The sequence below is a fragment of the Vicugna pacos genome, chromosome X (genome assembly GCF_048564905.1).
Source record: "Vicugna pacos chromosome X, VicPac4, whole genome shotgun sequence".
Lineage (NCBI taxonomy): Eukaryota > Metazoa > Chordata > Mammalia > Artiodactyla > Camelidae > Vicugna > Vicugna pacos.
Window position 1 is genome coordinate 57,767,834 of NC_133023.1, and position 144,179 is coordinate 57,912,012.

Sequence of the window (144,179 nt, forward strand, 5' to 3'; positions counted from 1 at the left end):
TGTAGTTTGGTGCAGCCATTGTGGTAAACAGTATGGAGATTTCTCAAAAGATTAAAAATAGACTTACCATATGATCTAACAGTCCCACTCCTGGGCATATATCCAGAGGAAACCTTAATTCAAAAAGTTATCTGCACCCCAATGTTGATAGCAGCACTATTTACAATAGCCAAGATATGGAAACAACCTAAATGTCCATTGACAGATGATTGGATAAAGAAGCTTTGGTATGTTTATACAATGGAATACTACTCATTCACAAAAATAGTAAAATAATGCCATTTGCAGCAACATGGATAACCCTGAAGAATGTCATTCTAAGTGAAGAAAGCCAGAAAGAGAAAGAAAAATACCACATGATATCACTCATATGTGGAATTAAAAAAAAAAAGACAAACAAACTTCTTTACAAAACAGAAACAGACTCATGGACATAGAAAACAAACTTATGGTTACCAGGTGGGAAGTGGGTTCGAAAGGATAAATTGGGAGTTAGAGATTTGCAGATACTGACTGGTATAAATGAAATAGGTAAATAAGTTTACTCTGTATAACATAGGTAACTATATTCGGTATTTTGTAGTAGCTTATGATGGAAAAGAATATGAAAACGAATATATGTATATTTATGTGTGACTGAAGCATTATGCTGTACACCAGAAATTGACACAACATTTTAAACTGAATATACTTCAATTTAAGAATTTTTTTTAATCTTAAAAAAAGACAAATACAAATCTGATGTTGTCTCTGGATCATTCAGCTAATAGGATAGACATAGAAGAGGTAAGTTAGTTTTTCCCTCAATAACATTATAATTTTAATATATTGAAAATATGTAGGTATAAGATAGAAGGCTTCAAAGTTTATGGGAAATGTTAATTAAGAGGAGAAATGGGTGAGATTTTTAATTTTTCCCATCTTGGTTTATTTCCCCCTATATTCCCCCTTGGTTTTTTTTAACATGTCACAGACCCCTCAACCCTCAGCACCCAGTAGCGCTGCCACACATACACTTGTGATCTGAAGCCACTTCAGATTTGCATTTGTATTGGTTCCCTCTGAAACACATTACTCTAAGTCTCTTCTCATTGTCCAGGGTAGTTTATGATATGACAGTCGATTGGCAAACATAACTTAAGGACAATATTTGACTAATTGATAACCTACATTTTTTAATGTTCCGAAAGTAAAACTTTTCCTTTCCTTGAACAATGAAATGCATTTTATTTTTATTTAAATTCTTATATGCTACAGCCAGATTTATTTTAGAACTTGCCTGTGCCAACTAAAGAATATTGCTTGTCATCTGGCTCTACAAGGATTAACTCACAGGACACTGCAGTTACTGACCTTTAATGTACCCTGAAAGGAGTTCAGGTTGGAAATCAGGAATAAGGCCCTCTGTGCTCTGGGAAAAACAGGCAGAACAGGCCTTCTGATAGATATTTTCAGGAGGAAGTTTTATGAACCCAAATTCTTGCATCTTCTCATACCTAGAAAAGTACTAAAACCATTAATGGAGGCATCTGCTCTTGGTGACTAGAAGCAACCTTCTACTGAAATGTGTGTTTGACTGCATGTACCCCCTTCACCAAAATCATATACTTACACTGACCCCTCCCCTTCCCACTACCTCTTTAGAGAAGTTCCTCAGAGCTATCTGAGAGGCTGCCTCCTGAGTTATAGTCCTCAGTGAGCCCCAAATAAAACTAAACTCACAACTATCATGTTGTGCATTTTTTAAAGTCAACACCAACATTGTCAGGGTCTGGGCCTGCTACTGTGTTACTTTGTAAAATTGGTACAAATATTTCAGTTAAGATTTATGAGTGAAATTTCTGTTAAAACCAGAAACATATTCAAGTACTTTTAATAAAAATTTACTTAAAATGTACTTTTTACTAGCATAAATTTTCTACCCTTGTAGACTTGGAAGTCTAAACATTGAAACATTATACTACTGTGAATATTTTAATATTTAAAGAGAAGCTAAATTTTCAATGTCTCTGCATATGATGAGAAAATTAATTTGTAAATTTTGTTGTTCATAACATGAAGAAAATACTTTTCTATGTTTATATATTCCTGCATAAATCATCATATGTATATATTTATATCTATAATAAAACTTCCTTTTAAATGCCTATACCTTGACTTTCCTTAGTAACCTCTACCTAAATAAGATTCTTGTATAAAAGTCTACTCTTTTATGCCTTTTTCTCAATCTAGATAGAAATTAGTTGTCCTTTGTTTCTAGTATTTGAATTTTTTATATTGTGCTTGTGGTGCAGACTAAAGCTTATGCATTGGAATAAATGAAATGGGATTTTCAGCTGAGATGTTTTGAGTAAGTAATTTTTAATTAAGCTTAGCTGGAATAAAATACTTCTTTCTGGTTTTAGTCTGACCTCTATGGGTTGGGCCTCCCCGAAGTGATTTAAGTTTTCCATTATCATTTAGTCATGGTCAGCAATTATTGTTCCAAACTTCAGCTTTCAGTGCCCTACACATTCAGTGACTTCTGCTTTCTTGTTGACTAATTCTGTCTGAAAAGGATTTTTTGTGCAAATGGAGCATCTGTTAAAGGGAACCTTATTTGAGGCTTACTTAATAAGGGTCACTCCAAGTATTTCTCTGAAGGTTATGTATAACTTAGGAGCAAGTGGACCACTTTAATCTTTTCTCAGGATCATTTATTCTTTCTTCAGGTGACATGTATCTGGAGAATAATAAACATAGTTTTCAGTGCAAGAAAAAGCAAACCAGAGTTCATATCACCTTTAGGCACACAAATTCTTTCTTTTTCTTTTTACTTACCACAATAACAGAGGGAAAGATAAATGTGTGTAAGGCTGAGCAGTGACTGAACATGATTAAGTGACATTAGACTAGTCACTGTTCTAAAAGCCATTGCTGCTAATTTCCCAACTCACATCCACATAGGATCATAAGAGAGAAATACTGAGCATGGGGATGGTACGGGTGTCTGGAAGATGTTACAGAAGAGTATACATACCATACATACCAATCAACCTGGGAGTGAATTAACTCCACTATAAACCCATGAATAAGACGTATAGAAAGTTCCATCAAAGTTGTCTGAAATTTTAGGCTTTGCCAACGTTAGCATTACCATAATATATAAAAGAAACGACAATTTTATGCATATGCTTTTAATAAAAGACATAGGAAGATAAAGCTGGTCAGTATTTATGAGTATTTTTGTAGCAAGACACATGGTTTTAAGAATACTATATACACTATGAGCAGATTGGTGGAAAAAAAGGATTTGTAGCAAGTTGGCAACTTGAGCTTAACAACTAAGGTCCCCAGTGCTTTTCTTTTTCTGGCTCTCCAATGCATTTTGTATATTACCAAGACCCAGTACCAGCTTTCCTGCTGCATTCCTTTACTGATTTAGCCAGCAAGATGACAGCCATTATTCCTTAAATGCATCTTATCTTATTTTTTCACTTTAACACCATTCCCTATTAAGAATCTATTTCCTGATATATTGCATTCATTGTCTAACTCAATCTGCTGATGGCCAAATACCAGGCTGCTACAAAGAATACATTTAATAATTTTGAACACTGTGGGGGACACAGCCCTAGCCCTTTTGGGGAAGTAAACAGTCATGGATTGCATGCTATTAGGAGCCATCTGTTCATTATTATATTACATAATACTTACATGCAAAAGACTATAATTTAATATGGTGCATTACAGCTACGGTTAAAGCAATGCAGATGTATCATACCTCATAAACCATTTCCCACTGATTGGATGGAATTCATGAATTTTCTAAGAACATGAGACTTGTGGAGACGTCTAACAATCTTCTCACATAATTTCTGTGACCCTGACAGAAGCACAGAACATGTCTTTTGCACCAACTGAGTACTTTAGTTACTCTGAGAACAGAAGTTCTAGAATGTAAGAATTGAAAGTTTTTCACTTGCAGTGACTGTAGGACATTTTTCTACAAGGAGAGGACAGAAACTCATTCCTTTAAATTTTTTGCTCCTGATAACCAGGTAGCCTGCTTTGGGGGGTAGTGTGTGTATAAAATGAGAGGTGAAAGGGGTAGGCTTTGCATGACTGTTACATTCCTATGATTTGGGCCATGTTCAATTTCAGATGCATGTTACAATAATGTATATTCAATATTCTTAAAACATACCTGCTAGGATTGTGCTTATATCTCCATTAGCCTCAGTGTCTACACTTCATATAATTTGGCATAAACATGGGGAAGCACATTCTTTTCTCTGGCAAAGATAGCCCTGAGAGTGGGCTCTATGGGAGCCAGAAGACATAATGGCACTGGCTGATGCTACATAGTTTGAAATATATGTGTTACATGGGGCCAGAGAGGGAAAGAGGTACATATTACATTTCTATCACATACAAAATAAGAAATGTATAAATTCATATTTTCAGATTCTGGACAGTGTAGGACTCTTCTGCAATGTGGTTTCACCCTAATTGCTGTCAGTGTTCTAAGCCTCTTTGTGGTTATTCCAGTACTAGGAAGACAAGTCACTCTAGCAGCGCACTGGACACAGCAACTGAGTTCTGTCCCAGACAGCTATGTGCATTTGGAGAGCATTTCATTTCTTTCACTGCCCTCAATTTTTTGGGTTCTACATGGGGAAAATAATTCTATTCTGCCTCTTTCCAAGGACATTGTTGGAGTGAAAGAAGGAACATTAATAAAGTACTCTAAGCTCTGCAAGAACAAATCAGCAATGAGAGCATGAAAGAAAGAAAGGAGGACACTGATTTGTTTAGAAATACTGTCTGGTTATACTTTTCATTCCAGTCCTGCAATGAAGGATATATAAGAGCACTGGGGAGTTACATAGCACCTTTCACCCGTAGGATCCTAACAATGAGTGTCTTTGTTTTGCAAATGGAAAAGATAGGTACCAAAGATTGGGAAATGAGATCCCACAAAGGTTACTGAACACAACACCAATGAAAAGCAAGCAAAGGAGCCAGATCAGGGTATGCTAATTATCAAACAAACCTCTCTGTCTTCTTTATAAGTAGTCAACCAATTGGGGAGGTGTTTAGGTGCAGAAGTCAATACTCAATGATTTATAATGAGGTTGTATCAGAGTCTGTAAACTAGTGGAATCAGGGTTCAGAGATAGGAATAGGGTTTCTTTATTTCCCTAAGCCCCCAGGTAAAACCCTGATTTATTTGGCCTTTTGAAGACAGTTTAAGTCTGTAAGACATTAAATAATCATCTTTGCATTATAGCTTTCCTGAGCTTTACCCTTCTAGTGCTTCTTTGTAGTTTCCTGACACTGTCTTTTATCACCTGATTTCTATGAGTCCTGAGTGCTAATACACTCTATTCATCAAACAAGTTCTTGATTCCTTCCTGACTTTGAATCATAGTTAGCAGCTACTCTGCCTAAATCCTAGGCAGAAGATGATGGATGGGAAAGGGAAGGATTGCTTTGAGGCCTACTGGCTGTGGTGTAGGCAACGGCCCTACCTTTAGGAGAGGTGCATTTCTATATGAATATAAGGCAAGGCTTGGCAAACATAAGACAGTATGGATGATCAAATAAGCTTTCAAGATAAACCCAAGCAAGAGAGTATTTTGAAGGGAACGAGGAAGGGGAAAAATCTTCCTATCTGAACATACATGATTTCATCATGAAACTCAGTGTGCATAGTCTACTAGGCTGCTTCTCAGCATCTGAGTTTGAGAAACAGTCCCTGGCCCTAATAGATTTAGTCATGTCTAATATTCCCTCAAATGGAATGCTGACTACAATCCATTTAATTTATGCTGAAAGTCTTACCTTGACCAAAATTACCTACAAGATCCAAATGAACAGGTCTTTCATTGCTTTAAGTAGCTAGATTGCTCACATTCACAGCTCCACTGGGGCCTGAACACTGAATTGTTTGTGGCAGACCACTCTTTTTTACTCAAAAAGTTTCAGGGGGAATAGTTTCACAAACATAGCATCCCTCTAGGAGCTCAATAACTTGCTATCAATAAGATGCCTCTAACTTTCACTAATTTATGTAAGAGTTGGGACTTCTATTGTTAGCAGTTGGGTTCTAGAGCACTGACAGAAATGAAAACCGTCAATACCCTTAGGTATTATTATTATTATAGAGAAGCAGCATTAGTGTCCATACTCATTGATTCAGGCACTAGGACTAAAAGAAAGGCTTATTATAAATAAATTTGGAAATGGATGTAAACTATCTTAATGGCTACACTACTACTGAAACTAAAAAAGAAAGAGAGAGAGAAAGAGAAAGAATTGACATATTACTATTCAGTTTCCACTATCTGTACACTAATCCCTGTTGTGAAAACACACATCTTTAGTGTTAATCCTTAGGCTAATTTCAACTGTGAAACTTTACCTTATTAACAGTATTGTAATTAAACATGAAAGTCACCCTTAAACCCCTTAACAAAACCAATGGTCCATAACTTAGGCTTATAGTTCTTGTTTCATAAAGGTTAAAATAAAGCTAGGTAGCAGAGAAAAAAGTAAAAGTTATTGGAGAATTTTACCACAGCTTGGCATTAAAAGTCTTTAAAATACCAATCATTATGTTAAATAAAGTGGAAATCTTATCTAATCTGATCGTCTGTATTAGCTGTGTGCTTTCAGGAACACCATACCTCTATGACAGAGAACAGGTTTCACATTGTTGTTCAATTCCCAATTCGAGGACCTTGATCACAGTGTTTTGAATCTCCCTCTTGAATTTTAGGCACCTCTTATAGGGAAGGTGTTCACAGCTTAGCAAATATTTAAATTAGCTATTTAGGAAGAAAATATGATTGAATAAAAATTTCAGATTTTTCAAACCTTGATTTTCACACCACCACAGCAGAATTTTATGTAAATATGCTGCACATATGCGTGCTTATAAATGCACATGTATACAAGCAGCAAGAGCAATCTGATTCCCCTCAATACAGCAAAGACCCTATAGATATGATTAACAGTCTTTCTAGGGAAGGTAAAGACTCCAAGGAAGTCTTCTGAATACCCCTTTACCTGACAAGTAGAATGAAGAAAAGCCTCTGGAAAGATATGTATGTTACATTTAGGCTTTCACAGATTTGGTGAGGGAACAACTGGCTTGAATTAACTGCTACCAGATTGTTGAGTTCAGTTATTAAATTAAATAACTTGAAAAGTCCTGAAACATCGATCTGCACAGCAAGTATTTGATGAATGCTTTCAAATTGTGAAGCTTGCAATCCACCGTGGTGACTTATTTTGAAGATTAGAATGGTTCCCAACATTGAACTCTGTAAGCCTCATGGGAGATGGAAGTGTCCTGGGAATGAAAAAAATAAATTCACAAGTGAGCTGAACTACTTTAAATATCCATTGACAATAATATGCAACTGTTAAAATTATGTTTTTGAAAAGTATGGGTCAGCATTGAAAAATGTTAAGTGAAAAAAGCAGGATGCAAAATTATATATACAATATTATAATTATTTTTAACCCAGAACTTTTATCTGGAATTATAAAAGACAGATGAAATACACTAAGTTGTTGAAAGTGGTGGATTCACGGGTAATTTATTTTCATTTCCTCTACTTTCTACTTGTATTTTTCACACTTTCTATAGCATATATATATATATATATATATATATATATATATATATATATATATAAATTTACAAGAAATAACATAAGGTTTGAAATTGGGCAATTCTGAATTTGAATTCTAGTTTTGCTATTTGCTATCACTGTGACTCTGGGCAAATAACATCAATGGATCTTAGTTTCTTCATCTGTAAAATAAGTATAACAATATCTACCTAAAATAATATCTGGCATATAGTAGGCACTCAACCAGCTATTATTAGTATAAGCTTTCTGGAAAACAATTTGGCCATATATATTAACAGTCTTTAAAAATTCTTACCAGTAATTTTGCTTCTAGGAGCCTACTGTAAGAAAATGACTACAAGGAAAAAGATTTATGTTCAATGATATTACTGACAGCCGTACTCATAACAGTGAAAAATTGGATAAAATTTTAATGTTGGACAGCAGAAAACTGGTTAAATAAACAACAGTACTTTGATATAATGGGAAATTACTTTCTGTATTAGTGAAAAAAAGAAGATTCAAAACTGAACACAATACTATTTCAATGTTTAAAAACATATTCATAGAAAATATTGGAAGGGATACAGCAAAATGTTAATGTAAGTTATCTTTAGGTGATGAGATTATGGGTGATTTTAATTTTCATCATAGTTTTTTCTCTTCTATATTATGTTTAATATACTTTAAAAGTTATCTCTAATATGTTATTTTTGTTATAAAAGCAATTCATACTCATCATAGAAGATTTGGAAAATATAGAAAAGGATAAATAAAAATAATCTATAATCTCAGAGACTGTTTTCCATCCCTTCTCCTTCTCATTTAGTAATTCAATAAATATTTACTGAATACTTACCTTGTGCCAGCTGCTGTATTAGAGGCTGGCACTAAAATGTGAACAAGACACAAGGACTGCCCTCAAGGAGCTTACAATCTAGTTTCAGAGATAGAAAAGTAAGTTAGCTATTATAGCACAGAATAAAGAGATCTCATAACATTATTATGGTAGCACCCAGAAGGGACATCAGTCAGTGATATACCCTGAGTAAATGATGTGGACACTGACTCCTAGAGAATAAATACTACTGAAGGAACTGAAGGAGACTGGAATGGAGGAGGTGGGAGGTTGCTGAGGAAGTATCCCAATCATGGGAAACAGCAGGGGCATGTTTGAGGGACTGAAAGAAGTCGAGGTGTACAAGTATGGGGATAGAACTAGTGGAGAGAAACCTTGGGAGGTGAGAATTAAGAGAGATGAACCTGGGAAGATGAACAGGGGCTGGATCATAAAACAGCTTATTGTAAACCATGTTAAGGAGCTCATACTGTGCTGAAACCAAAGAAAGAGCCATTACACAGATTTTTGTTTTTTATCATTCTAGTTGCAATATGAAGAATGGACTGGAAGAAGGGCATGATTGGAGGCAGGAAAAACAGTTAAAAGGCTATTGCAGTAATATAGATGACAGATGGTCTGGGGTCATGGTAATCAGAATAAGGAAGAGTATACAGCTTCCAGAGATATTTTGGAAGTACAATCAACTCACCTTGGTGAATAATTAGACGTAGGTGGAGGGGGATGAAGGAAAAGGAACAAAAACAGGAAATGGATTTTTGGGTGAATGAAGTTGAAAGGCACTGAGTTATTCAGGTCTGGAGCTCAGGAAAGAGTGGTGGGCTGGAAATACATACTTAATAGTTATCAGCATATATATGCCCTTTAGCCAAGGAATGGATAGATTCCCTAAGGAATGAGTAGATTTATGTGATGGTCAGGAGAAAACCTAGGAAAATTTGGGAAGACACTGGGAAGATGCTGGAAAGAAGCATGTAGGAAGTTCCAGAGAAGCATGAGAAAAGATTTAAAATTTTTTTTGCTTTATTTTTTTAACTTTAAATTAAAATACAGTAAAATTAACTTTTGTTTGGTTTATAGTTCTGTGAGCTTTTACACATGATAGAATCTGGTAACCATCATCTCAGATAGAATGTAGAACATTCTCTGATCCCTAAACCTGGCAATCACTTATCTGTTTTCTCTCTATATATTTTTTCCTTTTCCAAAATTTCATAAAAATGGAATTATACAGCACATAGCCTTTTAAAGATATTTTTTGTTTCTAAAATTGAAGTATAGTTGACTTACAATATTATATTAGTTTCAGGTGTACAACATAGTGATTTGATATTTTTATAGATTATGCATCACACGAAGTTTATTATAATATTATTGACTATATTCCTTATGCTATGAACTGGGCTTTTTCACTTAGCATAATGCATTTTAGGTTCATCTATGTTTCTATGAGTATCAATTGTTCATTACTTTTGATTGCTGAGTAGTATACTTTGTTTAACCTTTCACCCACTGAAGGAATTTGTTTTTGTTTCTCAGGTTTGGGCTGGTATAAATAAAGCTGCTATAACCATTCATATACAAATTTTTGTATGAAAATAGGTTTTCATTTTCTAGGGGAAGTAATCAGGAGTAGGATTACTGGGTCATATAGTAAAGTGTATGATTAACTTTATAAGAAACTTTATGAAGAAGTGTTTTCCAGAGTACCTGTGCTATTTTGCATTCCCACCAGAAATGTATGATAATTCTCACTGTCCTGCATCCTTCTCAGAACTTGCACTTATCACCGTGTGAAAAAAATTACCTATTCCAATATGGGTGTAAAGGAAACTCCTTGTCGTTTTAATTTGCATTTTCCTAATGGCTAGTGATATTGAGCATCTTTTCTTTTTTATCTCCCCAATGGATATCTATATTTTGAAACTAACTCCATTGTCATACTACCAATTTTCAAATATGAATGACCCTTCATTTATATTTTAACAAAGACTTTTGGCACTAATTTCAGAGAATATTCACAATCAATTTTTATTTTATTTATTTTAATTTATTTTTAATTGAAATAAAGTTGATGTACAACATTATGTTGATTTCAAGAGTACTACATAGTGATTCAACATTTGCATACCTTATGAAATTATCACCATGATAAGTCTAGTAACCATTTGTCTCCATGCAAAGTTATTACAATATTATTGACCATATTCATATTTAAGGCCAGTGTTTCTTTATTGATTTTCTGTCTGGATGATCTGTCCATTGATGTAAATGGGGTGTTAAAATCCTCTACTGTTATTGAATTATTTTCAGTTTCTCCTTTACGTTTCTTAATGTTTGCTTTATGTATGTAGGTTTGCTTATCTTGGGTACATATAAATTTACAACTGGTATATCTCTGTTGAATTGATCCCTTTATCATTATGTGATGTCTTTGTCTCTTGTTACAGTCTTTGTTTTAAAGTCTATTTTCTCTGATGTAAGTGTTGCTACCCCAGGTTTCTTTTCGTTTCCATTTACATGGGATACCTTTTCCAGCTCCTCCCTTTCAGTCTGTCTTTAGATCTGAAGTGAGCCTCTTGTAGGCAACATATATATGGGTCTTTTTTTTTTTAAAATCCATTCAGCCACTCTATGTTTTTAGATTGGAGCATTTAATCCATCTACATTTAAAGTAATTATTGATAGGTATGTACTTACTGCCATTTTGTTCATTGTTTTCAGGTTGTTTTGTAGGCCTTTTTTTTGTTGTTCTTTTCTTCCTTTGCTGTCTCCCCTTATAATTTAATGACTATCCTTAGTGTTATGTTTGGATTCCTTTCTCTTTTTTGTGTACATATCTATTAAAGGTTTTTGGTTTGTGGTCACCATGAGGTTCACATATAACAACCTCTTTCTCTATATATGATTATTTTAAGTTGATGATCTCTTAAGTCCAAACATTCTAACCGCCCTACATTTTTACTCTTACCCACCCCCAGCGTTTAATGTTTTTGGCATCATATTCTATTCCTTTTTTGTTTTGTGTATCCCATAACTACTTATTGTGGATATAGATGATTTTACTACTTGGGTCTTTTAACTCCCTATTAGCTTTATAAGTGATTATTCTACTCCCTATACTGTGTGCATGTTTGCCTTAATCAGTGAGACTTTTCCTTTCATAGTTTTCACATTTCTAGTTATGGCCTTTTTTTGCTTAGAGAAGTCCCTTTAACATTTCTTGTAAAACCGGTTTAGTGGTGCTGAACTCTTTTAACTTTTGCTTGTCTGTAAAACTTTTTATCACTCCTTCCAATTTGAATGAGAACTTCTCAGAGTATTGTCGGTTGTAGCTTTTTCCCCTTCATCACTTTGAATATATTATGCCAATCCCTTTTGGCCTGTGGTTTCTGCTGAAAAGTCAGCTGATAGTGTTATGAGAGTTCCCTTGTATGTTGCTTTCTCTTTCTGCTTTTAAGATTCTCTATTTTAATCTTGCTATTTAATTATAATGTGTCTTGATGTGGACCACGTTGCATTCATCTTGTTTTGGACTCTCTGTACTTCCTGAATCTGGATGTCTGTTTCCTTTCCCATGTTATGCAAGTTTTCAGCTATTATTCCTTCAGATAAGTTCTCTGACCCCTTTTCTATATCTCTTCTCTTTCTGGGATCCCTATAATGTGATGGTAGTATGCTTGATGTTGTCTCAGAGGTCTCAAACTATTCTTATTTTTTTTATTTTCCTATTCAGCTTGTATGATTTCCACTACTCTGTCATCTAGATCACTGATCCATTCCTCTGTGTTACCTAATCTATTGACTCCTAGTATTTTTTTATTTCAGTTATTGTATTCTTTAGCTGTGTTTGATTCTTCTTTATATTTTCTCTTTGTTGAAATTTTCACTGTGATCGTACATTCTTCTCCCAAGTTTTTGAGCATGTTTTTGATAATAACCTTGAAGTTTTTAATCAGGCAGATTGCTTTTCTCCATTTCATTAAGTTCTTCTGGGGTTTTATCTTGTTCCTTTGTTTGGAATGTATTTTTTCTGTCACTTCATTTTGCCTAATTTGCTGTTTTTATTTCTGTGTATTTAGTAGGTTGGTTATGATTGCTGATCTTGGAAAAGTGACCTTATGTAGGAGATGTCCTATTGGGTCCAGTGGTATGCTTCCTCTGGTCACCAGTGCTATATGCTCTAGGGGTGCCCCCTATGTGGGTTGCATGTGACTTTCTGTTGTGGCAGGGCCAACTACTGTGGGTGTGCTGGTGGGTAGGTCTTGATCCCAGTCTGGTTGGCTGTGAGGCCGTGCCCTGTGCAGTGGCTGTGGGCCCACTGAAGGGTGAGATAGGCTTCCCACATGGTTGGCTGTGTGGCCCAGGAGGGTGTGAAGCTGCTGCCAGCTTGCTAGTGGGTGAGGCTGGATCTCCCTGTGTTTGTCTGTGCGGCTTGGGGATGCTCAGTGCTAGTGCCAGCCTGATGGTGGGAGGGGCTGAGTCCCCATTGCTAACAAGCTGATGGGAGGATTCTAAAATGGCGTTTGACAGTGCTGCTGCTATCATGGCAGAATGAGGTCCTCAGAATGGCTGCTGCCACTGTCTCTGTTCCCAAAAGTGAGTAGCAGTTGCCCCCTGTCTCTTCAGGACTTTCTACATGATCATCAAGTGGTTCTGACCCACGCTCCTTTCAAACTACTGCCTCTGCCGTGGGACTTGGAGTGTGTAAGATTTTGCATGTGCCCTTTAAAAGCAGAGTCTGTTTTTTATAGCCTTCCTAAGTCCTTTAACTTAAGTCCTGCTAGTTTTCAATGTAATTCAGATGTTCTGGGAGCTTGTCTTCCCAGTGCCAGATCCCAGGCTGGGGAGCTTGATATGGAGTTCAGACCCCTTGCTCCTTGAGGAGGATTTCTGTGATTGTGAAATTCTTCCCATTTGTGGGTGGCTGACCAGGGGGTGTGGGTCCTGATTATACTGGGTCTCTGCCCCTCCTACCCATTTAGTTGTGGTTCCTTCTTTATGTCTTTAGTTGTGGGAAATCTTTTCTGCTGGTCTTCAAGTCATTCTCGTACATAGCTGATATGTAAGTAATTGTAATTTTGGTGTGTCCATGGGAGAAGATGAGTTCAGGGTCTTCCTACTCTGCCATCTGGGCCACCCCATCAAGCATCTTTTCTTATGCTTATTTCCACTTCTTAGGTGAAATGTCCATTCAAATTTTTGCTCATTTTTTTGTGTGTTTTCTTATTTTTGAGCTTTTAGAGCACTTTACATATTCTGGATACAAGTCATTTATCAGATGTCTGTTTTACAAATATTTTCTCCCAGTCAGTGGTTTGGCTTTTTATTCTCTTAACAATGTTATTCTCAGAGGATACATTTTTAATTTTGTTGAAATCCAATTTGTAAATTTTTTCTTTTATTTATCTTACTTTTGATGTCATATCTAAGAATGATTTGCCAATTCAAACTGATAAAGATTTTCTCCTACATTTTCTTCTAAGATTTTTATAGTTGTACATTTACATATAGATCTATGATCCATTTTGAGTTAAATTTTGTATATGTTATGAGGTGTAGTGGTGTAGTATGTCCAGTTATTTTGGCACTATTCATTGAAGATTTTATTTTCTCCATTGAATTACCATTGTATCTTTGTATAAAAATCAGTTGAGTATCTTTATATGGGTCTACTTCTGTGTTTTATTTTTTATTCTGTTCCATTGGTTTATGGGTCTATCCTTTTGCTAATACCACACTGTCTTGACTATGTAGCTTTACAGTATGTCTTAAAATGGGACAGTTTGACACCTTCACTTTTTTTTCAGAATTGTTTTGGCTATCTAGTTCCTTTAGTTCCATTACTTTTCCACATAACTTTTAGTGTCAGCTTGTCTATCTCTAATTAGGATTACATTAAACCTGCCTATCAATTTGGGGAGTATTGACATCTTAACTATATCGAGTCTTCTGATCCATAAGCATAGCATGTATCTCTGTTTATTTGGATCTTCCATGGTCTTTCTCATCAGTGTTTTGTAAGTTTCAGCATACAGATATTGTATATGATTTATATCTAGTTTTTTAATTTCTTGGCATTATTGTAAATTGTGTTTTTGATTTTGGTTTCCCAGTTGTGCATTGCTAGTGTATAGAAACACAACTGATGTTTGTGCATTGAGCCTATGTGCTGTGAACTTGCTAAACTCACTCATTAGTTCTAGGAGTTTTTGTAGATTCTTTACATTATCTATGTAGACAATCACGTCATCTACAAATAGATAGTTTTACTTCTTTTCCAATTTGAGTGACTTTTTATTTCCTTTGTAGCTCTATTTCATGTTTAAGACTTTCATTATGAAATGGGATAGGAGCCATATGAGAGATTATATGAAGTTGTGGTTAATAGATGAAATAACTACTGGTAAATAGTGAAGACTTATCAGGCCAGTTTAGGTTGGAGGTCACAAATGTGTGTTATTTGTAGTCATTTTCAATCAGTATTTATAATCAGTTGTGTTATTTTTGTAGTAGTTCTCAGCAGCCTGGGTGTAGAAATGGAGAAGACAGACAGCTGGATTGAATCTGGAATTTAGATTTTTGCTGGCTAAGGCAATGGAGTTAGGGAGAAAAGAATATTGACAAGAGAGAGGTTGAAGTGTTAAGGCTTGATAGAGAAGGAAGTAACCTATGTAAAATATTTGTTGTTACTAATATTTTTGGTATAATTCCTTTCAGTGTTTTCCTTCCTATGTAGATACATTTTAATACTTGAAAGTGTTAAAATTAAAATTAAACATGTAATTTTATAATGTTTTCAAGGTTCATTGCATGTTGTAGCATGTATTCTTTTGGTTGCCAAATAGCATTCCATTGTATGGATATACCACATTTTATTTATCTATTCATCAGTAGATGGATATTAGAGTTATTTCCACTTCTTAGCTATTATGAATAATGTTGCTGTGAACATTTATGTAGTAGATTTTTTTGGATATATGTTTTCATTTCTCTTGGTTATATACTGAGGAGTGGAATTACTAGGGCATATGGTAATGCTATATATAACATATTGAAGGACAGCCAAACTGTTTTCCAAAGTAATTGCACCATTTTACACTCCCACCAGAAGTGTATGAGGGTTCCAACTTCTCCACGTCCTCACCAACACTTCTTATTATCTGTCTTTTGTATTATAGCCATCATAGTAGATATTACACGGTATCTCACAGTTTTGATTTGCATTCCCTAATGGCTAATGATGTTACGCATCTTTTCATGTGCTTATTGATCATTTTGATATGGAGAAATGTCTATCCAGACACTTTACCTATTAAAAATATTGGATTTTCTTTTGAATATAGAATTGTAAGAGTTCTTTATATATTCTGCATTCAAGTCTCCTATCAAATATTTGATTTATAAATGTTTTCTCCCAGAAGACCACATATCATATGATTCTCGGAATCATGGATTATATGTAATGTCCAGAATAGGCAAATCTATAGAAACAGAAAGTAGATTAGTAGTTTCCTAGGGGTGGGAGTGGAGGAATGGGGAGTGACTGCTAATGAATATGGGGTTTCTTTTTGGGGCAATAACAGTATTGCAAAACTGATTGTGGTGATGGTTGCATAAATGTGAATATCCTAAAAACTACTGAATTGTACACTGTAAAAAGTCAAATTATATGGTATATGAATTGTATCTCAATAAAACTGATTAAAGTGTACTTTTAGAATTAAACTGCACTGATACAGCTTTTTCACATAACCTTATTAATTATTCTTCAAAATAATTAGTTGTACATAGTTCATCATAATGATTTAGTAATTTATTTCACCACTCCTCTATTGTTAGATATTTAGTTTTGTTTCCAATATTCTGCTATTATAATAAGTTGATGATGAATAGTTACACAGATCTTTGATTATTTCATTAAAATATATTCCCAAAATGGAGTTATCAGATAAAATTGCATGAACAATTTAAGGTTTTTATATGTTATATATTTTGCCCTCAAAAATTATCTGTGAATTTAACCTAACATCAGCAATATATAAAAGCACCTGTTTCAACATATTCTTGCCAACATTAGGTACTCCAACTTACAGGAATTGGCTGCTTTAGTAGGCAAAAATTGAAATTTTGAGTTATTTTAATTTGCATTTCTTTCTAGTGAAGCTGAATAATTTTCATGTTTATTCTTCATTTTAACTTTTATTTTGTTGATTGTTTTCAACCTTTGCATATTTTCTGACTGCTGTGTTCTTTTTCTTACTGATTTACAAGATCTTTGCAAATACAGAATGTTAAATTCTGTGTGTTATATATTTTGCAAATGTTTCTCCAAGTTTTCTTTGCATTTTGAAGAAAATATCACCTAGAATCAGTGCTTTTTTGTGTAAAATTTATGGCAATAAATTTATTTTTCATATATAAAAAGTAGAGACAAAGTGAAAAAATGTTAGCATTTATTAATTCTAATTTGTATATAGATGGGTATTCACTTTATCTTTTATACTTTTCTTTAATTTTAAAACTTTTCAGAAGAAAACAAAGGAAAATATGTATAAAATATGTACTAAATTTAGACATACATAACTTATTCAACCATTCTCCTATTGGTAGACATTCAAGTTGTTTTCCATTTAGAGCTTTTACAAACACCACTGCAGTAATTATATACATTAAAACTCTTCCCTCCTGTATTCCCAAACATTTTTCTATTATTATTAAAATATGACTGTTGTTCCCACAAAATTAATCACTTAATTTATTTGAACAGAATGCCCTGGGAAGCATTGCTTAAAGGCAATTTTGCTTATTGAGGGAATCATATCAAAATATATTTTATGTCTTAATATTTACCCAAGATATTCTGAATAAAAGGGTTACTTTGTCATATAGGTTTGGAAAAAACTTATTCCACTTTTGGGGATTCACAGAGTTCCTTAGTGTATTATAAATCTTGACAAGTACTGCACTAAATATAAGGTTCCATGATCTGCACACAAGAAAATAAGGTCAAGTAAGTTCAGAGGTCTACTACATCCTCATCTTGGAAGTCACAAAACTCATTAGCATCATTCTTATTCTAAAGACAACTCTCTAATTTTGATACAAGGTTTCTTAATTTCACCAGAGAACTTTTCTTCCCTTTAACATTTGTTAACATGTAAAATGTCAAATAAGAAAATGAGAGATAAGCACCATGGATAACTGAAATCTAGATACTACTACCATACACTGTCTTATTTAAACATCACACATTTTATTGGGGCTTTGGATAAGAAGACAAATTTAATTCTTCCTTCTTTTTAACCTTTAATTATAAGTGAAGGTGCACAGTAAATATCCCAAGTCAGGTTTTTAAATGTAGTGCTATAGTGGAAAGGGCATGATCTTTCCCTTTCCCCAGACAGTCTTGGGTTGCAATCTTAGGTTATCCACTTACTAGCTAGATATGTGGTTTAACTTCTCTGGATTTCAATTTTCTCATAAGTAAAATGGGAATACTAACAGTCACCTCACAGAGTTGATGTGAGGATTAAATGAGATAATATATATCAAGTACACAGCAAAGTGGCTGGCATATACAAGGTCTTAGTATCTATACTGATACACAGAAGGGGTCTGGAAGGGAAAGAAATGAAGACTTGAGAACCTACAGATTAATATGTTCCTGAATTATTGCCAGCTTTTTCATGGAAATAGAATTGAAAGGGTTATCAGATCAGAGCTTCGAGCTCCACAGTATTTCTATTACTAAAAATTTCCTTTTAATACTGAATTGCCTTGGGTTTATTTACCTGTGAATGTTGCAAAAAGAAGGCTGTTTAGCTTTTCACTAGACCAAAGAGAATCCAATGTATAAGGCTGCCTACCACTGATAAACAAATTAGTAGCATTTTGGGAGAGTTGGAGTATAAGGACAGTGCTTTTTGCCCGTGAGTGGGTAAGAGTAGGTTATTAACTGACATAATGGAGTCAGGCAAAAAGAACCTATTTGTAATCTATATCATTTCAGAGACCCAAAATGCACCAGGACATGGATTATAATTCATAATCTGAAGGTAAATAACCCAAACAAGATGTTTGGCTGTTCCTGGATATGTAGGTCTTTTAGCCAAAGTGAATAGTGTGAGTTTGTAGGGAGTAAGGGCATTTTTTCCAGTACATTAAACAGGGAAATTATGTATAGAACTTCTGTTTATATGAATAATACAAGAATGAAAAAGTTAACATCTTGTTTGCCAAGGTGAGAACTTACTCTTTTCTAGCTCTCAGAACTGACTCTTAGCAGTCCAGGCAGCGCTCTATGTGCATCTGTCAGAATACTGACCTTTTCGAGAGATGCAGGAAGTGTGAAAAGTGCTATGTTTCTGTTTCCACAGCAAGAGATGATGTTCCTTCCGCATAATCTGTAAGGTTGAAATATGATGGTGATCAAATGTCCATTTCTCTTGTATGGGTGGGTATTCATTCATTGGCATATTTTCTTCATGTACAATTCCCAAAGGCGGCGGACATCTGCAAATATCTAAAGACTGATGTGCTATAGTGAAGCATTTGTAATCATTCCAGGTATTCCCATTCCATAGTCAACCTGCTGTACTATGAACTAAAATCATTTTATTTATCCACATTATCTGATCTATAATAGTGGCTAACATTTGATTTAAATAGCTGTGATGACAGCTCAACATCACTTGGCTTTAATGGAATGTTTAGGGTCTTGCTACTCACAAAGTTACTTTGTCTTGTTATTACATTGGACATAACTGAGATAGTTGTTGTAGTAGTTTAGGTGTTGGTGTGTTTCTAAAAAGGAATGCTGTATCTAGACAATAAGAGACTTTGGAATTAACAAGAAACATCATTTATGGTACAATTGTTCTTGTTTCCAATCAACAGGCTTTTAGGGAGCAAGGTACACTCTGAATCAGCTTGCTTAATGTACAGATAATCACTTTCTTTATATTCCTTGCAGAATAATGTTCTTGACATTTTGAGATTAAGAAAAGCTGACAGTGGTTGTCCTTTACAGTTTCTGCTTAGTACATTCTCCTTTATGAAATCAATGTGCTATTCAGAGTGTTCCTATAAGTGTGAGGTCTGGATCCCAGTGGATAGAGGCCAGCCAGGGCAGGGTGGGTTACCCTTGCCATAGCAGGCTGGTAAACTCTCAAGCCACTGGGTTAACCAGGCAGATTACAGAGACAAAGCTGCTTTCTTCCAGGAAGAGTGGAAAAGTAAAAGGTGGCTCTAAGAATATCTGTCTTTGGAATCATGGCTCTGTGGTAGGCATAACATTCTGTTTTGCTTGGAATCCTGGACTTAGGGCATTTTTGCCCTTAAGTCTGAACAGAGAGCAGTTGTATTGGCCCAGCTCTTCAGCCATCAAACAACTCAAAGAGAAAAAGAGGCAGCAAGTGCTTGAGCATACATCTCATCTTACTGATACACTTCTACCAAGAAAGTGATCGATAAGTGTAAAAGGCAATTCTGGAATTTCAAAGCACTATTTGCCTTGCTGTTTCTTCCTGATGGTTGGCTGTCTCAGAACTTTGTAGGTATGGTTTGGCAATGCTCCTTTTCAGAAACTGGCATTTAGTATTCTGCTAAATGGGTTTCTTTTACTCTTTACCACTGTAATCCACACTCATATTTGGCCCAGAACACTTCCTCCCAGGAATTATTTGAATTAAAATGAAGCTTGCAGACATTGAGCTGAAAAACTCAATGATCAACTTCTTTCGTGGTTTCACTTCTGGAGGACACTATGCTAAGGCTTCAAAGGTAGAGTCATCACCTGGCGAGGACTAAACTGAAAGAATGCAGATACTTCAAAAAATCAGGGTCTGCATAATCGGAGACAAATGCAGAATTTAGAAAAACAATTTATTTCTCCTTCTACCATTTGCACCTATACTGCTTTCACCACCCCCACCTGCTGTTTTTGCCTGTGCTGCAGTGTTTACTTGAACCAAGAATGATGTCATTTTAGTCTTAGTGTATACTGGCTCAGCTCTGGTTCTCCTCTTGTCTTGTCCTAGATCTCTTCTCTTCCTTTAAAATCCTATGTTTCCACATAAACCTTTGATACCATGGGAAGTGACCATAACAGTATATGAACACTTCTTTGTAGCCATTGGTTCTCAGAGATTGGGAAGAGTAGGCAAATGGACACAATGTGGAATCTCAAAGAATTTAGGTTGAGTTGTGACTGCTTTATTGCCTCATATAAGTGACATTACCCCCTTAGCCCCAGCTTTTTCATTTGTAAAACAGGGCAATACTTTCATTCACAGTATTTTTGTGATGCTCTTCCCTGAATTATGTGTCCTCTTAAGTTTTATTCTTGCCCTCTGACTTTCTTTTTTCCATTCATTTCCTTGTCCACATGGATGCATGTCAGCATTGCTTAGGTGATTCCAAATTTTACATTTTATTTCCTTTCCCTGGCTTTATTCTCTCCTTTAATTCTCTCTTGTACCTCTCATGGGCTTAACTGCCATCTCTATATGAATGACTCCCAGATCTCTCTAGTCTCTGGGACTATTTCCAGTTATTTAAAATGTCTTCTGGCTTTAATCCTTCCTCTCCATTTCTAATGTTACCATCACTCCTGAAACCACTGTGACATATGGTCAACTATCTACTGCTCTTTCCCACATCTCCAAATTTCAATCCATCCTATACACTAGTACCTGAGTAATCTTTCCAAAATTTCTCTTTCATTACATCAATATGACTCAAGACCATAAAATTAATAGCTATTTCCTACTGTAGCAAATCTACAAAGTCCTCTACTATCTGGCCATATCTTCTCTAAGATTACTGCTCACAACCCACAACACCTACCCAGTACGTAAGAATGGACGGCTTCCTCAGTGTTCTTACCACTGTCAAGTCATACTTCTTACATGGAATGCAATGTCCGTCTTCTTAGCATCTATCCAGATGTTACTCATCCTAATAACATCTAGCTAAAGTCCTGCTGCTTCTTCAAAACTTTCACCACTATAGCCCGTACAATTTCCCCCTTTACTGACATATGGAGTGTTTAAGCATCATTAACAATCACACACTTACCATGTGTACCATATAGTACTTAGCACAGGGCTAAAGATTACATTAGGTATGTAATTGATAACATCACTTCTATGGCAATAGCACATTAAATCTTGTCTTAGACTTGTGTGGTTTTTGTCTCCTTCCCTACAATTGCAAATTCTTTGAGAGTAAAGGCCGCCTTTTATTTATCTTTATATCCCACCAGAGTACCTTGTCTGAGGTGTACTTCAGGAAATACTGTCTGAATTGAACTAGTTGTTTGGAGACCTGGAATATTTGGTACACGTGTCAATTCAGGGCTCAGGGTTGGCAATGCAGGTAGAGCAGTAAAATGAACATCTATTACAAGATTAACATACAGAAGTCAGTTGCATTTTTTCACATCAGCAAAGAAATATCAGAAAATGAAACTAAAAAAAAATCCCTTTTAAAATCACATAAAAAATACTTAGGAAAAAACCTGACCAAGGAGGTAAAAGACTTATACTTGGGGAACTACAAAACACTGACTAAGGAAATTAAAGATAATTTAAAGAAATAGAAAGATATCCCATACTCTTGGACTGGAAGAATTAATATTGTTAAAATGGCCACATTGCCCAAAGCAATCTACAGATTTAATATAATCCCTATCAAATTACCCCAGACATTTTTCACAAAACTAGAAAAAGTAATCCTAAAATTTATATGGAATCACAGAAGATCCAAAATTGCCAAAGCAATACTGAAGAAAAAGAATGAGGTTAGAAGAATAACCCTCCAAGACTTCAGGAAATAATACAGAACTACAGTAATCAAAACAGTGTGGTATTGGCACAAAAACAGACATAAAGGATCAATGGAAAAGAATAGAGAGCCCAGAAAAAAACCCACACACTTACAGTCAATTAATCTTTGACAAAGACGGCAAGAAAAACCATGGAGAAAAGATAGTCTCTTTACAAGGGGTGTTGGGAAACTGGACAGCCACATGTACATCAATGAAATTAGATCACTCCCTCACACCATACACAAAAATAAACTCAAAATATCATAAAGACTTAAATATAAGACAAGACACTATAAAACTCCTAGAAAAAAACATAGTCATAAGCAAAACAAAATGACAACCTAAGGAATGGGAGAAAATATTTTCAAATAATGCAACTGACAAAGGCTTAATTTCCAGAATATATAAATAGATCATACAACTTAATAACAAAATACAACCCAATCGAAAAATGGGCAGAAGGACCTAAACAAGCAGTTCTCCAATGAAGACATACGAATGGTCAATAGGTATGTGAAAAAATGCTCAATATCACTAATTATCAGAGAAATGCAAATCAAAACTACAATGAAGTATCACCTCACACCATTCAGAATGGCCATCATTCAAAAGTCCACTAACGATAAATACTGGAGAGGCTGTGGAGAAAAAGGAATCTTCCTACACTGCTGGTGGGAATGCAGTTTGATGCAGACATTATGGAAAGCAGTATGGAGATTCCTCAAAAGACTAGGATTAGATTTACCATTCAATCCAACAATCCCACTCCTGGGTATATATCCAGAGGGAACTCTAATGTGAAAAGATACATGCACCCCAATGTTTATAGCAGCGATATATACAATAGCCAAGACATAGAAGCAACCTAAATGTCCATCAACAGATGACTGGACAAAGAAGTTGTGGAATATTTACACAAGGTAATACTACTCTGTCATAAAAAAGAATAAAACAATGCCATTTGCAGCAACATGGATGGTCTTGGAGAATGTCATTCTAAGTGAAGTAAGCAAGAAAAAGAAAGAAAAATGCCACATGATATCACTCATATTTGGAATCTGAAAAAAAAGGGACACTATGAATTCATCTACAAAACAGAAACAGATTTGTAGACTTAGTAAACAATCTTATGGTTACTGGGGAAAGGGTGTGGGAAGGGATAAATTTGGGAGTTTGAGATTTACAAGTGTTAGCCACTATACATAAAAATAGATTTTAAAAAAGGTTCCTCTATATAGCACCAGGAACTATGTTCAATATCTTGTAATAACTTCTAGTGGAAAATATGTGAATGTATGCATGTATATGCATAACTGGGATATTGTGCTGTACACTATAGATTGATACATTGTAGCTGACTGTACTTCAATTAAACATAAATAAATAAATAAGACCCCCTCAAAAAAAAAGAAATTATAGGCAAAATATTTTCTCACATAAATCTTAGCAATGTTCTCCTAGGGTAGTCTCCAGGCAACAGAAATAAAAGCAAAAATAAACAAATGGGACCTAATTAAACTTACAAGCTTTTGTACAACAAAGGAAACCATAAGCAGAACAAAAAGACAACCTATGGAATTGGAGAGAATATTTGCAAAAGATGAGACTGACAAGGGCTTGATTTCCAGAATATATGAACAGCACATAAAACTTAATAGGAAAAAAACAAACAACCCAATCCAGAAATGGGCAGAAGACCTAAACAAGCAATTCTCGATTGAAGACATAAAAATGGCCAATAGGCACATGAAAAAATGCTCAATATTGCTAATTATCAGAGACATGTAAATCAACACTACAATGATGTATCACTTCATGCCAGTTAGAATGACCATCATTCAAAAGTCCACAAATGATAAATGCTGGAGAGGGTGTGGAGAAAAAAGAACCCTCCTACACTGCTGGTGGGAATAGGGTCTGGTGCAGCCATTGTGGAAAACAGTATGGAGATTCCTCAAAAGACTAGGAATAGACTTACCATTCAATCCAACAATCCCACTCCTGGGCATATATCCAGAGGAAACTAATTCAAAAAGATGCATGCACCCCAGTGTTCACAGTAGCACTATTTACAATAGCTGAGACATAGAAGCAACCTAAATGCCCATCAACAGATGACTGGATAAAGAGGTTGTGGTATATATATATAATGGAATACCACTCAGCCATAAAAATAAAATATTGTTATTTACTGCAAAATGGATGGACCTGGAGACTGTCATTCTAAGTGAAGTAAGCCAGAAAGAGAAAGAAAAATACCATATGATAGCACTTATATGTGTAATCTAAAAAAAAAGATAAATAAACTTATTCACAAAACAGAAACAGACTCAGACATAGAAAGCAAACTTATTGTTATTGGGGAAAAGGGAGTGGGAAGGGATAAATTGGGAGTTCGAGATTTGCAGATACTAACTACTATTGATAAAGTAGATGAACATGTTTCTCCTGTATAGCACAGGGAACTATATTCAATATCTTGTAATAGCCTATAATGAATAAGAATATGAAAAGGAATATATGTATATTAATGTATGACTGAAACATTATGCTATACACCAGAAATTGACACAACATTGTAAAATGACTATAATTTAAAAAAATTTAAAAAGAACATCCAAGATATTACTGCATAAGGTACATTTTCCAAGAGCTAAGGGCATAGCCACTGCCTTCTTATCTAGGAATAGGAGGAAATAGTCCCTTGGAAAATACCTAGCTACCCAAAAGAGTAGCCCCTCCCTAACCCAGTGTACTATGATGTTTTCAGTGATGAGACCTAAAATTTTTACCCTTGAGTAAAGGCAAATGACAAATGTGAGAACAGGTTGTTTAAAGCCTGGTGGTCAACATGCTAAGTGGGAGTTATAAGAGGGAACAACTGGTGTACCTAAAGAGGATACTTGAAGAAAGAAATCTGGTTCTAGAATATGAAAATATATTAATAATGTAAGTTTATAGTGGCGTCTAATATATAATATTTCTTCTTCAAAAGGAAAAGAGCCACTTGGTGAAAGATTATTCAGCTTGACTTTTGACTCCTCAGGATCAGATAAGATCATAGAACATCACACCTTAGAGCTGAAGATAGCTTAGAGATCATGGAATTGAAACTGAGGTCCAGAGAAGTGAAGAGACTTTCCAAAAGTAACACAGTGAACCTAGTGGAAGAACTGGGAAATGATTCCCATGCGAGAGCTTTATCTATTTTTTTTCCATCATTCTATTTCTGATGAAAGATGCACAGGAACTAAGAAGTTTTCTTTCAAATGGACCTTAAAAAGATCTACAAACTGAAAAGTAAATAAGAACAAAGGAGACACACTGGGTGGTATAGTGGTTAAGGGTTTGGCCTTTGGAGCCAGATTCTGTCACTGACCAGGTGACTTTGGGCTTCTCTGTGCTTGAGTTTCCTCATCTATAAAATGAGGTAATTTAATATTTACAACTTACAAAGTGATTATGACTCTTAAATGTGATAATGCCTGTAAATCACCTGGCATATAATAGTCATTCAATAAATGTTCATTGTATCCTTTGATTCAAACAATCGTCTATATGTCACCTTATTTTGCTGGGGTTGCAGGAAATAATGAAATGAAGGTAATGAGGTCTCTAACTTCAAGAGTCCCTATCCAGTTCCTTACCATCCAAACTCTTTGTGAGAGCCAGGTTACTTTCTTCATCACTTGGCTTGGAGTCTCATGCATTATTTGTGGCTACCCTTGTATCTTCTGCCTCTTCATTCTTTGCCACCAACCCAAATCCTATCTAATATTTTTTGTAGAGGGAGGGGGAGGTAATTAGGTTTATTTATTATTATTATTATTTATTATTTTTAATGGAGGTACTGAAGATTGAACCCAGGACCTTGTGCATGCTAAGCACGTACTCTACCACTGAGCTATACCCTCCCCCTTATCTAATCTTTAATGCCCAAATTCTACCCTCTCTTTAAATCCTTTCCTTACCAGATCAGCCTACAGTAATCACTTTCCTTAAGTTCCTGTAGCGCAAACTTTATGGTTCTACTCATTTCGTCAACATAATATCCTGTATTGTATTTTGCCAGTCAACATTTTGTGTCTGTCTTATCTCCTCAAATAAATTTAACAAATTGTTAATTTCTCCCTTTCCCTTCTCTTTTTTCCTGTAGATTCTTGGTCAACCAGCCAGACATTCTCCCCCAGAATAGTACTGTCTCCTATATGTAAGAATGAGAGAAAACAGACTTTTGGAAAAAAGCCACACTTCTAATCATCCCAAATGTGTAATCATAAGTATATGACTCATGGGAACACCATGTTTGTAATATGTTAGTATAGGCCTATGTATCTTGAATTCCTATACAGAAAGCTGGTAAAGAATTGACTAAGAGCAGGGACTCTTCTATAGTTAGCTCCACCTATTGCCACTATGCATGGGAATAATTAAGGGCACTTTGGTGTCACTGAAGGAGTATATTTTTTAATGTAAAAAGCATGAATTTAACTTAGGATCTCACCTAAATCCCGTGGTAATATCTTAAAGTTTCTCAGGCATAATCATAGAGGTCCTGCTAGACCCAAAGAACTAAGTGATAAGGTAATTTCTCTTCAAACAAGACTCAATGGCTGTCTCTGACTGGGAGGTGATTGCACAGAATATCACCCAGAGATGCTTCTAAACAACAAAGCCCTTGATGTGTAAAGCCTCTGGTCTCAGAACCAGAGGTCTTCTATACAGGATATACTTAGAGAGTCTGAGTTCCAATGATGCAAGGGGCTCTTACCCTTTTAGAAGGTAAACCATTTTAGAAGGTCCAGTGATTAGAGCAATGTCTGGTATAAAATAGAACTGTGCTTTGATAGCAGTATCATTTCATCATTTCCTAGAACAACATTATCCTCATACCATGCCTCTGTTCAAAAATCATCAGTAGTTCCCCATTATCAATAGAATAGAGTTCTTAAGTCTTATATCAAAGGCCTTATCCAATCTAACACCAAGTTACTTGCTGAATTAATCTAACAGTCATCTTCTATATGCATCCCTATTTTGCAAGAGTTGCAGAAAACACTGAAATGAAAATGATAAGGTCCCTGACTTCAAGCAGTTCCCATCCAATCCCTTACCATTCAAACTCTTTGCTGGAGCTAGGCTACTTTCTTCATATCCCTCATATCAAGCTTGGGGTCTCATGCACTATACCATGTGACTTTCCTTTGACTGCTGTTTCATTTCTTGCCACAAATCCAAATCCTATCTCATCTTTAAAGCCCAAATTCCATCTCTTCTGTAAAGTCTTTCCTGACTAGCCCAGCCCACAGGAATCACTCTCTTCTTTGAATTCCTATAACACAAACTTTATGGTTCTATTTATTTGGTCAATAATGCATCCTATATTGTGTGTTGTTAGATAGCTTTCCATGTATGTGTTTTATCACCCCAAACAATTGTAAGGCCCTTGAGTTCAGAGACAAAAATGCATTGTGCTCCTTATGGGTCCAATGTCATACCTTTAATATGCTCTCAACAAATACTAGTCTATTTCTTTTGTTCTTTTTTCTAATGGATTATTTACCACAGCAGTAGAAACTAACAGATAGAAAATAAATCAGAAATCTCTTCTAACTTGAGCAGTTACTAATGATCTCATACAAATAAATTTTACCTAAAAAAAGAAGTAGAAAATTAGGCTATATATAAAGCATATAATATGCTAGAGTCTGAAGTCAATATTTTCCTGGGTAAGTGTCCAGCATTTGACAAAGAGTTTAATTCTTCTAATCCCTGGTTATCACTTACACCGAAAGTTGTAGTAGCAAATTCAAGCAAATTTTTGTTTTTCATATAGAGATTCTTTTTACTTGATAAAAATATTCCCCCTGGAATATACTCAATTAAAATTATCAAAATAAACTAAAGAGTTGGGTTTTAGTCTCATTAGCTAGGAATAGAAAGCAATTTCGGTGAGCTAAGGAAATCTTTGTTCTTCTTCTGCTGGATTCTTTTAAAATGACTTTCTTGTCTTAATACATTGATATGGAGTAATTGGAATAGGCTGTGCATAATTATTATGTACCCTAGGACTTGATCCTGACATGGAACTCCCTACTGGATTCTCAAACCAGTCTGGTTGAAGAGCTGGGTGAGAAGGAGGCAAGGACCTGGTTCTACCTTCTTTACTAGGAAATAAAGGAAATAAGGCTAATGGATAGAGATCATGATGTTATAACTGAAAGATGCTAACCTTGGTACTTATATCAAAACCAAAACTGAGTTCAGCTCCTGACAGATAACCACAAAATAGACGTTCTTAGCAGTATTTTTGAAGACTCCAATCTGTGGATTTGGACTTGGGAACATTGAAAAGCAGGTTACTATGAGTTGAGGTTCATCCTAGAGAAGAGGGGGATCTGGGAAGTTCCCTGTAAACTGTAGGACAACTATTCTATGGAAAGCTCTGACCCTTTGTATCAGGGTTAAGTCTAGACTCTTAAATATTTCATGGCTACCAACCAGGGCTCAGGTGACTTGCTTCCTATACAGCCTCGGCAAATTCACAGCTCATGGGAGTGTGTGTAGGAAGATGTCTGGTCAATCATACTATACATTATTACATAGTTGAATTTGGCCTTTGCTGTGGGAGGACCCCAATATGAAGACTGCAGGTCACTTCAAGTTGCTTATTTGAGTCAATATGAAAGCAAACCTCTCATTCCTCTTGGTAAGATCTTGCAAAGTAAATTTTCCTAACAAGTGGGTTGTATTTTTATTTATCCTAAAATATTTCTGGATGAAACCTCTCCAGAGCTAGGAAATATCATTATTCAATCAGTGGTGGTGTTAAAAGAGTTCTTCTCTCTTACAAATGGAGAAAAAAAAAGCAACGACTCTGTTATTGGAGTCTTTGCCAATGTCTCTGTTATGTTCACTGCCTAAAGAATACTGACTGTGGCTACCTGCTCTGAATTATAGGGATGCTGTATCTTAAATGTCCATGATCAAATAGTTGAGCAACTAATCTGAAAGGGTGATGGCTGGAAAATGGCATAGGATTTGTTACCTGCTGAAACAATAAAAGGACATAAAGCATTCAGAAAGTCACAAGAGCTATAAAGATTAAAAGAATACTGAGAAATAACCTCTGTAAGAACATATTAAGGAGCTAGGATTACTCCTCTTGAGAAGGCCAAAGAGGGTTCTTCAAGGGAGTCATATACAGGCAAACTCTGACTTATAGCAGTTTGCATTTAAGACTCATCCTGACAATCACATCCATTTTATTCTCATGACATTTATGGCAGGTAGGGCCAGAGAGGCCACTCATCCAGTTAGGAAGAAATGGATCCCAATTTTTGAATAGAGCAGAAAGACTTATTTTGTAATCTCTGATTTTTTAATGCAAGGTACAGGGAAATTCATAATGAGTAATCGAACAGATATTGCTGCATCATTTCCTCAAAAAGCTTAAATGTAGCCCTGTCTCTTAGAAGTCTTTAAAAGATGCCTGTTAAAATCTCCTCAGAATAACATATAGATTTGTCACTTTTTTAATTTTATTTTTTATTGAAGTATAGTTGATTTACAATGTTTCAGGTGTACAGCAAAGTGATTCAGTTATGCATATATATACATATATATATTCTTTATCAGATTCTTTTCTATTAAAGGTTATTACAAGATATTGAATATAGTGCCCTGTGCTGTGCAGTAGGTCCTTGTTGTTTACCTACTTTATATATAGTAGTGTGTATCTGTTAATCCCAAATTCCAAATTTATCCCTCCAATCTGTCCCTTTTGATTTGCACATTTTTCTATGCATTTGTGCATTAATCTCATCAGAGAAGCCTATCTAAATTTCTTGACTTCATAAAGGTATTTCTTTGCCTTGTACATTGCTGTACTAAAATAAGGCAGGGATTTTAAAGAAAATAAAGACTTTTATAGTTCCTGACTGTGATATTATGTATTTGCTTAATAGGTCATTATTTTTACATATTTTATCAATATATATTTTTAGAATATTTTGCATTGTCTTTTGTACAAGTACATCATTTATAGTAAACTAAATATTATATTTTGGGCTAGGAATAAAACCTGATATTATTCCTTAAAGAAATTAAGTTCAATACACATAATTATAACTTACAGCACCTTCCTCAGGAATCTAAGATGTTAAAAGTACAAGGACTATTTGTAGATGACCAATTTTGCACAGAAAATGGGGGCAACTGAGGATAACACAGAATCAATTGGACAAATAGTGCAGTACAAGAACCTGTGTTATAGAAAAAGTACAGTTTTCTAATAGTTAAATTTGTTAGATACTGGAATGGGTGATAAAGGAGGGGTGTAGAATCCCTTTCAATGGACTTAAAAAAATCCTCACATATCTGGGATGGTATAGTGGTCTTGCTAAAGCTAAAGGCAGTTTATAGCCAGTGATTTTTACAATTTATGTAAGAAGCAGTTGGATGCATCATATAACAAGATGGTATACAATCACAGCACTGTGCCTTAAATGTACTTGTCCAAAGGACAGACATATTATATTGGAAAAAATCCAGGATTTGGAATTAGGATACCTTACTTTGAGTCCAGGTTCTGCCTTTTTCTTGCTATGTGATTTTGGACAAGTTATTTAATGTCTCCAAATCTCAGTTTCCTCAGTTATAAAATGGGAATGGTATTAATAATTATGCCTACTTAAGCTGACAGTTGTGAGGCAAAGGATATGAAAAAAGTACATGAAAGTACTCTGTAAACTATAAAATGGTATACTCTTTTTTATGATGGAATATGTTTGAAAAAGTCTGGAATTGGGAACTGCTTCAAGAAAATAATCTCTTATAATGTAGTGATGCATCTATACTTAAAGTATTCCACTTGTCAAAATAAGGTTCAAATATGAACAGTTTTTTTCCCACTGTGGATATATTTCAAACTAGGTTAAGACTCTATAAGTCTCTGATACTAGTGTTTGAATTTCTTAACACCAAAATAACAGTTCTTATTACTTATAACTGCTGTAAGTTAAAAGTCTGTTCAGAAACTCTGACAGCTGAAGGATGGTAGGTAAAAATACAGTCCATTGTTCAATAAAGAGTCAGCAGGAGGTGGTAAAGAAGTTGCTTGTGTTATAACTTTATTCGGCTGGGTAAGAATACTTTCTTTTGTGACTGGATTTGGGACTGTTTTGTCTTCCTTAGTCTTAGTAACAATGCCTTATTCAAAAGGACTCCAGGTAGAAAATCTAACTAGGTAGACATTTAGAAAGGCCGTTTCCCATCTCTACTCCCCACCTCAATGCGTTTCCAGGCCCTTATTCAGCTGCATTCATCCCAGGTATAATTTGTGATAACACAAGTTCCTACTCAAAATTTCTGTCAGCTACTGCATTATCAGAACCAGCTGGTTTTAACAACATAAACAAATGTTGGAGACACAGTAGTAAGCACAGCATCACATGGTGTCATGGAGAATAAGTGGCAATAGGGATACATGGCATGAAAACTTAGCTTTTAGTTCTTCACAGGAAATCTCAATACAACTCAATAATCTTGTGGGAGAAAGGTGGAGGGCAAAGTTCTGCTTCCTTATTTTTCCTTTGAGGACTATCTTTTAGAAAAGTATACTACACGGATGTGTATTCTTGCCTCCGAATACTACCTTATTGTTTTGCATACTTAGACCATTCTAAAGGGGGAATGGGAATGAGATTTAAGAGAATTTATCCAATGTGCATGAATTAGGGTAGAGAAAGGTGAGCTATTACCCACTGATTGGATCAATGCAAGTGAAGCACCACAAGTGACAACTGGCAGAATTGTTTACAAACATGCACAGCACTGTTTATTATGTTTCCTGATTTATGAGATTTGTTATAAATTATAGTATCACAAAGCTGGTAAGGAATCTTCCAAGCTGTTATCTAATCCCACCTAATACACCTATATTTGCTAAACAAATCTGGTCATACTTGCCCTTCTCCATCCAAAGGGCACTTAGGACGTTGACATGCTTATATAATCTTTCTGTACACTATTTTCTCACTACACTATGCTCGTTGTGTTATAGTCTTTATTGATGCTTGGTCTGCTGACTGGAGAAAAGACTTCCTTCTGACCCTACTTACCTCGGTTGTCATCCTCATTGTCTTCCCAGGGCTCTTCATTTGCTAGCAATGGGTTCTGTGACTCATTCATAGACCTCATAGGGAAGGAGTGTCCATCACCAGGGCTGGTGGGGAAATGAAGGCAGTGAGATCTTGCAGCTAACACTGACTTTTTATGAAGGTAATAACCCTATCAGAAATAGGAGGGGGTTCTTAGAAAGATTAAACCCATTTAACTTACTGGATAAAGCCATGTTGGAATAGGCTCTTACAATAGCACCATTTAGTTGCTCTAGTGATCTCAATTTCTATATCTTGTTTGTCTGCATCAGTGTTGACTATTTCTGTTTGTAAGCAACTCTTTAACTTGCTTCTTACAATGATGAGTATGGAAAAATGTACACAAGGCAAGCTTTATATGTATCATTTAATGATGATTCAAATTTACATCCCATTATTTTATTGCTTTGGTTCTAAATTTTCAAGAAAATTTGGAAGATTCAGAATCATCTAATTCAGTGGAGATAAATTACTGTGAATTGGTGATAGATAATAATAATGTCTGAATATGCTGTTATTTGGCTTATATGGCAGAAAGGTTATTAGGAGCTGGGGAAAGATACAGAGTAAGGCATCTCTAAGAGTGCAGATTCTGGGAGCAAGTATGTGCATGTGGGATCCACTTTGTAGATATCTATAGGATATAGATATCCTAAGGCATAGGATATATAACTAGGGCCATCTCCTTGGTTAACCTGTGGCCACTAGCAGATGAGATGCTTTGGAGGGAACTGAGATGGCCCTTGCTAGAGTGGATTACAGTTTGAACATTTGACTATTTATCTGAATGCATTCCATATTTATATTTGACTGACTTTGGGATTATTCATTTGATATTACCTATGCCTTTTCTCCTGTTCATGAATGTGGTTAATTGGAAGTTGACAGATTTTACTGATAATTCTCTACAGAGGATGTAACTATACTGATTATAAGTGAATGGGCTTTGAATTTTTCTTTTGTTCTTTATTCTAGAGAAGACTCATTTGGGACCTCCCTTTGGCATACAGATTGTATGTGTTTGTGTATATATGTGTGTGAGTGGGGTGTAAATAATTACTGGTAACATTTATTAATCAACATTACCCATTGACACAGTTTTGTCTTGTGATTTATAGCCAGGACAGTAGGATATCCCACAGCTCTTAAATAAGTGAGACTGTAAAACACTAACTGGTACAGAGGAACTATCAGGGTAATATGTGATGAGGATAAAATTTTCCTTAATTACTACCCTGCTCCAACAAAATTTCCTCAAATAAGTGAACACTTGGATATATCCCTATCTGAGGAATGGATCTAAAGGGGACTGTAAGAAGGGTATAAATAAGCTCTCCCCTAGAGCTAGTTTAGCTGATGGTAGTTGAATCAGATTCATGAAGTCACTCATAGCACACAAGCTTATCTCTCCTTCATTGCTTTCCCTTCATTTCTGTTGCAGTTCTAAAACTTACCTGCAGTCTTGAAATCAATGTTTGTTCTTGCTTAAATTAAAAAAAAACTTTTTTCTTCATAAAAGTATTATAAGCATTTACCCCCAAAATATGAAATATGGAGACAAGGAAAATAATTTCTAAGACTACTGCCTATACCACTTACAGCATTTTGGGGATATATTTCCCCTCTGTTGTTTTTCTTATGTATATATTTGTATATATTAAAAAAACATAAGAATCTCCCTGTCCATTGTCTCAGTAATTCCATTTCTGAGAATTAACCTAAAGATAGAGAGAAACTAGGCACAGAAATTTTCATCATGGCATTATTTCCAGCCAATAATTAGGAAACAATCTAAACATCTGACAATATGGGAATATATATTTAATTTAATTATACATATATTTAATTTAATTATATATTTATTTTAATTATATATATTTAATTTAATATATATAATTATATTAATATAATTTAATATATATATAATTTCCCCACTAGATGGAATAAGATGTAGTCAAAAGTAATGGCTATAAAGACTATGTCACAGTTTGTCGACTCTCACCACTTCTATTCAACATAGTCTTGGAAGTCCTAGCCACAGCAACCAGGCAAGAAAAAGAAATAAAAGGGATCCAAATTGGGAAAGAAGAGGTAAAACTGTCACTATATGCAGATGACATGATACTATATATAGAAAATTCTAAAAGTCCCACACAGAATCTACTATAGCTAATAAAAGAATTCAGCAGGTTAGCAGGAGGTTAGCAGGATACAAGATTAATGTAAAAGATCAGTTGCATTTCTTTACACTAATGATGAATCAACAGGAAAAGAAAGTAAAGAAACAATGCCTTTTAAAATTGCACCCAAAGTAAAATACCTAGAAATAAATATGACCAAGAAGGTGAAAGACTTAAAACATGGAGAACTACAAAACACTGATTAAGGAAATTAAAGAAGGCCTAAAGAAATGGAAAGATATTCCATGCTGTTGCATTGGAAGAATCAATGTTGTTAAAATGGCCATAATGCTGAAGGCAACCTACAGATTTAATGCAATCCCTATCAAATCACCCAGGACATATTTCACAGAACTAGAACACATCATATTAAAATTTATATGGAATCACAAAAGACCCAGAATTGCCAAAGCATTACTGAAGAAAAATAATGAAACTGGAGGAATAACCCTCCCAGACTTCAGGCAATACTACAGAGCTACAGTAATCAAAACAACATAGTATTGATACAGAAACAGACATATGGATCAATGGAACTGAATAGAGAGCTCAGAAATGAACACACAAACTTTTGGTTCATTAATCTTTGACAAAGGAGACAAGAATATACAATGGAATAAAGACAGTCTCTTCAGCAAATGGTGCTGGGAAACTGGACAGCTGCATGCAAATCAATGAAGTTAGAATACTCCCTCACACCATACACACAAAAAAAACTCTAAATGGCTTAAAGACTTAAACATAAGACAAGATGCAATAAATCTCCTAGAAGAAAACATAGGCAAAACATTATCTCACATACAACTCAGCAGTGTTCTCCTAGCAATAGAAATACAAGCAAAAATAAACAAATGGGACCTAATTAAACTTACAAGCTTTTGCACAGTAAACAAAAGTAAAACAAAAAGACAACCTATGGAATGGGAGAAAATATTTGCAAAAATGAGACTGGCAAGGGCTTGATTTCCAGAATACATAAACAGCTCATATGACTTAATATGAAAAAAACAAACAACCCAATCTAAAAATGGGCAGAAGATCTAAACAAGCTATTCTCCAATGAAGACATATGAACGGCCAATAGACACATGAAAAAATGCTCAATATTGCTAATTATCAGAGAAATGAAAATAAAAATTACAGTGAGGTATCTCCTCACACCAGTCAGAATGGCCATCATTCAAAAGTCAACAAACGATAAATGCTGGAGACAGTGTGTAGGAAAGGGAACCCTTCTACACTGTTGGTGGGAATGTAGTCTGGTGCAGTCGTTGTGGAAAACAGTATGAAGATTCCTCAAAGGACTAAAAATAGACTTACCATATGATCCAGCAATCCCACTCCTGGGCATATATCCAGAAGGAATCCTACCTCAAAAAGACATCTAAACCCCAATGTTCATAGCAGCACTATTTACAATAGCCAAGACAAGGAAATGGCCTAAATGTCCATCAACAGATGACTGGATAAAGAAGAGGTGGTATATTTATTCAATGGAATACTATTCAGCCATTAAAAACAACAACATAATGCCATTTGCAGCAATATGGATGTCCCTGGAGAATGTCATTCTAAGTGAAGTAAGCCAGAAGGAGAAAGAAAAATACCATATGATATCACTCATATGTGGAATCTAAAAAAAAAAAAGACAAATGAACTTATATATAAAATAGAAACAGACTCAGAGACAAAGAAAACAAACTTATGGTTACCGGGGGGAAGGGGGTGAGAAGGGATAAATTGGGAATTATAGAATCGCAGATACTGACAGGTATATATAGAATAGATAAACAAGTTTATACTGTATAGCAGATGGAACTATGTTTGATATTTTGTAGTAGCCCACTGTAAAAATAATATGGAAATGAAAATATGTATGTTTTTGTATGACTGAGGCAATGTGCTCTACACCAGAAATTGAAACAACATTGTAAACTGACTATACTTTAATAAAAAAATAAAGACTATGTCACATTAAGGGGAAATACTTACTATATTTTAAATGAAAAATGTAGAATTCAAAATAGTATGTACACTGTGATTAAAAATATTTACTAATATACATAGAAGAAAAACAACAGAGTTGTTTACTAAATTCATTTATAAAAGACAGGTATGAGCTTACACTTCCACAAACAAAGCATGATAATACCTATTTTATGGTGCCCTCACCTCCTGACTCATCTTTACTAACCTAGAAATGAAAAACTCCGATGAAAAGTATTACATCGGACTGATATCTGCTGCATAATACAGTCGAAACTGAATTTGCTACTTCAAGGCATGGTCCAGCATCAACTTATTTCAGTGGTAATAATTACCTACCTGGACCCAATAGGTATTAACCAGAACTTCTTTTTATCTCCAAACACCTGCTGGATATTTTTGATGAAGCCAAGGTTGAACCCATTTTTCTCTGGGCCACTTGTAAACACAGGAGTACAGAAGGCCTCTAGGGCATGGTAAGGGAGTTGAAGAAAAGAGAAAGAGAACAATGATCAGGACCATTATTATTTTACTATTCTTCATGAATATGACTTGGTTCTATGATATCTTTTTGCTGTGGTAGCATAGGCCCCCCCATTCTTAGTTATTCCTAAATTACTTAGTAAACAACCAGTTTAATCACTTTAATACAAAGTAAATTTGTTATTAAATACAAAGAATTGGTACTGTCCTTTTTTTAAAAAAATGGCAGAAGAAACATATAATGGTAGAAATAATTGAGCAGTCATGAGGGTAGAATATATTTTGTACTGCATGAAAGAACAAATACAACAGCACTTTATTTGAATCTAAGTAGCAACAACAGCTAAATGGCCTCTATCTTTAGAACTGGGACCAAAGTAATGACACGTAAAGAGATGGTAATGACATTGTTTTGGTTTTGAAACATTTCATAAATGAAGATGTTCACACTGAAGCCTGCAGTGCAAGAAACTGAGTTTTACTCCAGAAAAAAATGCCAATGGGTGAACTATAATCACCTCAAAGACTACAAGAAATTGGACCATGTTAGTGCACATTATTTTTAGATACATATTTATCCCATTAATCAAACACTTTCACTGTTGAACTCTGGCTGCATCTGGCCATTTCCCATTTGTTCTTTGTTTTCAGACTCGTTATCATGAAGCTTTTAGTACTATTCTACTTCATGGCTGATTTCTAAGCCAAATGTGCTAATCTACCACCCCAGAAACTAATTGCTACATAGATATTTGGTTTAGAAAATAAATACTTTCTTAGCTGTTAGCATTATTAGCTAATGAGTTCCAAAATCATAGTGGCTTTTGCATTAAACTTTCCTCAAATTTATCTTAACTAAATATTCAATATTTGGACACTTTCTCCTCAACCCTCATGCATTGATTCATATGCAATGTAAATATTTGTTTCACCATAAAAAATGTTGCACTGGAATGCATTAGAAATATAGTTCTCCAAATAACAGCCCAGAGTATAGAGTAATGGACAGAGAAAAATTTTAATTTCTCGTGCTCCTTTTCTGGAGACTTACTTATTCAGTGTATTTATCTCATTCCCACAGTCCCTACACAGCTCCTTGATGACTGTAGATATTCAATGACTTATTGGTTTGGATTCTTTCTCAGGACTCGGTTTTTGGATGTGCTCAATAAATAATATTCTTCTATCTTTATTGACCTTCACCTCCTCCTTCTGATGTCCCCTTCTGTACTGATTCTTCCTTGTACTTCCTTATGTGAACACCTTGCAGTGATTTTTAAGCTGTAAATCTGAGGAACTATTACCCAGAATGAACTATCAAAAAACATGGTCATTTTTAGTTTTGTGTGAGACTCCAATCACTAGTGCTCCCTGTAGTCTATAAGCGTCATTCACTATGGCTTTCCCATTTGGTAGAATGTGTTTACATTTGTCTCCTTTTGGAGGCAAAGAGATGTCACTACAGCTATAATGCTTTGTTGGAAGTTCTTCTCTTCCTTGGGAGCAATCCAAAGGTCACAGGGATATATATTCATATGTTTTTTTTCTAGTCCTAATATTCAGTCTTACCTAAGGTGGTTTTATTTCTGCTGACAAGCCAACAATGGTAACCAAAGAGAATCACAAGGCTGACAAAAAACATGCAGGCCACAAAGAGGAGGAAAAGGACATGGAACTTAGAGCGAACACTGGGTAATTCCCCCTAGAAAAGAAATAATAAACAAACAGAAACAAAGGATTAAAGTTGTGAGGTTTGGCTAAGTATTCTATATAGGTTAGTACTTTTTTCACATGTACAGAATGTCTAGCTGTAATTAAAACAATAGATTTTGTAAAAGTTTTACAAAACAGTTCTTTCTGTGGATGACCATACCTCACTATGGATATGCTTTCAACCTACACAGCCTAAAATGGATCTTTGCTTAAGTGCAGTTCAGTGTAAAATAGAGTATATAATGTACCAGTTAGAAAAAGGTAATGTGAAAAGGATATACTCAGCCCATAATTGGTATGCAACCTCTTACAGCTTTCATCCATTTAGTTTGTAAACTATGAGTCATTGACTAGAGGTCATCTTGAGGTGATACGGTTCATCCTCTTGTCCCAAGGTGGGTTACTCTGGAATACTTTACATGTCATGTTCCACTGGATGTTAGTCTGTTGAAAATGTCCCAGTGATATTTGTAGGAAAGTTAAATAACATAGGTAGGATTTTTAAATGTTCTATCTTTAAGTCATGACCTGATTTTAAAACTACTGCAAATTTTGTGTGGCTGTTTTTTTATAGTTGAAGTAGAACGTGCTGATGTATTACATCCTGTGAAACAGCCGTTTAGACAGTAAAATCAAGCAAGATTTGATAGGCAATTGTAAAATTAGGTAGCTAAAGATTTTTTTATAGTTAGCTGGGACATATTATTTTCCATATGGCAACAGGTTTTTTTTTACATTTAGCCCTAGGCCAGAATGAATTTTCTAAAATTCTATAGCATGCACGGTACGTAACATTTTGTCTTTTGAAGAGAACTTTAGAAAACATTTTCAATTTTGGAGTAAGCAGTTGGGAGAATGACTTTTCTTCATTTCTCCATTTGCTGTGCTGATCATTGTTTTAGGGGTGATGAATTACTTTGAAATATTTCCAAATGCTCTCAAGGAATAAAGTTAAAGGTGATTCTTGGTTGAAGTGGACCTTAACACTAGGATCTGGTTCTACCCCAGTTTGGAAGGAGAATGTTAAGGCTTTGAAACACTTGGCAACACTTCAGATAGTACAGACTTTTTTTCCTTCTCTTAGAGGACATTTTTAATTTTCATGTAAGGAAACATTAGGAATCTTCCAGAGTGTATGTATTTGAAGGATGAAGGAAGATAAGTGGACATAAACCACTCGGATACTTTCAGCTGAGGGGTGGTTTGGGTGAAATTTGTCTGGGGGAAGAACACCTCAGGAAATAGCTACCCCAAGGACTTTGACCTTCAGGAACTTTAATGTGAAGCTCCCTTTTGAAATGATCCCTTCACAAAATCTTGGCCTAAGCACCAAAACTAAATTTGGTTTTTGTTCACTTTGTTTTGAATTTATAGGAAAGATTTTGTAATGGTTTTTGCCTGGCTTGGTATTTACTTTCATAATTTCTACTTTTTTAGTATGTTTGTAAAAAGCTTTTAAAGCTCACATTTATTTCACTTCCTATATTTCATGTTTAAATAGACAATAGGAAATGGCTGGGCAGGAGGGTCTGATATAAGGTAAGTTCACACACTGAGTAGCTGAGTTAAAAGCATTTTCCTCCCCCAATTACTCTTACAGAACTCTCTTCTATCTGCCAAAGCATATCTACTGTGTTGTTCCTTGATGAATCCATAATATTTAACTTTTTTTGTTAGAAGATTGTGATGGTCGTATGTTCAAAATTACCTTCTCAGGAAATAACCAGACTAAATTACTCAAAGCAATAACCACCAGAAACAGTTTAGGGGAATATTGATAGACTAATACTACCATCTTAGTTCTAAAATAATTCATAGCCTCTCTGAGGAGATTCATGGCCCAGTGTGGGAGGTGTATATTACTACTTTTTTGTAAGGCAAATATCAATTTCTTATCTAAGTAGCTACTCTTTAATATTGAGAGGAGAACCATGATTTGATAGTCTTCTGAATTCTTTATTCCAAAGGAGCTGGAGTTTCTTTATAGTAGGACTGTAATGGGCAGTAGGATATGGTGCAGTGTTTAAGATTACCGGGCTTAGGGTCAGAAAAGTTAAAATACTCACTATGAAACTTACAAGCTGGGTGATCCTGAGCAAATCACTTAACTATTATGAGCCTCAGTTTTATCATCTTTAAATGAGACTAATAATTCCTGCTTTTACCTAGTTTACAAGATTGTGGTGAGGATGAGATAATAGATATGAAAGTGCTTTGAAAATAGTAAAGTATCATACAAATGGAGGTTGCTATTCTTAGGAGTATGGCTAGTCTCCTTGACACATGGCTTTTAAAATATATGTCAGTGTTTACTTTTCATTTTAAGGGGAGACTCAATTTAAACTGAGAAGACCATCTTTAAACCACACCAAAGTGCTCTCAGCTCAAGAGACTTCAAAGAAGCATTTCTCTGAACTGTCAAAGCCCTTTTCATTATAAGGGCAAACCAAGACAGGTTTCCTCTCTTCTCGTCTGTTAAGCATGAGCTAGTCTATGGTGGAGAAAATAATGAAGGAATAGGAAATGGGCAAGGCTATGTTCACTCCTGATATTGCTTGTGGATATTGGCATATTTCTGGTGATTAATTCATATCTAGATATCTTTCAAGAATGAAAGAAGCATTCAGCACCTGGCTGGCATTGTGTTACTTGATTATTGGCTGACTAGGAGGCCCAAAGGCAAAGTGTGTGAAATACAACATTGTTTATTCTGTTATGACAGTAAAGAGTAGTTCTTAAAGAGTAGCCTACTGTGTTAAGGACCAAGTAATGTCTGTAGTGAAGGTGAAGGCTGACACTTTCCATGCTGAGTTGGATGCAGTAGATATTCTTTAAGTTCAAGGTGGTAGCTCAGTGTGTGAATTAAATGCCAAACAGGTCATGGAAACCTGAGCAATAGATAAGAGATCCTGTGATGTGGAAAGGGGCCAATAGACTCCAAGATGATGAAGCATTTTATATTTGGGGAAAATTTATGAGAAAATTTATTTCTGCTTGTATTTTTGTATTGCTGAGATGAAGATTTTGATATCCATTATATAATTCCTGATTCTTAAAGTCATTAAATATCTGAATTGATTAAGCAAGTTGAAGGGAGAGTGGAAAGCCCATATCACTAAAATTTTCTACACTATATTTTTACACTAGTAGGAATCAAATTACTGATTAATAATTTAAATATTCTCAGCTATTCATGTTCTTAATGCCTTGCCTTTCTCTTTTTTTTTCTCCATTTGTTATAATCTATATTCTAGTCACAGGATTTACGTACTTTACCTCTCCACCTGAGGTGAGATATTGCTGTTACATAGGCTCTTGTGCAATTCCTAAAGTAATAACTAGTAACTCTGCTCACATGTTTTTTGCTATTCGGGGACAGTTTGGACAACCTTCATCATCATGGCTCATCATGGAAGGTTATGATGTCTTTCTTAGTAACTGTAGTGTAGTTGTGGGGAAGATGTCTTCTGGAGTCCATTGGCATGAAATTAAAAAAAAAAATCACTCTACTGCCACCAGACCCTGTACACATATGTAAACTGAAAATCTGCCTTCAATTCTTTTGGAAATAAATAGATATAACTGATACCTTCGAGTATAAGAAAAGTGAAAACAGGGTTTTTTTAAGATTTCATTATAATTATTGGACTCACATTTTGAAAGGTAAAGTACTTTTAACATCTGTTTCATTTGATCTTGGCAATGAGCCTGTGAAGCAGATGGCAGAACCAGTATTAGAACACAGTTCTCCTAATTCCCAATCCAGGGTTTGTCATACAAAGTTCAAAGAAGACTCACTATCTTCATTTTGGTCTTTTGTGTCAATGAATGAGTGAATGAGTCAATGAATCTTTCTGTCCAGTAGGAATTTTGCAGCTCTCCTTTGAACAGGGAATTAGAAAGTATTTTCTAACAATGAGGAAGTATTTTGTTAGCCATTTTTCTTAAGAAACTAGGGATTTAGAATTAGTTGCAACATTTTCAAACCTATAATTGGTAAGAGGTAGATTTTAAAAACTTGACTAGATAAATACAGTAAAGAATCAGTAAGAGTCAAGAGATTAGGTTCCTGATGGCCCAACAAGATATTTATGTGTGATAGAAAATTATTTAACTGGAATCTAAATAATGGATTCCTAAATCTCCAAATATTTAACATGGGAAACTTATTTTTGTGCCTTCCATTCTGATTATTTCAGTATTAGCTACTTCAAAATGTGAAAAAAGATAATGTGAACAATATCACAGATTGGAGTAGGAGTGTATTTGTTCTGAGTGGGGAATCCTTCAGGATTGTTTAACTTACTCTCCAGTATTTGATGAAATAGCTGAAGACTGTTGTAGCAATATACAGGCAGTAGAGAACAGAATAAGCTAAGAACTGAAGGAAGAATTTGTAGTTGGAAAATCCAATGCAGTTATTAACCCTAAAAGAAAGAATATAAAAACTAATTTAAAATCAGGATCCATTAGAACACACTGATACACAATGACATAATGAACTAAACAATGGAAGTATGTTACTGCTGTTGCTTCATTATGTGTTGTGTAGAAACTCAACAGAAATAGAAGTCCCTTAATAGGAACAGACTGGAAAAACAAGTTCATGTCTTACTTGTTTCTCCTTTGATTTACAGACACAGAGACACTTGGCCTACCTAATAGTTCTGAACTGGTTCCTGACACACCAAAGCAACCTGGATCTTGGATGCTGAAAACCTACTACAAACTCAGCAGCTATACTTAGTATAGTGTTGCTCTTTATAGTTAGATGATTTCAGACTGATTCTCTAGAACAGACATACAAAATTTGGAAAACTGCCTAAGCTAATAATCTGGAGTATTTCAAACATCAAGACAGCTAACAACAGAACTGAATTGTATAATGTCAAAGAGGAGAACTTTTGTGCTTTCTTTCATTATTATAGCTAATGGACAAGAGATCATTAGCTCTGAGACACTGGGAATTCACTACCTTACCTTTGGTGGTTATTTATTCTTGCTTTAAAATGTTACCCCTCCCCTGTCACCCACACAAATACAAACTTCAGTAAATGATGGGAGCATAAACAGGCAATTTACAACTATGCTTAGGAAAGTAAGCCTATTGAGCAACTTTGACCCTATTAGAAGAGAGAAACAAATCAAAGGGACATACCAAGGACAATGGTGGTCCATCTTTAATACACACCTACAAAAGGAACAGAATACAGTGTGATAAACTTCAGAATTGAACTCAAGGTATCACCATTATTTTTACATGGTGCCAGTACACTCATTCCCAGATTTCTACTATAGCTACTCTAAAACTATTGTGTTCTGTTGTTCCTAGGATGAACCAATCACACCACTTTTGAGGATAATGCTGGAAGCAAGTTATATGTCTCAAAGTCCAACCTTTAAAAGAAGTTGAGAACTCTAAGATATTGATACACAGAAGAGGTCCAAGATATCTCCCCTCATTTTATTTACTCAGTTTAATAAAAGTAAAGAAGAAAACATGGCTATAGCCTGTAATTGAATCAAGGGTAAGAGAAACATGGATGGAACAAGTACCCAAGAAGAAAGACATGAAGATTATATTTATTAACATAAAAATGGGATTTTACAAAATGACCAATTTGAGTAACAAAATAAAGTAGTATTGTGTTATAACCCTAAAAATAAAGTGTTTATCCCTGTCTACATATTGAGACAAGTAAATGATTAAATAAATAAATCAGGGAGAAGAGACAATCACTCATGTACAGGAATTCCAGATAACTTATATAGATACTTTGCCTTCAAGGAGGGGGAGTATAACTCCTCATTTCTTTTGTGTTGGCTACATATAGAGACTTCTTTCCAAAGATTATAGTATGGAAGTGGGGTGGTGGAGGAAGAGAAACTTTACGGTGGAGAAATCTGACAAACACTATCTCAGCCAGATGGTTAAGATTAACATTGCAGTGATAAGTCATCTTTATGCTATGTACCCTTGATATGATATAATGAGAGTGGCACTTTACTTCTCTGGTCTTCCTCCCCCTAAAAACATTACCCAAGTCTAATCATGAGAAAAATATCAGACAGGTCCCAACTGAGGGATATTCCACAAAATACCCGATCATCAATTCTAAAAACTCTCAAGGTTATCAAAAACAAGTAAAGTCTGAGAAACCGTCACAGCTAAGAGAAGCCTAAAAAGACATGACAAATAAATGTTATGTGGTATCCTCCATGGGATCCTGGAAAAGAAAAAGAAAATTAGAGAAAAACTGAAGAAATCTAAATAGAGTATGCACTTCAGTTAAAAATAAAAAAATCTTGCTTTTATTTCTATTGCTTGAGTAGACTGTTCTAGAACATTTTTGAGATGTATGTCAGATAATGTTTTGCCTATATTTTCTTCAAGGAGGTTTATTGTATCTTATCTTATGTTTAAGTCTTTGATCCATTTTGAGTTGATTTTTGTGTATGGTGTAAGGGAGTGTTCTAGCTTCATTGATTTACATGCTGCTGTCCAGTTTTCCCAACACCATTTGCTGAAGAGACTGTCTCTATTCCATTGTATATTCTTGCCTCCTTTGTCAAAGATGAGTTGACCAAAAGTTTGTGGGTTCATGTCTGGGCTCTCTATTCTGTTCTATTGGTCTATATGTCTGTTTTTATACCAATACCATGCTGTCTTGATGACTGTAGCTCTATAGTATTGTCTGAAGTCTGGGAGAGTTATTCCTCAAGCCTCTTTCTTTTTCTTCAGTAATGCTTTGGCAATTCTATGTCTTTGATGGTTCCATATGAATTTTATTATGATGTGTTCTGGTTCTGTGAAATATGTCCTGGGTAATTTGATGGGGATTGCATTAAATCTGTAGATTGCCTTGGGCAGTGTGATCATTTTAACAATATTGATTCTTCCAATCCAAGGGCATGAGATATCTTTCCATTTTTTAAAGTCTTCTTTAATTTCCTTCATCAATGGTTTATAGTTTTCTGTATATAATTCTTTCACCTCCTTGGTTAGATTTATTCCTAGGTATTTTATTACTTTGGGAGAATGTCATTCTAAGTGAAGTAAGCCAGAAAGAGAAAGAAAAATACCATATGAGATCGCTCATATGTGGAACCTAAAACAAGCAAACAAACAAAGCATAAATACAAAACAAAAACAGACTCATAGACATAGAATACAAACTTGTGGTTGCCAAGGGGGCAGAGGGTGGGAAGGGATAGATGGGATTTCAAAATTGTAGAATAGATAAACAAGATTATACTGTATAGCACAGAGAAATATACACAAGATCTTACGGTAGCACACAGAGAATAAAATGTGACAATCAATATATATATGTTCATGTATAACTGAAAAATCGTGCTCTAAACTAGAATTTGACACAACATTGTAAAATGATTATAAATCAAAAAATGCTATATTGTTAAAAGAAACATAGAAAAATGATGTCAGTTCATTAATGGTAACAAAAGTACCATATTAATATAAGATATTAATACTAGGAGAAGCGGTGTGGGACATATAAGAACTATCTTTACAATAATTCTATAAATCTAAAACTGTTCTAAAATAAAATTTTTATTTTTAAAATGAGGTTCTATTTCTATTTCCTATTCAGTACTTTGACTCATCATCACCCCTGTGAGGGTATTTGGCTCATTTGTGCTCATTATGATTGAAAGGAAATGCTCTTGTCTAGATATGGTTACATGTTATGATCAATCACTTGGTTGTCAAGGCAAACATTAGTGGCCAAGTTCAGCCCAGGGGAAATATGGCTGTCACTTACATGGCACAGACAGAGCAGTGGTGGCAGCGATCTGGCTTGATCAAATGGCACCGGTCACAGAATCTTACAGCTATAGAAAAAACATGGTAGTTAGCACTGGTTAGGGCTCAATATGACATCATACTAGTCTATCTGAATGATTTGTTATACACTGATTACAGGTAGTCACTCATCCCATTTCAAGTTACCAAGCAAAAGAGAGATCACATAAGAAAAATGTGGTATGTATTTTTTCCCCTGTTGGATCAACCTTAAAAGCCATTTTTGGGGAATGAAGGCAAAGGGAAAAGTTTTCATATTTGGATATCTGATCATAAAATTCTACATTATGAAACAAACTATACTGTCAACTGCTTAAGTTATCTTGGGAAAATCATTAAGTCTCTGTTTATTCCAACTTTCCTATTTGAAAGTAAGTATTCATAACTTATCTCCTATCTCCAGAGATGAGATTGTATGAGGTGTATAAAACTCCTAAAGCATGGTAGAGATAGTAGTTCTGAGAATAAGAATTTGAAGACTAGAAGAGACATTCCAGAACAATTAGTTCAATTGACAATTACATGGATAAGGAAAATAAAAATGTGAGCCATGTTAAGTGACCCACACAAAGTTATACAGCAAGCAAGTGGCAAGGCTGTGACTAGTACAGTTTTTCTGAGCCCTTAGTTCAGAATTCTCTTCACTTCATAAGTATGATATAAAAAATCATTTCTCCCTCCCTCTCTCCCTCCTTTCTTCCTTTTGTTATTTCCCTTAGTTGAAAGACACTTTCCTTTCCTTCTCATTTTCTCTGTGTTCACTGATAGAGTACGACTGTTTAATGTGATTATTAAGTGTAATAACTAAAATTATGAATGATTTGAGCTAATATAATAATTCCATCTGTAGTGTACCTTAAGCACACATAATTGATTCAACATAATGAACTACTGCTTCAGCAGAACCTTTGTGTTTATTTCTAGCAATGGGAAGGTGACCAAAGCATGAGTATAATTGAGGCAAGGAGGAGGGGAGAGGGACATGCACACTTGGGTCCTTCAGCATGTTTTTAAAGATATGGTCAATGCCATTGACCAGTTTAAGCCATCATCACCTCTAACTTAGACAACTGCAATAGTTGCTTAACTATTCACTTCTGCTTTTATTCTTGCCCCTCACAAATTACTTTCCAGGTAATTTGTTAAAATGTAAACCTGATCACATCACTCTCCACTAAAAATCTTCAATGGATTGCCAACATCCTTAGAATAAAAGCCAAACTCCTTACCATGGCTTGCATCATCCGGCCTCTGCCTATCTCTTCAACCTTAACTTGTACCACTCTCCCCTTACTATATTCCAGCCTCACTGGCAGTCTTCTAATACTGCAAATTTGCTCTTCTCTCAGGGCCTTTTGTACTTGCAGGTCCTTCAGCTTGAGATGCTAGTCCCTCTGCTTTTTGCATGGCAAGTTACTTTTTCTTATTTAAGGCTCAAATCAAATGACATTTCCTCAGAGCAGGCTTCTCTATTACTCTGGATCAAGGCAGCTGCAAACAAATGCTTTAGGGATCCAGGGAATAGTGAGTAGTGAGTGAAGCAGCCATTTGGAGACCGTGGGAGAACCTGAGAATTCATGCTCTGTTTAAAGAGAGTGGCTACTACTCAGCACTAGCTAATTTATGCCAGGTAAAAACGCAGATTGAATGTTGCCAGAGTATCTGAGTTTTCAAGAGAAGCCAGAAATGTGGATTTTCATGTGGAAATACTCTAATTGTTAAAAATTAGTAAAAAAAAAAGTTTTAAAAGGCACGTTACATATCAAACAATGCATCTCTGGGTCTAATTCATTCCATATGCCTCTAGTTTGTAATCTCTGCTCTATCATACCATTCTGTTTACTACTGTTTGAAATTATATAGATAATTTCTTGTCTGTCTCGTTTTCATCATATTTTAGCATGCATGAAGACTTTTTAAAAAACATAACCACCACGACATTAATACTCTAACAAAATAAACAAGTCTTCAATATCATCTAATACCCAGATTCTATTAAAATATACCCAGTTGCCATATGGGACCCTATTAAATATTTGTTGAATAAATAAATGATAAACAGATGAACATAAATGTCTAATAGCATTATTTCTCAAAGCCTTGAAACACGATCTTCCTTATTAAAAATATTAGAATTACTTGTCAAAAGAGCCTTGGTTTTCAAACTTTAAAAGGCAGAGAATTGTTCAGCCAGTACTGTTCTAATCATGCAGATGAAGACTAACAGTAAAGCTCCATAGTGAATATTACTGAAGGAAAATGAAGATGTATCTCTGCACAAACACTTGTACAAGAATGTTCATAGTGGATTTACTCATAATAGCTAAACAATGGAAACAAACCAAATGTGCATCAACTGGTGAATAGATAAGCAAACTATGACACATTCATACAATGAAATACACTCAGCAAAAAAAAAAATGATACACCTAAGAATGTAAATGAGTCTCAGAAACATTATGCTGAATAAATGAAGCCAGACACAACAGTACATACTGTATGATTCCACTTATAAAAAATTCTAGAGCAGGTAAACTAATCTATGGTAGAAAACTATCAGAATGGTGACTGTCTTTGGTAGTGGGGGGAGGGAGGGACTGACTGGAAAGGAGTATGAGACAAGTTTCTGGATGTGGTAATGTTTACAGAGGTTTTAGTTCCACAGGTGTGTACATTTGTTGAAACAATGAATGGGACACTTAAGAGTTGTGCAAGTTTTTATATGTGAATTTCACCCAAAAAAGAATAATAAAATATTTAGTTGGATGTCTACTGATATCTGCTACTTTAAAATGCATCAAAAGAGGAGAAGGGTGTAGCTCAGTGGTATAGTGCGTGCTTAGCATGCATGAGGTCCTGGGTTCAATCCCAAGTACCTCCATTAAGAGAAATGAGTAAATAAATATGCCTCATTACCTCCCCCTAAAAAATCCAAGCAACCTTTGATTATACCAAAAGAACAACAGCAATAATAATAATTACTAATTTTTGAGGTTAAAAAATGCATCAAAAATAAGATGGCTTGATGGATGATGGATAGAGGGATGGATTTGTGGACAGATATGTGATAAAGCGATATAGTAAAATGTTAGTGGTAGACTCCAGTGGTGAGAATATATATGTTTATTATATAATTATTCCATCTTGGATGAATGTTTGAAAATTTTTATAATAAAATGTTGAGGAAAATTCCATAATGTTTTTCAGAAAAGAGGAGGGGAAAAAGGGCTAGACTGAAGATATTTATCATTCAGCCTTTTCTGAGATCTTTGCTGATCTGCCTCCCTAGATGACTTTGGGTGAACTGACCTCCACTCCCAGTTCTTGTGTAAACTGGTAGCTTCTTGGCCATATCAATGAGCATCTGCTTCTGGATCTCAGGTCTCTCTTCATTTTCATAGCGCTCCTTGTCTGTATAGGACAAGTGGAACTGGAAGGAGAAGTGAGAGGCAAGAATTTACTTTCCAAGGTTCATAGAAAATATTAAAAACAATAATAACTATTTAGATGAAAACATTTGCTACCTACTCTTGAAGTTCAGGTACCAATTTGGTTTATAACTTTCTCTGGATAATTATCTCATTTATCTTATCTGGCTTTTATCTGAATATTCATGACTCTATGTAATAGTTAATATTTTTTTTAAATTCTTTTTCAGTTTTACTGAGATATGATTGGCACATAACATTGTATTAGTTTTAGGTGTATATATATTTATTTTTATTTACTTTCTAAATTGAACTATAGTTGATTTACAATATTGTGTTAGTTTCAGGTGTATAGCAAAGTGATTCAGATATATCTATATCTATCTATCTATCTATCTATCTATCTATCTATCTATCTATCTATCTATATTCTTTTTCAGATTCTTTTCCATTATAGATTATTACAAGATATTGAATATAGTTCTGCTATACAGTAAATCCTTGTTTATCTATTTTATATAAGTGGAGTGTATTTGTTAAGCCCATATTCCCAATTTATTCCATCCCTCCTTTCCCCCTTTGTTTTATAAGTAAAGAAAATAAAACTTAGATAAAGTATCTTGTATATGGTTATACTCATTCAACTAGTAAAAGTAGCAAAACTAAGCCCCAAATCCAGTTCACCTGACTCCAGGATTTGTACCCTTTCCACTCCATTATACTATAATATGATGATGCACACAGATATGTGACACCTTAATGACAGGACCTTGCTGATGATAAACAAATTTGTTATTAGGTTGTGAGTTATTTTTCATGGGTGACACTCTTGAAGAAGCTGGGTGAGACTGCTTGCAACATTGTCTGCATATTCTAATTTTGCAAATGAGTAGAAATTTGGATATTCTCACTGTTTCAGAAATTTTTAGTCTGGTAAGGAGCTTGTTGCCATGTTTGAGACATATCTTGCTAATCTTGTCAAAAATATGCCAACAATTTTCCAAAGTAATACAGACATGTAAGTTTTCTTCTGTTTGGGCCAAAGGTTAGGCAGAGATGAAAAAGAAAAGGATTTGTGGTCACAATTTTTTGGGTTTAAACTTCATCTCTGCCACTTAATAGTTTAAAAATTGCTTTGGAAAATCAGACACTCTCAATCTAAGTTTCTTCATCTGTAAAATAGAGGAAATAATACTTACTTCGTAAGATTGGTGTTTAGAGGGCTGGATAATAACATGCAATTAAAAGATTCCCTTTTTTAAAAAATTTATTTATTTACTTTTTTTTAGAGGAGGTACTGTGGATTGAACCCAGGACCCTGTGCATACTAAGCGTGCAGTCTACCATTTGAGCTATACCCTCTTCTAAAAGTCTCTTTTACAAGGCAAATTTCTTGAATCATATATAAATATTTAATACTGTCAATCTGTTAAATTTTAGCTATTCTAGACAGTGTGTAGTGGTAAGTTATTATAATTTTAATCTGCACTCCTATTACTAATGACACTGAGCACCTTTTCATGAGTTTATTGGCCACTTGAGTATCTTATTCTGAAATGCCTATTCAAGCTTTTTGTCCATTAAAAATAATTGGGTTATTTGTGTTTTTATTATTGATTTGTATTGTACTGATTTGAGGAGTCCTTTATATATTTTGGACACTAGTCCATTGCTGAATATTTGCTACCAGTCTGTGGTTTTCCTTTTATTTTCTTCATGATACACTTTGATAAACAGATCTTGGTGAGAGTATAGATTTGTGCAACCACTTTGGAAAACTGTTTGGCATTATCTAGTTAAGCTAAATATATGCCTGCCCTATGACTCAGCAATTTCCATTCCCAGTTATATACCTAAGAGAAGTGAGTATGTGTGTATGTGTGTGTGTACATATATGTGTGTGTCTGCCAAAAGACAGGTACAAGATTGTTCATAGCAGCTTTATTCATAGTAGAAAAAAATGGTAACAACTCAAGTGTCCTTCAGTTGGTGAATGGATAAACCAACTGTGATAAAGGGAAATAACTAATAGTAGTAAAAGAGAATGAGTAACAGACACATGCATCAACATGAATGAATCTAGGAAACATTATATTGAGTGAAAGGCTTACACAAAACAGTGAATATTATGATTCTTTCCCTTATTTTGGTAAGATTCAAAAATAAGCAAGATTAACCTATGGTGATAGAAAGATTAGTGGTTACCTCTGAGAGGAAGCTGATTGGGAAGGGGTGTGAAGGAGATTCCTGATGTGTTAGAAATGCTCAAAATCTTAACCTGGATGGTGAGTATATGGGTGCATATATAGGTAAAAAATTCATTAAATTATACTCTTTACAACTTAATTCTTGGAATAGAGTATGTATGTTATACATCAATAAAACAGTAAAACAAATTAATAAAATATTTAAGATAATTTAAATGTATCTAACTTTAAAAATTGGAAATGTATAAAATCACTCTATTTTAGGAGCTGTACCTAGTTGTGGGTTTTTACTGTATCATGTCATTCTAAAGTAGAGTGAGAATTGAGGACCTGCCTGGGGGTATGCGGAAATGTGCAGGGAAATTTGTAACTATTATAATGCTATGGTGCACTACAGGCATTTCATGGATGGAGGCCCAGGGTGCTAAGGATTCTATGATGAACTGGACAGACACACACAACTAAGAATTTTCCAAACCCAAAGTCTATAGATCAATGTTATAAAATGGTAAATAAATAATGTAAATTTAATATGAAAACAACTGGTTATTTTGTTTTCTTAGAAGAACAACTATACTGACTAACTACTGATAAAAGTATAAAGTTTTATTTTTTAATTTACTTTTTATCTTTTTACTGAAGTATAGTTGATTAAAAAGTATAAAGCTTTAAACAATTCTTTTTAATTTTGATAATTAAAAGTAGCACCTTGGGGCAGCCATTTAATTTGGGTGATGTCCTTGGGAATATAACTTCTTGTGGTATACTGCCTCTGCTTGAAAGGAAGAGGCAGAGTTGTTACTGCTTGTATGTGATGAAAACCTTGTGGTTATTCAACAAGTAGACTTTGGTTTGGAATAAGATGTCATGTCTGGAAGCCTGATTTCTGGTACCAATCAAGCCTTTTGGAGTATTAGAATGCAATGAGCCAGTAAATGCATTTTTGGTGAAACAATTGGTGACAGATTGGGATGTATTTGGTATTAGAGAAATTAATATCATGGCTACCAAATAGGACCAGAATGTTCAGCTTTTCTTTTTGCCAATTAAAAATGATGAGGATGTAGTCTTAAATGTTAGACATTTGCTGTGGTTCTTTAAATCTTGTCATCATCTCACCCAGTTAAGGCCAACAAAATTTGTAACCACTCAGTTTTTCTTCTGGTCTACAAACTTCATAAATAATGTGAAGAGGACAATTATTTTATTGAGCTAAAGTTCACATAACATAAAATTTCATTTAAAAATATACATTTTGTAGTGTATTTAGATTTACAGTGGTAATTAGTACATTTACAGTGCTTTGCAACCACCACCCCTATCTAGTTTCAGAATATTTTCATCACCCCAAAAGGAAACCCTATATACATTAAGCAGTCATTTACTGTTCCCTCAATCCCCATGCCCTGGAAACCACTAATCTACTTTCTGTCTCATTGGATTTTCCTCTCTGGATATTTCAAATGAATGGTATCAAACAATATGTGGCATTTGGTGTCTGCTGTATTTCAATTAGCATAATGTTTTCAAGGTTCATCCATGCATCATGTATCAGTAATATATTCTTTTTATGGATGAATAATATTCCATTGTATGGACATACCACATTTGGTTTATCCAGTCATCTGTTGATGGACATTTGGCTCCTTTCCACCTTTTGGTTATAGTAAATATTGGTCTATGAATAATGTGTGTATAACTATTTTTTAAACATGTGTTTTCCAATCTCCTGAGTATGAACTTAGGAGTAGAATTGCTGGGTCACATGGTAATTCTATATTTAACTTTACAAGGAACTGCAAAACTGTTTTTCATACCAGCTGTACCATTTTACATTCTCAGAGGCAATATATGAGGATTCAGATTTCTCCATATTTACATCAACACTTGTTATTTTCCATTTTTTCTCTCATCTTTTCTTTCTTTCTTTCTATACTTGTTTTTGCTTTGTTTTTATTACAATTATTTTGTTATATTCACATGAGGCTGTATATGTTTGAATTCATGGAATAAAATTCAAAGATATGAAGAGAGATTCATTATTGGGGAAACTCATAAACTGATCACAAGATGATATATTTCTAGATTGGTTCCACTTCAATCTTATTTTCACCTTCCTGGATAGCATTCATTATTCATATGGCCTTCCTTTTTTAAAAAATATAAATTAAGACAAGATCACTTCAAGAAAGTGTCCCAACTGCCACAGTTTCCCACTTCCCCAAAGTTCACTTTTTCCTTGTGTTTGCCTTTTTCTTATGGTTCATAATTCCTTACTTTTTGCATCAGTTATCTATGGTTACAATAATGTATGACACACAACTCTGAAATCTAGAATAATAAGAAACTATTTAGTTCAAGAGTCTGTGTGCTAGCAATTTTGGATGAATTGGCTAAGAAGTTCTGGTTTCCAAACTCACTCACATATCTGGTAATTCTTTGACTATTGGCTCATCTTGGTTGGGATGCCTCTTTTTTTAAATTGAAGTATAGTCAATTTACAATGTGATAATTTCTGGTGTACAGCATAGTAATTCAGTTATACATATATACATACATATTTCTTTTCATGCTCTTTTTCATTATACATTATTACAAGATATTGAATATAGTTCCCTGTGCTATACAGTAGGAACTTGTTTATTTATTTTATATACAGTAGTTAGTATTTGCAAATCCCAAACTCCCAGTTTATACCTCCACCCTCCCCTTTTCCCCCTGGTAACCATAACTTTGTTTTCTATGTCTATGAATCAGTTCCTGTTTTGTAAATAAGTTTGTCTTCTTCTTTTTTTTTTTTTTGGTTTCCACATATAAGTGATATTATATGGTATTTTTCTTTCTCTTTCTGGCTTACTTCACTTATTATGATAATCTCCAGGTCTGTCTGTGTTGCTGCAAATGACATTATTTTATTCTTTTTTATGGCTGAGTAGTACTTCATTGTGTATATATACGACACTTCTTCATCCAATCATCTGTTGATGGACATTTAGGTTGCTTCCGTGTCTTGGCTATTGTAAATAGTGCTGCTATTAACATTAGAGTGCATGTACCTTTTTGAATTAGAGTTTCCTCTGGATATATGCCCAGGAGTGGGATTGCTGGATCATATGTTAAGTCTATTTTTAGTCTTTTGAGGAATCTCCATACTGTTTTCCATAATGTCTGCATCAAACTACATTCCCACCAGCAGTGTAGGAGGGTTCCTTTTTCTCCACACCCTCTCCAGCATTTATTGTTTGTGGACATTTGAATGATGGCTGTTCTGACTGGTGTGAGGTGATACTTCATTGTAGTTTTGATTTGCATTTCTTTGATAATTAGTGATATTGAGCATTTTTTCATGTGCCTTTTGGCCACTTGTATGTCTTCATTGGAGAAATGTTTGCCTAGGTCTTCTGCCCATTTTTTCAGCAGTGTTATTTGTTTATCATGTACATGCACAGTCTCTAGGACACACAGAAAACATTAAATACCAAAATATTCAAGATCATGATACCTATAAATGTACATTTTCTACTCTAATTGTTAATCTCATGATGATTAAATATTTTCTTAAATAATAGTTAATTTGAAGATTAAATTTTCCTCTTTTGTATTTCCACAGTTGTTGTTCTTTGTGAAGAACCAGTGCTAAAGCCACCAGATTTAATTGTCACAAGAATTTTCAGCCAAGTCACAATCTTTGAGCATAAGCCACTAATATGCTTTCTTCAGAATAGGCTCTGGTATCTGTTATTCAAGTCCTTGCTTGAATCGATTGCTTATTATTCATTAAAATACATTTGTTAAAAATGTTTATGCATGTCCTGAAATCTAAATCATAGATAATTTTGTGCTGTATTGATTGATTAAAATAATGACTTTGAGTCTCCTACTTAGAGGTTGTCATTCACATCTTTTAAGCAGAGTTGTAGTAATCATACCTACAAGAGAGTGAGGGTATTTCTTTTAATCAATACAATTACCACATACTATAAAGGGCAACAAGACTACTTCTCACATAAAAAATTTTCACATGGAGCAAACTGAGATGCTTGCATTAGTAGATGGTTACCTTGAAGCTATACTTGGGACACCATTAAGGATAGCTTCAAGGTAACCTTCTACACATTTTTGATAGGGTTGTTTGTTTTTTTGTTATTGAGTTGTATAAACTGTTTGTATATTCTGGAAATTAAGCCCTTGTCAGTCACATCATTTGCAAATATTTTCTCCCATTCCGTAGGTTGTTGTTTTGTTTTGCTTATGGTTTCTTTTGCTGTGCAAAATCTTGTAAATTTAATTAGGTCCCTTTTGTTTATTTTTGCTTTTATTTCTATTGCCGTGGTAGACTGCCCTAGGAGAACACTGATACAATTTATATCAGAGAATGTTTTGCCTACATTCTCATCTAGGAGGTTTATGATTCTTGTCTTATGTGTATATTTCAAGTCATTTTGATTTTCTTTCTGTGTAGGGTGTGAAGGAGTATTCTATCTTTTGTTTATTTTGTTCTTAGATATTGTTCTATCTAAGAATCTATTGCCAAATCCAAGGTCATGAAGATTTCCCCCTAGGTTTTCTTCTAAGAGTTTAAGAGGTTTAAGCCTAACATTTTGATCTTTGATCCATTTTTTATTGTGATAATATAGACACAACATAAAACTAAACTATTTAAACCATTTTTAAGTGTATACCTCAGTGGCACTAAGTACATTCACATTGTTGTGCAACCACCACCACCACCCATTCTAAGTCCTTTTTAAATCTTTCCAAATTGAAATTCCATACTCATTAAACAACATACTCCTCCTCTCCAACTCCAGGCAACCACCATTTTACTTTCTGTCTCTGTTAATTTGACTACTCTAAGTACCTCATATAAGTGGAATCATACAGTATTCATTTGTCCTTTCATAACTGGCTTATTTCATCTAGCATAAAGTTCTCAAAGTTAATCTATGTTGTAGCATGTGTCAGTATCCTTCCTTTTAAGGCTTAATAATATTCCATTGTATGTATATATCACATTTTGTTTATCCATTCATCTTTCAATAAACAGTTGGCTTGGTTCCACCTTTTGGCTATTGTGAATAATGCTGCTATGAACAAATACTGCTTTTGGACCCTGCTTTCAGTTCTTTTGAGTCTATACCTAGAAGTGGAATTGCTGTATCATATGGTAGTTCTATTTTTAATTATTTGAGGAGCTACCATACTGTTTTCCATATTGGCTGTGCCATTTTCCCATCAACATCTGACAAAAGTTCCAGCTTCTCCACATTCTCGCCAACACTTGGCTATTTTCTGCTTTAAAAAACAAAAATTATCCATCTTAATGGATGTGAAGTGGTATTTCACTGTGGTTTTGATGTGCATTTCCCTACTGTTGAGCATATTTTCATGTGTTTATTGGTCATGTGTATATCTTCTTTGTAGAAATGTCTATTCAAGTTCTTTGCCAACTTAAAAACCAGATCGGCTGTTTTGTTGTTTTTGTTTTTGTTGTTGTTGTGTAGTTGTAGGAGTACTTTTATATTCTGGGTATTGACTCCTTGTCAGATACATGATTTGCAAATATTTTCTCCCATTCCATAGGTTGCTTTTCACTGTTTGTTGTATTTTGATACCCAGAATTTTAAATATATTAATGCCGTCCAATTTATCTATTTTTTACTTTCATTTACTCTGCTTTTGGTGTCATACCTAAGAAATCATTGCCAAATCCAGTGTCATGAAATTTACCCCCTATGTTTACTTGTAAGGGTTTTATAGTTTTAACTTTTCAGATTTAGGTCTTTAATCCATTTAAGGTAATTTCTGTATGTGGTATAAGTAAGGGTCCAACTTCATTGTTTTTTATGTGCATATCAGTTTTTCCAACACCATTTGTTGAAAAGATCATCTTTTCCCCTTGAATGGTCTTGGCACCCTTTTCAAAAATCATCTGACTATATATTTGAGGGTTTATTTCTGGACTCTTTATTCTATTTCATTAGTCTTTATGTTTGTGACATACTGCTTTGATTACTATAGCTTTGTAGTAAGTGTAGAAATGGGGAAGTGCAAGACTTCCAACTTTGTTCTTTTTCAAGATTGTTTTGGCTATTTGGAGTCTCTTGAGATTCCATATGAATTTAAGGGTGGAATTTTCTCTTTATGCAAAAAGTATGATTGGGATTTTGACAGAAATTGCATTGAATCTGTAGAATACTTTGGGTACTACCCAAATGATATTCTTAACAATATTAATTCTTCCAATTCATGAACACAGGATGTCTTCCCATTTTTTTGTGTGTGTGTCTAATTGTTTTCAGCAAAATTTTTTCATTATTATGTGTACCAGATTATCACCTTCTTGGTTAAGTTTATTCCTAGCGATTTCATTATTTTTCATGTAATTGTGTATGTAATTGTTTCCTTAATTTTTCTGATTATTCATTGTTAGTGTACAGAAATACAACTGATTGTTATGTGTTGATATGTCAATTTTGCATCCTGCAATTTTGCTGAATTCATTTATTAGTTGTAACACAATTTTTGGTAGAATCTTTAGTGTTTTCTGTAATTAAGATCATGTTATCTGTGAACAGAGATAATTTTACATCTTCCTGTCCAACTTGGATGTCTTTTGTTTTTTTTCTTGTCTACTTGCACTTGTTAGAGAAAGTGTTTCTCCATCCTCTTTTTTGGGGGGAAAGGGAAACAATTTGAGAAGGATTGGTATTAATTCTTTTTTAAATGTTTGATAAAATTTACTTGTGAAACCATATAGTCCTGGGCTTTTATTCTTCATAGTTTTTTTTTTTGAGTTATAGTCAGTTTACAGTGTTGTGTCAATTTCTGGTGCACAGCACAGTTTTCAGTCATACATGAGTGCAAATGTATTCGTTTTCTTATTCTTTTTCATCATGAGCTACTACAAGATCTTGTATATATTTCCCTGTGCTATACAGTATAAACTTGATTATCTATTCTATATATACCTGTCAGTATCTATAAATCTAGAACTCCCAGTCTGTCCCTACCTACCACCCTCCACCCTGACAACCACAAGTTTGTACCCTATGTATCTGACTCTGTTTCTGTTTTATATTTATGTTCATTTGTCTTTTTTTTTTTTAAGATTCCACATATGAGTTATATGATATGGTATTTTTCTTTCTCTTTCTGGCTAACTTCACTTAGAATAATATTCTCCAGGGACATCCATGTTGCTGCAAATGGCATTATGTTGTCATTTTTATGGCTGAATAGCATTCCAATGTATAAATAAACCACAGCTTCTTTATCCAGTCCTCTACCTCTTCTTTCCCAATTTGGATTCCTTTTTTTCCTTTTTCTTGCCTTATTGTTGTGGCTAGGACTTCCAAGACTATGTTGAATAGGATTGGTGAGAGTGGACAACCTTGTCTTGTTCCAGATTTTCAGTTTTTTACCATTGAGTACTATGCTGGCTGTAAGTTTGTCATAAATAGCTTTTCTTATGTTCAGATATGTTCCTTCTATATCCACTTTGGTGAGTGTTTTTATCATAAATATTCTTCATAGGCTTTTGATGAATACAATCCCTTCCCTTGTTATAGGCATATTCAGGTTTTTAAAATTCTTCAGTCAGTTTTAATAGTGTGTCACTAGGAATTTGTCCATTTCATCTAAGTTATCTAAGTTGTTAGCACATAATTCTTCACATTACTTCCTTATAATTCTTTGTGTTTCTGTAAGGTCTGCAGTAATGCCCCACTTTTATTTCTGATATTATCATATGATTTTGATTATTATACCTTTATAATGTAATTTGAAGATCAGAAATGTGATGCCTCCTGCTTTCTTTTTCTTGTTCAAGATTGCTTTAACTATTGGGGAGTTTTTTGTGGTTAAAAATGAACTTTAGGACAGTATTTTTTCTATTTCTATAAAAAAATGCCATTGGAATTTTGGTATAAATTGCATTGAACCTATAGATTGCTTTAGGAAGTATGGACATTTTAACAATATTAATTCTCCCAACCCATAAACATACAATCTCTCTCAATTTACTTGTTTTTTCAATTTCTTTCACCATTGTTTTATAGATTTCCTTGTACAGATCTTTCAGCTCTTTTGGTGAAATTTATTCCTAAGTATTTTATTCTTTTTGATGCTATTAGAAATGGGATTATTTTCCTAATTCTTTATTGGATAGTTTGTTTTTAGAGAATAAAAACAATTCTTTTTTATCCTACAACTATACAGAATTCATTTATTAGTTCTGAAGGTTTTTTGGTGGAGTCTTTAAGGTTTTCTATATATAAGATCATGTCATTTGCCAACAGAAAAGTTAACTTTTTCATTTCTGATTTATATGCCTTTTATTTCCCTTTCTTGCCTATTTGCTCTAGCTAGGATTTCCAGTACTATGCTGAACAGAAGTGATGAGAGCAAACATTCTTGTCTTTTTCTTGCTATTAGAGGAAAATCTTTCAGATTTTCACCATTGAGTATGATGTTAGCCATTGGCTTGTCATATATATCATATTATGTTGAAGTACTTTTGTTCAATACCTAATTTGTTGAGAGTTTTTATCATAAAAGGATGTCAGAATTTGTCAAATGCTTTTTTTCTATATCTATTGAGATGATTATATGATTTTTATTCTTCATTTTATAAATATGGTGTATCATATTTACTGATTTATGTATGTTGAACCATTCTTGTATCCCAGGAATAAATCTCATTTGACTATGGTGATTGATCTTTTTATTATGCTGTTCAATTTGGTTTGGTAGTATTTTGTTAAGGATTTTGCATTTATGTTCTTCAGGGATATTGGACTGATTCCTTTTCTTATAGTGTTCTTGTCTAGCTTTTGTACCATGGTAATGCTGTCCTTGTAAAATGACTTTTGAAGCATACTATCCTCTTCAATTTTTTGGAAGAATGTGAGAAGGGTTGGTGCAAATCCTTTTTTAAGTGTTTGGTAGAATTCACCAGTGAAGCTGTTTGGCCATGGACTTTTCTTGGAGATTTTTTTTTTATTACTGAATCAAAATCCTTACTTGTTATTGATTTGTTCAGATTTTTTTCATTCGTGCTTCAGCCTTGGTAGGTTGTATGTTTTTAAGAATATCCACTTCTTGGTTATCAGATTTATCAACTATTCATAAGAGTCTCATATAATCCTTTGTATTTCAGTGGTATGACTTGTAACATGTCTTTCTTTTTTGATTTTATGTTTTTGAGCCTTCTCTCTTTTCTTCTTAGTCCAGCTAGAGGTCTGTCAATTTTGTTTACCTTTTCAAAAAACTATATCTTTATTTCTTTGATCTTTTTATTGTTTTTCTTATCTTTATTTCATGTATTTCTGCTCTGATATGTGCTATTTCCTTCCTTCTGTTAACTTTGAGCTTAGTTTCTTCTTTTTTTCTAGTTCTTTGAGATGAAAACTTAGGTTGTTTATCTGAGGTATTTCTTTTTCTTCAATGGAGGCATTTATTGTTATAAACTTCCCTCTTAGAATTACTTTTGCTGTGTCACATAAGTTTCCATATGCTGTGCTTCAATTTTCATATTTGCCACTATTTTTTTTATTTCTCTCTTGATTTATTCTTGACCTATAGGTTTTTCAGGAGGGTATTAATTTTCACATGTGTGAGTTTTCCAGTTTCCTCCTGTTATTGATTCTAGTTTCATCCATTTACAATTGGAAAATATCCTTGATATAATTCAATTTTCTTAAATTTTAACACTTGGTTTTGGTGGAGGGGTTGGCCTAACATGATCTATCCTGGAGAATGTTCTGTGTGTGCTTGAGAAGAAGGTGTATTCTACTGCTGTTGTGTAGAATGATCTTTATGTATCTGTTGGGTTCACTTGGAGTACAGTATTATTCATATTTGCTTTTCCCTTATTGATTTTCTGTCTAGATGATCTATCCATCAATAAAAGTAGGTATTGAAATCCCCTACTATTATTTTATTGCTACTTATTTCTCCCTTCAGTTTTGTTAATATGTGCTTTATATATTTACATGCTCTACTGTTAGGTGCATATGTAGTTACAATTGTTATATTCTCTTGGTGACTTTACCCTTTTAGCATTATACAATGATCTGCTTTGCCTCCACTTACAATGTTTGACTTAAAGTCTATTTTGTCTGATATATTTGTAGCTACCTTTGATCACTTTTGGTTTCCACTGGCAAGGAATATCTTTTCCCATCCCTTCACTTTCAGCTTATGTGCATCCTTAAATCTGAAGTGATTCTCCTATAGGCAGAATGTAATTGTATCTTTTTAAATAATCCATCCAGCCACTCTATGTCTTTTGATTCGAGAATTTAACCTATTAAGATTTGAAGTAATAATTGATAGGTAAGAATGTATATATGTATACATAAATTGCTAGGCTGTATACCAGAAATTAACACAACATTTTAAATTGACTACATTTCAATTTAAAAATAGAATGTATTATACCATTTTGCTAATTGTTTTCTGGCTGTTTTGTACTTCCTTTATTCTTCTTTAGTGTTTTCCTTTGTCATTTGATTTTCTGTAATAGTGTACTTTTTCCCTTTTCTTTATCACTTGTGTATCTGCTAGAGGTTTTGTTTGTGGTTACCATGGAGCTTACATAAGATATCTTATGCTTAAAACATTCTATTTGAACCTGCAGCAATAGCAGTGGATATGAAATTATCTCTGATTTGTACTGGTACAAAGTTACAGGCACTACTATGGTGTTTGCTTGCCAACAGTCATAATTCTTTTTATGTCAAATCTCATTCAGAAGCTAGTAAATATAAGTATATATATACTGTTTTCATATGTGTGATGGTTAATTCTATGTGTCAATTATTTTTTCTCAAAGTAGGCAGTGATTAGTAATAGATCACCTCATTTTTTTAACTTTTTTGAAATTGAGTTATAGTTATTTTACAATGTTGTGTCAAACTCCACTGTAGAGCACAATTTTTCAGATATACATGAACATACATATATTCATTGTCATATTCTTTTTTGCTGTTAGCTACAACAAGATCTTGTCTATATTTCCCTGTGCTATACAATATAATCCTGTTTACCTATTCTACATATTCCTGTCAGTATCTACAAATTTTGAAATCCCAGTCTGTCCCTTCCCACCCCCACCTCCTTGGCAACCACAAGTTTGTATTCTATCTCTGTTAGTCTGCTTCTGTTTAGTATTCATGTTCTTTTCTATTTTTTAATTCCACATATGAGCGATTTCATATGGTATTTTTCTTTCTCTTTCTGGCTTACTTCACTAAGAATGACATTCTCCAGGGACATACATGTTGCTGCAAATGGTGTTATGTTGTTATTTTTATGGCTGAATAGTATTCCATTGTATTAATATACCACTTATTCTTGATCCAGTCATCTGTTAATGGACATTTAGGCTGTTTCAGTGTTTGGTTATTGTAAATAGTGCTGCTCTGAATGTTGGGGTGCAGGTGTCTTTTTAAAATAGGGTTCCATCTGGATATATGCCCAGGAGCAGGATTACTGGGTCATATGGTAAGTCTTTTCCTAGTTTATGTGGCAGTTTGATTGGGCCACTGGGTGCCCACAAATTTAGCCAAACATTCTGGATGTATCTGTGAGGGTGTTTTTGGATGAGATTAATATTTGAATCAGTAGACTGAATAAAGCAAATTAACCTCCAAAAAATTATATTTGAAGCTGATAATAAGTTAACTAAAATTGCAAACAAGACTACTATATTATTACTTCCTTTCCAATGTTTTTTTTAACATTTTTTATTGATTTATAATCATTTTACAATGTTGTGTCAAATTCCAGTATTGAGCACAATTTTTCAGTTATACATGAACATACATATATTCATTCTCAAATTTTTTCTCTGTGAGCTACCATAACATCTTGTATATATTTCCATGTGATATACAGTATAAACTTGTTTATCTATTCTACAATCTTGAAATCACACTCTGTCCCTTCCCACCCCCCTTAGCAACCAGAAGATTGTATTCTATGTCTATGAGTTTGTTTCTGTTTTGTATTTATGCATTGCTTATTTCTTTGTTTTTTAGATTCCACATATGAGCGATTTCATATGGTATTTTTCTTTCTCTTTCCGGCTTACTTCACTTAGAATGACATTCTCCAGGAGCATCCATGTTGCTGCAAATGGCGATATCTTGTCGGTTTTTAAGGCTGAATAGTATTCCATTGTATAAATATACCACTTCTTCTTTATCCAGTCATCTGTTGATGGACATTTAGGCTGTTTCCATATCTTGGCTATTGTAAATAGTGCTGCTATGAACACTGGGGTGCAGGTGTCATTTTGAAGTAGGGATCCTTCTGGATATATGCACAGAGGCAGGATTCCTGGGTCATAAGTTAAGTCTACTCCTAGTCTTTTGAGGAATCTCCATACTGTTTTCCACAGTGGCTGCACCAAACTGCATTCCCACCAGCAGTGTAGGAGGGTTCCCTTTTCTCCACAACCTCTCCAGCACTTCTCATTTGTGGATTTTTGTATGATGGCCTTTCTGACTGTTGTGTGATGATACCTCATTGAAGTTTTGATTTGCATTTCTCTGATAATTAGTGATGTTGAGTATTTTCTCATGTGCCTATTGATCATTTGTTTGTCTTCCTTGGAGAACTGCTTGTTTAGGTCTTCTGCCCATTTTTGGATAGGGTTGTTTGTTTTTTTCTTATTAACTCGAATGAGCTGCTCATCTGTTCTGGAGATCAAGCCCTTGGCAGTTTCAGTTGCAAAAAATTTCTCCTATTCTGTAGGTTACATTTTTGTTTTACTTATGGTTTCCTTTGCTGTGCAGAAGCTTGTAAGTTTCATTACATCCCATTTGTTTATTCTTGCTTTTATTTCTATTGCTTGAGTAGACTGTTATGGGATAGCATTTTTGAGATGTATGTCAGATAATGTTTTCCCTATATTTTCTTCAAGGAGGTTTATTGTATCTTGTCTTATGTTTAAGTCTTTGTTCCATTTTGAGTTGATTTTTGTGTATGGTGTAAGGGAGTGTTCTAGCTTCATTGCTTTACAAGCTGCTGTCCAGTTTTCCCAACACCACTTGCTGAAGAGACTGTCTTTATTCCATTGTATATTCTTGCCTACTTGGTCGAAGATTAGATGACTAAAAGTTTGTGGGTTCATTTCTGGGCTCTCTATTCTGTTCCATTGGTCTATATGTCTGTTTTTGTACCAATACCATGCTGTCTTGATGACTCTAGCTCTATAGTATTGTCTGAAGTCTGGGAGAGTTATTCCTCCAGCCTCTTTCTTTTTCTTCAGTAATGCTTTGGCAATTCTAGGTCTTTGATGGTTCCATATAAATTTTATTATGATGTGTTCTGGTTCTGTGAAATATGTCCTGGATAATTTGATAGGGATTGCATTAAATCTGTAGATTGCCTTGGGCAATGTGACCATTTCAACATTATTGATTCTTCCAATCCAAGAGCATGAGATATCTTTCCATTTTTTAAAGTCTTCTTTAATTTCCTTAATCAATGGTTTATAGTTTTCTGTACATAACTTTTTCACCTCCTTGGTTAGATTTATTCCTAGGTGTTTTATTACTTTGGGTGCTATTTTAAAGGGGATTGTTTCTTTACTTTGTATTTCTGTTGATTCATCGTTAGTGTAAAGAAATGCAACTGATTTTTGAATGTTAATCTTGTAACCTGCTACCTTCCTGAATTCTTTGATCAGCTCTAGTGGTTTTTTTGTGGACCTTTTAGGGGTTTCTATATATAGTACCATGTCGTCGGCATATAGTGACACTTTTACCTTTTCTTTTTCAATTTGCATCCCTTTTATTTCTCCCTCTTGCCTGATTGCTGTGGCTAGGGTTTCCAAGACTTTGATTCATAGCAGTGGTGATAATGGGCAGCCTTGTCTTGTCCCAGATGTTAGTGGGAAGCTTTTCAGTTTTTCACCATTTAGTACCTGCTGGCTGTAGGTTTGTCATATGTAGCTTTTCTTATGTTGAGATATGTTTCCTCTATACCCACTTTGGGGAAAATTTTTATAATAAATGGCTGTTGAGTATTATCAAATACTTTTTCTGAATCTACTGAGGTGATCATGTGGTTTTCCTCCTTTCTTGTGTTTAGTGTGATGTATTACATCGATTGACTTGCATATGTTGAACCACCCTTGTGTCCCTGGAATGAACCCCATTGTGTCATGATGTATAATCGTTTTTATGTGTTGTTGGATTCTATTTAATAATATTTTGGTGAGGATTTTGGCATCTATGTTCATCAGTGATATTGGCCTATAATTCTCTTTTCTGGTAGTGTCTTTGCCTGGTTTTGATATCAGGGTGATGGTGGCTTCATTGAATGAGTTTGGGAGTACTCCTCAATTTTCTGGAAGAGTTTGAGAAGGACTGGTATGAGTTCTTCTTTGTATATTTGGTAGAATTACCCAGTGAAGCAATCCGGTACTAGACTTTTATTTGTAGGGAGGTTTTAATTGTTATTTCTTTTTCATTTCTAGTGATTGGTTAGTTCAAGTGGTCAGTTTCTTCTTGGTTCAGTCTAGGTGGACTGTATGTTTCCAGAAACTTGTCCATCTCCTCTAGGTTATCCAGTTTGGTTCCATATAGTTTTTCATAATATTCTCATATGATATTCTGTATTTCTATTTTATTTGTTGTAATTTCTCCATTTCCCTTCATATTTTGCTTATTTGTGCTCTCTCTTTTTTCTTCTCTGTGAGTTTGGCCAGAGGTTTGTCGATTTTATTAACTTTTTTAAAAAATCAACTTTTGGTTTGATTGACTTTTTCTTTTTTTGTTTTAATCTCTGTTTTATTTATTTCTTCCCTGTTCTTTATTATTTTCTTCCTTCTGCTGACTTTTGGATTTTTTAGCTCTTCTTTTTCTAGTTTTTTTAGTTGGTGGGTTAAATTCGTTATTTGAGATTGTTCTTCTTTTTTCAGGAAGGCCTGTATCACTATCAACTTCCCTCTAAGGACTGCCTTTGCTGCATCCCATAAATTTTGTGTGGTTGTGTCTTCATTTTCATTTGTCTCATGGTATTTTTTAATTTCAACTTTGATTTCATCATTGACCCATTGGTATTTTAATACTATGTTCTTTAATCTCCATGCTTTTCTTTTTTCTCTCCTTTGTTTTTCTGTAGTTGATTTCTACTTTCATAGCATTGTGGTCAGTAAAGATGCTTGAGGTAATCTCTATCTTCCAAAAACTGTTGAGGTTCCTTTTGTGCCCAACTACGTGATCAGTCCTAGAAAATGTTCCATGTGCACTTGAAAAGAGTATATATCCTATATTTGAGGGGTGTAATGCTCTGAAAATATCCACCAAATCTAATTTTTCTATTGTACTATTTAATTTCTCTGTTGCTGTATTTATTTTCTGTCTGGAAGATCTGTCTAGTGATGTTTATGCAGTGTTAAAATCTCCGACTATGATTGTATTCCCATCAATATCCCCCTTTATCTCTGTTAGTAATTGTTTTATGTACTTAGGTGCTCTTATATTGGTGCATATATATTAATGAGTGTGATATCCCCATCTTGTATTACTCCTTTAATCATTATAAAATGTCCTTATTTATATTTCTTTATGGCCTTTGTTTTAAAGTCTATTTTGTCTGAAATGAAAACTGCAACACCTGGTATTTTTGGCTGTTTCATTTGAATGGAATATCTTTTCCAACCTTTCACTATTAATATATATGTGTCCTTCTCCCTAAAGTGGGTTTCATGTATGCAGCATATTGAAGGTTTTTGCTTTATTATCCAGTCTGCCACTCTATGTCTTTGACTGGAGCATTTAGTCCATTAACATTTACAATAATTAATGATAGATGTGTGTTTATTGCCATTTTGAACTTCTGTTTGCAGTTGATTTGGTATTTCCTCTTTGTTCCTTTCTTCTTTCTTTTGTGGTTTGTTAATTTTCCTTAGAATTATTATGGATTTTATATAATTTTTGTGACTCCCTTGTAAGTTTTTCATTTGTCATTACCCTTTTTTGTAAGTCTATTAGCCCATTAATATAAATTTTTGTTTTAACTGACAGTAACATGATCTCAAACCCATCCTACCAAGAACAAAAATTCTTAAAGAGAAAGAAAAAAAATTCTCTATACTTTCTTGATTCTCTCTCCCACTCTTAATGATTTAGATGTCTTCTTTACAATTTGTGTTTATTTTATTTGTAATTCATGAGTTATCACCTTTCCAGTTGTGAGTTTCTCATTTCTGTAGCATCCTGCTGCTTTTCTATTTAGAGTAGAATTTTGAGTATTTCTTTTAGCATGGGTTTAGTCTTGCTAATGTCTTTTTTTTTTTTTTGCTTCTCTGTGAAATTCTTTATCTCTCCTTCTATCCTAAAGGATAGCATTGCTGGATAACGTATCCTAGGCTGCAAGTATTTTGTCATTCAGGAATTTGAATATATCTTGCCACTCCCTTGTGGCCTTTAGTGTTTGTGTAGAGAAATCAGCTGAAAGCCATAGGGGGGTTCTCTTGTAACTCACTCTTTGCTGTTATATTGCTGCCTTTAAGATAATTTCTTTATCCTTGACTCTGGTCATCTTGATTTTGATATGTCTTCGTGTGAGTCTGTTTGGGTTCTTCCTGTTTGGGACCCTCTGAGCTTCCAGTACTTGGATATCTGATTCCTTCTTTAAGTTTGAGAAGTTTTCAGTCATGATTTCTTCCAATACCTTTTCAATCTCCTTTGATCATTCTTCACCTTCTGGGACCCCTATTATGTGACAATTGGCATGCTTTATATTACCCCATAGGTCCCTTATGCTGTTTTCATTTGTTTTTATTTGTTTATGTAGCAGCTGTTCTGCTTGGGTGCTTTCTGTTGTCCTATCTTCTAGGTCACTAATTCATCCTCTGCATTATCTAGTCTGCTTTGCACAGCCTTTAAATCAGCTCTCATCTCAGCCAATGAGTTTACCCGTTCTACTTGGCTCTTCTTTATAGCTTCAATGTCATTTTTGACATATTTTATATCTCTCAACACTATCTCTTTTAGTTCCTTCAGTACTTTGATCACTCCTTTTATGAAATCTTGGTCCATTAGGCTATCAATGTCTATTTCATTGATCATTCTTTCAAGGAATGTCTCTTGTTCTTTAAATTGGGAATGGTTTCTCTGCTTCTTCATCTTGCTCATACCTCTCTGGCACTGTGGCTTATGGAGTATCAGTTATCTATTTTGGTCCTGAAGGAGTATATTTATTTATTTATCTAATGCCTATGTAGGAATAAAACTTAAAAATAAAGATGGAGAGAGAAAGAATTTTAAAAGAAGGGAGAAAAAAGGTTTGAAAAAAGTGTATAATGAATTATAGGAGACCAGTCTGAATCAGACTAGCAATCGAGTTGAGACGTCTTTGTAAAAAACTGTTAAAAAAAGGAAAAAAGATCAAAAAACAATTTTTGAAGCCTCTGTATAATCAATAACAGGAGATCAAAACAAAAAGAAATGAAAATCAAATCAGGTGGATCTTTAAAAATAATAATAATATAATTACATTAAAGAAAAATTCAAAAGGAATTAAATCTAGAAGCATATAGAATTGTTTAGAAAGTAGAAATGAAAAAAGTAATAGAAAATAGAACACATAAAAAAAGATAAAATAAAGAGAATTTTAAGAGCAGGGAGAAAAAAGGGTTTGAAAACAGTGTATAATTAATTATAGAAGAGCAAGTTGAAGCAGAATAGCAATTGGGTTGAGACGTCTTTTAAAAACCTTTAAAAAAGGAGAAAATAGGGGAAAATATATATTTGAAACTTGTGTATAATCAATAACAGGAGATCAAAACCAAGAGAAATAAATTTTTTTAAATAAATAATAACAAAAGTATTTTACAAGTAAAATTTAAAAGGGATTGAAGGTGTGAGTATATATAATTATTTAAAAAGTATAAATTGAAAAGGTAATAAAAAATAGAACAGGTAAAAACAGATTAAAAAAAGTGGGGGGGACTGAGAGAAAAGATGGCAGAGTAGAAGGAAGCTTGTAGCTCACCCTCTCCCACAAATGCACCAAGACTCACATCCACAGACACACTCAGCCAACCAGAACACCTGCGGAACTCCGACAGAACATCACCCTCTTCAAAAGATAGAGACACCAAAAATCTGGTAGGAGAAAAGGAAAAAAGAAAGAAGAAAAGGCACAGCAGTGCACGACGGGTCCCGAGGGGAGGGAGCGGCAAAGGAGGTCTGGTGCACGTTCACTGGATCTCCCCTTTCCAACTGAGAGGCCAGCGGGTTGGAGGGGGAGCCGCCAAGGCTCAGATGTGTACAGAGCAGCCCTTTACTGACAGAACTAAGTTAAACAGGCACAGAGGGTCCTTGTGACACCCAGCCTGAGATGTGGGTTGGCAGCTGGAGGCAGGGCCAGGCTACCCAAGCCGGGCATAGGCCAGGGGCGGCTGCACTGAGGCAGCCCCAGGGGACTGCAGGGGGCTTTGTGCTGTTGCTGTGGTGCACAGGGCAGAACAACCTGGGCCCTTGATGAAACAAGATGGTTGATGTGCCCTGGGGGGAAGGGTGCATACCCCCATTTCTGAAAACCCATGGAAAGTTTTCAGGGGAAGATTGGCAGGGCTCAGGCCCAGCCACCATATCCTCTGGCTCTGAGCATCCAGGCAGGGGTGGGGGGGAAACCTGCATCCACACCTAAGGGCTTAGCAGCCTAAAAGGCTAGACGGAGACTTGTCTACAGCCCGAGGCAGATAGGATCCTTCCATCCTGGTCCCTCAGAGAACTTGATCTGCCAAGAGAAACAAGGAGCTGGGTTCTGGCCCGGAGCAGGGACAAGGCAGTTCCTTGGTCTTCCCCGAGCCTACCTGCAGAGCGCCAACCCAAGGTGGAGCAAGCAGCATCACAGAGCAGCGGAACAACTGGCACCGGGAGAGGGAGGGCAGCCCCCCGCCCTCCTACCTGGCCAGTCTGCAACATCTGACTGTGGCATTGGGAGGGGCAGTGACCCGTCCGCCCACAGCAAAGGAGAGCTGCACCTGACACAGTGTTGGGAGGAGGCAGGATCTGCTTGCTAAGAGGTACTGGGAGTAACACAGAAGAGGGCGTCAATGGAGGGCGTCTGGAAACAGCAAGCTGAGCTTCCAAAATACGACAAAGACACAAAGACTTCACATTAAAAGCACACAGACTCCAGGAGAACACCGACCACCCCCCTTTTTTTTAAACCTGTTTTTACCTGTTCTATTTTCTATTAACTTCTAAATTTTTACTTCTTAATTCATTTTTATTTCTCTTGGGTTTGATGTCCTGTTATTGATTAGACACAGGTTTCAAATACATCTTTTCATCTTTTCCCCCTTTTTTTTAAAGGTTTAAAAGGACATGTCAACCTGATTGCTATTCTGCTTCAACTTGCTCTTCTATTATTCATTATACACTGTTTTGAAGCCTTTTTTCTCCTTTCTTCTAAAATTCTTTCTCTCTATATATTTTTTCTTTTTTTCCTAACTCTTATTCCTACATAGGCATTAGATAGATAAACTCCTTAAGGACCACAACAGATAAATGATACTCCATAAACCACAGTGACAGAGAGGTATGAGCAAGATGAAGAAGCAGAGAAACCTTTCCCAATTAAAAGAACAAGAGAAATCCCCTGAAAGAATGATCAATGAAATAGACATCGATAGCCTACTAGATCAAGATTTCAAAAAAGGAGTGAAGAAATTGCTGAAGGAATTAAAAGAGATAGTGTTTAGAGATATAAAATATGTCAAAAATGACATTGAAGCTATAAAGAAGAGCCAAGTAGAATGGGTAAACTCATTGCCTGAGATGAGGGATGATCTAAAAGCTGTGCAAAGCAGACTAGGTAATGCAGAGAAACGAATTAGTGACTTAGAAGACAGGACAATAGAAAGCACCCAATCAGAAGAGCTACAAGAGAAACAAATAAAAAATAATGAAAATAGCATAAGGGACCTATGGGAAAATATAAAGCATGCCAATCTTTGCATCATAGGGGTCCAGAAGGAGAAGAAAGATCAAAGGTGATAGAAAAGGTATTGGAAGAAATCATGACTAAAAACTTCCCAAACATGAAGAAGGAATCAGATATCCAAATACAGGAAGCTCAGAGGGTCCCAAACAGGAAGAACCCAAATAGACCCACACCAAGACATATCATAATCAAGATGGCCAGAGTCAAGGATAAAGAAATGATTCTAAAGGCAGCAAGAGAAAAGAAAAGAGTGAATTACAAGGGAACCCCCATAAGGCTCTCAGCTGATTTCTCTACACACACACTACAGGCCACAAGGGAGTGGCAAGATATATTCTAATTCCTGAATGAAAAGAAGATGCAGCCTAGGATACTTTATCCAGCAAGGCTATCCTTTAGAATAGAAGGAGAGATAAAGAATTTCACAGACAAGAAAAAGCTGCAGGAGTTTAGCAACACTAACCCATGCTAAAAGAAATATTGAAAGGGCTATTCTAAATAGAAAAGCAGCAGGATGCTACAGAAATGAGAAACTTACAACTGGAAAGGTGATAACTCCTGAATTACAAATAAAATAAACACAAAATTGTAAAAGAAGACATCTAAATCATTGAGAGTGGGAGAGGGAGGCAGGGAAATATACAATACATTTTTTCTTTCATTTTAGAATTTTTTTTTCTCAGTAGGATGGGTTTGAGGTCATGTTACTGTCAGTTTAATAAAAACAGTTGTAGTAATGGGCTAATAGATTTATAAAAAAGGGTAAGCAAAAGCAAAAAAGTTACAAGTGAGTCATAAAAACTAAATATAATCCATGATAACACAAAGGAAAATTAAGGAACCACAAAAGAAAGAAGAAAGGAACAAAGAGGAAATACCAAATCAACTGCAAACAGAAGTTCAAAATGGCAATAAACACACATCTATCATTAATTCTTGTTAACGTTAATGGACTAAATGCTTCAGTCAAAGACATAGAGTTCCAGACTGGATAATAAAGCAAAAACCTTCAATATGCTGCATACAAGAGAACCACATTAGGGAGAAGGACACATATAGATTCAGAGTGAAAGGTTGGGAAAGGATATTCCATGTAAATGGAAAAGCCAAAAATACCAGGTGTTGCAGTACTGATTTCAGATAAAATAGACTTTAAAACAAAGGCCATAAAGAAAGATAAAGGACATTTTAAAATGATTAAAGGAGTGATACAAGATGAGGATATCACACTCATTAATATATATGCACCAATATAGGAGTACCTAAATACATAAAACAATTACTAACAGAGATAAAGGGGGATATTGAGGGGAATACAATCACAGTTGGAGATTTTAACACTGCATTAACATCACTAGACAGACCTTCCAGACAGAAAATAATACAGCAACAGAGTAATTATATAATACAATAGAAAAAATTAGATTTGGTGGATATTCTCAGAGCATTACATCCTCCCAAAATAGGATATACATTCTTCTCAAGTGCACATGGAACATTTTCTAGGATTGATCATATACTTGAGCACAAAAGAAACCTCAACAATTTTAAGAAGATACAAATTATCTCAAGAATATTTACTGAATACAATGACACGAAATTAGAAATCAACAACAGAGAACCAAAGGAGAAAAAAAGGAAAGCATGGAGATTAAACAATATGCTATTAAAAAAATAGGTCAATGAAGAAATCAATTCTGAAATTAAAAAGTACCTTGAGACAAATGACAATGAAACACAACTACTCAAAATCTTGGGACACAGCGAAGGCAGTGCTAAGAGGGAAGTTGAAAGTGATACAGGTCTTCCTCAAAAAAGAAGAACAATCTCAGATAAACAATTTAACCCACCTGCTGAATGAATTAGAAAAAGAAACAAAAAGCCCCAAAAGGCAGCAGAAGGAAGGAAATTATAAAGATCAGGGAAGAAATAAATACATTAGAGATTAACAAGGCCATAGAAATAATCAACCAAATCAAAAGCTGTTTTTTTGAAAAAGTAAATAAAAATACAAACCTCTGTCCAAACTCACAAAGAAGAAAAAAGAGCACAAATTAGCAAAATAAGAAAGGAAAATGGAGAAATTACAACAAACAAAATAGAAATACAGAATATCATAGAGAATATTATGAAAAACTATATGGAACCAAAATGGATAACCTAGAGGAGATGGACAAGTTTCTGGAAACATGCTGTCCAGTAAGACTGAATCAATAAGAAACTGACCACTTGAACAATTGATCACTAGAAATGAAATAGAAATAACAATTAAAAACCTCCTTACAAATAAAAGTCCACTACCGGATGGCTTCACCGGGGAAATCTACCAAACATACAAAGAAGAACTCTTACCAGTCCTTCTCAAACTCTTCCAGAAGATTGAAAAGGAGGGAATACTCCCAAATTCACTCCATGAAGCCACTATCACCCTGATACCAAAATCAGGCAAAGAAAGCTCAAAAAAAGAGAATTATAGGCCAATATCACTGATGAACATAGACGCCAAAATCCTCACCAAAATTTTAGCAAATAGAATTCAACAACACATAAAAAAGATTATACATCATGACCAAATTGGGTTCATCCCAGGGACACAAGGGTGGTTAAACATACGCAAATCAATGAATGTAATACATCACATCAACAAGAGAAAGGGCAAAAACCACATGATCATCTCAATTGATGCAGAAAAAGCATTTGATAAAATTCAACACCCATTTATGATTAAAAAAAAAACATTCGCCACAGTGGGTATAGAGGTAAAATATCTCAACATAATAAAAGCTATATATGACAGCCTACAGCCAGCATAGTACTCAATGGTGAAAAACTCAAAAGCTTCCCACTAAAATCTGGGACAAAACAAGGCTGCCCACTATCACCACTCCTATTCAACATAGTCCTGGAAGTCCTAGCCACAGCAGTCAGGCAAGAGAAAGAAATAAAAGGGATCCAAATTGGAAAAGAAGAGGTAAAAGTGTCATTATATGCTGACGACATGTTACTATATATAGAAAACCCTAAAAGGTCCACACAAAAGCTACTAGAGCTGATTGAAGAATTCAGCAAGGTAGAAGGTTACAAGATTAACATTCAAAAATCAGTTGCATTTCTTTACACTAATGATGAATCAACAGAAAAAGATAGTAAGAAACAATCCCCTTTAACATAGCACCCAATGTATTAAAATATCTGGGAATAAATCTAACCAAGGAGGTGAAAGAATTATACACAGAAAACTATAAACCATTGATGAAGGAAGTTAAAGAAGGAAGATATTCCATGCTCTTGGATTGGAAGAATCAATATTGTTAAAATGGTCACATTGCCCAAGGCAATCTACAGATTTAATGCAATCCCTATCAAATTACCCAGGACATATTTCACAGAACTAGAACAAATCATAATAAAATTTATATGGAGCCATCAAAGACATAGAATTGCAAAAGCATTACTGAAGACAAAGAAAGAGGTTGGAGGAATAACTATCTCAGACTTCAGAAATTACTATACAGCTACAGTCATCAAGACAGCATGGTAGTGGTACAAAAACAGACATATAGTCCAATAGAACAGAATAGAGAGCCCAGACATGAACCCACAAACTTTTGGTGAACTTATCTTCAACAAAGGAGGCAAGAATGTGCAATGGAATAAAGACAGTCTCTTCAGCAAATGGTGTTGGGAAAACTGGACAGGAACTTGTAAAGCAATGAAGCTAGAACACTCTCTTACACCATACACAAAAATCAACTCAAGATGGAACAAAGACTTAAACCTAAGAGGAGATACAATAAACCTCCTAGAGGAAACCATAGGCAAAACATTATCTGACATACATCTCAAAAATTTTCTTCTAGAAGAAATAAAAGCAAGAATAAACAAATGGGACCTAAGGAAACTTACAAGCTTCTGCACAGCAAAGGAAACCATAAGTAAAACAAAAGGACAACCTATGGAATGGGAGACAATTTTTGCAAATGAAACCTAGAAAGGCTTGACCTCCAGAATATATAAGCAGCTCATACGACTCAATAAGTAAAAAATAAACATCCCAATCCAAAAATGGGCAGAAGACCTAAACAAGCAATTCTCCAAGGAAAGCATACAAATGATCAAAAGGCACATGAGAAAATGCTCAATATCACTAATTGTCAGAGAAATGCAAATCAAAACTACAATGAGGTATCACCTCACACCAGTCAGAATGGCCGTCATTCAAAAATCCAGAAATTTCATATGCTGGAGAGGCTGTGGAGAAAGGGGAACCCTCCTACACTGCTGGTGGGAATGCAGTTTGGTGCAGCCACTAAGGAAAACAGTGTGCAGATTCCTCAAAAGACTAGGAATAGACTTACCATACGACCCAGGAATCCCACTCCTGGGGTTATATGCAGAAGGAACCCTACTTCAGGATGACACCTGCACCCCAATGTTCCTAGCAGCACTATTTACAATAGCCAAAACATGGAAACAGCCTAAATGTCCATCAACAGGTGACTGGATAAAGAAGTGGTATATTTATACTATGGAATACTACTCAGCCATAAAAACCGACAGCGCAATGCCATTTGCAGCAATATGGATGCTCCTGGAGAATGTCATTCTAAGTGAAGTAAGCCAGAATCAGAAAAATACCATATGAGATCACTCATATGTGGAATCTAAAAAACAAAAACAACAACAACAGCAGAAAACTAAGTGTAAATATAAAACAGAAATAGACTCATAGACATAGAATACAATCTTGTGGTTGCCAAGGGGATAGAGGGTGGGAAGGGTTAGATGGGATTTCAAAGTTGTAGAATAGATAAACAAGATTATACTGTATAGCATAGGGAAATATACACAAAACCTTATGATAGCTCACAGAGAAAAAAAGTGACAAGGAATATATATATGTTCATGTATAACTTAAAAATTTTGCTGAACACTGGAATTTAACACAACATTGTAAAATGATTATAAATCAATAAAATGTGTTTAAAAAAGAAGTCGAAAGTGTTTTTCTGGAGACTGTGTGCTCTTAATGAGAAGTCATTTTGTCTTCACCCTCTTTCGTGAACTTAGCTTGCTGTTTCCAGATGCCCTTCTTTGGCGCCCTCGTCTGTGCTGCTCCCAGTGCCTCTCGGCAAACATATCGTTCTCCCTCCCAACACTGGGTCAGGTGCAGCTTTCCTTTGCTGTGGGCGGACGGGTCACTGCCCTTCCCTATGCCGCAGTGAGATGTTGCTGACTGACCAGTTAGGAGGGCGGTTCACGTCCCCTCCCAACACTGTGGTCAGGTGCTGCTTTCCTGCTGGAAAGGCGGGGAGCTACCCACCATCTCCTGGTGCCGGTCACTCTGCAGCTCTGTGCTACTACCCTCTCTGCCTCGAGTTGGCGCCCCGTAGGCGGGTTCAGGGAAGATGCGGAACAACCCCGCCCCTGCTCTGGGCCAAAACCCAGCTCCTTGTCTTGGTGGCGTGAATTCTCTGAGGCAATAGGGGGGAATTATCCTATCTGCCTCGGGCTGTAGACAAGTCTCTGTCTGGCCTTTGAGGCTGCTAAGGCCTTAGGTACAGTTTCAGGTTTCGCCCCCGCCCCACCTGGGTGCTAAGAGCTGGAGGATATGGCGGCTGTGCCTGAGCCTCACCTCTCTTTGACCAAAAACCTTCTGTTTTCTGTGGGTTTTCAGAGATGGGGGTATGTACCCTTCCCCCCCAGGGCACATCAGCCATGTTGCTTTATGGAGGGCCCAGGTTGTTCTGCCCTGTGTAGCCACTCATCCATGGCACACAGCACCCTGCAGTCCCCCAGGGCTGCCTCAGTGCAGCTGCCCCAGTCCTCTGCCTGGCTAGGGCAGCCTGTCCCAGTCCCCAGCTACTGGCTCACATCTCAGGCTGGGTGTCGCAGGGACCCTCTGTGCCCATTTAACTTAGTTCTGTCGGTTAAGGGCGGCTCCATACAGATTGCAACCTCAGAGGCTCCCCCTCCATCCCGCTGGCCTCTTGGTTGGAGATGGGGAGACCCAGCCAATGAGCACTAGTCCTCCTTTGCTGCTCCCTCCCATGGGACCAGTCCTGCACTGTTTTGCCTTTTCTTATTTCTTTTTTCCTTTTCTCCTACCAGATTTTTGGCTTCTTTGTCTTTTGAAGAGGACGATGTTCTTTTGGAGTTCCGCAGGTGCTCTGGTTGGCAGAGTAGGTCCATGGATGTGAGTCTTGATGTATTTGTGGGAGGGTGTGAGCTACGATGGTCCTACTACTTAGGCATCTTGGCCTCCTCTATATTTACTTATTTTTTTAATGGAGCTACTGGGGTTTGAACCCAGGACCTCATGCATGCTAAGCACATGCTCTATCTCTGAGCTATACCCTTCCCCTACTCATAGTTATTTTAATACTTTTTTTAAACATTTATCCTAGAGTTAAAAGTGATTTACACACCATCATTACAGTATTACAGTATTTTGAAGTGTTCTATATATTAACCATTATCAGTGAGCTTTTTTTAACTTTCATATGTTTTCTTATTAAAATTAGCATCTTTTCATTTCAGCTTCAACATTTCTCATAAGGCAGTTCTTCCAGGGATGAACTCCTTCAGGTTTTGTTTGGTGGGAAAGTCTTTATCTCTCCTTCATTTCTGAAGGATGACTTTGCTGGGTAATCTACCTTGGTTGATAATCTTTTTCTACAAGCATTTTTAATATATCATTCCACTCTGTCCTGGCCTGCAAGGCTTCTGTTGAGTAATCCATTCATAGCCTTATGTTTGTTTCCTTGTGTGTAACAGCTCTTTTGCTGCTTTCAAAATTTCTTCTTTGTATTTGATTTCTGATAGCTTGATTATAATATGTCCTGGTGAAGTTCTCTTTTGGTTGAAACTTTCTGGGGACTCTTGAGCTTGATGTGCCTTCATATCCATATCTGTCCTCACACTCGGGAAGTTTTCTGTCATTAATTGTTTAAATAAGCTTTCTGTCTCTTTCTGTCTTCTCCTTTTATTCCCATAGTGCATGCATTCTTAAGCTTGATAATGTCCCATAGGTCCTATGAGCTATCTTCACCCTTTCATTCTTATTTCTTTTTGTTTCCCTAACTGGGTAATTTTAATTCACCTGTCCTTAACTTTTCAGGTTCTTTCTTCTGCTCGATCAAATCTGTTGTTGATGCTCTCTATATCATTTTTCATTTCATTCACTGTATTTTTCAGCTTCAGATTTTTTTGTTCTTTTTTATGATTTATCTTTAAATTCTTGTTTTGTTCTTGATTTTGTTGAGTTGTCTATCTTTGTTCTCTTCTAATTTGACAAGTTCATTAAAACAATTATTTTGAGGGTTTTTAGAATATAGATCTGTATTTCTTTGCAGTTGGTTACTGGAATATTGTGCTCCTTTGGTGGTGTTATTTTTCCATGAGGTTTTGCATTTCTTGTAGCATTGCATGGATGTGTTCACACTTGATGAAGCAATCACCTCTTCTAGATTTTATGGACTGGTTTAAGTGGAGTAAGACCTTCATCTATTGATGGGAACAAGGCTGCCATCTGGGTAAGATGAAGCAGTTCTGACTCCAGGGAAGGTGCAGTGGTATAGTCTCTATGCAGCTCTGTCAGATGTCATCAGTATCAGCGAAGAGTGAAAGGGACCTTAGTGGCCAAGGCTGTGAGTGTTTGCAGGAGCAGTGATGGCTATTGGGATCCTCAGTGGTAAAGGCTGTTGGGGTCCTCCTGATTTCTTTTTTTTTACCACAGTGGAAGTTATGGCCAAGGGAATCCCTCAAGGCTCTGGGTCCATCTGATGGGCACACTTACAATGGTTGCCTATGATGTTTGAAGCATGGGTGCCCATGGAGCAGCCATGGAGTCAGAATCTGGAAGTGAGGCATGAATGAAGCTACTAGAGTGGCTCAGGGGGTCTAGGGCGATGGTAGTTCTGGTGCCTGGGGTACAGGCACACCACCACTGCAGTATTGGTAATGGTGTGTAAGGTGCAGGTAATTGTAAGCAGCCACAGAGCAGGGGTCCAGAGCTTGCACAGAGCTAAAGAGGCTTTGGAATCTGAGGTAAGAGCACTCCCACTGTGACAATGACTCCATTGTGTTAGGTGCATGCACTTACAGAGCAGTTATGGAGCTATGGTCTGCATAGGCATGAATGGTGCATGAATAAGCCTGCTACAGTGGTGGCTTTGGTGTCCTAGGTTTGGGCATTTGTGAAGTAGCTAATGGACCTGGGTTCTGGAGGGCAGGTGCACCCACTGCAGCAGTGCTCCAGTTACTGTGGTGTGGGCACTTGCAGAGTGGCCATGGATCCAGGGTCCAGAGCACATGTGCATGGAGTGATAGTGTCTCCGAGGTCTGGGGTACAGGATATCCTGCAGTGTCAGTGGCTCTGGTGACTGAGTTGTTGGTACATGTGGAGCAGCCATGGAGCTAGCGTCTGGAGCATGGGAATGCATGGAGTTTGGTGGCAGGAGCTGGGGTCTGGTGGTAGGTGCACATGGAGCCACTATAGCTCTTGTGTCTACACCAAGCATAAGATGGGGGTGGGGTGGCAACCCTGGTATTGGGGCAGCACAACAGTGGCTTCTTCTTGTAGAGAGGTCTCAGCAGTGCCTCACTCTCTGGAAAGCCTGTGGCAGTGTTGGCTATTGGTTACTTCAGCCAAAAAACCTACCAGTATCCTCTGCAGAGCAGGTTGCTGGGGTCAACACCAACAAACACAGTGTGGTCCTCTGTTGTTAAAGCTGTGGGAATTCATGACTGTCATGAGAGCTGCCGAGGTCCTCAGCAGCAAAAGTTGCCAGTGTCCTCCACAGAGCAGGCTACTGGGGACTGAACTGGCATCTGCCACAGGGTCCGTATTGATAACCACTGTTCTGTTTCTTTACTCTTAGCCCCTTTCAGATATTTCAGCTGTGCTGATTTCCCCAGCAATCCTTTCTGTGTTGTTATTCTTCATTTTTTTCTTTCATTGTGTTGCTGCAGGTTCTTAATTAGACTCTTGAGCCCTCTCAAGGATATTTTCATTCATGCATAGCTGTCTGTTGTTTTTTGTAGGCAGGGTAGAGGCTGGTGTCTTCTACTCTGTCATCTTTCTGACACACTCAGTAAAGTCTTCTTTGTGTCTTGTAACAGTTTTTGGCTTAAAGCCTCTTCATGTGGTATTAGTATAGCTACCCTTGCTCTCTTTTAATTACTATTTGCTTGAAATAACTTTTTTCATCCTTTTACTTTCAACCTATTTATGTCTTTGGTTCTAAAGTGAGTCATTTGTAGACACCATAAAGATAGATGATAATGCTTATCCATTATGCCAATGTCTGCCTTTTGATTGGATAGTTTAATCCATTTATATTTCAAATAATTAATCATAAGGAAGAACTTCTGCAATTTTTCTATTTATTTTCTATATATATTATATCTATGTTCCTCAATTTTGCATTACTACATTCACTTGTGTTTAATTTTATTTTTTGTATACAATTTTGATTCCATAATGTTTAGAGGCTAGTGAAATAAAATGTTTTCCACTTTTTGGTTCTACTTTGGAACCTAATCTGTTTCACAGTAGTCACACATTATAAATTCCTGATATGATTACAAATTTCTTGATGAACCCTCCCCAATATTGCATGAAACACTTTCATTCAAGGGAGTACAATGTTTAATTTAACTATTGTAATTTTTTCTAGTTGTCTTCTAGAGTTTCACTGGGTTCTAAATCATTACAGTTTCATAGACTTGACCTAGATGAGTCCTCATGATCCAAGCGGTTTCTTGTTTCTCTATATCACCAATGCAGGTAGTTGTTTCCTCGTCTTAAAGATAATCATGGCTCATGATTTTACAAATTCCCTTCCATAGACTATGTTATTCTTAATTTACCTTTATGACTATGAGTCCTTTTTTAAGATTACCCCGAATCTCTTTTGTCATGGAAGGTTATTTGCTCCTTTTTGTGCCCTTTTCTTGCCTCACTGGCATTTCTACTTTCCTCTGTTTTAAGCCCTTATGAAGTAATCAGTTCTCTTACCTTCTGGCTTGGCTGCTGTGGGAGTGTAAAAATAGACTTCCAGTAGGTCCAGGTAAAGAACACAAAGATGGCATGATAGAATATGAGGTAGATAACTGAAATTTAAGAAAAAAATCAGTCTTTACGCTATATTTTCATCAATTCTTAAGAGTTCAGAAAGACGTTAAGCTAAAAAACAAGTCTATATTTTATTTTCCTATTACCAAGAATTTTCTACTACTATTATGAAATGTTAATTCTTACCTTTTTCCATGCAGTTACAGAAACAATCTATAATGCCAAATTTGGAATCAGAGGCTTTCTGGAAGTGGCATATTTTTAAAGTTGCCATGTAATTCTGGGAATAAAGGGGAAATGTCCCTTATGACAATGTGGGGGAGGCTACTGTTGCCAACTGTCATTGTCTCTGACACTGTGGTTGACAAAAGATGATTATGATAGTATTTGCACAGTGCTACAATGTTTATAATGTGCTTTCTTAATATTATTTAATTTTATCTTTTCAACAAGTTTGTGAGATAAGTACTAGGACAGGGATGGTTGATTAACTATCAGGGGCAGTTGATTATCCAAAGTCACAAAGCTACTAAATAATGTAGCCATGTCTCAAACTCAGGACTTCTGACTCTAAATCAAAAGTTTATTTTTCAGTAGCCCCAAAGACTACACACTTTTGAAATGTAAATTTTACCTTTGAGACATTTGTCAAAGTAGCTCCCCATCGCTTTTCTTTTTATACTCTTTGCCTTTTAGATAGATCTTCTTTTATGGGAAATTTTAGTATTCTCCAAAGAGGTCATTATAAGACTGAAGGTCATTTTACTGTTACATTGTGAGTCCTTGCATGGTAAGGTCTTATTACTTCAATCCATCAAAAAGACTCAAGGGAATGATATGACTCAAGACCAAGTTAATAGGGCTGAGCCTCTCATATATTTATGGTGAAATTGAAAAAAGCTGCACTCTTTTGGCCCAGTGCTCCCAACCCTATTGTACAAGACCTTTTTAATGTGCTTGATTTATTTAATTATGAAGTCCCATTTTGGAATTCAAGCAATAAAAAGTGAAAAGTAAATGTCCACCACACACATGTATCTTAACCTCCCACCTCCCCCTCCTAAGGCATAATACATATTCGCTGTTTGATGTATTATCATTCTAGATCTTCTATTTTTATATGTTTATATAAATATATAAACACAATACACATGGGTTTTTTGTTATATTAAATTTTTTTCATTGTATTTCTTTTGAAAGGTAATACATTCACAAGGTTCAAAATAGTACATAGTGAAAAGTCTCCCTCTATCCCTGTCCCTCTGCCACCTAGTTCCCCTCCCTGAAAGCAACAGATGTCACAGTGTCATGACTTTATTCTGTATCCTATCAGATCTTATAAATATAAAAGTACCAAAATGGTGTGTTTTTTCACACAAATAGCAGTATTCTATACACACTGTTTGCATTCTATGTCTTTTTCACTTGCTATAAGTTGGAGGTCATTCCACTTAATATAACTTGGAAAGAGTGAAGCGCCTCATTCTCCTTTTAAAAAGTTGCATGGAATTCCACTGCATGAATGTACCATAATTTATTTAACCAGATTGTCTCTGATGGAAATTTAGTTTTTTCCCCTTCTCTTGCTAATACAAATAATGTTGTAATGAGTAGTCTTGTATATATGTCATTGGCACATGCACTAAAAATATCTATAGGATCAATTCCCTGAAGTTGGATTCCTAGGTCCAAACACAGGCCTTTTGGTAGATATTGCCAAACTGCCATTAAAATTCTTTATATACTTTACAGTCTCATCAACAATGAATGAAAGTGACTCTTCTAACACAGCCTCGCCCTTGTGAAATGTTATTAGAATTTTTTATCTTAGGCAAGACTTCTAAACTGTTTCTTTCTGTTACCTTTTGCTATGTGTTTGTTTCTTTGATTTTATGAGGCTTATACAGGGAAGATTCCATGACTAAGTTAGATAGGACACATATCAACCCTTGTTCCTTTATTACAGAACAGGAGTATTGAATTTTTAGTTCCAAATAAATTAGGAGAAACTAAATTTATGTTTACCTTCTCATTTTGCACTTCAAATTTAATAAGATTCAGCAATTTGGATCACCTGAATGGTGAGAACTAAACTCTTACACTTGGTAGTATTTTGAGGGCATTTACTTTGTTTTTAGTTCTAATGATTGAGATGGGAAGTGTAGAATTTTAACTTGTTCTAGGTCATACTACAAATTTAAACCTGGTTTAATCATAGAACTGGAAACAGCTGGCTCCCACTCCTTTTTTCCAAAGATTCATAGATATTATGAGTACTTCTATAACTTCTATCCATTACAGATGGATAAAAAATGAGGACTCATAAGGTTAAATGACTAAGTCGAAGTCATTCAGTAGATTGGTAGAATAGGGACTATACTATAGATTTCATAAAAATTGAGAGTTAGGTGAGAGCATACAGATCATCTAGTTCAACATCCTTGTGAGCTGGTTTTGAGATGAGTTAAGGCCGTGGGACCCAAGGCCACGATCGGAGTACTGAGATGAGTTACAGCCATGGGACCCAAGGCCACGATCAGAGCATGTTTATAGTATGCAGTAAATAATTGCTCCAAGCATGCATCAATTTTGTAAGATTTAGAACAAAGAAAATAGAAGTACACATGTGCTAGAGATATTCTGTAAGCGTAATGAACAAAGAAACTCAGACTGCACATGTGTTGACAAAAAAACATAAAAGCAGGACAGGTGCATCATAGGTGTGCACCTCCCTGTGGCAATATTGTTGTTAACCCCATGGTGTCTCTGGCTGAAGCCTGTCCGGCGGTATAGCAACTCTTCGTGCATTTTTTCATTTGGGCCACTCACCTCCTAGAACCCCACATCAGCCTCCCTCGGCTGACATTTGGTGTAGTCGGCAGGATGAGGTGAGTGCTCCCTCTGAACCCCCTGCCCCTGACGGGGATGCTCTGATGGAAGCAAAGTAGCCCCCTACCTCTGTATGGTACCTGGTGGCAGCCTATTTGCTGATGTGGGCTCAATCGAGGATTGGGACACAGTGGCACCCCGACCAGATGGCATCCAGAGGGCATTGGAGCTGTTAGAAAATAATGTCCCATTAGCCCACTGAGAGGCAGCCGGGAGGGTGGCCTGGATGTTCTTATCTGTTTTACAGCAAGGTAGCCAAGACATGAGAGATCTACAGATGCAAGTGGAGGAGTTGCAGTGCAAAGAAGAGGAGCTTAAGCAGAGACCCAGCACAGCAAAAAGTTGTCTGCATGGTCCTAGCTCCGCCACCTCTGAGAGCAGCTATGCCTGTGTAGCTCTGGTCCCACTGCCCCTGAGAGCGATAAGCCCGACCCCTCCCCCTGTTCCACTGCGTCTATGGCCCATGGTGAGGTAGTGGATGGAAATGGAGGAGCCCATGGCTCAGGGGGGAATTCCTGCAGGGCCATGGTGAGTGACACGATAAACCACCTATACGTCTTACACATCAATGGAATTGAGAGACCTGGCAAAGCAATGCAAGCAGCGTATGGATGAGTCAATCCCCGCATGGCTACTGCACCTTTGGGATGATGGGGCTGACCAGACTAAGCTACCTCCGAAGGAGAAGGGCCAGCTGGCCAGCATAACAACTGTCCCCTCACTGCAGCAGAGGCTGCAAACTATTCCCCAGTCAAATGCTGATGCTGGCAACCATACGCTGATAAGCTGCTTAATGGCTGCTGTACACACTGTGTCGGAAAGTGCAGGGGATTTGCCTGAACACGTGAGTAAATGGACCACGTATTTGGACTTACCGCAAGTTGTCCGGGAAATGGGCATGCGCCAGATGATGTTTTCTTTGCATTTCCGTAGTCCAGATGATGAGCTCCTTACAGCTCGAATGAAAGATTTGATTTTGGCTAATGGCCCAACGGGAACGTTTGGGACTATGGCAACGCTACTAGCACCATATGTAGACCGCTCCATACATGAAGTAACTGAGGCTCTGGCTCGTCTGGGGGACATAAAGGTGCGCCAAAAGGGGGTACATGCTGCTAAGACTCAAGGTGAGTCCAAGACCCCCTCCTCCCATGCAGTGACTCAGAAAGGGAAGTCCACACAGAGGAGGAAAAAGGGAAATGCTCCAGCTTCAGGAGGGCCCCAAAAGCTAGATCGCTGGCAGACATGGTGTGATTTACTGGCAGCTGGCCTGGACCATGTAAAATTAGATGGCCAGCCTTTGGAGGTGCTGATGGCCTTATGGAAGAAATTACAGCCTGAGCAACAATATACTCCATTGCCAACCTCCCATCAGGCCCGAGAGGTGGCCTTTGCTGATTTCCTCCTGGACTAGGAGGAAGGCCAAGGTATTTGGGACATGGGGCACACCGACGACCAGAGGCCACATGTTGAACTGACTACCCACTGGTCCCCCATGAATAAACAGCAAGTGCTGGCACTAGTATACACAGGAGCTGAAATTACATTTGTGCATTGAAATCCGAAACGTTTTCAGGGACCATGGGTTGATATAGAAGGATACGGAAACAAGCAAATGTGTGTTAAATGAGTGACTCTGATTTTGGGCATTGGCTGTCTGCCCCCTGCTGCATATGAAGTGCATATATCCCCAGTAGCTGAGTATATTCTGGGGATAGACATTTTGCAAGGATTGCAAATACAGATGACTCAAGGGAAATTTTGCCTGAGAGTTCACATGGTGAAAACTGTTATACGGGGGCATCCTCATAACACACCTTTGATTTTGCCACAGGCCACATGAGTGGTGAAGGTCCGGCAATATCAATTGCCCAGAGGCCATGAGGAAATAGGACAGACTATTCTGAAGCTTGGGGAAGCCAGTATAATTCAGGCTATGCATAGCCCATATAACTCTCCAGTGTGGCCAGTGCAGAAGCCAGATGGCTTCTGGAGGATGACAGTGGACTATCAGGAACTGAATAGTCACTCCCCCCATGCATACAGCTGTGCCAAATATAACAGATTTGATGGACCAGCTGTCCCATGAACTGGGTACTTGTCACTATGTGATTGACCTGGCTAATGCATTCTCCTCAATAGATATAGCCCGTGAGAGCCAAGAACAGTTTGCCTTCACCTGGGAAGGCAGACAATGGACATTTGTTGTGTTGCCACAGGAATACCTGCACAGCCCCACATTGTGCCATGGCCTGGTGGCCCAGGACCTGGCTACATGGAGCAAACCAGATACTGTTCACTTGTTCCATTATATTGATGACATAATGCTAACCTCTGATTCTCTTTCAGATTTGGAAACCAGTGCCACAGCGCTGCGAGAAGCCCTGGCGAGCTGGGGGTGTGCCATGAACGAGGACGAAGTGCAAGGACCTGGATATTCTGTCAAATTCTTGGGTGTTGTCTGGTCGGATAAGACAAAAGTGCTGCCTGAAGCAGTAATAGACAAAATCCAGGCATATTCCTGCCCTGAAACAGTTAAACAGTTAGACTTATTTAGGTCTTCTGGGATACTGGAGGGTGTTTATTCCTCATTTGGCCCAAATAGCCAAATCCCTGTATAAACTGATTAAAAAGGAAGAAGTCTGGAATTGGTCTGATGAGACCGAATGTGCATTTGTTAAAAATTAGAGGGCGGTGGCCTAAGCACAAGCACTGCCCACTGCACACTATAGATCCAGACCTCCCTTTCTGGTTGACAGTCCATGTGGACAATGATGGATATGGCTGGGGCTTATCGCAAAAACATGGGCAACGGAAAGTGCCCATAGGATTCTGGTCTCAGTTGTGGAAAGGGGCTAAATGTCATTATTCTCTGATTGAGAAACTGTTTCTAGTAACTTATGCATCCTTGATTGCCACTGAACCCCTGACAGGGAAGCAAGAGGTCCAAGTGCAGACCACATACCCTATTACAGGATGGGTACAGACATGAGCAAACCAACCCTGATCAGGAACTGCCCAAACCCCAACTCTGACGAAGTGGGGTGCTTATTTGGAACAGAGAGCCCAATACACCACTAGCCCCTTGGCTGCAGAGTTGCAGCAGGTGTTAGGGCCTGTGAGATTTGTTGCGCCTGACGTACAGACGCTCCCACAACAAGAGGTGGGCCCTGTGCCCAGTCCCTTTTGTGAAGGTAAAGGGCTACCCCCGGGAACTGCTTGGTATACTGATGGATCTTGTAAGGGCAGTCCGCCCACTTGGGTTGCAGTAGCACTGCACCCTGCCACTGAAGCCTTCTGGTATGAGACCGGAGTAGGCCAATCCAGCCAATGGGCTGAGTTACGGGCAGTATGGCTGGTGTTGATGAGTGAACCTAGCCCCTTGCAGATTTGTACAGATAGTTGGGCCATATATTGAGGCCTTATATTGTGGATATCCCAATGGGCCCTGCAAGACTGGATGATTGGGCACCAGCCCCTATGGGGACAACAGATGTGGAAAAAGTTATGGGATAAAGGCCAAGAAGGCCAGTATACTGTTTACCACATACCAGGGTACCTTCCAGCCCTGTCACCGGGCAATGATGCTGCTGACGCACTAGCCCAACTTTGCCCTGTATAGGCTATGGTTCCAGGACCCGACATAGGTCCCTGGCTCCATAAGAAACTTGGTCATGTTGGCTCATACACAATGAGGCAGGTAGCCGACCTGTGGGGCCTGCACCTGAGCCACAGGGAAGCCAAAGATGCCGTGCGGCAGTGTCCATGGTGTACTAAGCACCACCCGCACCAGTGGCAATGACCCCAACAGATGGGGAAGATTGCACGGGGAATTCAGCCATTGAAGGCATGGCAAATAGATTACGTAGGCCCCTTTGCTCCGAGTATGGGCTTGTGATACCTGCTGACAGCAGTAGACACCACTACTGGTCTAGGTTTTGCTCACCATGTGCCCAAGCTACACAAGACTCTACTATTAGAGCACTGAAAGTTTTATGGGCCTTCTATGGGACTCCCTTAGAAATACAAAGTGATAGAGGGACCCCTTTTACTGCCCAACAGACCCAGGAATGGGCCAAGGAAAATGATATTAACTGGATATTGCATGTGCCTTACTGTCCTCAAGCAGCAGAAATGACTGAACAGTACAATGGCCTATTAAAGGACAAACTGAGGGCTCTCAAACCACAAGGGTGAGGCTGGAACAGTGTCTTGCCATAGGCGGTACATGTTTTGAATGAACAACTTGCCATAGAGGTATGAGCCCACTGGAAAAGTTATTACAAGGGACCATTCGGAGGCTCAGAGTTGAGCCTGTGCAGAATGCCTCTGATGTCTCAATAGTGAGGCATGCATTAATATTACACACCCCCAGGGTGTTGAACTAGGGAAAACAGGACACCTGGAAGTGGAAGAATCAGGTCAAGACTGAAGGCCCCTGGCTTGCCCTTTTGGAACCCTGGGGCGATGGGCTAGAGAAAGCCCTGTAGGTAAGCCCACAAGTGGGGGAATGGCCTTTTGCTGTGCAGGTTACTCTAGGGAAGGCAGGAGTGTCCCTACTTAAAGGAGCAGAAGCCCTACGGCTTTGGGCAATTCCACTGATAGCTCCTGAAGCTCTCCCAGAGTGTAACCAACCTAGTGTGGGTGGGTGAACAGCCCTTCCTGCCACTGTACTCTCACAGGATGAGGAAGTGGCTTGCATCCTCCCAGAAGGGAGAGATTTGCCAATCATGGTGTCCACCTCTGCTCTGTCCTTCCATCCAGGGTAACAGCAAATTCCATGTTCTCCTGGGCACACACATTCACACGAGTCCACAATGCCTCTCACTGTTGGGTCTGTACTGAACTTCCCATAGACACAGGAGATGGACTGCCATAGCACCTCCACCCCATGTCCAGAGCCAATTGGAGCACCTTGATTCAATGGAATGCCAACAGGACAGCGAGATTGCCCTGGGACTTTCAGCAGCAGACTATTGAAGAGATACTCTGACGTGAGCGGGGCAATGCCCCCCCCAGCTAATTGGAAGGACTGTATGGAATGGGTGGGGATGGATGAATAGTGTTCATGTAAAGGTGAGAAATTTAAGCCCCCTCTGTACTGAGCAGCCGTTTGAACATGAGGCTCCAAACCGCACAGTGGGGTGGCTCCCAGAAGAGCTATGTGCCAAAATTACTTATAATGTAAATGCCTCCACCTGGTTGGATGGATGACCTCTAATTGACACAAAACCCACTGACTTCCTGCCACCAGGGTACCTGTGGGTATGTGGCACCCACAGTGGCCTTATCTCCCGGCTAAATGGACAGGGTGCTGTACTTGGGGTAGAGCTTACTTGCCCAGACATATCCGGCCCACTTTAACAGAGAGCCCCACAAACTGGGACCCACTGCATACCCGGTGGTACCGAGGTGCAGCTTGGTGGCTTTATCCCATGGCCCAGTTCCTGCCTGGTGCTGGGACCATCAGTGTTGAATTGCAGGTAGAAGTTTTGGCTCAGCACATATCAGCTGTACTGAATGTTACTAGAAGAGTTATAGAGGAGTTGTTAGATGAGACTACCCAGATGTGAAAGGTGGTCTTACAAAATAGAATGGCATTAGATATTCTCACTGCAAGCCAGGGTGGCACATGTGCTATATTACATATTGAATGTTGTATCTATATACCAGATCACCAAAAGGAAGTAGCTAAGGCATTGCATGAAATAGATCAGGATTTGGAGCGCATAGATCATGTAACTCAAGACCCCCTTAAGAATTGGCGGTCATCCTTGACGTCCTTATGGAAATGAAGCCTAACTGTCCTGGCTATTGTTGCTGTCTGTGTATTGGTAGGATGCTGTACTCTGTATTGTTGTGGTCTTTGGGCACAATGCTCTGCCCTGTGGGCTAGGGTCCCCACAACCTAGGGGGTGGAATGTGAGCTGGTCTTGAGATGAGTTAGGGCCGTGGGACCCAAGGCCACAATCAGAGCATGTTTATAGTATGCAGTAAATAATTTCCCCATCAATTATATAAGGTTTAGAACAAAGAAAATAGAAGTACGCATGTGCTAGAGATATTCTGTAAGCCTAATGAACAAAAAAACTCAGACTGTGCATGTGTTGACAAAAAACAGGTAAAAGCAGGACAGGTGCATCATAGGTGTGCACCTCCCTGTGGCAATAAAGTGTTGTTAACCCCATGGTGTCTCTGGCTAAAGTCTGCCCAGCAGTATGGCAACTCCTCGTGCATTTTTTCGTTTGGGCCACTCACCTCCTAGAACTCCACATAAGCCTCCCTTGGCTGACAATCCTCATTTCATAGACAGGTAACAGAGGCCTAGAGAGGGCAAGTGACTTGAATATGGTTACCCAGCAGTTACGGAAGCAATAGAGCCAAAATTCAGGTTTCCTCACTTAGGTCCAGAGCTCTTTTCCTTAGAGCAATGGTTCTCAAATCTCAGTGTGCATCAAAATCACCTCAGGAGGTTATTAGAATGCAGATTCCCAAGCTTTATGCCAGAGATTCTTAATCAGTAGTCTGTAATGGAGTCCAAGAATCCAGCAACTCCCCTCAGGTGATTCTGAGGCAGATGGATCATGAGAAATAGGGCCTTAGAGGTCATTAAGTTGTTCAGCCTACCATTCCAAGGAGGAAGCTCCTCTCCAATATCCTTGGCAGTCAATTACCATATCTCTGTCACATTTCATCCTGCAATGAGTATTACTGAATTATGGATATGCCCCATGAGTCTTAAATTTGTGTTTTTCCCTATATATATATAATCTTCCTAAACTATGGTTCCAAATGTATGGACATCTATTCTTTTTCTACCTTAAAAAATGAGAAACATATTTCTTTTTTTTAAGGCAAGATCAATATTCATTCAGACAAAACAAGACTTTCAACATGCAGCTCACAGTGACCTCAGGACCTTAGCACTAGCTGTTCTCTCAGCCTGGAGCACTCCACCCACTCTGTATGCTGGCTCCCTAAGCACCTTCAGGAATACGTATTTCTTTATAATTAATAATTTTTAACCTAGAATAATCATCCCTATAAACTTCAGAGACACCATGTATTTATTTTTAAGTGTGATGCTCCAGTGATATTTCAGATCACAAGAGAAATCAAAAATCTTGAGAACTATATCCCTGAACTACTACTACTCATTGACGTTGGAATGAAATTGGAAAACATCTTTTTAAAGCAAGTAAATGAAGTAGAGCCCTTTGATTATCTGGTAGTAATCACAGTCATGGGGCATCAAAAGCTGTTGTAACTGTGATTACTACATGAAAGTGAAAAGCCTTTTAAGTGTTTTATTATTTTTCCTTCCACAATGTGCAAAGGTTTTCAGAAGAAATCAGCTATAAGGAAAATGATCAACTGCCAAAGGAAAAAAAAATCCACCTCAGCATGCAGCTGTTCTTAATTTAGTCACTGTGTTAGAATGTCAATATTCCATTGTGGGAATAGCTTCTAAAGTGAGAATGAATACTGGAGCTTTTTTCCTGAAATAATGATTCATAAATAGCCTGACAAAAATTATGGAATCTGAAATAACATGATGGAAGCAGCAGTTGTTATTAGCAACATCTTTGGCCAGCAGGATGCCTTTCTAGGTGTTGCTCCCAGGGACTAATAATGGGAAGTGAGTGATTTTGTGTCTATCTGTATGTGTGCATGTGTGCACATGCATATATATTCTTGTGTGAATAAGAATGCAGCAGATAGATTTTTCTGAATCCAGCAAGATGAAAACCAAAATGGGGAAAATTAGAAAACAATGATGCTATACTATAATATTCAGATACATAAATGCTAAGGCTGTAACTGTGGCAATTATCTAGCATACCCTTTTTCTTTAAAAGCTATTGTTGGAAACTATCTTTAGTTTAAAAAGACACTATTTTGTGTAATATCTTTTATATAAGTTGAAAAGCATTTGAGTTGGTAAAGAGGAATAATCAGGAGAGGGGTGTACCTTTCAATTACATACTATAATTCAAATAGGAATATCAGCTGTAACTTTAGCAATTAAGAGTTCTCACTAAAATCCTCATTTGGCTCAAGACAGAAACTCCTAGATTATGAACAGGGGATAATCTGTCAGCTAGACAGTCACTTCTACCTTTGAATAGGACACCTAGCAATGAAGTCTTGACTCTAATATTTGAGTTCACTGCTTTACTTTACTTCACTGCCTTAAAAGCTCTAACAAAGAGTTAGACTTTGTCTCTTAGCTATTTAAAGGAATGTTTGCAGAGAATGGGGTTAGAGGCCCATAGGTTGTAATCAAGGGGCTAAGGACAGTTCATGAGAATACAAGAATTGCTCAAGAGTTGCTCCTATGATTTAGCTACCCCTAAGGAGAATAAAAAACTTTCTCAAGAGTTGTTTCTAAGGTTTAGCCAGCTTTCTCCAGGAGTCTCTTTGATGGTGAGATCAAATTCAAGCACCAACACATGGTATCATGTTTTGAAAGAGTATGGATTTCCTTATTGATATCAACTTCAGAAGTTAGAGTTGTCTCCAAGTATCCTAATTACCCATTAGACATCTACCACTCATCAATTTATATAAACCTTTTATGAAGCTGGTTATGTCTTCAGTCTACACCAGTTCTGGGGGGTAATGAGTCACAAGTTTGCCAGCCACTGTGCAAAGCCGGACTTCATTTTAGTTACCTTAAACTTAGTGTTTTCATTTTGAAAGAGTTTTCTAGTTCCACTGTATTGGAGTTTGGTAAACAACACGAAGCTAAACAAAATATATAGCCTTCATGTGTTTATAAACTTGAATTATAGCCCTTTCAGTTTTTGTTTTTCCATGCTAAAGAGGCCTCTCTTTTTGGTCTGCTTTGGGCATTCGAGGTGTTGTGCAAAATAGAATCGATTTGGAATCAGATGACTTGGGTTTCAACTCTGGATCTGCCATTTAATAACTGTGTCCTTGAGAAACTAGTTAACCTTGCTGATCTCATCATATGTGCATACACACATACACACAACAACAACAACAACAACAACAACAACAACAACAACAATAACAACAACCTTGTCAGGTTGTTGTGAGAACTAATCGACTTAAATATGGAAATATCTCACATAATCTATGGACTTAATATCAGTTTTCTTTCTCTCCCTTCCTTCCTCTTAAATATTAGTAATTTGTTTTCTGACATATGGTGATAAAAACTACACAGAATTCAGAGACAGACATACCATAGCTTTGTTCAACAAGAGGAAAATGGTTTGTTTTCAGCCCCCTTCTTGACAATATCTAAATAACATTTCATTGATTCATTGATCTTGGGGATAAAAAAGTACACAGGGCAACATTTCTTGGGGAACAATCTTTGTCTACTTTCCTGGCTTAAAATAGATAGTTGAGATGTCATCATTCTGTATGTATCTTTTTGATTAAATATAGCCCAATACCTCCATGCTGTCAGGGATATTCAGAGAGGACACCAAAGCATAACGGACTCTACTGTCTATACAGTGGCTAGAAATTTGTTAGCCAATTTTTCACTGGCTGGGGGAGTGGCAAGGTTTAACACAATCCCAGCTTGGTTCCTTCAGGATTTATTTACTTGTTTTACACAACAAATAAGACCTCTACCTTATTATGATGTTGACTTGATTTACTTTAATATTATAAAATTTCAGATTTGGAAGAGTTCTTAGATGCCATATGGTCCAACAGTCTCCACAATACATAAATCTGCTTTGTGTTATCCCTAACAATGGTCATCCAGCTTTCATTTGAACACTTGAAGAAGAAATTTAATAATTCTTGGGCAGCCCATTCTATTGTTGGATAATTCTGATTGTTAGACACATCAATGTCATATTAAGCAGAAATATTCTTCCTGGTAACTTCCTCCCATTGATCCTAATTGTTTTTCCCCTGGAGAGGAGTCCTATTTGCTCAAAAACATAGAGACTTCTATCTAGACACTTAAAGGTCTCTTACAACTCAATAATAAGACAAGCAACTCAATGAAAATAGGCAGAAGACCTAGACACTTCATAAAAGTAGATATACAGATGGCAAACAAGCACACGAAAAGATGCTTATCATTAGTTATTACAAAAGGGCAAATTGAAACCACAGGAGATACTGCTTCATACACAATAAAATGGTTTAATAAATCCTGACAACACTAAGTGACAGTGAAGATGTAGAGCCACTGAAACTCTCATATATCACTGATAGAGCTACAAAATTGTAGAACTGCTTTGGAAAACAGTTTGGCAGCTTATTATAAAGTTAAACATACAATTACTATACAACCCAGCAAAAAATTTATATTTATATAAAAACATAAATGATAATTATATCTCATCAGCTTTATTCATAATAGCCAAAATGTGGAAACAAACCAAATGCTCATCAACTACTGAATAAATAAGCAAATCGTAGTACATTTATTATATAGAATACTACTAAGCAATAAAGAGGAACAAACTACTCATACATACACTGACAAGGATGTATCTTAAATGTATATTTCTAAATGAAATATGTCAGAAAGCTATGTATTATATGATTCAATTTCTATGACATTCTAAAAAAGGTAAAATTATAGAGTTAGAAAATAGATCATTGGTTGCCAGGGTGGAGAGAGAGAGACAAATGCTTGCAAAAGGGACAAAGGGACTATTTTGAGGGTAATGTAAATATTCTATATCTTGATGGTAGTGATATTTACACCACTGTATATATTTGTCAAAACTCATCAACCTGTAACGCATGAATTACAAATAAAATAAACAAGAAATTGTAAAAGAATACATCTAAATCATTAAGAGTGGGAGAGGGAAGCAAGAAAATATCGAGTATTTTTTCCTTTTGGTAGGATGGGTTTGAGATATAGTAATGGGCTAATAGACTTACAGAAAAGGGTAACCACAAGCCAAAAACTAACAAGGGAGTCACAAAAATTAAATAAAATCCATGATAATACAATGGAAAATTACCAAACCACAGAAGGAAGAAGAACTGAACAAAGAGGAAATACCAAATCAACTGCAAAAATAAGTTCAAAATGGCAATAAACACACATCTATCATTCATTACTGTAAATGTTAATGGACTAAAAGACATAGAGTGGCAGACTGGATAATTAAGCAAGAACCTTCAATATGCTGCATACAAGAGACCCACTTTAGGGAGAAGGACACATATAGATTGAGAGTGAAAGGATGGAAAAGGATATTCCATGCAAATGGAAAAGCCAAAAAAGCAGGTGTTGCAGTACTGATTTCAGACAAAATAGACTTTAAAACAAAGGCCATAAAGAAAGATAAAGAAGGACATTGTATAATGATTAAAGGAGTGATACAAGATGGGGATATTACACTCATTAATATATATGCGCCCAATATAGGAGTACCTAAATACATAAAATAATTACTAACAGAGATAAAGGGGGATATTGATGGGAATACAATCATAGTTGGAGATTTTAACACCACATTGACATCACTAGACAGATATTCCAAACAAAAAATAAATAAGGAAACAGAGAAATTAAATGATACAATAGAAAAATTAGAGTTGGTGGGTATTTCCACAGCATTACATCCCCCCAAAATAGGATATACATTCTTTTCAAATGCACATGGAACATTTTCTAGAACTGATCATGTACTTGGGCCAAAAGAAACCTCAACAATTTTAAGAAGATAGAAATTATCTCAAGCATTTTACTGACTACAATGCCATGAAACTAGAAATCAACTACAGAAAAACAAAGGAGAAAAAAAGGACAGCATGGAAATTAAACAACATGTTATTAAAAAACCAATGGTCAATGATGAAATCAAAGTTACAATTAAAAAATACCTTGAGACAAATGAAAATGAAAACACAACCACCCAAAATTTATGGGACGCAGAAAAGGCAGTGCTAAGAGGGAAGTTTACAGCAAAGCAGGCCTTCCTCAAAAAAGAAGAACAATCTCAAATAAGCAATCTAACCCACCAGCTGAAAGAACTAGAAAAAGAAGGGCAGAAAACCCCAAAAGTCAGCAGAAGATCAGGGAGGAAATAAACAAAATAGAAATTTAAAAAAACATAGAAAAAATCAATCAAACCAAAAGCTGGTTTTTTGAAAAAGTAAATAAAATCGACAAACCTCTGGCCAAATTCACAAAGAAGGAAAAAGAGAGAGCACAAATAAGCAAAATAAGAAAGTAAAATGGAGAAATTACAACAAATAACATAGAAATACAGAATATCATATGAGAATACTATGATAAACTATATGGAACCAAAAGGATAACCTAGAGGAGATGGACAAGTTTCTGGAAACATACTGTCCACCAAAACTGAATCAAGAAGAAACTGACCACTTGAACAACAGATTACTAGAAATGTAATTTAATTAGCAATAAAAATCCTCCCTACAAACAAAAGTCCAGGAATGGACCGCTTCACCGGGGAATTCTACCAAACATACAAAGAAGAACTTATACTGGTCCTTCTCCAACTCTTCCAGAAGATTGAAAAGGAGGGAATACTCCCAAATTCATTCTGTGAAGCCACCATCACCCTGATACCAAAACCAGGCAAAGGCACTGCCAAAAAGAGAACTACAGACCAATATCATTGATGAACATAGATGCAAAAATCCTTACCAAAATATTAGCAAATAGAATCCAACAGCACATAAAAAAGATTATACATCATGAAAGATGTTTTATACATGCATACAATATTTAACAGGGTACCCTGAACAATAAATTGTAGTTTCAAGTAATAGGAACAATATTATTGTCATTATACTTATTTTGATGGAGCTCCCATCCAAATCATCTTGAAAAGTTACTGTGGAAAATATTTATTTATAAATTTATAAATATTTCATACATGTGTAAGAAAACGATCTCTGACTTTAAGAACCATGCATAGTAATAAAAGGCAACTTATCACTTGCTCTAAGACTGTAACAAAAGTAGCAGATATTTATTGAGTCATCAGTATTCGCTTTATTCACCACTGTTCTAAGTGTTTTACATGTATAACTCATATTTTCATAACAATTCTATGAAATAGGTATTATTTTTTTTCAATTCTACACATGAATAAAATGAGCACAAGGAGGTCAAATACTTTACTAAGAAGTAGTGGAGCCAGGGTTAGAATTTACTGTCCAGCTCCTAAACTCATACTTTTCATGACTATGATCTACTGTCTTCCCACCACTCTGATCTATTGCCTCTATAGCCAACACCTCTGTTAAATGAGTAATTTCAAACTAGAGCTTTAAAACAGCATAGTATGAATGCTATGTAGTTAATGAATTACCAAAATTAATTTCCAAGAAAGAAGAATTAAAAGTGGCTATATAAATAATTATGGCTATACATGATAAAATAATGTGAAACTAAACATTTGTTAAGGTTCATGCTTAGCTTACACATTTTTTGATGGAGAATGCCTCAGTCTCTTTAGAATGGAAGTACAAATTGCAGATCAAGCCAAGATGGGGGTGAGTAGTGGGGAGAAGTACAGTAAATACATTAAGAATGGTGATGGTGAAAGACTTAGCCCTTAAAAGCTCCCCTGCGATGCTCTTACTTCATGCCTTGAAAAGGGGATCAATTGGGTAGGAAGGGAAGACACCTGGGACAATAGTGATGAATCAAGAGAAAGCTAGGGTCAATCTGGCCAATGGCCTACCTGTGCCTTTCTCTATCATAAATTCTGGTAATTTCCAGTTTCTGTTCTACAGCCAGAGGAGCTACTGAAAATGTGTTCTACTCTGTCTCTGGGTAAGTTTCCTAAAAACCATCATCCTAAACATTCCACTCACCTCAGTGTATTCCTGGGAAAGTCGCTCAATTTATAGGATTTAATGTAATTCATTTTTAAACAGAAAAAGGAATACAGTCCCAACCAAAACAACTTACAACATCCTCTTACCTTTTTCTGCTGGGCTCAAAACAGTCACTGTGAAAAGAAAGGAAAAGGTAAAAATTAGTGATATATAGAAACATTATTTTTCTAATTTGTTTTTCCATAACATCATTTTTTTAGCAATTTATTCAATGATACTTTAGGAAACCACCAGCTTGCTAACATAAAGGAAGGCAAGGATGATTAAACTTTGTCCTTTGCTATCTTCCTTCATCTTAAACCTTGAGTAATTAGGAAGGGATAGACCGGGATTTCAAAATTGTAGAATAGATAAACAAGATTACACTGTATAGCACAGGGAAATATACACAAAATGTTATGATAAATCACAGAGAAAAAAAATATGACAATGAGTGTGTATATGTCCATGAATGACTGAAAAATTGTGCTGAACACTGGAATTTGACACAACATTGTAAAATGATTATAAATCAATAAAAAATGTTAAAAAAGAGAATTTCTACCCATTCAACAAATACAAGAATAATTTGATTTTTTATAAAATCAACAAATGGAAAAACTCAATCTTTATATAAAGCATAGTAGGAAGAACTTAAGTGCTAATAAATTAGGAGATGATTATTCATTTTCTGAAGTATTCACTGTAGAACATATTTAAAGACGAAGTTTCTCCTGTATATTTAAAGATAATATAGTGTAGAGGTTTAATGCCAGCTTTGAAGTGAGACTTTCTGGGTTAGAAGCCCAACTGCACTATTTTGTGACCCTGGGCAAGTTCCTTAACTTCCTTAACAGTACCTACCTCACAAGGTTACTTGAGAACTAGGTGAATTAATGTATTTAAATACTGTTTAGCATAGTATCTAGCACAAGGCAAGTACTTAATGAATATTAGTTGTTACTATATTTGAACTAAGATTTCATAAATTATCAGAACGGGTAGGGACTTTAGCAATTATCTGGTTTATCTGTCTCACTTTACACATGGGAAAAATGGACTAAAGTAGTATCAAATGATTTGCCCAAGGTCATAAGCAAGTTAGTGGTGGAGTTGGGAATATATTCTAGTCTCCAGGGCTTTTTCATATATTGTGTCTACTTTCACCAATCAATCCTTGCTGGCTTACTGTGAGATTTTACATATATACATCTTCCATTTAGAATGTAATTTGTACAAAGCGGTGCCTACCTGTCTTTGGTCACTGCCACCATCTGTGTGCACTTGTACTTGGTACTAAGGTAAAGTGAAATTATAAGGCATGGCTCTAAATCTTGAGAAGCTATTAAAGTGGTTTTCATACACAATGATAAACACTTGAGTCAGAAAAGTGGGGAAAAAGTCCAGAGAGTAAGACTATATTCTAGGGGCTATTTTCTCAGGTTCTTCATCAGTCATACTTTCTCCTTATCTTTATTTGCAGGTCTATTTTCATTGAGTCTTTAAAAATGCTCCTTTTAATGATCCTTTGAATGTACTTTGTTAAAACTGTTCCATTCTGTATATGCTAAAAATCTGACCAGATAATGTACTCTTTTTTTTCTAATGTACTATCCTGAACATTGATACCAATTTCTCTCTTTTCTTTTCCCTTTATAGTTAAAGAATCCTGGTTATGAATGATTGAAAGAATCACATCCTCTACTTAAACAATATAAATGGAAGTGGAAACAAGAAGTTTCCACATTCCAAAAATAGGTCAAATTGGGACTTCATGATTTCGCACATGCATATTTTGTGACAACATCAGTTGCACTAGGCCTTGAATTGGGTTAATAACATCTCTTTTAAATAGAATTAGAGAGAGAAGAGTTGCTTGGAGACCAATTTTAATAAAGAATAGCTAACAAATTGCTGCTTGGTATATTTGGTATATCTCCTTCTACCTCTATGATTGAACACTCATTGCTAAACAAAAAGTGGAGGTTCTAACTTGGCCAACTTTTTGGTGAGGGAAGGAGATCATCCAGTGCTTTGAAAATACCAAAATGAGATAATGTATATACTGAAAAATGAGTGGGAATCAGTGAAGTCTCTAGGTAGGGGATAGCTGCCTTTAAGTAATTTTAGGACAATTATGTGCTAGTGGGATTGGTGTATATGATTCAAGAACAGAGGGCAGAAATAGAATCAATGGGCAAAGCTTTAGGTCAACACATTTCAGCTCAACAAAGGAAAAAACAATGATGATGATGATGATGATAATGATAACAATGACCAGCCAGGCTGGCAGCAATGGAAGGAGTGAGGATCCCACTAAACACTTTGAAATATTGTACAGGACATTTAGACATTAGTTAGGTAGTAGACTTGACTTTTAAAGTCCTTTTCACTCCTAAAACTGTAAGGAGTTAATAAGTCTAAGGAAAAAATCTTTTCTTGTAAAATTTCCTGTTTCATACTTCTGAGGAAAAGAAAGAGGTCTTTATTCTAAAAGATTGTGGCACTTATCTTGGTAGTTCTGCCTTTCCTTTATTTTGCTAATATAGTCTTTGGTGTTATTAATGGAAGAGATGAAGAATACTTCAGTCATATTTAAAATCAAAATGTTACAAGAATCATATTAAACTTTTACAAAATGAATACTTTATCATGAATCTCTTGGTGTACCCTTAAGCCATACTATGGGTAGCTTGCCATGTATGATTACAGAGTGATGTGGTATATGTGTAATTACATACCTGCTCTGTTTCTTCAATTTTTAGCTATTTAATGGGGAGTTAAGTGACTGGGATTAGCATCAAATGGCTTTTTTCACACTCTCCTGTTTTCTCTTACCTATTTACTGATTCTTTGCAACCAAGTATGGAGAAAAGCTAAGGAAGGATGGAGTATATTCAAGGGCTTTTCATCAGTGACAGCTAGTTTCAAACCCAAGTATATTTTATGACTTCCTTCAAGTAGACACATATTTTAGAGTTCACAGAAGGGTATTGGTAGAATAAGCCTAATTTGGGAATATATGAGGATGGTCAACAACTGTAGTAGAAAGGACATAGAAGAAATTCTACAACAGTGCTTTCCAAGAGAAATATAATGCAAACCATGTAATTTAAATATTCTAGTAGATCCCTCACAACACACACAAAAACAAACTCAAAATGGCTTAAAGACTTAAACATAAGACAAGATACAAGAAATCTCCTAGAAGAAAACATAGGCAAAACATTATCTCACATACATCTTAGCAATGTCCTCTGAGAACAGTCTACCCAAGCAATAGAAATAAAAGCAAAAAAGAACAAATGGGACCTAATTAAACTTACAAGCTTTTTCACAGCAAAGGAAACCATAAGCAAAACAAAATGACAACCTAAGGAATGGGAGAAAATATTTGCAAAATATGAAACTGACAAGGGCTTGATTTCTAGAATATATAAACAGCTCAAACAACTTAATAAGAAAAAAAAACCCAATCCAAAAATGGGCAGAAGACCTAAACAAGCAATTCTCCAGGGAAGACATACGAATGGCCAATAGACACATGAAAAAATGCTCAGTATCACTAATTATCAGAGAAATGCAAATCAAAACTACAATGAGGTATTCAACTCACACCAGTCAGAATGGCCTTCATTAAAAAGTCAACAAATGATAAGTGCTGGAGACGGTGTGTAGAAAAGGGAACCCTCCTACACTATTGGCGGGAATGTTGTTTGGTGCAGCCACTGTGGAAAACAGTATGGAGATTCCTCTAAAGACTTAAAATAGACTTACCATATGACCCAGCAATCCCACTCCTGGGCATATATCCAGAAAGAACCCTACTTCAAAATGACACCTGCACCCCAATGTTCATAGCAGCACTATTTACAATAGCCAAGACATGGAAACAGCCTAAGTGTCCATTCACAGATGACTGGATAAGGAAGTTGTGGTATATGTATACAATGGAATATTACTCAACCATAAAAATGATAAAATAATGCCACTTGCAGCAACATGTATGTCCCTGGAGAATGTCATTCTAAGTGAAGTAAGCCAGAAAGAGAAAGAAAAATACCATATGATATCACTCCTATGTGTAATCTAAAAAAAAAAAAGACAAATGAACTTATATATAAAACAGAAACAGACTCACAGACATAGAATACAGACTTGTGGTTACCGGGGGCAGGGGGTTGGGAAGGGATAAACTGGGAGTTTGAGATTTGCAGATACTGACTAGTATATATATATAAAATAGATAAATAAGTTTATAGTGTATAGCACAGGGAAATATATTCAATATCTTGTAGTAGCTTATCATGAAACAGAATATGAAAATGAATATATGTATATTCATGTATGACTAAAGAATTGTGCTGTACACCAGAAATTGACACAACATTGTAAACTGACTATACCTCCATAAAAAAATAATGTTCTAATAGAAACATTTTTAAAAGTTAAAAAATACCAAGTGAAGTAAACTTTAATAATATATTTTATTTAATCCCATATATCAAAAATATCATCAGTTCAACATATTATTTACATAAAGATTATGAATGATATATTTCACATATTTCTTTTTGAATTAGACTTTTGAAATCTTGTGTATATTTTATGTTTTCCAGTAATGTTTCAATTCAGATGACACATTTCAATTGTTTAATAGCCACCTGTGGCTAGTGGCTACCAAATTAGACAGCGAAGCTCAAAAGGACTTGTGAAAGGAGAGTAGGAAGGTTGAAAATATGATTCTAGCGAAATGAGTGCTCAGTTGCAACGTGAAGTTCTCTTAATTAATGACTCATTTGGAGAGGGAGTTTACTGTAGTGATGTATAGCATACACTTTGATATGTATTTATATTTTGGCTCTGCCACTTACTTGTTCTGTGATTAATTATTTTATGTTTGTACCTAAGTTTTCTCATCTGTAAAATGAGGATAAAATTATTTATGCTATAAGGTTGTTATATGAATTAAATTATAAAATATATGTAAATTTCTGGGGTGCCTGGTACATACTAGGTACCTGATTATTGTTACCTATTAATTATTACTTTTCTGAGAAGGCAAACTGTTTAGTGAAGTTAAGTTTTATAATAGATTGGGACAGAACAAGTCTTATTTAAAAAATATTTATGATATTGATCCTAAAGTCATATATAATGGTTTTAAAATAATGTATTCAATGTCAAAATGAATATATTTGATACCCACTTTTTCCGTTATGTGTTTCTTAGACTTTAGGTTAGGAGAGGGAATAGAATTTGAAATGGAGAACCCAGGTACATTTCTTATTATGTTCTGCTTGTTGAAAATAAACTAATCACGCCGTCTTCATTTACTGCTCTGAAAAAGTTACTAAGACTAGACATTCATTTACTTTTTAGGTAGCTACCATTCCTAAATCTAGATAACTTTAATACCCACCTAAGGAACTGATAAAAATATAGATTCTAGGGCTTCCTTCATGTAACATATCTCTGGGTGGAGGTGTAGGAATTTGTATTACAAAAAACTCAGCAGGTAATTATAATTATCAGTCAGGTTAAAGAATCATTGGAATTATTTTAGCTGTTTCATATGATATCTACTAGTCAGTGTGATGTATTTGACTGTTTCATATATGGATGACTTGTAAAACTATTTTAGATATCAGAACACCATGATTCATATTTACTTTCATAGAAATTTAGTTTCTAGAAAATGTTCTTTATTTTTTTTGCCTTATCAGTTTTCATTTCTTCTGACTCTTTGAAGAATTTCTAGCTTCTGAGTAAAACTATTTCCTCGAACTTTTAGTTTTAATCTCAAAATGGATACTGCTAATCATCAAAAATGCCAGAGTAGGGAATTCCAGGGTTTTATCTTTCCCCAAAAGCCATGAATGAAGTGGCAAAAACTGTCAGAATCAACTTTTGCAGAACTCTGGAAACTGAAAGTTGGAACCTTGAAAAGATAAACAAAATTTATAGACTTTAACTAGACTAGATAAGAAAAAAAAGAGAAGGCTCAAATTATTAATATCATAAATGAAAGTGAAATATTTATAGAGAATTTGCTTAAATAGAAATGATTATAACAGAATAGTAGGGACAATTTCATGCTAACAAATTAGATAATGTAGATGAAATGGATGCATTCCTAGAAATACAGAAACCACCAAAACTGATCCAAGAAGAAAATGAAAATCTGAGCAGACTTTTAATAAGTGAAAGATTGAATCAGTAAACAAAACCTCCCAACAAAGAAAAACCGAGACCAGATGGCTTCAGTGTAGATTGTACCAAATATTTAAAGAATTAACAACAATCCTTTTCAAATGTTTACAAAAAATTGAAAAGAACACTTCCTAATTCATTCTATGAGGCATGTATTATACCAACCGCCAAGCCAGATAAAGACATCACAAGAAAATTACATACATCTCTTATGAATATGGATGAAAAACTACTTAAACAATTACAACAAACTAAATTCAACAGTATATTAGAGGATTACACACACATCATGATCAAGTCAGATGTATTGAAGGAATGTAAGGGGTGATTCAACATACGAAACTCAATTATGTAATACATTATATTAATAGAACAAAGGAAGAAAAACCCACACAATCATCTCAATTGATGTTAGAAAGCATTTGACAATATTCCATACACTTCCATGAAAAAAATGCTCAAGAATCTAGGAATAGAAGTCCCTCAAATTGATAAGGGGGCATTTATGGAAAACCTACAGCTAGTAATTTACTCAATGGCAACAGGCTGAAATCTTTCTCTTTAAGATAAGAAACAAGGTCAGGATGTCTATTTTCACCAATTCTATTCAATATTTACTGACAGTTTAGCCAGTGCAATTAGGCAAGAAGAAGAAGAAAAATCCAAATTGGAAAGAAAAAGTGGAATTATTTTTATTTGTAGATGATATGATCCTAGGTACAAATAATTCTAAGGAACCCACCAAAAAAATCTCTTAGGACCAATGAACAAATTCAGTAAAGTTGCAGAATACAACACTTCATATCAGTTTTATTTCTATTCACTAGCAATGAACAATCAGAAAAGCAAATTGAGAAATCTATTCCATTTATAATAGCATAAAAAGAATAAAATACTTAGGATAAATTTAACCAAAGAGGTTCAAGACTTAAACACTTAAAACTCCAAAACACTGTTGAAAGTAATTATAGACCTAAATAAATGAAAAGACATCCTATGTGCATGGATTAGAAAACTTGATTTTAAGATAGCATTTTTTCTTCAAAGTAATATACAGGTTCAGTACAATCCCTATCAAAATTCCAATGACTATTTTGCAGAAGTGGAAAAGCTGATCCTATAACTCATATGGAATTGCAAGAGACCTTAGCCAAAATAATCTTTTAAAAAATAAAGTTGGAAGACATGTTTCTTGACTTCCAAGTTTAAAACAAATGTATGGTAATCAAAACAAGTGTGATACTGGCAGAGGAACTGACAAACGGATCAATGGGACAGAATTAAGAGACCAGAAACAAATTATACATCTATGGTCAATTGCTTTTTTTTGGAAAAATATATATTGAAGTATAGTCAGTTTACAATGTTGTGTCAAATTCTGGTGTACTGAATAATGCTTCAGACATACATGAACAAACATATACTTGTTTTTATATTCTTTTTCACCATGTTACTATAAGATATTTAATATAGTTCCCTGTGCTATACAGTATGAATTTGTAGTTCATCTTATATATATATATAATCAGTCAGTGTCTGTAAATCTTGAACTCTCATTTATCCATTCCCATCCCCTTTCCCCCATGGTAACCATAAGTTTGTTTTCTATGTCTGTGAGTCTGTTTCTGTTTTGTAAATAAGTTTGTCTTTTTTTTTTTAGATTCTGCATATAAATGATCATATGGTATTTTTCTTTCTTTCTCTTTCTGGCTTACTTCACTTAGAATGATAATCTCCAAGGATACCCATGTTGCTGCAATAGCATTATTTTATTCTTTTTATGGCTGAGTAGTATTCCCTTATATAAATATACCATGACTTCTTTATCCAGTCATTTGTCGATGGACATTTAAGCTGTTTCCATGTCTTGGCTATAGTAAATAATGCTGCTATGAATACTGGGGTGCAAGTATCTTTTTGAATTAAAGTTCCCTCTGGATATATGCCCAGGAGTGGGAATGTTGGATCATACGATAAGTCTATTTTTAGTCTTTTGAGGAATCTCTATACTGTCTTCCATAATGGCTGCACCAAACTACATTCCCACCAACAGCTCCACACAAAAGCTAATAGAGATGATAAAAGAATTCAGCAAGATAGCAGGATAAAAGATTAACATACAGAAGTCAGTTGGATCTTTACACTAACAATGAAATATCAGAAAAGGAAAGTAGCTTCAAATGCTGGAGAGCCTGTGGAGAAAGGGGAACCCTCTTACACTGCTGGTGGGAATGCAGTTTGGTGCAGCCACTATGGAAAACAATGTGGAGATTCCTCAAAAGACTAGGAATAGACTTACCATGTGACACAGGAATCCCACTCCTGGGCTTGTATCCAGAAGGAAATCTACTTCAGGATGACACCTGCACCCCAATGTTCATAGCAGCACTATTTACAATAGCCAAAACATGGAAACAGCCTAAATGTCCATCAACATGTGACTGGATAAAGAAGATGTGCTATATTTATACAATGGAATACTACTCAGCCATAAAAACCGCCAACATAATGCCATTTGCAGCAACATGGATGCTCCTGGAGAATGTCATTCTAAGAGAAGTAAGTCAGAAAGGGAAAGAAAAATACCATATGAGATCGCTCATATGTGGAATCTAAAAAACAAAAACAAACAAACAAAACAAAGCATAAATATAGGACAGAAATAGACTCACAGACAGAGAATACAGACTTGTGGTTACCAGGAGGGTGGAGGGTGGGAAGGAATAGACTGGGATTTCAAAATTGTAGAATAGATAAACAAGATTATGCTGTATAGCACAGGGAAATATACACAAAATGTTATGATAAATCACAGAGAAAAAAATGTGACAATGAGTATGTATATGTCCATGAATGACTGAAAAATTGTGCTGAACACTGGAATTTGACACAACATTGTAAAATGATTATAAATCAATAAAAAATGTTAAAAAAAAGAAAAGGAAAGTAAAGAAACAATCCCTTTTAAAATTGAATCCAAAAAAAAAAAATACTTAGGAAGTGAAAGACTTATATGCAAAGAACTACAAAACATTGACTAAGGAAATTAAAGATGATTTAAATAAATGGAAAGATATCTCATGTTCTTGGATTGGAAGAATTAATATTGTTAAAATGGCCATACTACCCAAAGCAATCTACAGATTTAGTGCAATCCTTTTCAAATTACCCAGGACATTTTTCACAGAACTAGAATAAATTATCCTAAAATTTATATGGAATCAGAAAAGACCCAGAATTGCCAAAGCAATAGTGAAGAAAAAGAACAAAGCTGAAGGAATAACCCTCCCAGACTGCAGACAATACCACAGAGCTATAGTAATCAAAACAGCATGGTATTGGTACAAAAACAGACATATGGATCAATGGAACAGAACAGAGAGCCCAGAAATAAACCCACAAAGCTTTGGTAAATTAATTTTTGACAAAGGAGGTAAGAGCATGCAATGGAGTAAAGACAGTCTTTTCAGCAAATGGTGTTGGGAAAACTGGAGAGCTGCATGTAATCAATGAAATTAGAATACTCTGCTTCATCATACACAAAAATAAACTCAAAATGGCTTAAAGACCTGAACATAAGACACTATTAACCTCAGAAGAAAACAAGCAAAACATTATCTGACATAAATCTCAGCAATGTTCTCCTAGAGCAGTCTACCCAGGCAATAGAAATAAAAGCAAAAATAAACAATTGGTTTTTGATAATTAGGTCAAGACTATTCAATGGGGTAAGAAGAGTCTCTTTTATAAATGATGTTGGGCAACTGCATAGCCATATATAAAAGAATGAACCTGGACTCCTTCCTCTCACCGTATATAAATATCAACTCAAACACCTAAATGTAAGAGTTAAAACTATAAAATTCTTAGAAGAAAACAAAGGGTTAAATCTTTATAAACTTACATTCGGTGATGGATTCTTAGATATGATACCAAAAGCATAGGCAACAATCAAAGAAAATAGATAAACTGAACTTTATCGAAGTTAAAACTTTGTGTAACAAATGATACTGCTTTCAAGGAAATGAAAAAAGAACTCACAGAATGGGAGAAAATATCTACAAATCATTTATCTGACAAGGGTTGAGTTTTCAGAATATATAAGGAAATCTTATAATTCAACAACAATAAGATAAATAACCTAATTAAAAATGGACAAAGGACTTGAATAGACATTTCTTTAAAGAACATATACAAATGGCCAAGAAACACATGAAAAGATGCTCATCATTACTAGTCACCAGGGAAATGCAAATCAAAATCACACTGAAATATCACGTCATACCCACTATGATGGCTATAATAAAAAAGGAAAATAACAAGTGTTGGTGAGGATGTGGAGAAGTTGGAACCCTCCTATGTTGCTGGTATGATTGTAAGATTGTGCAGCCATTGTAGAAAATAATTTGGATGTTTCTCAAAAAGTTAAATATAGAATTAACATACAGCCCAGCAGTTACCACCCTTCTCCCTAGTATTTACTCAAAAGAATTGAAAACGCGTATTTAAACAAATATTTTTACAGGGATGTTTATAGCCACATTATTCAGAATAGATAAAAGGTGGAAACAACCCAAATGTCCATCAACCATCAACAGATGAATGGATAAAGTATGGTATACAATGGGATATCATTCAGTCATTAAAAGGAATGAAGTACTGTTACACAGTACAATGTGGATAGACCTCAAAAACACTACACCAATTGAAAGAAGCTAGGCACAAAAGGACGCACATTGTATGATGCTATTTCTCCAAAACATACAGAATCCATAGAGACAGAACACCAATTAGTGGTTGGTAGGGACTATGGGAAGGAGTGAATGGGGAGTGATAGTTTAAAACCTATGAGGTTTTCTTCTGGAGTGATGAATGTGCTTTGGAACTAGAAATTAGTGATTGTTGTACAACTCTGTGAATGTACTAAATGTCACTAAATTGAACACTTTAAAATGGTTAGGTTTACATTATGTGAATTATACGTAAAAAAATGGATACTGTTACTTTTCTCCCTCTAAAAGTCTAAACTTCTTATATTTTGAGTCGAGCAGAATCACTTATATCCTCATTAATAATCATAATAACAAGTTACTATTTAATGAGCTCTTATAATGTGCTGTCTACTGTGATGCATGCTTTTCATGCAGTATATTATTTAAATCTCACAACAATGCTATAACGGCATATAGTGAGTGCTAAGGAAGTATTTGTCATATGAATGAACAAGCATATAAGCAAAGTGCATGTGAAGCAACTGAAGTTGAAACAGATTAGATAACTTGCCTCAGGTGTCCTAATTAGTAAGTGACAGAATCCAAATTCTAAGATTTATAAAGCAAAAATACCATTTTTCACTTCAGCTCTAACCTGACATTAGGGAGAAAGACATCAAGTTCTGTTTCTAGAAAAAAGTTAGGTCCGTAATATGACTTTTTGAGTCATACTGAAACTCAAATCTGTTATTTTGGTTGTGTTCCTCTGGTTATCAGACAGCTTTAATATCCAATTCTCCATTATTTACTAAACATGTTACTTTAGGAAAATTTGATTTAACCTTCCTGAAACTAAGGCCACTCAGTTGTTAAAGACTGTAAAATAAAGAGAACAGAATGGACTGGTGAAATCAGAATTGGAAATCAAAGCTATCTTATTCTCTTGGTTTTTAAATAATGGTGTCTGATGGAAAATGTTAAGAAAACACTGTGCAGGCCAAATGAAACACTTCTCTAGGCTACAAGTGGCCTGTGAGTCACCAGTTTTGACCTCTGTGTTAGTAGAAAGGAGGCAGAGAATTAAGTAAGATATTATGGTGGTTAAAGCATGGACTGTGGAGCCATACTGCCTGGGCTGACATCATGTTTGGCCATTTAATAGCTCTGTGACTTTAGGCAAGCTTCTTAATATGTCTGTGCCTCAGTTTTCTTTTCTTCAAAATGAACATAATCATAATGATACCTCATAAATTTGTTATGAGGATTAAGTTTGTGTGTGTGTGTAGTCATTTAAAACAGTGCCTGGCATTTAATAAATGCTCTGCAAATATGTGAAATAAAACAATAAATGAACTATAAGTTTCCTTTCAGGTTTTACCATTATATGACTTAATAAGAACTTGTAGAAAGCTGATTATTTGCACTAATTCTAATTTGGTCTTTACCTCAGTTTGCCTATCTGCACAATGGAGATAATAATGATACCTGGTTTGTATGGTTATTGTTAGGATTAAATAAGTTAATATAGAGAGTTAATATATTTACAGTACTTAGAACATTGGCAAAGATTAAGCACTATTTAAATGTTAGCCATGATTAATTTTTAAAATGCTTACTTGGCAAAGCTCATGTAGGTCAATAATGAAAAACTCTGAAATATGTTTGATAGTGTTTACTGTATGGCATTGATCCTAGGAGCAGTAATAATGGAGCTGAACTTTTAACTCTTCAATCAATCATTCAATAAAGCAAAGTGGTGAAGTCTGAGAATAGAAAAACTTCCCAGCCATTGCATAGCCCATTTAATGCACCTTTTTATCAGATTGAGATAAAAATGAAAAACAGCCTAAATTTATATCTACGAAGGCAAATAATTGAATTTATTTTTTAATAACTCTGTTTTTTCCATAATAACTCTAAGAAGGAGATGAGAAAAATTCAAACTTTGATACACAGAGTTGATTAGAAGAAATTTCTATATTGGAAAAGAGGGTTATCCCCTGCTTCCCTAGTTAATCCTAGTCTACCTGGAGTAGACTATTGCACTGTCAAGTATGTAAGAGATGGAAATTATAAGTGGAGTCAGATCCTGGGGTTAGGGAAAGCATGAACCCAGTCTTAATTTTTAAGATGAGAAGAATCTGATATGAAGAAATATAGGAGTCTTGGAAGGACTTGGGAATGAGGGGATGCCCGGTAAGATAAAGGGGAGTCCTAATGTGAGGGGATTAGAGATATACTTGGACCTCACACTGAATGAATAGGAAACATTGTAGGACACAAGTTTAAGGGTGTGCTAGAAGTTGAATTCTAGTACTGAAGGGACAATAACTATTAGTGGAATCTCCTTTGAAAAGAGATGGAGATTCTTCAGTGTGAGAAGGGGAGATTTCACTGTGAGAAAAGCAGAGGTTCTGTTGTGAGGAAACAAACTATAGTATAAAAACTCCATTATGAATTGATTAGAAAAATATAAGGCTATTAGTGATAAAGGTAGGGGACTAAGGGGCGTAATCCAAATTGGGAAAATACAGATAGGGTCTTAGGGTTTGTGTCAGGAAATTGTGTGGAATTCTGAGTTTGAAAGCATTAGATATACTGTGGGAACCATTTTATAGATTTGGAGGAGATGAAATGCTCCCTGGCATTACAGGACAGGGTACAAGAGGAGACCTTAGATTTATAAAGGGGTAATCTAATGAGAGGGGACAAGAAATGAGGCTTCCATTGGAAGGAACAGGAAATACTAGAAACCTCAGTGGGAAAGGATGGTGTTTCCCTAGTTTGAGAAGGCAAGGGACAAGTGCAATCCTAGAGGAAAGTAAGAGAAAATAATAAGAAACCCCTGAGGAACAGAATGGCAAAATGTGGGGCTAATAGTGGAAGAGGACTGCAGAAGGTGGGGAGTAGGTTTCAAAAAAGACAGCAAGAGGAGATAATTTTAGAAAAGCAACAGGTTTTGGAAGGGGTATGGGAGATACTGTGGGAAACCTTGTAGGAGGGTAAAGAGGACAGACACTCTATGTGAGAAGACAGTGGACAAAGGAAGTTGTCAGAAAATAATGTGGGGCCCCCAATGGGAAGGAGTGAATGCTCCTCAAAGCAGGAAGGCAGGAGACTAAGGAGAGCAAACCCAGGGCCTCTAGTGTGAGGGGACAGGACAGGATGTATTGTAGGATTCCCATTCCATTGGAGAAGATGAGAAAATGGTGAGACCTACAGGGAAAGAGGAATGGAGGGTTTATCACTTTGCAAAAAGGGGAGACTCCAGTAGGATAGAACAAGAGGGTACTGTGGGGTCTCAAGTGGCAGAAGATGTGAAGCACTTCAGCCTGAGTGAGAGGATCACGGGAAAAGGAGAAATCCTAGTGTTGAATAAATGAGAGCTAGTAAAAGAGTAAAGGAAATATTTTGGGATTCCCTAGGAGGAGGGAATGGGAAAATGTGGGGCTTCTAGTTGGATGAATTGGTGGGATTTATAGCGCAAGTGGACAGTTTAAGGATACAGGGTATGTTGTTTCCTCAATTCAGTAGTACGGGAGTCACCAGAACGAGAACACAAGACACAAGTGGTTGTCCTGTATGAGAAAAGGGGGCCCTAGTGGAAAGAACCAGTAAATTCTTGTGGGTAGGGCTAGGAAATAATGAAAGAAACCCTGGGTAGGAAGCGATGGCGATATGGTGGGAGGGCACAAGAAATATCGTGTAAAGTCAGAGGTTGGAGACAGGGAGCTCTCCTGGGAGCTTATGGAAAACCGCAGTATGAGGGCTAAGAACACAGGGGACACCAGTGTGAAGGGTAGGGCAGACGACTGTGCTGAAGCATAATTTCCCCACCTTAGGTGCCATCTCCACTTACCCAGGCAGAGTTCAAAGACGTAGGCATAGTAGGACCAGAGCACGACGAGGACGATAACGAGCACTGGCACCCAGGAAAGTACCCGGCGGCAGCACCGTAGCCCCCCGGACAGAGCCATCTTCCAGCCCCGCCGCATCTTCGGCTCGAAGATCGACCGAGCAGGCCTGCTGGCGCTGGGTCGGAACTGCTAGGGCAGCAGCTGAGAGGCGGGAAGGCGCGTTGTGCGGCGCTCCACTGCCTAGCCTGGCGGGAACCGTCTCCCCAAGTCGACACCACCTGTGGGGCTGCAGGGCAGAGTGCGCCCTGCCTGGCACAATAGGCATGAGTCACGGCAAGGAGGAACTGGCTGTGTTGGAGCGGAAGGTGATCCGTCAGGCAGTCGAAGCTGGGTATGCTCAGAGGGAGTGCAGTCCCTCCCCTTTCCTCCTCTCCCACCCCCTTGCTACAGCACTAAGATGCAGAGTTAGACCTCTGCAAAACTGTAAAGCGGAAGAAATTTGGGTCCGCCCATTGCTATTACTGCACTGCGTCCCCCAATCTCCTCTCTGATCTCTGTCTCTGTTTCTGTCTCTTTGTCCCCTCCCTCTCAGTGCTCCCCCCCTACAGAAGCACACGTACATGCAGTGTGAAGATGCGAACCATAGCATCTCATGACTTAAAGGTCATCCAGCCCCCTCCTCCCACTGCTTCTTGAACAATATGCTTAACACGTAGTGCCGCAGTTGCTGCTTGGGTAAGTCCATTGACAGGGCACTCCCTCCTTCCTTCTCTTCTTCTATTCCCCCTGATTTAGCTTAGTCCATTTTCAGAATAAATATATTGGTACAGAGAAAACGAGTGAAGGAGACATTAATTCTGTGAGGGATCAGGAAAAGCTACAAAAATAGTGACATTTAAGCTGAGCTTTAACAATAAGAGTTTGCCAAGAAGATGCAGGAAGGACCTTTCAGACAGAGGAAACAGCATTTGCAAAGACATGGGGTAATGAAATTCCAAAAGTGTTCAAGGAACAGTCAGTGTGGCTTGAGGATAGGGTGTGTGAAGAGGAGAGGCTGGGAGTGAGGCTAGGAATACAGGCTGAGTACAGGGTGTGAAGGTCCTTATAGACCTGCCAGGGTATGTGGACGTAATCCTGTAAAGCAGATTATGAACTGCCATTAAATGTTTAGGACAATAAAGTGACATTATCAGACTTGTATTTTTGTAAAAGAACTGGCAGGATTTTATAGAGGATGGCCTGGAACCAGAGAGACTAATTATTAGGAGGCAATTTAATTCAACAAATGTTTTTGGAGTGGTTGCTTTGTGTTAGATCAACTTTGGTATAAAAGAATGACAAAAAGGGGGTCTGTCCCCAAGAATCTCATGTTCTCATCAGGGCACTAGGTATTCAATGACTTCAGTACAATAAGAGAAGTATAGTAAGCATTTGACTTTTATGTATTTGATACTTACTGTTTAATGATTTCCAAAGGTCTGTGACATGAAGAAATTTGTGATTTTGCTGAGACCCATGTTGCTCTCTATCCTTTTTCATGGTTATATATGCAGTAAATTTCCTGAACAGGTAAGAACTTTGTTGTTTCCTTTCAGATTAAGTTAACTTCATGGTTGATATTACTAAATTCATGATGTAATGAAATGCAGATTCATTTCAGTTGCAATATTTATTTTAATAGCTCAATTAATGATTTGTGGCCTAAGGTTCTGACAAGGATACTTAAATATTTTTTCAACTTTTTGCGATATAATTGCCAAATATATATATATATACACTTAAGGTGTACAACGTGATTTGATATGCATATACATTGTGAAATGATTACCACAATCAAGCTAATTATGACATCTATCCCCTCACATGGTTGCCATTTTTTGACAATTATTATTTATTCAGATATATTTGACATACAACATTGTGTAAATTTAAGGTGTACAACATATTAATTTGCAATATGCTTGCCATTTTAGCATTGGCTAACAACCTGTATCACATCATATAATTATAATTCCTTCTAGTGTTGGGAACAAATAAGATTTAATGTCTTAGCAAGTTTAGTGTTTATAATACAGTTTTGTTGTCTGTAATCACTGTACTGTGTATTAGATCTCCAAGACTTATTTATCTACTAGTTGGAAGTATGTACCCTTAAACAACATCTCTCTCATTTTCCCAACCCTGACTCCCCAGCTCCTGGTAGCCAAAATTTTGCTGTCTGCTTTAACAATATCTGTTTTTTTAGATTCAACATGTAAGAGATATGCAGTATTTTGTCTTCCTCTGACTTAACTCACTTAGCATAATGTCCTCAATGTCCATCCATGTTGTTGCAAATGGTAGAATTTCTATTTTTTTTCTCATGACTGAGTAGCATTTTACATGTATGTTGACTATTGTGAATAATGCTGCAATAAACATGGGAGTGCATATGTTTCTTTAGTAACATTTTTCATTTCCTTTGGATATATACCCAGAAATAGGTTTGCTGGAACATATAATTTGTTCTATTTTTAATTTTTTGAGGAACCTCATACTGTTTTCCATAGTGGCTGAAACAGTTTACAATTCCACCAACAGTGCACAAGGGTTCCTTTTTTATCTACACTCTCACCAACACTTGTTATCTCTTATCTTTTTGATAATAACCATCCTAACAGGTGTGACGTGATATCTCATTATTTGATTTACATTTCCCTGATGATTAGTGATGTTGAGGACATTTTTTGGATATCTGTTGGCCATTTGTATGTCTTCCTTGGAAAAATGACTATCCAGGTTCTTTCCATTTTTTAATCAGATTTTTTTTGCTATTGAATTAATTGTATAAGTGCCTTATATATTTGAGGTTAATCCCTTATCAGAAATATAGTTTACAAATATTTTTCCTGTTCTATGGGTTGCTGTTTCATTTTGTTGATTGTTTGCTGTGTGAAACATTTTTAGTTTGATATAATTCCACATATTTATTTTTGCTTTTGTTTCATTTGCTTTTGGTATCATATTCAGAATATCATTATCAAGACTAATGTTAAGGAGCATTACCCTATGTTTTCTTATAGGAGTTTTATAGTTTCAGGTTGTACATTTATGTTTTTAATCCATTTTGAGTCGATTTTTGTTTGATGTAATATAAGGGTCCAATTTCATTCTTTTGCATGAGGATATCCAGGTCTCCCAGAATCATTTATTAAAGAGACTATCATTTCCACATTGTGTATTCACTCTTTTTAAAATTGAGTTATAGCCAGTTTACAATGTTGTGTCAATTTCCAGTGTAGAGCACAATTTTTCAGTTATACATGAACATATATATATTCATTGTCACATTCTTTTTCACTGTGAGCTACCACAAGATCTTGTATATATTTCCCTGTGCTGTACAGTATAATCTTGTTTATCTATTCTGCATATGCCTGTCAGTATCTACAAATTTCAAACTCCTAGTCTGTCCCTTCCTACCCTCCTCCCCCTGGCAACCACAGGTTTGTATTATATGTCTATGAGTCTGTTTCTGTTTTGTATTCATGTTCATTTGCCTTTTTCTTTCTTCTTCTTCTTTTTTTTTTTTAGATTCCACATATGAGCGATCTCATATGGTATTTTTCTTTCTTTTTCTGGCTTACTTCACTTAGAATGACATTCTCCAGGGACATCCATGTTGCTGCAAATGGCGTTATGTTGTCATTTTTAATGGCTGAATAGTATTCCATTGTATAAATATACCACATCTTCTTTATCCAGTCATCTGTCAATGGACATTTAGGCTGTTTCCATGTCTTGGCTGTTTTAATTAAATAGTGCTGCTATGAACCTTGGGGTGTAGATGTCTTCTTTAGTAGGATTCCTTCTGGATATATGCCCAGGAGCCCCATTGTGTATTCACTCTTGTCAAAGATTAGTAGATTGCCTATGTGTGGGCTTATTTCTAGACCATGTTCTGATTCATTGGACTATGTGTCTGTTTTTATGCCAGCACCATACTGCTTTGATTACAATAGCTTTGTAATAGAGTTTAAAACCAAGAAGTGTGATGCCTCCAGCTTTGTTCTTCTTGCTCAAGATTGCTTTGGGTATTCACTCTTTTGTGGTTCCATAAACATTTTACAATTTTTTCTATTTTTATGAAAAATAGCATTCAAATTTTGATAGAGATTACACTGAATCTGTAGATCACTTTGGGTAGCAAGGTCATTTTAACAATATTAATTTTTCCAATCCATGACCATGAGATATCTTTCCATTTGTTTGTATCTTCTTTAATTTCTTTTACCAATGTTCTAAAGTTTTCAGTGTACATATTTTTCATCTCCTCAATTTTTATAAGTATTTTTTCTTTTTGATGCTATTGTAAATGATATTGTTTCCTAATTTCCCTTTCAGATAGTTTATTAGCATATAGAAATGTAACTGAATTTTAGTTTGTTGATTTTGTATCCTGCAGTTTCACTACATTCATTTACTAGTTCTAGCAGGGTTTTGGTGGAGTCTTTAGGGTTTTCCACATATAAGATCATGTCATTTGCTAACAAAGACAATTTTACTTCTTCCTTTCTGATTTAGATGCTTTTTATTTCTTTTTCTTGGCTAGTTTCTTTAGCTAGGACTATATAGTACTATGTTGAGTAGAAGTCATAAGAGTGAACATCCTTGCCTTGTTTCTTATCATAAAGGAAAAGCTTTCAGACTTTCACCATTAAGTGTGATGTTAGATATGGGCTTGTCATATAGGATCTTTATTAAGTTGAGGGACCTTTTTCTATACCTAATTCATTGATAATTTTTAATCATGAAAGGATGATGAATTTTGTCAAATGCTTTTTTCCTGTTCCTATTGAGATGATTTTATTATTTTTATCCTTCATTCTTTTGTGGTTCTATATAAATTTTAGGATTATTTGTACTAGTTTTTACACTTGATGTTGTCTCAGAGGTCCTTTAATATGTTCTCATTTTTAAAATTTGTTTTCCTGTTTGCTGTTCTTAAGGGTAATTTCCATTATTCTATCTTCCAGATCACTTATGCCTTCTTCTGTATCACCTCGTCTGCTGTTAATTCCTTCTAGTGTGTTTTTCATGTCAGTTATTGTATTCTTTAGTTATGGCTAATTCTTTTTTTATATTTTCTAGTTCCTTGTGAAAATTCTCACTGTGTTCATCTATTATTTTCCATAATTTAATTACAATTCTTATTACTAATACTTTGAGTTCTTTATCTGGTAAATTATTTATCTGTTTCATTAGTTGTTTTTTCATTTTTTTCCTTTTCTTTCATTTGAACCAGATTCCTCTGTCCTCTAATTTTGCTTCACTTTTTCTATATCTGTGAAATTAAATGAAATGGTTACCTATCCCAGTCTTGAAGTGGTGTCCTTGTGTGGGAGTATCCTTATGCAGTCTTTGTGTGCCCAGTGGCTTTGGTGGGAGAGCTGGATCTATAGGAAGCAGAAGTCACATCTTCCCCCAGGGTGTGCTGGCAGTTATCACCTTAGTAAGTGATGGGGCTGGAGATGGAGTGGCTAGAGCCAGAGCAAGGTGTGAGCCAGGGCTTCTCTGCTTAGTGGCCAATACCACCCTATCCAAGGAAGTGTTGGGTCCCAAGCTGCTGGAGCAGAAGCCCTGAGGTTTAGGTCCCTTTCAGTGTGTATTTTCTGTGCTCCCAATATTGGCACCTCCACTCTAAAGGAGAGCAGTACTGGAGCAAGAGGGGCTGGAGCAGGTGCCCAGTGTGGGCCAGGAGCATGCTGGTGCAATCCTGACACACCAGTCAGAGTTCTAGACTGCTCTTGATCTGCCAACCCCATGAATGCCAGTAATGGCTGCCCGTGCCCTGTTAGGATGCTGTGCTGGGTCTGAGCATCTATAAGCATCCCCCACAACTGTGTCCTTTCTTTGGCCACAGCAGCCTCCACTCTAGTGTGAAGCTGTGCCTCAGAGCAAGAGGGGCCAGAGCAGATGCTTGGCTCAGGCTGTGACATGTTCTGGGGCAGTCACAGGAAACTGGCCAGAGTCCTAGGCAGTTTCACTCTTCTTCCTATGCCTTCTTTTGGTAGTTAGCAAGCATGTGCGCACTCCTCACGAGTGAAGTCCCACTGGTTTTCAAACCAGCAAAGGGAACTCATGCTCCTGGTATCAGACTCCACCCAACGTGTGGTTGGGACTGCTCACTCCCTAGGAAGGATCTCCAATACCATGTAATGCCTCTCCTCTTCTGTTTTCCCTCCTAAGGTCGCAGGTCCTAACCTGATCACTTTCCCCCCTTCCTACCCAATTCTGTGTGAATCTTTCTTACAGACTTGATTGTCTAAAAGTCTTTCTGCCAGTCTCCAGTTTGTTTTCAGTGAGAATTGCTCCACATGTAGATGCATTTTTGATGTGTTCATGGTGGGGGAGGTGAGCTTCATGTCCTCCTACTCTGCCATCTTGATCTCCTCCTGTTTGGTTCATTCTTATGGTTTCTAGTTCTTTAAACTGAGATTAAAATTCTCAGTTTATTCATGCATTGTCTTTTTCTTATTTTTTTAGTTGCCTGTGTTCTCTTGCATTTCATTTGGCTTCTTTAAGATGATTATTTTGGATTCTTTGTCAGGCAGTTTATAGATCTGCATTTCTTTGGGATCAGTTTCTGGAGCTTTATTAGTTTCCTTTTGTGGTGTCACATTTGCCTGATTCTTCATGATCCATATAACCTTGTATTGGTGTCTGCATTTAAAGGAGCAAACATCTTTTCCATTCTTTACAGAGTGGTTTTGGTAAGTAGAGACCTTCTCCTGATGGGTCTCTGGGCTGAGAGTATTGCTTTTGGGGTCTTAGTTGAGTGGGATTAGAGCGGGTCACATGGATGTTCCTGGGTTCACAGTAGGGTGCACAGTTGGTGGGCCTGTTACCAGGGACTTCGGTAGGTATGCGTCCTGTAGTCCTTGGGCTGGTGGCACTGCCTCCAGGACCTTAGTTAGTCAGGCTAGTACTACAACAACATTCTACTTCAGGGTCTGCAGATGGTGGGCCTGTTACCAGGTGTATGGACAAGTATAACTCCTGCTGGGTCCCTAAAAGAGCTCCCACTGGGTCACTAGGTGGTTCCCTGGGTGGGCAGGAATAGCACCAGACTGTGTCTTAGAAAGGCTGGAACCAAGTGACAGGGGTGCTACATCATCCACAGCAGTGTTTATAGTCTTCAGGCCTCATACTGAGGATATGGGTAGGTATGCTTCCTGCCACATTTCTAGATGGGCATGACTACTCTCAGACCATGGCTGAGAGGACTAGAGACAAATCACAGGGCTGCTTCAGAATCTACAGTTGGACCAAAGTTGGTGAGTATGTCATTCAGGTCATGGGAGGGTATGTCTCCTTGTGGTTCTCTTGGAAGATGATGCTGATGGCAGGACCAAGGCCAGATGGGGCTATAGCTGAGTTAGGGTACAGGTCTGTTTTTGTATCTGTAGCCAGGATCACAGTTGACAAGCTTACTACAACCACTTGTGTGCATGCCTGCCTTCTCAAAATGACCCTCCTTGGTGTTGGGCTCTACCGGGATTTTGTAATCTCCTACCTGGATTCCAAAGTGCTCCTAAAGGCACTTTTGTCTGTAGATTGCTGCCAAATTATTGTTACTGTTGGGGGATATGTGCTGAGGACTTTCTGTTCTACCATCTTACTCTAAATTTACCATTATTCATGAATTTTGGGCTCTTGGAACATATCTCTTGAGAATGTCAATCGTATACTCTTTAAGCCAGGTAGCCTTGAAGAGGCAATGATTAAATGTGAAAGGGAAAATCTGAGCTGGGTTTTGAATAATGAACAGATAGATTACCAAGAAGATAAAGGGTGGAAGTAGGAGTTACAGGGAAGGGGATTTGAGGAAGAAAGAAATGTACTGGCTTTGTGAAACATCACAGCATACTTGAAGGACTGCAAGCAGTCTGATCTTGCTGAAAGATACTACAATAGTCTAATCAAGAGGAGACAGAGAATGTAGGGAGGGAGAAGAGAGGGCAAATGTAAGAATGTTTTTGGAAAAGAATCAACAGAACTTGATGACCAATTGGCAAGTGAGGAGTGAGATAAGTCAAAGCTAACAACCATATTTCTATCTTCAGTGCCTGAATGAACAGTGTTGTAAGTCACCATGATAGGGTCTATGGTGGGAAGAGTGGCTTTAGTGGGGGAAGATGATGACTTTAATTTTTAGACATGATGAATTTTGTCTATATCCTCCTCTCACATGGTAAGCCAAGGCATCAATAAAATAATCTGGGGCAGGGGGCTTATGAGAGAGATAGCTCATATTCAGAGTAGCATGGAGGGGTAAGAGTCACAGAGACAATCCACTGATTGTTTTATAAATAAAGTGTCAGTGAAACACATTCATGTCCATTTGTTTAACTTATAGTTTGTGGCTCCCTTTGCACTGTAACAGCACAGTTGTGTAGTTGTGACAGAGATCATATGACATTGAAAACCTAAAACCTTTACTGTCTGGCTCTTTGTGGAAAATGTGTGACATCCCCTGGTCTAGGAGAAAGATAAGATTTAAACACCAGAGTCCAACTACAGACATCAAGACTAGAGGATCAAAATCTCATCCAACCACTGTAAGGAAGGAAGTGGAGATTGGCCAGAATGGAGGTGGGGGTCTTATGGGGTTCAACGTAAGAACAGGTAATTTTCACCCAAGGCATCTTGGGATGCCTCAAACAGAGAACAAGCTGAGCTGAAAGCAGTATAGAAATATAGGGACTCAGAAACATGGGGGATTGACTGGAGGTTATTCCAAGTCAAATAGTACTAAAGGCAGGAATTTGTAGCTGAGACACATAGCCAAATGCCCAGAGCCAAAAAGATTAAAATATGAGAGCTAGAAAAAATACAGATGAATTAGGATCAATAGCAATAGTGAGTGGGGTGGATGGGTAGTTGAGGTAGTGAGAAAGAATGTCAGAATGAAAGTGTGTTTTGAGAGGTAGTGAGGGAAGTCTGAGGTGACTGCTAGAACATCTGTTAGTGTTTACAGCTTGGCTTTAAGAGTCCAGTGAGATGTGATATTTTGGTGGGTCAATTAGATTAAGAGAACAATGCCAGATCAGACACCCCCTTTTCTCAGTCAGGGAACACTGTTCTTAGGTTTGCCTAAAGGAAATTTATAACATTCTGGAGTGTTTTATGGTACTCTCATAACTGCTTTTCTAGCTGGTTCACATCCAATTGCACCAAATACTGGAACTGATTAGTAACAATGGGAGTCTAGTACTTGTTTTACCATGTATTCTGTTTCCCCAATACGGAGTTTCCCAGATAGGTGGAGAGGCATGGAATGGCTTTCATGGGTAGGATCTGGCTGGAAGTAGGGGAAGACATATTGAAACCATTTGTGTGGGAAGTAATTGGAAATTGAAAGGCTAGCATGATCTCAATAGCCACAGATAAAAGTGACAGGGTTGGGAGATGCTGATGTATCTGAAAGAGAGCAAAATAGCATGTCACACTTTTATATCTACCCTGGAGCTATTTAGCATATTGTCTTATAGATCTTCTTGAGTGGCCTTTACCTCTTCTGGATATTATGGGGACTGCCAAGATTGCAGTATTTGCTCAATGGTATGGGAAAGCTGTGGGGGCGAAGGCCACAGTTGTGGATCAGTGTTTGGGTAAAGAGTGGGGTGAATTGTTGTAAACAAAGTCACTGTGGTAGAGTACAGCTAGTCATATTGTTTGAGGAGGTAAAATAGGGAAGGTACACTTCCAGAGCTTGGTTAAAGCATGCCCGTTGCTTTAATTGTTGTTCTACAGGTATTTGGCTGATATAGAGGTGGCTCTGCATATGGAAGGCCTGAATAGTGCTTTTGAGATCAGGATATTAAGTGAGGGTCTTGGGCAAATTTTAGGTTGTTATAAAATTCCTGGAGATGGAATACTTCTTTGATAAAGAAAGTGTCAGTAGTAGTTATGAATGGGAATCCAGGAAAGGAGATAAAACATACCATGTTAGCGAGGATGTCTACTACTTCCAATATGGAATTACAATTTTAGGAAGGAGAAGGATCCACATTGGAGTCCAATAAAATGATATTTCATGGAGGATTTGGTGGTCAGGATAGCATAGGGTAATACTTTGGGCCATTCAGGCCTATCTTCAGTCTAAGACCACACTGTCTGGTGTACAGTAGGTGCTCGGTAAATATTTGTTGCATGAGTGAGTGAAGTTTTCACTTACTAGTCATGTTCAGTATTTTGAATAGGCTGTAGTGTTCCTTCAATGTAGTGTGGAAAAACTACATACCTGTAGGAGAGGTATTCCCACCAGGACTTACAACAATCTTTGACCATTGGGATTATCTGAAGTGGCTAAGTAAATAAACATCTTATGTCAGAGATTCCCAAAACTATCCCCAGGTTCAATGATTTGCTAGAAGGGCTCATAAGAATCAGTATATAGTTTTATTTGTGGTTAAGACTTATTGTAGTGATGCAGTAAGGACACACAACTAGATCATAAAGGAAAAAGACACAGATGGAGTCTGGATGAATCTCTGTGCAGGTTTCCTTATGCTCTCTTCTGCCTGTGAAAGGTTACACAGAGTGTACTCTATGCCCATCAACAAAACTACAGCAATATATGTGAAATGTTGTCTACTTTAGAGGTCCATTAGAGACTTAGTGTCCAAGATTTTGTGGGGACTAATGACATAAATACCCCCTTCCTGGGGCATACACAAATTCCCAACTCCCAGAAGGAAAGCAGGTGTTCATTATTAAACCAAATTGCTTGCACAAAATAGTCTAGGCACAGTGAGCCACCCAAATCAGTTAATTGTTGACTGGAAATTCTCCAAAAGGCAAGTTCTCAGATGCCAGCCAAGGACCAAAGTTATAAGCAGGCTCTTCTAAGCATAGTAGTCTCAGATCTGCTACATTAACTCTTTTCTATGCAGCACCCATCTGCTATGGTACAATTGATATTGATCACCAGGATATTCTCAAATCAGATAATTTTTCAGAATAAGGAATCCTCTACCACCTGTCTGATATTTGACTGCTGTTTTTAATCTAGACCCATAGGAAAAGGAAAAGTTAAAATATTTGTAAAAGAAAGTCTACCTCACTACCTCACTGAGTTTTTTTCTGGAATCTGCTGCTCTAAATTATAATGATTAGATTAAACTTCCATGAAATTTTGGAATCCTTCAAGGTATTGTTCTCCATGTCTTGACAGTGGCTTTGATCATCAAATTCTTTTTCTCACATTGGGTGACTGCCTTTAGCCATGCTTAGTTTTTTGCTTGCTTGCTTGCTTGCTTGCTTGCTTTTCTTTCTTTCTTAGAATTAGAGGCAGAGGAGTAGTTTGCCAAAGTAAATAGATAGATCTAGTTAGGCCAATATTATGGGAAAAGTAGTTTTTAGCTCCTGAAATGTGACTGTTCTGTATAACTTTCCTTTCCTGGACAATTCCTTTAGTGGAGTGGTCATTATGAAAGGATGGTGAAGAAACTATCAATAATATCCAGCAACCCCAGGAACTGCTGAATACCCTTGATTATGTGGAGAATGTCTCAGTATACAACTTCTAAAATTTTCTCTAGAATTATGTGGATGCCTTAGCTCAACATAGTTCAAGAACTCCTCTTTCAGGATTTTAAAAGCAAATTTGATGATAGTGCTATACTTAGTCTAAAATATAAAAGAGTGTTAATCACTTTTATCACAGATGTCATTTAGAATTTCCTTTTCCTTGGGAATTTAGGTCAATGTATCTTGAATTCTCAATTTCACAACCTAGGCAAGTCCAGCATTCTCCCCATGATTTCTATGAATATTCAATCTTACATCTTCACGTATGCCTCTTTGCTCTTTAGAGACCATAGATATTAGTGATTGCCTAAAGCTTGGGGTGGGGAGAGAAGTATGAAGGGAAATGGGGAATGACTGCTAATCTGTTACTTTTGGAGGTGATGAAAATGTTCTGAAACTGAATTTTATGATGGTTACACAATGCTTTGAAATTACCAAAAACATTAAATTGTACATTTTAAATGGGCGAACTTTATGGTATGTGAATTATATCTCAATAAAGCTGTTATTTTTTCTTCAGTAATGCTTTGGCAATTCTAGATCTTTGATGGTTCCATATAAATTTTATTATGATTTGTTCAAGTTCTGTGAAATATGTCCTGGGTCATTTGATAGGGATTGCATTCAATCTGTAGATTGTCTTGGGCAGTGTGACCATTTTAACAATACTTATTCTTCCAATCGAAAAGCATGGGATATCTTCCCATTTTTTTAACTCTTCTTTAATTTCCTTCATCAATGGTTTATAGTTTTCTGTGTATAAATCTTTAACCTCTTGGTTAGATTTATTCCTAGGTATTTTATTACTTTGGGTGCTATTTTAAAGGAGATTGTGTTTTATTTTCTTTTTCTGTTGATTTATCGCTAGTGTAAAGAAATGCAACTGATTTTTGAACATTAATCTTGTAACCTGCTACCTTGCTGAATTCTTCGATCAGGTCTAGTAGTTTTTGTGTGGACCTTTTAGGGTCTTCTATGTATAGTAACATGTCGTTGGCATATAGTGACACTTCTACCTCTTCTTTTCCAATTTGTATCCCTTTTATTTTTCTTGCCTGATTGCTGTGGCTAGAAAGAGGCTGGAGGAATAACTCTCCCAGACTTCAGAAAATAGTACAGAGCTAAAGTCATCGAGACAGCATGGTATTGATACAAAAACAGACATATAGACCAATGGAACAGAATAGAGAGCCCAGACATGAACCCACAAACTTTTGGTCAACTAATCTTTGACATAGAAGGCAAGAATATGCAATGGAATAAAGACAGTCTCTTCAGCAAATGGTGTTGGGAAAACTGGACAGCAGCATATAAAGCAATGAAGCTAGAACACTCACTTACACCATACACAAAAATCAAATAAAACTGGATCAAAGACTTAAACATAAGAGAAAATACAGTAAACATCCTAGAAGAAAATATAGGCCAAACATTATCTGACGTACATCTCAAAAATGTTCTCCTAGAATGGTCTACTCAAGCAATAGAAATAAAAGCAAGAATAAACAAATGGGAACTAATGAAACTTACAAGCTTCTGCACAGCAAACGAAACCAGAAGTAAAACAAAAAGACAACCTACAGAATGAGAGAAAATTTTTGCAAATGAAACTGAAAAAGCTTGATCTCCAGAACAGATAAGCAGCTCATATGACTTAATAAGAAAAAACAAACAACCCAATCCAAAAAATGGGCAGAAGACCTAAACAAGCAATTCTACAAGGAAGACATACAAATGATCAATAGACACATGAAAACTTGTTCAATATCACTAATTATCAGAGAAATGCAAATCAAAACTACAATGAGGTATCAACTCACACCAGTCAGAATGGCCGTCATTCAAAAATCCACAAACGATAAATGCTGGAGAGGCTGTGGAGAAAAGGGAACCCTCCTACACTGCTGGTGGGAATGCAGTTTGGTGCAGCCACTGTGGAAAACAGTATGGAGATTCTTCAAAAGACTAGGAATAGACTTACTGTATGACCCAGGACTCCCTCTCCTGTGCATATATCCAGAAGGAACCCTACTTCAAAATGACACCTGCACCCCAATGTTCCTAGCAGCACTATTTACAATAGCCAAGACATGGAAACAGCCTAAATATCCATTAACAGATGACTGGATGAAGAAGTGGTGGTATATTTTACAATGGAATACTACTCAGCCATAAAAACCAACAACATAATGCCATTTGCAGCAACATGGATGCTCCTGGAGAATGTCATTCTAAGTGAAGTAAGCCAGAAACAGAAAGAAAAATACCATATGAGATCACTCATATGTGGAATCTAAAAAAAAAAAAAAACAAAACAAAGCATAAATACAAAACAGAAACAGAGTCATAGACATAGAATACAAACTTGTGGTTGCCCGGGGGCGGAGGGTGGGAAGGGATATACTAGGATTTCAAAATTGTAGAATAGATAAACAAGATTATACCGTATAGCACAGGGAAATATATACAAGATTTTATGGTAGCTCACAGAAAAAAATGTGACAATGAATATATGTATGTTTATGTATAACTGAAAAATTGTTCTTTACACTGGAATTTGACACAACATTGTAAAATGATTATAAATCAATTAAAAATGTTAAAAAAAATAAAGCCATTATTTTTTAAAGTAAGAACGTAAGTAGATTTGTTGGAATTGTCAGATTTGCCACCAAAAGAGTTGTAGCAGTTTGCCTTCCTACCATCAATGTATGAAAGTGCCTATTTCCTCATCGTCTCACCAGTATTGTCCTATTTTTGCCAGTCTGATAGTTGAGAAATGGTGTCTCTGTGATTTCACTTTGTATTTCTCTAATTTTGAATGAATTTAAACTTTTTAAATATGTTTCTGGACCGTTTTTATATCTTATTTTGTGAATTGTCTATTTACACTTTCCCCCATTTTTCTATTGGGTTTCTGGTTCTTTTTTTGGGTGGGGGTAATCTTTTCATTCAATTCTTAAAATTTATTGGTAGATAAGGTAAAACAGCCCTTGTCTGTCAGTGCCCACACTTTTTACTATTGACACAATGACCATCTACTGCCACTCTGCTCTGGTGCTTTATTCACTTTAACCCCATTTTTCTAACCTCTGTAATTGGAAGTGGCTCAAATACTTGTAATAGAATAATTTACATGCAGTGTAGGCTGTTAAAACTCACTATCTAGGACCATGTTTCAAAGTTGAACCACTCTGAATCTCCACCAGTCATGGGGAAATGGAGGCAAATAGAGCAGCTTGATAGCCTATTCTAGGGGGTTTGAGGAAGTCTTTGATTCCAAGACCTTTAACTATTTATTTTTTCTATAGTCCCAGCCCTACAAGGTGAATAACCTACTATCTCTTTGTTGCAATCTTTCTGGCCACCTCCCCAGTGCTAATAAAACAAGGTGAAATCACTTTCTGGGGTAGCAAGATTTCTTTGCCTTGGCCAGCAGTGTATGGAAGAGAGCAGTGAAGGAGATCCAAAATTCTGTTTCCTGGACTGTAGATCAGCTTAAGGAAAAAGCTGTAAAGCTTTTGTTTCATTACAGTCTTATCTGTGCCACTGTCAGAACCTTGTCCAGCATCCTTAGTATTCTCCTTTTTGGACTGAACCTGCCATATCTTTTTTTGGCTGTCCCTTGACTTCCTTCAGCTGCCTTCCTCTTGACAAGCTGGAAGTTACTTTAAAAATTAAAAATGCTCTGTGAGTCTATTTCTATCCTGTATTTATGCTTTGTTTTTGTTTGTTTGTTTGTTTTTGTTTTTGTTTTTTAGATTCCACATATGAGCGATCTCATATGGTATTTTTCTTTCTCTTTCTGGCCTACTTCACTTAGAATGACATTCTCCAGGAGCATCCATGTTGCTGCAAATGGCATTATGTTGTCAGTTTTTATGGCTGAGTAGTATTCCATTGTATAAATATGCAACCTCTTCTTTATCCAGTCACCTGTTGATGGACATTAAGGCTGTTTCCATGTTTTGGCTATTGTAAATAGTGCTGCTAGGAACATTGGGGTGCAGGTGTCATCCTGAAGTAGATTTCCTTCTGGATACAAGCCCAGGAGTGGGATTCCTGGGTTATATGGTAAGTCTATTCCTAGTCTTTTGAGGAATCTCCACAATGTTTTCCATAGTGGCTGCACCAAACTGCATTCCCACCAGCAGTGTAGGAGAGTTCCCCTTTCTCCACAGCCTCTCCAGCATTTGAAATTTCTGGATTTTTGAATGATGGCCATTCTGACTGGTGTGAGGTGATACCTCATTGTAGTTTTGATTTGCATTTCTCTGATAATTAGTGATATTAAGCATTTTTTCATGTGCTTTTTGATCATCTGTATGTCTTCCTTGGAGAATTGCTTATTTAGGTCTTCTGCCCATTTTTGGATTGGGTTATTTATTTTGTTCTTATTGAGTCGTATGAGCTGCTTATATATTCTGGAGATCAAGCCTTTGTCGGTTTCACTTGCAAAAATTTTCTCCCATTCCATAGGTTTTCTTCTTGTTATACTTCTGGTTTCCTTTGCTGTGCAGAAGCTTGTTAGTTTCATTAGGTCCCATTTGTTTATTCTTGCTTTTATTTCTTCTAGGAGAAAATTTTTGAAATGTATGTCAGATAATGTTTTGCCTATGTTTTCCTCTAGGAGGTTTATTGTATCTTGCCTTATGTTTAAGTCTTTAATCCATTTTGAGTTGATTTTTGTATATGGTGTAAGGGAGTGTTCTAGCTTCATTGTTTTACATGCTACTATCACCACTCCTATTCAACATAGTCCTGGAAGTCCTAGCCACAGCAGTCAGGCAAGAGAAAGAAATAAAAGGGATCCAAATTGGAAAAGAAGGGGTAAAAGTGTCATTATATACTGATGACATGTTACTATATATAGAAAACCCTAAAAAGTCCACACAAAAACTACTAGACCTGATCGAAGAATTCAGCAAGGTAGCAGGTTACAAGATTAATGTTCAAAAATCAGTTGCATTTCTTTACACTAACGATGAATCAACAGAAAAAGAAAGTAAAGAAACAATCCCCTTTAAAATAGCACCCAAAGTAATAAAATACCTAGGAATAAATCTAACCAAGGAGGTGAAAGAATTATACACAGAAAACTATAAACCATTGATGAAGGAAATTAAAGAAGACTTTAAAAAATGGAAAGATATCTCATGCCCTTGAATTGGAAGAATCAATATTGTTAAAATGGTCACACTGCCCAAGGCAATCTACAGATTGAATGCAATCCCTATCAAATTACCCAGGACATATTTCACAGGACCAGAACACATCATAATAAAATTTATATGGAACCATCAAAGACCTAGATTTGCCAAATCATTACTGAAGACAAAGAAAGAGGCTGGAGGAATAACTCTCCCAGACTTCAGACAATACTATAGAGGTACAGTCATCCAGGCAACATGGTATTGGTACAAAAACAAACATATAGACCGATGGAACAGAATAGAGAGCCCAAAAATGAACCCACAAACTTTTGGTCAACTCATCTTCGACAAAGGAGGCAAGAATATACAGTGGAATAAAGACAGTCTCTTCAGCAAATGGTGTTAAGACTTATAAATTTTATTGATATTTTTAAAACTCCAACTTTTGGTTTTTTTGTTGATTTTCTCTGTTAATTTCCTGTTTTCAGTTTCATACATTTCTGCTCTAATTTTAAAATTTCTTTTCTTCTACGTACATTGGATTTAATTTGTTCTTCTTTTTCTGGTTTCCTAAAGTGGAAGCTTGGATTATTGATTTTAAATCCTTCATCTTTTTTAATATATACCTTTAATGGTACAAACATCCTTCTAAGTCTTTCTTTTGTTGTATCCCACAAATTTGATGAGTTGCATTTTCATTTTAATTTAGTTCAAAATATTTTAAAGTTTCTGTTTAGACTGCTTTGATGCATGTATTGTTTACACTCCAAGTGTTTGAGGATTTCATTGCTGTCTTTCTGTTTTTGATTTGTAGTCAAATTCCATTGTGGTCTCAGTGCGTTCAATGTATGATTTCTATGCTTTTAAATTTGTTAAAGTATGTTTATGACCTAGAATGCCATTTCTCTTTTTTTTTCATTTTGTGTAAATGAGTTTATTGATGATGACATGGTCAAGTGTCCCCCAAACCCCCCTCCCTGAAACAGATCCCAACAATAAATGAATGATAAGCTTAATAATTTGTGTTTGGCTCCTCTTTATATTTATTTGTCTCTTTGTTGATACTCTCATTTTAAAATATATTCTAACTTCTTTAGTTTTTTGTTCATATTCTCCCTTAGCTCTTGAGCGTAATTAAGTAGATTTATATCCTGCTTGTTGTTCTCTTTACTTTATGGATCTGTGGTTTGGCATCTATCATTGATTTTTGAAAATTCTTTATCCTTATTCAAATGTTTCTCTTCTTCTGTTCTCTTGTTTCCTTCTAGAATTCCAATTGTGCATATATTACTCTGTGAAATATTAACCTCCAGCTCTTGGGTGCTCTTTTCTCTATATTGTGCAATTTATTGTCTAGAAGTTTCATTTGGGGTAATTTCTTTTTATTCTTTGGAGCTTAAACATAGTTTGTATTTTATCATTTTATTTTTTATACAATTTTAAAGGTTATTTTCCATTTACAGTTATTACAAAATTATTGGCTATACTCCCTGTGTTATACAGTATATCCCTGAGCCTATCTTAAACCCAATAGCCTGTAACTCCCACTCCCCCACCCCTATATTGCCCCTACATCCACAACTGGTAACTACTGGTTTGTTCTCTGTATCTATGAATCTGCTTTTTTGTGTGTGTTATATTCACTAGTTTGCTGTATTTTTTAGATTCTACATATGAGTGATACTATATACTACTTATCTGTCTCTGTCTGACTTATTTCATAGCATAATGCCCTCCAAGTCCATCCATGTTGCTGCAAATGGCAAAATTTCATTCATTTTTATAGCTGAGTAGTACTCCATTGTATATATGTACCATATATTCTTTATTTGTTCATCTGTTAATGGACATTTGGGTTGTTTCCATGTCTTGGCAATTGTAAATAATGCTGCTATAAACATTGAGGTGCATGTATCTTCTTGAATTTATGTTTTTGGGGTTTTTTGGATATATACCCAGGTTTGGAATTGCTGAGTCATATGGTAGTAGTATTTTCAGTTTCTTAAAGAAACCTTTATTCTCTTTTCCACAGAAGCTGCACAAATTTACATTCCCACCAACAGTGTACAAATGTTCCCTTTTCTCCACAGGCCTGCCAACAGCCTATAAAACTCATCATTCAAAAAAAAAAAAAAGCCCAACAACAACAACCTGATTTTAAAATAGGTAGAAGAACTGAATAGACATTTTTCCAAAGAAGAAATGCAAATTGCCAACAGGTACGTGACAAGATGCCCAACATTGCTAATCATTAGGGAAATGCAAATAAAAAACACAATGAGATATTCATACCTGTCAGAATGCCTATTATCAGTTTGGGTAATTTCTATTAATTTTTCTTCAAGTTAGCTGATTATTTCCTTCATTGATGAGTCCACTGATGACATTCTTCATTTCACTCTGTTTTTTCATTTCTTGAACTTATATTTGAGTTTTTCTTATCATTTTAATATCTATGGCAAAATTGTTCCATCTTATCTACATGTAATTCACCTTTTCTATTAAATCCTTTAACATATATTGATCCAAGTTATTTTAAGATGCCCATCTGATGTGTCCAACTTCTGTGTCATATTGGAATATAATTTTGATTAATTGCTTTGTATGTTCAGATTTGCTTTTCTTGCCTTTTGCTATTCCATTTATTTGGTTTTTTTTTTTTTTTGAAAGCTGGACACATTAGATAGAACAGTAGATATTTTTTATACTTGGAGATAAGCGAACATTCTTTTCCTTTGTTAGGCCTTTAGTGTGGAGCTTTTTATTAATTAGGTAGAGAGTGTACTGAGTTTAGAGTTTGTTTTTGAGGTGTTTACCCTCAGCGCACCACCACACACCTCAAATTCCTATAGTGATAACTTGTGTTTAGGATGTGGCCTAATTTTCCAGCATATTTTTCTCAATCTGCTCTCAGGGAGAATCTTATCTTGGTTATGTCCCACTGTTATTTTTGATCAATGTTTGTTAGTGTGGTGATGGTGAGGACAATGGAATAGGGACACTCTCTGGTGTCAGTCTCAGACAGGAACCATGAATATATGTTTCAAGGTATAGTCTTCACAAGTGTTCTTCTCTTTGCAATATATTTATTGTGGTAAAATACACATATAAAATTTACCATTTAAAAAATTTTAAATTACTGTTCAGTGATACTAAATACATTCATAATGTTGTACAACCATCACTACTATCCATCTCAATCTCTTTTCTTCTTGTAAAACTGACACCCTATACCTACTAAGCAATAACTTTCCATTACCCCATTGTCCAAGCCCCTGGCAACCACCATTGTACTTTCTGTCTCCATGATTTTGATTACTCTCAGTACCTCACAGAAGTGGAATTATATAATATTTCTCTTTTTGTGACTGGCTTATTTGGCTTAGCATAATGTCTTCAAGATATATCCATGTTGTAGCATATGTCAAGATTTTCTTCCTTTTTGAGGCTGAGTAAAATTCTGTTGTATGTATGTATCATATTTTGCTTATCCATTCACCCATCAGTGGACACTTGGGTTGCTTCCATCTTTTGGCTGTTGTGAATAATGCTGCTATGAACAGGGTGCATAAATATCTGTTTGAGTCCCTCCTTCAAATCTTTTGAGTATATACTCAGAAATGGATTTTCTGGATTATATGGTAATTCTATTTTTAATTTTTTTTAAGAACCACCATACTCTTTTCCACAGTGGCTGCACCATTTTACATTCCACAGTGCACAAGGGTATTGATAGGTTCACATATTTGTCAACACTTGTTATTTGCTATTTTTTTATAGCAGCCATCCTAAAGGGTATAATTTGGCAGCTTACATTTTTATTTCCATTTCCTTAATAATTAGTGATGTTGAGTATCTTTTAATATGCTTATTGTCCATCTGTATATCTTGTTTGAAAAAAATGTCTATTCAAAGTCCTTTGTAAATTTTTCAATTGAGTTGTTTGTCTTCTTGTTGTTGAGTTTTAGAAGATCTTTGGATATTCTGGATTATATTCCTTACCACATATGTGATTTGAAAATATTTTATCCCATTTGGTGGGTATTGTTGTGTTGATATTTTCTTTTGATATGTAATATTTAAAATTTTTCATGAAGTGCAATTTGTCTATTTAATCTTTTGTTGTCTGTGTATTCGGTGTCATTGAAATATCATTGCCAAATCAAATGTAGTGAAGCTTTTGCCCTATGTTTTCTACTAATAATTTTATGGTTTTTGGTCTGATTTCAAGGTCTTTGATTCACTTTAAGTGAACTTTTGTATATGATGTTAGAAAGAGTCCAACTTCATTCTTTTGCATGGGGATACCCAGGTTTCCCAACACCAATTATTGAAAAGATTGTTCTTTTCCTCATTGATTGGTCTTGGCATTCTTGTTGAAAGTCAATTGAACTTACATGTGAGCGTTTATTTTTGGAATCTGTATTCTTATCTATTTTCCTATATTTCTATCTTTATACCTACTACTATACTATTTTGATTACTGTAACTTTGTAGTAAGTTTTGAAATCAGCAAGTATGAGTCCTCCATCTTTGTTCTTTTTCAAGATTGTCTTGGTTATTTGGGGTGTCTTAAGATTCCATATGAATTTTAGGATGGGTTTTCTATTTCCACAAGAAAGGCACTGAAATTTTGATAAGGATTGCATTTGAGTCTGTAGATTGCTTTAGGTAGTATTCACATCTTTACAATGTGAAGTTTTTTAATCCATGAGCATGGGATATGTTTCCACTTATGTCTTTTTAAATTTCTTTCAGCAATGTTTTGTAGTTTTCATTACACAAGTCTTTCCCCTTCTTGCTTAAGTTAATTCCTAGGTATTATATACCCTTTCATGCTATTGTAAATGGAATTGTTTTCATAATCTCCCTTTCATATTGTTCATTATTAGTGTGCAGAAATGCAACTGATTTTTGTGTGTTGACTTTGTATCCTGCTACTTTGCTTAATTTATGTATTAATTCTAACCATTTTTTATGGGATCTTAAGGATCTTCTACATGTAAGATTCTCTTTTACTTCTTACTTTCCAGTTTGGATGCCTTTTGTTTCTTTTTCTTTCCTAATTGTGCTGGCTAGTACTTTTAGTTCTGTGTTGAATAGAAGTGGCAAAAAAGGGGTATACTTGCCTTGTTCCTTATATTATAGAGGAAAATCTTTTAGTCTTTCACTGTTAAGAATGATATTTGCTGTGGGATTTTCATATATGGATTTTATTATGTGAGGTTTCTTTTTATTCCTAGTTTGCTGAGTGCTTCTATAAAGAAAATGTTGAATCTTGTCAATTTTTTGCATTGATTGAGATAACCATGTAATTTTAATTTCATTATTAATATGATGTTATGTTGATCAATTTTTATAGGTTGAGCAATCATTGTATTCCAGTTCAAAAGTGTTCTTGCACTTATTCCAGCTATAATGCTTGCCTAAAACATATTTCTGTCCCTCCTTCAAGGTTAAAAGCAATTTTTGGATTTTCTTTTTTAATTCCCCTAGATGGAGTGTGTTTTTATATGTGCCCTAAGGACAAGATTTTGTTGCTCTTCCTCTCACAAGTTAAGGGATCTGTTTGAGAGGAGATAAAAGAGATAGGTCTGGATCAAGTTTGGGACTTGGCTGCTGTTCACCTCTTTGAGCTAGCACTACAAGGGAAAATGTATCACATTTCTCCTTGATTTTTTTTTGGCATGCTTAGCACATTTTATGGAAGAAAATCCTGAAAGAGCACACAAAATGACTTATATCTACATCCTTCTGGAGACATTAGTCTCTTGCTAGCTTACTCTCAGGCTTTACCAATTTGTCCAAAAAAATTTTTGGCTGAATCTTCCTACTAGCTTATATGGATTCTGGGAGCATCTGCTCCAGATAAGCAAAAGCGTAGGCCCTCTTTTTACCTGCAGGTGCCTGTCTTACCTCAGTTTTTGTGTTAGTTGTTTGTCCTGGTGTCTTAGTTATCTGACAGGATCAAGAAAAGTCATTGATTTTCTGTATGTCCAGCTTTTTTCTTGTTGTAAGAGCAAGAGAAATTCTCTTTCCAGCTCTCCCCTTCTCTGAGCTGAAATTCGAAGTCTTTCAGTGCTTTTTACAATATTCTAAAATCAGTTTACAAACAATTCTTTAATTTAGAAAAACAATAAGCTCCTCATAACTATTGTTGTTTATTACTATGCATGTTTTTACAAAAGCCTCTGATTATTTCTCTTTTAGATACTTATGACTTATATGTTCTCCTCTCTAGTAAGTATTTTTGAGTGTGCTCTTTATAAATACAGGCCCACATTCAGAATTTAAAAGCTATAAGATAAATTTTAGATCTCACTATCTTTGGATTTCTTAAAATTGGCACTAAGTAATGCAAAGTTTTAGTCATTTACCCCAGGAATGAAGGACTTATAGGAATAATTACACTTTTCTAAACAGTCTCCAAATTTTCATTTATTCCAAACTGTTAAGAGTGCTTTTATTTACCAAAACTTGGATTTATACTCCCAAAAAACCCCCAAATGAAAACTCAAAAAAGTGTTTAGCTCTTAAAGTAATTTGTGCATAATTAAAATATATTAACATAAATGTCTTTCAGTGATTATATAATTTTCAAAAAAAAAAAGAAGCATTCTCATTTAAGCACCATGATGATACAGTAAATGTGTACCAAAAGAGACTTTGCTTCTAGGATTCTAATATTCTGAAATCCTTTATCCTTTTTGTTCAGGAAAACTCTGGACCAGCACTATGGTTACACACTAATTTGCATAGTAGTAACCAGAGTCCTATTGCCTATTTCAGTTTTTTGTTGTATCCAGTAACAAAAATATATACATTTTACCTAAGAGCTATGTAGCAGCAATAGAAAAATGTGTGAAAACTTCAGTTGATTTGGTCTATGGTTTATAGATCCCTATGCTGAACTGTATCCTACACTGATTTTTAAAAACCCATTTAGTACTTTTTGGGTAATTGCCTATCTTTCTGTGAAATGTTGTTTTCCTTTTGTATATCACTGTCCATTACTGCAATACTCCCCTAGCCATCCACTGTCCCTCACCCAAGAAAGGAAGCCCATGATTGTTGTTAAAGTATTATCTATATACCCCTTAAAAAACTTCCAGGAACTTCATCGGATATTCATCATTTCATTTTGTATTTTTTTTGAAGTATAGTCAGTTTAAAATGTTCTATCAATTTCTGGTGTACAGCACATTGCTTCAGTCATGCATGAATATACGTATATTCATTTTCATATTCTTTTTCACCAAAAGCTACTACAAGATATTTAGTATAGTTCCCTGTGCTATACAATATAAACTTGTTCATCTATTTTATATATACGAGTCAGTATCTGAAAATCTCAACTCCAAATTTATCCCTTCCTACACCCTTCCCCCCTGGTAACTATAAGTTTGTTTTCCATGTCTGTGAGTCTATTTCTGTTTTATATATAAGTTCATGTGTATTTTTTTAAGATTCCACATATGAGTGATATCATATGGTATTTTTCTTTCTCTTTCTGGCTTACTTCACTTAGAATGACATTTTCCAGAGCCATCCTTGTTGCTGCAAATGGCATTATTTTATTTTTTATGGCTGAGTAGTATTCCACTGTATAAATATACCACAACTTCTAGACTTTTCTTAGTCCAAGTCACTCATTATTTGCCACAAGTCATTGTTCCATATTCAAAGTGATTAACAATCAGTACAGCCTGAGTATCAACTACTTGGAACATATGCTATAAACAATATATGCTTGATACCAGGGTGCTGGGTTGCTATTAAAGAATATTATTTCATAGAATGAGTTTGGGAGTACTCCCTGCTTTTCAAACTTCTGGAAGAGTTTGAGACTGGTATGAGTTCTTCTTTGTATGTTTGGTAGAATTCCCCAGTGAAGCCATCTGGTCCTGGACCTTTGTTTGCAGGGAGGTTTTTTTATTGCTAATTCTATATCATAGAATTCTACTGATTGGTTTGTTCAAGTGGTCAGTTTCTTCTTGATTCAGTCTTGGACTGTACATTTCCAGAAACTTGTCCATTTGTTCAAGGTTATCCATTTTGTTTCCATATACTTGTTCATAGTATTCTCATATGATATTTTGTATTTCTGTGGTATTGGTTGTAATTCCTCCATTTTCCTTTGTTATTTCATTTAGTTGTGCTCTCTCTTTTCTCTTCTTGGTGAGCCTGGCCAGAGGTTTGTCAATTTTGTTTACTCTTTCAAAAAACCGTCTCTTGGTTTGATTGATTTTTTTTCAATTTTTAATCCCTATTTTATTTATTTCCTCCCTGATATTTATTATTACCTTTCTTCTGCTGACTATTATTTTTGTTTACTCTTCTTTTTCTAGTTCTTTTAGCTGGTAGGTTAGATTATTTGAGATTGTTCTTTTTTGAGGAAGGCCTGTATCACTATGAACTTCCAACTTAAGACTGCTTTTGCTGCATCCCATAGATTTTGTGTGGTTATGTTTTCATTGTCCTTTGTCTCAAAGTATTTTTTAATTTCTTCTTTGAGTCCATCATTGACCCATTGACTTTTTAGTAGCATGTTGTTTAATCTCCATGCTGTCAGGTTTTTCTCCTTTGTTTTTCTGTGGTTGATTTCTAATTTCATGGCACTGTGGTCAGAAAAGATGCTTGAAATAATTTCTATCGTCTTGAATTTGTTGAGGCTTCTTCATTCTGTATGTTGATGTCTTATATTTAAAAAGAAAATCAAAAAACTGCCAAACATGCTATGTCATCACAGACTTGAATGTACCCTTGATATACAAGCTTTGCACAGAAATTAAATCAGTTCGTATGGCTAAATTAGTTTTTCTTGCCCAACCTTGCCAGCTAACAAAACATACAAGAGCAAATATTCATACTGATAGTGTGCATATGTGTGTATATGTATATATGTATATGGAATTTATATGGAACCACAGATAACCCATAATTGCCAAAGCAATCCTGAGGAAAAAGACCAAAGCTGGAGGCATAACCCTACCAGACTTCAGACAATAATACAAAGCTACAGTAATTAAAACAGCATAGTACTGGCATTAAAAACAAACATATAGATCAATGGAACAAAATAGAGAGCACAGAAATAAACCTAAACACCTACAAGAAATTAAGCTATAACAAAGGAGGCAAGCATATATAATGGAGAAAAGACAATCTCTCCAGGAAGTGGTTTTGGGGAAGCTGGACAGCTACATGTAAATCAGTGAAGTCAGAACACTCCCTCACACCATATACAAAAATAAACTCAAAATGTTTCAAAGACCTAAATATAAGACATGACACTATAAAACTCCAAGAAAAGAACATAGGCAAAACATTCTCTGACATTATTGTAGCAATATTTTCTTAGATCAGTCTCCCAAGACAAAATAATTAAAATCAAAGATAAACAATTAGGACCTAATAAAACTTAAAAACTTTTGCACAGCAAAGGAAACTATCAGGAAAGTAAAAAGACAATCTACAGAATGCAAGAAAATATTTACAAACAATGTGACCAACAAGGGGTCAATATCCAGAATATGCAAACAGCTCATGCAGCTCAATAAAAAATCTCAATTAAAAATTGATGGAAGACCTAAATAGACATTTCCCCAAAGAAGACATACAAATGACCAAAAGAAACATGAAAAGGTGCTTAACATTGCTAATTATTAGAGAAATGCAAATCAAAACCACAATGAGGTATGACCTCACACTGGTGAAAATGGCTCTCATCAAAAAGCCTACAAATAATAAATTGTGGAGAGAGTGTGGAGAAAAGGGAAGCCTTCTACACTGTTGATGAGAATGCAAATTGGTGCAGCCACTATGGAAAGCCTTATGTAAATTCCTTTAAAAAGCTGAAAATAGAGTTATCATATGATCCAGCAATCCCACTCCTGGGCATATATCTGGAAAAGATGAAAATGCTAAGTTGAAAAGATTCATGAATGCTAATATTCATAGCAGCAGTATTTACAATAGCTAAGACATGGAAGCAATCTGTGTCTATCAGATGAATGGATAAAGAATATGTGGTATATATATATATATATAGTGAGACTGCCACATTAAAAGTAGAGTTTATAAAAAATGCTCCATGATATTATCCACAGCAACAAAACTACAATATTGAGCCAACTTTAATCAGATAATTGTGAAGGTATTACTGAGAATGTTTCAATGCATATCCTACCTGCCAACCACACAGTCCTAACAGCCAGTAAAGAGAGAACATTGACAGGATCCAAAGTTTCAAGATTCTTTTGAATATCTGCAAGTGACCTATGAGTACTTTCTGATTACTTTTGTTTATTGGGAAGGTTTCTTGAAGTTTTACCTTTCTGGAAAGTTATGATTGGAAAAATTGCTTGTGTTTAATATTCACTCTTAGGGAATCTTTATCTCTCCAGTACTAGGGACACATTTTATTAGTACTGTTTTTTAATAACTGTAAAGCTTTATATTTTAGTTCCCTGTTATTGCCATCCACAAAATTTAGGAAGAGTAAAGAGAACTAATGAAATTCTCAAATTATAATTATCAAAGATCTAAGAAATTTCTCAAACATGCAAGACCTAAAATATTGCCATTGGCCTTGGTGACAATAAGATGACTCTCCCCTAGAACACACAAGATATTTCCTTCCAGGAAATACTTCCAATTCTATATTCTAGATTATTGCATGTTGCTATGACTGACTTTTGCAGATTACTTGTATGATACCTCCAGTTTTATCATCAATGAATCCAATCTGCATTCCAAAACACTCACCTAAACAGACTGCAGTATCTGAAATACAGTGATTAAGTTTTCTAGAAAAAAAGGGCAGAGAAAAATTGTCCTTAAGCCTTAATGGAAAGGAGTCTATCAGGTACTGTTTAAAATTGGAACAAGAGTAAAACTCCAGGGTGTTGATCTTTGAATTCAGATTTCAAAACTAAAAAGATGCACATCACTTTCTTTTGACTACTGGGACACCCTTTTCATCTGGAGACCTCAAACTGTTGACTCTTAGGAATTCTGCAGAAGGTGCTGTCTGCAGAAACAGTTTCTGCCCAACATTAAGGAATAAGATTAATTTTCAGATTCTCTTTTCCTTTATCTTGATTGTACCATTAACCTTGGCTATTATTGCATATGTATACCCTCTATTAATTTACTACAGTGTTTCTCAGCATGATATCTTTTTCTTATTTATGTTACTTTGGGCCCTTTATAGCACTCTGCCAATTAAGAAAAACAAAACAGAACAAAACTCTCGTGCATTTTCTCCAGATAAAACCTAAATTTAACAGATTACTGATAATAATTTAATAACTATTCCTTTAAAAACACCAGAAACTAGATTTACTTTATACATCTTTCTCATGCTTGAGTTTTATAATTAGACCATGACCCTACTTCAGAGGTGCTTCTGCTATAGGTGATGTAGACAAGTATGGCAGAATAGGTAGCTGCAAAGGCCTACCCCTCCACACAGATATTGAAAAGTAAAGCAAAAACTGTCAGAATCAACTTTGCCGTTCTGGAAAACAGAAAACAATTGTGCCAACTAAGTGAATGATAAATCAATAAAAGACAAGTTAAAAATGGCAGGAATGCTTTCTGGTTTATTTTGTTACCCTTACCCCACTTGCCTATCTGATTTGCTGGTAGTCTTCAAGATGGCAGAACACATTCCCAGTGTGAGACACTGTCCCTGCTCTAGAGAGCATAGAGTAGACCTTATTCTCAAAGAATTGTTTGTTAGTTATAACCTGTCAGATTCCTGTAGGCATAATGCAAAATACCTATCTTTGTTTCACCTAATTTGGAGCTCAGAGAGGCTATTCACTGAAAACAGTACAAAACAAATGAACAACTTCTAGCCACGTGGGGTGTAATTCTAAGAGAGTAGAGACAGAAAAGGGGGTAGAAGTAATATTTGAAGATATAATGGATGAAAACTTCCCAAATTTAATCAAAGACATAAATTGACACATTTAAGAACCTCAACAAAATGAAAAGAATAAACACAAAGAGATCCACACAGAGACACATTATAATCAAATTGTCAAAAAAAATCCAAGACATAAAGAGAAGTTTGAAAACAGCAAGAGAAGTGACTGATTATGTACAAGGGATGCTGAGTAAAATTCACAGGATATTTCTCATCAGAAACCATGGAAGACAGAAAATAACAGAATTACAATTTTTTAAGACCTGAAAGAAGAAAAATTGTCAACCTACACTTTTCACTCAGGCAAAGCTATCCTTCAAAACTGGAGGAGAAATGTTTACTCCCAAATAAACAAAAGCTGAGAAAATTTGTTGCTAGTAGACCTGCCCTTATAAGAAATGCTAAAGAGATTCCTTCAGGCTGAAATGAAAGGACACTAAACAGTAACACAAAACCATATGAAAAATAAAGAACACTAAAATTAAACTATATAAGTAAATATAAAAGCTAGTATTATTTTTATTTTTGGTTTATAACTTTTTATTTTCTACATGAGTAGAATACAAATGCCTAAAACAATAATGATCAACCTGTGTTAATGTGGACAAAACATATGTAATTTGGGACAATGGCAACATGAAGAGGGGTGCAGAGCTGTATAGCAGTAGAGTTTTTGTACACTGTTGAAGCTAAGTTGGTATCAATTCAAACTAGAATGTTATAAATATAGGGTGTTACTTGTGGTCCCCATAGTAAGCATAAGGAAAATATCTAAAATATATACATAAAAGCTGATAAGAAGGGATCAAAGTGACACATTACCAAAACAAGCAATGAAACACAAATAAGGTAGTAATGGGATAATGAGGAATAAAAAGAAAGCTCTAAGAAATACAACAAATAGCAAGATGGCGAAAGTAAGCCCTTCCTTATTTATAATTACTTAAAGTATAAATGAATTAAACTCTACAAAAAGGGGCAGAAATTGGCAGAATGGATTTTAAAAGCCTGAGCCAGTGTTTATGCTGCCTATATGATTCACCTGAGATCCAAAAATATACAAATAGGTTAAAAGTGAAAGGATATAAAAAGATATTCCATACAATTAGTAACTATAAGACAGGTGACATAGCTATATTAATATCAGACAAAATAGACAATAAGTAAAAAACTGTTACAAGAGAAAAGATAGATATCATATATTGATAAAAGGGCCAATTAATTAAGATGATATAGCAATTATCAACATATACACAGAAAAAAACAGAGCCCCAAAATAAATGAAACACATATTAATAAAATTGAACAGTTTACAATCATAGTTGGAGAATTTAATACCTCATTAAAAAATGAATACAACATCCAGGCAGAATATAAATAAAGAAATAAAGGACTTGAACAACCCTATAAATCATGATATTTTATTTCTTTAAAATATATTTGATAAGTGAGTCACAAAAACTAAATAAAATACAAGATAATACAAAGGAAAAATAACAAACCATGAAAGAAGAAAGGAACAAAGAGGAAATACCACATTAAAAGCAAAAATAAGTTCAAAATGGCAATAAACACAGATCTATCATTAATTACTGTAAATGTTAATGGACTAAATATTCCAATCAAAAGACATACAGTGGCAGACTGGATAATAAGGCAAGAGCCTTCAATATGCTGTA

The 144,179-nt window shown here is 35.9% G+C and overlaps 1 protein-coding gene across 4 annotated transcripts; it reads right to left on the bottom strand.

Annotated features, from left to right (window-relative positions):
• Positions 1–2,770: 2,770 nt before the first annotated feature.
• On the bottom strand, positions 2,771–114,129 carry ZDHHC15 (zDHHC palmitoyltransferase 15). Of its 4 annotated transcripts, none has more exons than XM_006217166.4 (12): positions 113,841–114,129; positions 99,164–99,190; positions 82,296–82,390; positions 49,972–50,092; positions 46,622–46,691; positions 43,996–44,028; positions 43,144–43,264; positions 38,694–38,826; positions 36,981–37,107; positions 32,437–32,540; positions 18,812–18,890; positions 2,771–7,339 (listed from the first exon to the last, which is right to left on the bottom strand). In XM_006217166.4, exons 1-11 carry the CDS (start codon positions 113,974–113,976, stop codon positions 18,844–18,846), a joined length of 1,014 nt encoding a protein of 337 aa, XP_006217228.1. In that variant the 5' UTR covers positions 113,977–114,129; the 3' UTR covers positions 2,771–7,339; positions 18,812–18,843. The 4 variants fall into 4 exon arrangements, with proteins under 4 accessions (XP_006217228.1, XP_072811952.1, XP_072811953.1 ...); XM_072955850.1 differs by lacking the exon at positions 2,771–7,339 and adding an exon at positions 17,382–17,473; XM_072955851.1 differs by lacking the exon at positions 18,812–18,890.
• Positions 114,130–144,179: the final 30,050 nt, after the last annotated feature.

Excerpts from the sequence above, each read along its gene's own strand:
- ZDHHC15 (XM_006217166.4), bottom strand. The coding sequence starts at position 113,976 with ATGCGGCGGGGCTGGAAGATGGCTCTGTCCGGGGGGCTACGGTGCTGC. Across the intron at positions 99,191-113,840 it reads CGTCTTTGAACTCTGCCTGG|TGACTGTTTTGAGCCCAGCA; the intron begins GTAAGTGGAGAT and ends TTCTTTTCACAG. Across the intron at positions 43,265-43,995 it reads ATGGACCACCATTGTCCTTG|GGTTAATAACTGCATTGGAT; the intron begins GTATGTCCCTTT and ends TCTTTCTTTTAG.